The 144179-nt window shown below is 41.2% G+C and overlaps 2 protein-coding genes and 1 long non-coding RNA gene across 6 annotated transcripts; 2 read left to right on the top strand and 1 right to left on the bottom strand.

Annotated features, from left to right (window-relative positions):
- Positions 1–5856: 5856 nt before the first annotated feature.
- Positions 5857–8232, bottom strand: GSX2 (GS homeobox 2). The gene is made up of 2 exons (XM_007071040.3): positions 7342–8232; positions 5857–6872 (listed from the first exon to the last, which is right to left on the bottom strand). Exons 1-2 carry the CDS (start codon positions 7784–7786, stop codon positions 6532–6534), a joined length of 786 nt encoding a protein of 261 aa, XP_007071102.2. The 5' UTR covers positions 7787–8232; the 3' UTR covers positions 5857–6531.
- Positions 8233–31786: 23554 nt separating this feature from the next.
- Positions 31787–71080, top strand: CHIC2 (cysteine rich hydrophobic domain 2). Of its 4 annotated transcripts, none has more exons than XM_037897785.2 (7): positions 31826–32458; positions 43663–43717; positions 43909–44064; positions 53966–54094; positions 60532–60588; positions 60755–60814; positions 64103–71080. In XM_037897785.2, exons 1-7 carry the CDS (start codon positions 32340–32342, stop codon positions 64151–64153), a joined length of 627 nt encoding a protein of 208 aa, XP_037753713.1. In that variant the 5' UTR covers positions 31826–32339; the 3' UTR covers positions 64154–71080. The 4 variants fall into 4 exon arrangements, 3 of the variants coding, with proteins under 3 accessions (XP_007071101.1, XP_037753713.1, XP_043400317.1); XR_006290097.1 differs by lacking the exon at positions 64103–71080 and adding an exon at positions 55909–55986 and having other exon boundaries at positions 31937–32458; positions 60755–60820; XM_043544382.1 differs by having other exon boundaries at positions 32014–32458; positions 53972–54094.
- Positions 71081–71436: 356 nt separating this feature from the next.
- LOC122465342 lies at positions 71437–87863 on the top strand. The gene is made up of 3 exons (XR_006290098.1): positions 71437–73146; positions 81846–81935; positions 87465–87863. It is a non-coding gene; the product is annotated as an uncharacterized LOC122465342 (long non-coding RNA).
- Positions 87864–144179: the final 56316 nt, after the last annotated feature.

A 144179-nucleotide genomic window follows, 5' to 3' on the forward strand; every position in this document is an offset into this window, starting at 1 on the left:
ATTTTCTCAGTGCCCAATATGAGACACCTGTGGCCTGCTTTGCAGAAAGGCTGAGCTGCACAAATACAATTGCAGGAAATAGGAACTGTGCTTTGAATATATAAAGTGCTTAAAAATGCAAATCACTCTAAAAAATTCAAGCCCTTTGTGTCTCACGTTGGGCACCCAAAATTAGTGGACACCTTTGACAATTTGGGCCTTAATCTCTCTCTGTGTCTCGCCTCTCTGTCTATAAAAATACCCCTTATTCTCACAGGGGTGTTGTGAAGATACATTCATCCATGTTTTTGAAGCACTCCGTGTGATGATGAGCACCAAAGAAAAGCCCATGAGAAAAGTAATTCTTTATTCAGGGCAGAGTTTGGAGGGTGTGTAAATAAGGCCTGGGACCACACATTGACTAATGAAGACGAAAAGAAATATTGAATAGCTACCCATTCAGTGAGCACCACCCATCCTGTGCACTGAATAAGGCAGGGATTCTGTGGAAAAAATAGAATGTGATCATGTAATTAAAGAGTGTATCATGATACAGATGCTCCAGGGGCATGTATTAAGGCTGCACAGACAATCTTAATTCTGGCTTTTCCTAACATTTGAGTGCTTGACTTTGCAACCTTAAGGTACTTTTAATATGGCGGGGGGGGGGGGGGGGGAAGGGGTGTTAAATGTAATTGTATGTATAGTTTGTTTAAAATTGTAGCTAATCCACTGGATTGGGACTCAGGAGAGTTGGGTTGAATTCGCAGCTCTGTCCCTAATCTCCTTTGTGACCTGGGGCAAGCCCTGTTCCTGTGCCTCAATTCCTGGGCTATAAAATGAAGATAATACAATGTTCCAGTTTCTCAGAGGTATTCTAAGGAAACAAATAATTAGGGTTCTGCCAAGGCACCTCCTCCACCTTGCAGGGCTCAGCACTTCCCCCTCTGGTGGTGGGAGGCCTGGAATAAATCAGCCCCACTCCAGCCAGCGTTTATCTTCCCACTTGGGGTTTATTTCTCAACATTTTCCAGGTAGGCCTCTGGGCAGGCCCAAGGAGTGTGCCTCTGCTAAACAAAAGAAACAAATTCACAACACAAACTAAAGGGGAATTCCTTTTCCTACCCCTTCTTGGCAGAGGGATATCACCTTGTTATTGGCCCCGTTCCTTCCCCTAAACAGGCAGTCAATCAGGTAGCTTCCCCTGTAGGGAGGAGAGCAGCCATGCATCTTGGAGGAGCCTGTCTCCCCCCTGCCACTAGCCTGCAGCAGCTTGTCTCTCTCAACAGAGCCAACACTAGGCATAAGCAGACTAAGCAATTGTTTAGGATTCCAAGCAGCTCAAGAGGGGCACGTATTTGCTTTTTATTATAAGAACTTGCCTGTTTTAGTATTGGGGAGGGGGAATATTCCTGCTTAGGGCCCCCAATGGGCTAGCACTGGCAGCCCTTTATTAGACTCAGGTATCCCTAGCTGACCTGAGGTAAGGCCTTTTCAGCTTAGAGGGAAAATGGCCTTTATCATTCTAATATACCTGCCTTCCACCACTCTCTTAGAGGCGTCCAGCATGAGTTTGTCACAATGTTTATAAAGTATTTGGATACAATGGTGATGGAAACCATATAAATATCTATATATTGTATTATGTTATATAATATAACAAAATAATAATAAATAATCATATGTAGCCATTATAGCCTGCTACATCTTCAAAGCATTGTACAAATATTGACTAGTAACTCTAACTATAACAAATGCCACTTTCCCCACTTTTAAAGAAATGATGAACAACTCGAGAGAAGACATCTTTTCACATATTTCTCTGGTGATGATAAATGCCAAAGGAGGAGGGCATTGAGTTGCTTCTTTCCATTCATTTATGCTGAAAGAGTTCAATCCCGTCCAAGGAAATATGTTTACGTGTAAAAGAAAAAGCATTTGTGAAACTTCAGCTCTGCGTAGCAGAATACACATGGCATAATGACACAATTATCTTTGGTTTCACTGTCTGAAGATATTAAGGGTCCTCCTTGACTTGTTCTCTTATGTGAGTGGAAGGCACCTTGGTGGACTTAGGTGGAACACTCCTAGTGGGTGTGGAAAGAGGTCGGGGGGAGTCCCACAGCTGTGGCATCACTTACTCCCTCCCCTCCCCTCCCCCCTCAGTACTACATGAAAACGTCTGGGTAAGAAAAGTCTCTGTGGAATTTTGGGAGCAGACCAGTGGCAGGTGGGGTGAAACAAGGGACCAGCTGCTCTCTGGTATCCTCCCCTGTCAGTCCCAGAGGTGTTGTGGTGTAAATGAATGCTTCTTGAATTTGAATTCGTCCCATTTGGGTCCTCTCAGTTGCTACTCCATGTTGGCCAGGAAGGCAACACAGAAAGGTCAGGAGAGCTCATGGGGAGGAGGCCTGAGCTCCACAAGACTTGCATTTCCCTACCTCATGTTGGATCCTTAGGATTCCCTGGGTTGAAGAGCCATGCCTTTGGCCCCAAAATGCCTCCTGTCTGAGGGGACAGGTACCTGGATATTCCCTGAAAGTGTTTCTGGTGAATTTCTTGGCCTCTCTGCGCCTCCCTCCAAGCAGTTTCCTCTTTAAAGGGGAACAATCTAGCCCAAAGAATTTACATGAAAAAGGGCCATATCTTGCAGGCAAAATAAACTCCCAGTCACTTCAGCTGAATCAGAATGGGACCCACAAAGCTAAAACCTTTGCCTGTACCCGAGTTAAAGAAATTTGATCATTTTTAGGGAATAATAATGAGACTCATTTTGGTTTGGTTTTCTCCTTTCATGAATGTTCTCATGACAAGTACAGTTCTGTGCAAGCTGAAAGTAACATTTCCTCTGGTCATGTCATCATCTTTGAATATAGATGTGTTACACAAAGTGAGTACCCTGTGTTTCATTGCATCCCCATTTCTAATATATCATTGATATATACCAGTAGTTCTCAACCTCTTCCATAGAAGGCTCCCTCTTCCAAAGTCCTCTTCCCACGTAGCCAGGATCTAGCTGGAACCCCTCACCTCCTGTAGCAGTATAGGATAGGCATGGTATTTCTGATCCCCTGATACCTGTCCATGATCCTTATCTTCAGAGCTCCCTATAATTCTTGCTTTGGCTTAACACAAAGATCAGTTATTTACCAAAAAAAAAAAGGTCAGCTAATGTATCAGATTTTTTACAATCAGAGCATTATGGGAAAAATCCATATTTCTTCTCCCCAAGCCCACTGTGCCAGTGACACCACCCTACAATCTCTGCTCAGTTTGCTTCCCCGGCTCCCCTAGCCATTCATTTTACATGCAGCTCTGTGGAGTGATTTCCCAGTCCCAGTTTGCCAAATTGAAACTCCCTGATCATTCCAATCCCATCCGAAAAACCTATTTCTGATGGGATATGAAATGAGTTTGTTGTAACTATGGGATGGGTGAATAAACAAAACCAGCCAAACAAAATATTCTGAATAGTCTCCAACTACTACCCAGCATATTCCTCTCTGTGTGCCTTAGATTTGCAGATTCCCAGGCCAGAAGGAACCACTGTGATCATCTAGTCTGACCTCCTGTCTAACACAGGCCATAGAACTTCCCCCAAAGTAATTCTGAGAGCAGATCTTTTAGGAAAACATCCAATCTTGATTTGAAGCTGGTCAGTGATGGAGAATCCCATACCACCCTTAGTAAATCATTCCAGTGGCTCTCACTGGTAAAAACGCATGCCACATTCCCTGTCTGAATTTGTCTAGCTTCAACTTTCAGCCATTGGATCATGTTCTGTCACCTTTCTCTGGTAGACTGTAGCTCTTTATATAACCCTTTGGGGGCAGACTCTGTCCGAACCTTTGTGTACTGTACAGTGCATGCTGCCAGCATTGAGGGCCTGATTCAGTACTTCAGTGGAATTACACCAGCATGGAACTGGTGTGAGGCAGGGGTGAATCCGGCCCTACGCCCCTGTGAGTTATTGACCTTGCCGATCTGATTCTCCCCTCACACCACCTTCACCCCAGTGTAACCTCATTGACTGTAATGAGGTTACTCTTGATTCTTGCTGGAGGAAATGGGGGAGAGGGGAGGGCACCAAGTGCATTGACTCAGTGGAAGTTGGGAGTGCTAAACACCTTGCAGAATCAGACCCTACACAAATGATCAAGCACAATATTAATGACTAGGCATAGTCAGCCTATTACTTGTTTATTTCTAATTACCTTTTTATCAGAGAGCATCCTCTGAGGAACACTATTTGTACTTGTGCTTTGCTTGAAGGCTATCAGACCGTCATTGTTCAGGACTTCATTTGCTTTAATGCACCAGGACATTCACTGGCATGGTACAGTGTGTTTAGGTTATTCACTTTTGCTGTGCACACAGTCGGGAACCTTATTAGCCATCCTGTGATTAAGAGTGGCGCAGGCACTTGAAAGAAGAGACCAACATCTGAGCCCAGACTCCAGGGTTTTGTTAAAGAGAAAGGATGCGAAAAAAATTAAGTGAGCAGGAGACAACTATTTTTCTTGTGGTTTTTGCAATCAACTGGAGGCTGTGGTCAAAAATCTCCTTTGGGAAGAAAGGGAAATGATAGCAAGAGATTGCAACGAGGGGCAAAAAATGTTGCTAGAAAATAATTCAGCAGGTAAAATGGGCACTTCTAATCCCAGGCCACGTGCTAGTGCCGATAAGGGCCTTTGGGTGAGGCTTCACCCCAAAGCTGCCCCAGGAAAGAGCGGTAGGTTCATGGATGGCAATCCTGGTATGAGGAATAGTCGCCAAGAAGTGGCTTGGCACTTCATGCCATTGAAATCACTGGCAAAGCACCCAGGACCAGCCCTCGGGCCTTTACTCTCTTCAGTCAGGCTGTACAAATGGACTATAAAGAAACTGTAGGGCCCTATCCTCCAACCTGAAGTAAGTCTCACTCAGAGAGAGTTGTCCGTGGGTCAGGATTACTCACCTGAGTCAGGGCTGGCAGGATCGGCCCGCAGGCACCATACCTAGTTGCCCTTGCAAGCGGGTCGGAACTTTACGCTCTGCCCAGTCTGACAGTGGCTGCTGTCGCCCGCGCTTATTCTTCGCGGGCCAACTCCCACGCGCTTTGCCCAGCAGAGGCCTGAGTTCAATGGGACCGACCCGCCTGGCCTGGGCAAAGCCAGCAGGCGTCTCCCGCTGCGCAGAGAGGTCTGTGGGTCACACCCGTGCCTTGCAATTCTAGCCTAACCGTTCCTTCGTCCTTTTTGACAAACTTCAGGATTTTAAATTCCAACGATTCGAGTCACCCAGCCCAGCTCTGGCACAAAGCTTCCTTCAACCCAGGGGGAGCAAAGCCTGGCGTACCTTGCGCTCCCCACACTCCTATTGAAAGGCCCACGGGGATCTGGCATGCTCAAGAGATGCCAGATCGAGCTCTTGGGGTTCAGTTCTGCCACCGATTGCAGTGCCTGCAGGATCGGGCCCGCAATAGGGTCGCCACACTCCCCTAGGCAATCCCAGAGAGTGTGTCTTTAACTTTGGCGAGCTATTTTCTTGCTGAAGAGGCTGGGATTTTGTAGCTCCACTTTCAGTAACACCAACCAACAGTAACCAGCTTCAAAAACGCCGCTATGCTGGATGATGTGAATAAAACAGACAAATACAAGCTGTCAGAAGCTCTAAGAACACTCATTGTTCAGGGCTATAAAGTAACCAGAAGCTAGTTAGAGTGCCAGGCTTAGAAAGTGCATTTGCACTCTCTCATGCTGAAATAGCTTTACTTGTTTAAAACCAAGAGCACGGTGTAGTAGGAAACATAGTTATTCAGGTTAGTAGCGGATGGCATTTATTTGTATTGGTTTATATTTTTTTCTGAAACATACTAATTCAATTAGTGTACAAAGGATTTTAAAAAACCACCATTTTTGCCCCAATAATTACACCACCATTGTTTGAACTCAGCTGGCACTTTAAAAAAATTAAAATTCTTGTCTGACCTCATTTAAATAAATATAAATATAAATCTTATATAAAACTATTCACATACAAACGGACCTCCGAACGATTGTAATTGTTTAAACTCTGTACAGAAGATTCTCATGCAGTTAGACCCTATTTTGTCCTTTTAATTCTCTAAAGTCTTCTCGACGTCAGAACTTTCAGCAAAGTCCTGAAATGGGATTTTCTTTAACTGTATTGAGGGGAGGGAGGAGAGGAAAACTGCCATGCCCATAGGAAATCCAGGACCACGTTCATCTTTTTTTTTTTAAAAAAAGAGCAGCATTGCTCCTTGTGTTATATAAATAATGTTTTCGTCGAACGCTCACCACTAAAGCCTGTACATTCAAAATATCTAACCTGGGAAGCGACTAAAATAAACCTTATGGGCGGACAGAGCCACTAAGAACTATTGCCTTTGTGTGTTCCTTAGCATGGTCCTAGCTCGGGCAGGTGTATGCCCTTGCAGTCACACAGGCTTCCCCGTTTAGTTCAGGCTTGCAGCCGTAGGGTGGAAGCAGCTAGTTCAGAGGACCGAAGGCGTCCCAGCTTGGAAAGGCAGTCGGCGGGTTTGTTAGCGCTTTATAAAGGGGAGATCTCTTTGTCCTCGTTCGCCGAGGATGGGGATAAAGACTCTTCGTCTTCTGACCGAGGGTAATGCCCCGGGTTGCCAGCGCACTTGCAGCCCCCGTGAGTGTTTCGCTGGGTCCCCTTGCCTTCTTTCTTGTGTTTCACCCTTCGATTCTGGAACCAGATTTTCACCTGCTTCTCAGACAGGTTCAGGTAGGTAGCGATCTCGATTCTCCTCAGGCGGGACAGGTACATGTTGGAAGAAAACTCCCTCTCTAGCTCCAGAAGCTGCGTGCTGGTGAAAGCGGTCCGCATCCTCTTGCCGTTTGGGATGTGGCTAGTATCGGCTCCTCCTGGACGGGAGAGACGGAAGGGCTAAGTGGCGTGAAAAGAAGTCAGACGAATCTGGCCCCATCGCCCTTTTCAAAACACGTATTTCCCCCTCCCCGGCTCATTTCGTGTATTACAGCGGCCGCAAGACGCCACGCCCGGGTGAGCGCCTCTTTCGGTGTGTGCGGACAGAGAGCCGCACATTACCTGCTCGCTAACGCCAGCCCTGGAAACCCGCCTCCGCTTTGTCTGCGCCATCCCCGCTGCCCAACAAACACTAGTGGAAGCAAACACACACCTGCTCGTTCCCCCTTGAGTTCATCCCCATCCCCCCCCCCGGGAGTGAACGATCCCTCTCTAGTCTATCCCCACCTGCAGCGCGCTGCAGCTCCGCGCCCGGGCTTGGGCATCCGCCCTCCCCGCAAAATCCCCGCTCACCCCCTTGCCCGCCCGCTGCAGAGCGAAGTGCGCCCCCGGGCCGGCGACTCCTACCCATGCTGAGGCAGTGGAATCTCCTGGGGTCGCTCACGCTGTAGGGGGTGGCGGTGCAGACAGGTGCGTGATGGGCCGGGTGGCCCAGGGCGGCGGCGGCGGCGGCGGCTGGTACCGGGCTCTGCTGGTGCTGGTGCTGGGCATGGCTCATCCTGGGGCAGTACTGGGCGTCTCCGCCGGGAGGGAACTGGCTCTTGAGCAGGGGGATGGCCCCGCTGCCGCCCCCCCGGGACGAGTGCAAGTGCGAAGTGACACAGAGCGGGCACACGCAGAAGGTGCCGCTCTTGCGGGACGGGCAGCCGGGGCCCGACACTGACATGACCAGGGGGGAAGGCATGCTGAGGGGGATGAGGAAATCCTGTCCGTGGGGGTGCTCAGGCAGGGAAGGAGCTGGCCTCGAGGAGTCTTTGATGATTAAAGAGTCGACATAGAAGGATCGGGACATTTCGAAGGGCTGCCGCGGGTCGGGGCTGGCTCTGCCGGGTCTGTCTCCTTTGCCAAGGCCGGGAAGTTGCCAGTGAAGCACTTGGCTAGCGAGAAGGTGCTTATGTCTGAGAGCTGAACAAAAGGGTCCCTGGAGAGGGCTGGTCTTCAAGTCCCCCGCCTGGATCCCCTGCTCCAGGGTTTTATATCAACTATTTAACACGTGATTCCTGAAAGAGATGCAGATCTAAACCCCCTTGGCTTCTCCTCCAAACCCTCAGGATAGGCTGCCCGAGTTAGAACAAAACAAGGGGGGCGGAGGGGGAGACTTTCCAAAGTGTGTGTGTTTTGTTAATTTCACCATGACTCCAGTTCTCCTCCTCTCCAGATAAATTATAGGGAACGAGGGAGCAACGGAGGGGGCAGCTGCCCTGTTTGTGATTCAGCCACATCCCACGTTGCACTTTCTAACACATTACCCGGTAAATAAATGCACGTCTTTGAAGAGGTTAAAAATAAACCTCAAGAGATTCTCCAGTCCCATCGTTTATACTAATAATACATCATTTCCTGAGTAGGACCAAACCAATGGCACGTGATGAAATAAGCAGGATCCGGTTGATTTTATTTTAATTTACTACGTAGTTATAACTTCTGGGTGATCGTCCCTCTCACTATGTCGAGTTATACCTACAAACAATCCCATCTGCTTTTCCAGTAATTTAGTAGCCCTTATATTTTCTGTGAATTACGTGACAGAGCTACCTTAGGCGTAAGGGGCTGTTTTTTATGAGTGAATCTTGTCAAATTGGCAATTAGTTCAACGGACGAAGCCTTAAAATATCTGGACACTTCTCAGCCAAGACGTTGTCAAAACGGAAGACTTTCAAGTTAACTTCGATGATCATTTCAAAGCTTCAGTTCAAAATCCTAATGAAAAGAGAAAATGTCAGAGAGGGATTCTTTGATCTCCACCAAGTTTGCCGAAGCAATCATTCAAAGTAAAATTGGATCAACAGCGAAATATGGTCGGTGACTCCTGAGCATTTCAGATTTCGTTAAAGAGCCAAGGTATTTGCAGCATATTACACGATTTTCCAAATACCTGTTCTATGGGAGTTTAAAAGGGGACTGATCGTTAATAGAACTAATACTGCATTCGTGGTTAGCTGACCCGAAGCATCACTTAAATATGACCGTGTATCAAATTCTACTTGACTTTGGACTCAGCAGTTACAATTGCGTTTTACAGCAGAAAACTCTGGCCCCAAGAAGCCAGGCTAGCACAGAAATCTCTATCCTAATTGTGTTGAAAGGATATCATGGAGGCGGGGAGAAACACAATGATCCTAAAAAGAAAAGGAGTACTTGTGGCACCTTAGAGACTAACCAATTGCATCCGATGAAGTGAGCTGTAGCTCACGAAAGCTTATGCTCAAATAAATTGGTTAGTCTCTAAGGTGCCACAAGTCCTCCTTTTCTTTTTGCGAATACAGACTAACACGGCTGTTACTCTGAAAACCTGTCACAATGATCCTACAAGTTCCTGGGCAATGGGCATAGTCAAACAGCGATCACTGTTTAAATTTATCTTAAAATCAAGCAAAAGTGGTTTCCAAAGCTTGCTCATCTGTTTGCATTTCTATCAAGGGGATATTTCCTCGCCGCTGAGTTTAGAAATGTAACGTGCCAGCGCATCTCAGCCTCAGTTAAAAGGCCCCTTCCCAGATTACAAAACAGAGTGAAGCTCTGGCTTTATTTTTCATTGGAGTCGTGCAGAGGATGCTGCCACTAACACAGGAGGAGAAGTAGAAATAGATCTCAGTTCAAAATCGGTATCTTCCTAAGGAGAGTGAAAGGAGAGATTGTCAGTTCGTCTTCTTGAAGCCATCCAGTGAAATTCTGGCAAGCAAGGTATAATTGAGTTGTAGGGACACTCCACACTTGGGGAGCTCAGGATTTATGGATGGCAATTAAAGTTTTATGAATTGCAGCTGAGACTGGTTATTGAGCTATTTGAATGTGATTAGAATTCAATTAGAAAGTGTTTATTGGACTGGGGGTCTCTGGAGTGTAAACAGACAGCTATTCCAGAAATGTGCTAATCCAACATCTTGTGACAACAATTAGGGAGTTGCAGAGTTTAAGGCAGGTCAGCTTCAACTTTAACTATTGCCAGCAAAGCACCTTTACAAACTCATCATTTACTGCTTCAGAGCAACAGACAGGATCAAAGAATCAAAAACCCCGGAAGGCAAGAGATAGCAATCGAGAGTGAAAAATTATTAGAGAGCGATTAATTAAAGGAAAGTGCTCTGATGCAAAGCGCCATGTTAGTGTGGTGAAAAACTATCGTGCCAAGGTTTTGATACTGATTAAAGACAAACTAACAGATACGACCCACAGGCTACGTCGGCCTAATAATGTATTGGGTTGCTAAAAAGTAGTAAACCAGTTATGCATGATCTGAGCTAAGCACAGAGCATGGATGCTTAGCAAGTTCATTGGCCTTTGGAAATACTATTCTTATTAGGCTTTACACAATATGTAAGTAGTACACACACATGATTATTATAAGAATGACCGATGATGCGACTCTTTCCAGATCTCCCTATGTGATACAGCTTTTACTGCAATGGAGAGAGAGGTTTGGAGTCATCCGTGTTTACAAGAAGCTGCTCTGAAGGAAATAACCCGCTCTCTGAAGTGGGACAAGCTGCATCTGCTGAGATCTAGCTGATCTGGGGGGAAATGGCCTTATTTAAGGAAAGTCAGACGGAGTAAGAACCAGATCACGGTTTTAATCTGTAATTGTTATAATAAACCAAGTGCAGTGATAAGAAGAGGAAGAAAACCGCGATGTGAAGGCGAAGATATTCCAATCCAGGCGGAATGATGGAAGGCGTGCGCCCACATCACACCGACCTCGTTACAATTTTATTTTTCAATAATTCTGTCCGATAAAATTTCATTGTCCATTAAGTAATCCCCGAAATGAGAGCTCTTATGAGCCTATAATGAGCTCTAATTGCCACGACTAGTCGAGCCACGTGGAAGGATTTAGAAGGTATTAAGCAGTTGGGTACAGAGCACAGGCTGTTACCTAGCCATTACTTTCATAATTCAAGGAGAAAATTAGTCCTTTTAAGGGGAAATCCTTTGATTCCCTTCATTCTGCTCGGGGTGACAGAGTATAGCTTTGTCTGCCTTTAGTTCAAGACAGTGTAACAAATGAGAATGTAACGAAATTGCCCCGCTTTTAAACTAGAGCAGTTCAAAAAGAACAGCAGCTCTGCTCCCCCCAGACTGCAACTTGTAGGACTGGATGCCCTCATTTTCCCTTTCCTCCAGATGCCCCTGACACCTTTATTTACAAGAGATTGGCGGCTTAAATGACAAAAGTGAAGTCCCTCACCCCCCAAAATTCATGCTAGGGAAATATTCCGCTTTCCTGCCCCATGGCACTCACTTCACTGGCGGATTTGGCTGTGCAAGGAAGGCGGCATCCAGACATTACTGTATACGTAAAACTGCAGAATGGCCAGTTTACAAACAGCCAGTGACCAAATTGCTCTCCAGTGAATGGGGTGTTGTGGGAAGAACAAACACTAGTTTTGACCATTTTAATGGCAAAAGAAGCCCTTGCAGACCAAATGCAACATAATGACTCGTGCGCTATAATCACATAAATCGGCTAATCTAACATTGGTTTCATATTGGTTTGCAAATGATCTCAAAGCTGGGTTTTGTTGCGCGAACATAAGCAGAAGACAGGACTTGCCCCCAGCTCCCATTAATGAGGTCATTATAAAAGCGTGAACAAGTCTATTAATGTTTTATTGAAAGCGCATCGTTAACTTGTATCCATCCTTTTCTGAAAGTGGCATTGTGGTATTGCTGTCTGTGGCACATCTTACCCAATATAGCCCGAGATTTCTCCATTATCTGTAACCAAGCAACACTTTCTGAATACCAAAAATTGAAAAGAACCGCTTAGTCTTCAAGAAAGTCCTCAATAATAGTGGAAAAGAACAAAGATCCAGGAGACAACAAAATGCCACAGGGGTGACTTTTCATGAGCAATTATCTCTCATTAATCAGAAGAACAGCTGCAATATTAATTTTCTCTCTTTCTTCCTCTCTTTTCACAGTCCCCAACATTTGAATAATCATAAATTTTGATTTCATGGAGTAGCAACAGAGCCAGGGACTTGAAGATACAAGCTACCTATACAAGGCTTACTCTTCCCAAATAGCTCTTATTTTAAGGCTGACAAAAAGTAAAAGGGGAAATAAAAGAGAAAAATGTTCCTTCCCCGCCCCCCCAGCCTCCTTCATGTCTGTTTCACTTATGGAAACTAACAGGAAAATGTAGCAAGTGTCTGCAGTGGCTAAAGCGTGGGAGTTTCAACATCCTTGTTGTCCATTTAACTTCCAAACATTAAGCCAAGCGTTGTAGATCTGTCCAAAGAGACAATCTTTGGGCGTAACGCGCATTGTAGCACATCAAAAGGCCCTAGCATTATATGAACTAAGAAGTGCATTCAGCAGAAATTGTGCAATAGGTCTCTTTTCAGGGTCTTGGGCTCTGATTGTTAACAGGATATGTAGCAGTGGTGGAAAACTAGGTTTCCCCCAAAGATAAAGATGTAACATTAAAACGTGTCTTTTGAATTTCAAAGGATCTCATTATGGCAGAGACTGGCAATTACAAAAATTGAAAAGAGGTGTATTAGGATGAAAGGGGGAATTTCATTTCTGATTCCCCATCCTTCCACTGCCCATGGAGAACTTAGACGCTGCTCCTAGACTCTAGCGAGCCTTTAGCTGCTAGAATAAAACTTGTGTCAGGGGGAAGGCAAACTGTTTCATTTCGTGAAACCGTGATTGTGCGGGAACAAAATTTTCACATGATTTTCCACGTCGTTTGTTTGCTCAATACCTAACAAACCCGGGTTTCCCCCCCACCCGCCCAAAAGGCAACCAAACTTCTGTTGCGTTTTCAAAAGAGAGCGCTCAGAGAATCAAGAGCAAAGTAGACTGACAAGGTGACTTTTACTTTTAAATCCAATTTTATCCGCACTTTTGCCTTCAGGAAAAAGCGAAATACAAAACGATCCACCAGTGAGTACTTTGGAGGAATTCAGACTCTTGCTTTAAACATTCAGTATTATTCAGGTTCTTTTAATAGTAAATAAGCACCCATAATATCCCAGGCGCTGTCCAACCACAGGGAGAGACAATCCCTGACCCGAAGATCAAGTCTAGCTAAAGAATGCAGTGGTTGGCCTAGCCGCTTGACGAAGCCGCTACTGGTAAGGGCTTGTCTAAAAAAAATCATGCTTTGGCTAAAGTATCTTTCCACTATTAGTTATAAAGCAGCACGCAACAAGTACCACGAGGACCAACTGGATTTGGCTCATGCTTCGACTTAACACCTAAGAAGCGAGAGATCTCAGATCCTACGTAGATGTCCCTCCGGCCTATGTTATCACCACATTGCGTTTATTTGTGCCCTCATTACTGGTCTGAAACCTGTTTGTAAGTGGTGAACGCTGAGCTGCCCTCCCCAGTATTTCTCCACGTGAGCTCCCTTTAGAAAGTCGCAGCAGTTAAAACAGGTTTTTAAAACGGCTGTGTGCTCCTCTGCAGCAAACTCCTTCTGCGGAGCCTGCTGTCACCGGTTTAGTTTTGGGAATCACAGGACAGATTCCCTTCCCCTCTCCTAGCAAAATACAGTTGGATCTGAATGGCAACATGTAATCCTTATTCGCAGTGTAGCACCGAGAGTCTGATCTGCAAACCCTTAAGAGTTTGGGAGTGGCCACGCCAGCTCCACTAAACTACAGCCCACACAATCTCCCCACCCGCGAAACAAAACCACGCAGCAGTAATGTGACTTGGCTCGGAGTAGGACAGTAGATGTTAAAAGAGTCCCCCGGGGAGGTTAATAATACAGCACGAAGGCTTACAACACCTCTCACTGGGGAGGTTAGGTCCGACTAGTGAGAACTGAGGCTGCTGGTGAAGTCTGCAATATCTTTGGCCCAATCTGACTTTCGCTAACAGCGCCCACAAAATGTAGCCAATTTGTTTTGTTTAACACTTAGTAATATTTTAAAAACACAGACAGATGGGATACATATGGTTTGAGAAAGCTGCCTGCTAACTGATTAGCACTGAAGAGAACTAAATATAGAAATATTTTGTATTCGGCTAAAATGTGTTGTTTGAAAGGTAAACTTGTGTTACATGGGAAAAATTATAGCCTCCTCAATGAGGAAGATCATTTTTCACTAAATGGATTTCTTCTTTTATGCAAGCCTTTGCCTCTGGCTGGAATAAACATAAGCAAGTGTTTTAGGCTAATTAAATCATATATGGGTGAAAAGTTGAAAACAACTTCAGTACAAGCCATTCACAATATTAATTTCCCAATGGCCACATCCTGTATTCTCTGTACACCATAAATTTCCACTGAAGCTGATGTAAGTGTTAGGTGTAGGTGGATTAGATGATGAGTCTCTTTTATCATCAGTAATTTAGAGGAATTTTGCTGTAATGCTATCACAAAGAAACAGTACGTCAATACCCATCCATCACTTTTTAAGCAGCAATCCCCATTTTACTATTTGGGGTGCAGTTTCTCATGATTAATTTTACAAATTTCTTACTTAATTTAGTTAGATTTTAATTTAAATTCATGGGGTCATAGGCCCCATGGCCTGTGGACTAAAAAGAGTAAGAACTTAGGCCTAGATCTACAAAAGTATTTAGGTTTCTAACTTTCACTGAAATCCATGGAAGTTAGGAGCCTAAATACCTTTGTGGATTTGGACCTTATTCTAAAAACTGCCTCTAAATTCTATGTGCAAGGACAAACCTCCTTATTCAGTTCACTCTGGTATCAGTGCACAAATCTGAAACAGTTCCATAGAGGGGTCTATAAACTCCACCCACAGAAGAAATGTGGGAGGAGTCAGAGCAAAGCCAATGTACAGTGGAGGAAAATTGTGTAGGTCACCTCAGAATCTGCAGCATTCCCTAATGCTCCTCTGGATGTCAACTTTTCCGTGTCCCTCAAATGCTTCCATACGAGGCAACATCATGCCGTCCACTGCAGCTATGCTGCTGTAGCACTTGGAGAGTAGCAGCAGGAGAGTGGGGTGGGAGGAAGTTTTGTTTCATGGTCTCTGTGTGTATATAATGTCTTCTGCAGTTTCCACGATATGCTATGCATCCGATGAAGTGAGCTGTAGCTCACGAAAGCTCATGCTCAAATAAACTGGTTAGTCTCTAAGGTGCCACAAGTACTCCTTTCCTATCATTGAAATCAGCCTTGAAACCAATACAGTTAAACCACTGCAAAAGGATGCGTGGACATTTATTTCTGTATAATTAGCTGGGTTGTTGGTTTTTTTGAGTACCACCACTATCTCTGGGTCTGATCCAAGGCTCATTGAAATCAATGGCAAAACTACAATTGACTTCAGCAGGCTTTCATACATGCCCACTGCTAATAATGAAATGCTCTGGACTTATATTGCACTTTTCACATATACACAGAAAGTAATACACTTTGAAATAGATTTTAGTAATATTGGCTCTGATCCACCAAAAATTGTAAGCACATGCAGAACTTAAAGCATAGGAATAGTCTCATTAAAGTTAATGAAACTACTGATCCATTTAAAGTTATGCAGGTCCTTAAGAGCTTTGCTGGACTGGGGCCACAACCGAGCCTTTTGAATCTGATGCCAGCAGAAGTGTTGCTTTTCTAGCCAGTTGAGTATGCATGGTATTAGCAAGGAGAGCCACCTCTGTCATTGAAAGTATATGAACCAGATTATTGTAGGAACTTTGCAGGATGCTACATTTAACCTATTTAAATTAGCATAGTTAGTTTACTTAAATAAACCACCTATACTATTTTTTTTCTTTCATAAAGTGAGTGCCTGGATTTTCTCTGCATATTGTGGCTCACTTATTTGCTACTGTATTGCTAGGTAATTGAATAAGAGTTGATAGTGCCTCCCTGTAAGTAAAAAATAATCAATATTAAAATACAGTGATATCTTCAGACTGCTTTGAATTATCAACTGACTTAGAAGTAAATGATTATTTAAGTGAATATATTACTTCAGGAAACAAGTTGGTCTGATCTTCTTGGAGCTAAAGTCCACTACTGTATTTATCCATAGAACATGTAAAGCATGGGCAGAAACAGGGCTCTAGCCTTGTGCATCTACTCCGTAAAGGAAAACCATCTCAGAGACTGAGGAGGCAGTTCATTTTCCCATCTATTTAACCCTTAGCCTCTCTGCAGAGACTACCAACAAGGGTGGCAAATCTGGTGGTGTTCTGTGATAGTGACACTTATCTGCTAAGGATTGGACTGAGACTATTAACTTATTTTACATTGGCCATAAGGATACTGAAAGAAAGAGGCCCCCCGATCATTGGAGTTTCAGATCACACATTGAATTTCCTAGACTGAAAGTTTAAAAACAAAACACCATCTCATTTTGAGTTAATCTGGATGTTTCAGGGAAATATGGAAACACACAAGGTCCTTTCTACAGGCAACTTTTTCACAGGACAGTCACATTTAAAGCAGCTGTCTCCAAACCTGGAAGATCCTGAACAGGATCTCTTAATACATTTGAATGAAAACCCTTCTACAGTGTATATCCTTAAATGTATATATTTGTACCCTTGGTTCAAAATACTGACACTTTATATTTTCAAGGAAGATGGACCCAAGTGTATAATTTTCCTAAAGTGTTTTACATTGAAGTTTCTTGCCATATAAAAGCAGACAACCCAGTTTTGTTGCCTTCTTCTTAGAAGAGATTGAAAAGTTTATTTTCTTACATTTTCTTCATATAAAAACAATCATCTTATATTATTAATTTTAAGAATCAGCCCATTTGCAGTGCAGTGATAGGGGTTAAGTAGTTAATATTTATTCCAGTTTCTTGCTATTTATGGGAGATGGGAGTAATCATTTTAGAGATTCAGTCACATTTGCTAAGACAAAAACAAGTGTCTTCCAGAAGAATATGAACTATCCAGTGACATATCAAAGGATGTGAAAACAAGGAGGAAAAATAAAGGATGGAGGTGAAAACCTGGCCCTATTAAGTAAAGAGGAGTTTTGCCATAGAATTCAATTGCACCAGGATTTCACCCTGGGATTTTTGCTAATCATATTGAAGTTCCACTTAAATGTGTCTATACATTAAATATACACTCACTTTAAGGTCCCTTTACACTGCCAGAGTGATGTGAGAATCAGGCCCAAAGTGTCCACTGACAACTGTTTTAAGCAATTCCAAAATATGTTGTTCTTAAAGATGATCTTCAGGAGGTAATGATTTGGCATTGTACATTTGTCATTTTTAAAAGACTTCTTAAAATCTTGAACTTGCTTTAGGACTGTTGCATGTTTGCTTTTAAAAATATATTTTATACTTTGCAGACCTAAATGAACAAAAATATACAAAAACATGTCAAGGTGATGAACATTTTTGCAAGAACACCTAAAATTTTATAGGTGCCTTTGTGTATGTGTGCATAATATGGTGTGATCACAAACAAAGTAAGCAAGGACTCTGTCATATTATAGCTCTCTCTTATGAAACAAGTGACCACACACATTCCCTACTTCAGTGATTCTTACTACTAAGAACAGGGAAAAAAATTAGTGGAATGCTTAAAAGCATATGAGAGTTTATCTTGGCAGCATATAATGTGGAACACAAGTAGTTCTTTAAGTCGGGCATATTACACATTCTTTCTGGATTAGGGGATTCTACCCTCAATAATGTGTTGTGTCATGTGGTCCTTAAGAGAGGCAGCATCCAACTGCACCAGTCCACAGATCTGAAGTTACAAGGGATCTATTCTTCACTATACTTTACTATATTTTAAGGGCATTGAAAAGGAGGATATCTGTCTTTTTTCTTTATAAGGGATCTATTCTTTACTGTACTTTATATGGGGCTTATAAAGAGTCTCTTTTGAAGAAGATAGGACACCTCTACATAAATACCTTTTGAACCCTCTCCTCATTAGTGTGACATACAATGTCTAGCTTCTTATATTATAAAGGAAAAACAGAATAAATGACTTGACTGGAACAAAAAGGACATAGAAAAACATGAAGAAAATTGAATCTACTCTCATATCTCTTTGCTGTAAGGGCCCAGTTCTGCACCATTAAAGTGAGTGACAAAACACCTGAAAACTTCAATGGTTCAAAATCAAGCCTCAGTTGAGAGTATCTCTTCCCTTTTTGGTTTACAAAGAGCATTTTTATTCAGATAACTGTAGATTCATAAGGAGTTTGCAAACTAAAAGATGCATCAACATAAACAGATCAGCAAATCTAGACAGGGAAATTACATCAATTCTCTGATTACATGACATGGATTCTTTTTACTGGGCTAATAGTGAATTGTATCTACTTTTCCTTTCTTGACTGTGCCCCTCCATGTCTTTATTAATACATTAAAGTCAACCCTTTTTACTTTTCTGCTCATGGTTTGGATTTTTTGTTTGTTTAATGTTATATAATTAAACTACATTGACCTTTAGCTCCTTTTCCTGTTTTGGATTGTTTTTGTTGGTACCTTGAGAAGAAAACCATCAGACCCCTTTGATGATCAATTTCTTTCTCCATGCGACCTTACACATTAAGTTTTCCTATTTTTCATTAGTCTGCCTTTTTCAAGTCTATTCTTCTTTCCTGATGCTTTCATCCTTCCCCATGCTTGGTTTTATCACTCCGACATTTTGTGATAACTGATGCACAGCTGTTACCTACAATTTCCAAGATCCCAACCCGTTAATTCTTGTTCATTTCTATCTGATCTAAAGTAGTGTCTACTTTCTCCTTCTATCCTTTCAAACAAAATGATGTTGATACCATGTGAGATGTACTGCAGGCCTTGAATTTTGCTATCCTACTTTTCAATTCAGATAGCTAGGTAAGTAAAGTCTCTCTTCCAACATCACTGTCATTTCTTGGGGTGTGGGCACTGTTTATCTTTCTCCCTAGACATACTTTGTCCACCTCTTTTTTCTGATTTGTTGACTTTTATAGCTTACCCCCTTAACGAATTCCCTTCCATTCCTTATCTTTACCTTAACTCAGATACTTGCTGTATTTTGACTATGCAACATGAGCCGTCTTTTCTTTCTCTGCCTCTGTGACACAAACTTTTCCTCTTGTAGATTTTCTAGCTCCTATCCCTCACACTTCTGTCCTCTAGTGCCTTGTCATGGCAGGACAGCTTGCGTGCTCTAACGATTCTCAGAGTCTGTGTCGGCGGGGGCTTTTTGCTCCTGGGGTTCAACCATGCCAGATTGTTCTGTGGGGGAGAGGCCAGACAAAACAGACATCCTGGTCCTCCAGGTTGGGGGTTAGGCACAGGGCTAACAACCCTGTCCCATAAAAAAAAAAATGCTACGGAAACAGCAATGGAGAAATCGACCATTACTGTGTGTGATGGCCTTCAGGAGTCAATGACCTGTAAGACTGCCAGCTGTGAAAGCCGAAAAGAAGCCACTGGCATGAAGACTGAAGTGCTTAACACCAAGACAAAAAACAAACTTGTTTTTTGGAACATATGGACAATCTATGAAGCAGGGAAGCTAGCTCAGGTCACAGCAGAGATGAGATGCTACAGCTTACACATCCTGGGTGTCAGCAAGAGCAGATGGACGGGATCAGGAAGATTAAGAACAGCCTCGGGAGAAACTTTGCTGTTTTCTGGACGGGATGATGGACAACACCATGAGGGAGTTGCCATACTTTTGAAGAAGGGAGTGGAGCATTCCCTGCTTGAATGAAAATCCATCAACAGCAGACTTATGAGAGCCAGACTGAAAGGGAAACATAATAATATCACCCTGATTCAGTGTTATGCCCCAACAAATGACAGTGATGAAGTAGTAAAGGACAAATGCTACCTTACACTAGAGGTGGAGTTAGAGAGAATATCACACCACGACCTAACTATCGTCATGGGAGACTTGAATGCCAAGGTCGGTAAGGACAACACAAACAACGACAGAGCAATGGGAAGACATGGGTGTGGCACCATGAATGAAAACAGAGAAAGGCTTGTTGATTACAGTAATATAAATGACCTAGTCATTGGCGGAACCCTATTTGAACATCATGAAATTCACATCATGTTCTCCAAATGGCAAATAAGAACCAGATTGTCCATATCATGATCAATGGCAAATGGCGACGCTCACTGACAGATGTGAAAGTGAGAAAGGGTGCAGATATTGGCAGCGACCACCACCTTGTGACAGCCTCCAACAAGCTAAAACTGAGACGTGTGGGTCCACCAAACAAGGGACATAGACATTATGATATTGACAAGCTAAAGTCCCTGGAAATACAGAAAGCCTTCATTCTGCAGTTAAAGAACAGATTTCAAGCACTTGCAGACCTTGATGAAGAGGAGAGGAATGCAGATGAGGAGATCAACAAGAAGTAGGACAAAGTAACAGCAATTTATAAACATAGCAGTGAAGCCTGTCTAGGGTACAGGCAGAAGAGAAGGAAGGCGTGGATTACACCCAGCACATGGAACGCCACAGAAACCAGACAAGCCCTGAAGAAAAAAGTTTTAGACACAAAATCCCAGAAGCGAAAGGACAAATACCACAAGCAGTATAGCAAGACAAGGTCAAACGCTTTGTGAGAGTGGACAAACAGCATTATATTGATAATCTGGCAACACAAGCAGAGGATGCAGCTGCTTGTGGTGAACAAGGAACCGTCTAAAAAATCTTATCAGTGGTAAACGGCAGACACCAACAAACACTCTCATAAGGAACAAACAAGGACACCTACTAACAACCGAAAAAGAACAAGAAACACGCTGGACAGAGCATTTAAAGAATTGCTGAACAGGGAGACACCTAAGGAGGAAGCAAACATCCAGGAAGCAGAAGAAGATCTTGATATCAACACAGACACCCCAACTAAGAAAGAGATCATTCAAGCCATCAAATCCTTAAAAAATGGGAAAGCTCCTGGCAAGGATAACTTGAATACAGAATTGTTCAAGGTAAATCCTAAATTAGCAGCATCTATCCTGGCCCCTCTATTTATAGCAGTCTGGGAAAGGGAAAAAGTGCCAGATGAGTGGATCAATGAGGTTATAGTGAAGATACCAAAGAAAGGAACTCTCAGTGATTGTAATAACAGGCGTGGTATCACACTTTTATCTGTGCCAAGCAAAGTACTGTGTAAAATCATAGTCCAGCATATATCAGAGGCAGTTGATAGCATTCTCAGAAAAGAGCAAGCTGGTTTTCGGAAAGGGCATGGATGCACAGACCAGATCTTTCCTCTATGAAACATAATAGAATAGTGCTTAGAATGGCAATGGCAACTCTACATAAATTTCATAGACTTTGAGAAGGCTTTTGATAGCATTCACAGAACCAGCCTATGGCGGCATTTGGAATTCCTTTCCTTATAATCAATGTAACCAAAAGCTTCTATTTCAACTTTACATGCAGTGTTGATCACAGTGAGCTCAGTTTGGAAGTCAAAACAGGAGTACGTCAGGGGTGTGTCATGTCTGCAGTCCTCTTCAACATTGCCATTGACTGGGTAATGCAGCGTACAACAGAAGACAAGCCAAGGGGCATTAAATGGACACTCTTCTCAACCCTTGAAGACCCGGACTTCGCAGATGCTGCTGCTTTCCTATTACATACCCAACACCATATACAAGAAAAAAACTACTCAACTCAACATATTCAGCCAGAAAATTGGACAGAAAATCAACTGCAATAAGACAGATATCATGACCTTTAATATTGCCTCACCATCACCAGTATGGATAGAAGATTATGTTCTCACCAATGTAGAAACATTCACATACTTGGGCAGCACCATAAGCCAGGACGGTGGAACAAGCCAGGACATCCGGAACAAAATCAATAAAGCCAGGAACATGTTCAGGAGCTTAAATACAGTCTCGAAATCATCAAAATACAACACCAAAACCAAACTCAAGATTTATCAGAGCTGTGTACTTTCAACACTACTTTAAAGTGCAGAATGCTGGGGAATAAGAAAGTATGACATGTCCAAACTGTTTTCATTCCGTACAACCTGTCTCAGAAAAATCCTCCTTATCTTTTGGCCCAGAACAATCTCAAACCAAGATCTACCGACACGGTGCAGCCAAGAGGATCTGAGCACCATCATTGCCAGGAGGCGCTGGAGATGGATCGGTCATGTGCTTCAGATGGAAACTGATTCCATCACCAGAGTAGGAATGAGATGGACACCTGAAGGCAAGTGAAAACGAGGCTGCCTGAAAACAACATGGCAAAGAGCTGTGGAAGCTGAGCTGAAAAACCTGGGGCACAGCTGGGGAACTACTGAAAGACTTGCCAGAAACAGACAGGAGTGGAGGAGCTTCGTCACTGCCCTAAACGCCAGAGACGTAATAGGAACATCATGATGATCCCCCACACTTTTCATCCCACTTCTGTATAGAAGCTATTTGTTTTTTGGGGGGGGGTGTTATTTTTTGTTTTTACACATCTTCCATCATCTTATCCCTATCGTTCCTCTTGATATCTCTCAGTTCCATCCTGAAAATATCTTTGAGGATCTGGGCCATATATTTTATGTAGAAGGCTATCCAAAGCCAATGCAAGTAATCAAGGCAAGGAAGTTTAAATAAGTATCAGTGACACTTTGAATAGGCTTATGGGGAGCTGTGTAAGAATTAGGGAGTCCAGAGATGCCTAGGGCATAAGCCAGGGTTTCAGCAGAAGAAATGGCAAGGGAAAGGATGTATTCTGTAGCAGTTACAGGTGAAGAATCAGGAGCATTTGGTGACAGCTTGGATGTGGAAAGCCTGAGAGGTTTTAGACAATTCTGTATTTGTATCAGCTGAACTGCACTATGATGTGTGTGAATATAAGTTCCCTTTAGCCTTCTCTTGCTCCCCCCAGCTTTTTCCTCTCTCTTGCTTTCTCTACTTTCTCTGTTCCCTTTTCCTTGCCAGTTGCCACCCACTTTTTCTTTTAACCCTCCCCTCTCCACTTCTCATAACTAATCAGGGTCAGGCCTGAAAAAAGAGGTTGTTGCTGCCAGCTTTGCTCTGCTGCTTGGCAGCAGGAGGAGCTTAAAGAACAGGTTCACTCCTGGACCTGCTGTTTGTTCTTTGATGCCCTTCTTGAACGAAGCAATTTCACTTTAGAAGCCCAGATACTTGCTAATTAGCAAGAAAATGATAGGGGGAAACAAAGGAAAGGGAAAGATCTTCACAAGAATGGGAGAAGGAGTGAGGAAAAGAAGGGGGAGGTAAAAAGGAAGAAGTTAAAGATGAGCACGGGGGAAAGCATGAAGGAAGGGAAGGAATAAGGCCAGGAAGCAAGGAGAAAAATGGAAGAAGAAAGGGAAAGCAACAGGGCACAGAAACAGAAGAAAAAGAAAGAAATCAAGGAGCAAGAGAAGAGGGCAATAGGAGTAAGGAAAGGAGCACAGGAAAAGAAGCAAAACGGGGAAGGGAACAGGGTGAGGAAAAAAGCAGGAAGAAGAAAAGAGATAAGCACTTATTTGTAGTTAAGATCTTGGTAGGTGGGAACACAGCTTACTGCAGCAACTCACTCCCAGATACAAAGATAGATGTTGAAAACAAATACACTGGGTGTGCTAGTAATACCCGAAGTTATCACATGTATATTTTTGCCATAGCTACTGCACCTTTACACGGAATTTCCAGTCCAACTACTGGCACTTAATTACCAGTGTAGTAGGTGCCTTATAAATACAAGGTGCTAATACAAAACTGTGGTTGTTCATAGTGTTCCCAGGGGAGTGACAGGTCTGAGTTGCTTGCATTTAATCTACTGAAAATCATTGTAAGCAGGGCTGGTAGTGGAAAAATGGTCAGGTGGTTAAGGTACTAGAATAGAAGTCAGCAGATCCAGGTTCAATTTCCTGCTCCATTAGACATCTTGGGCAAGTCACTTAGCCTCTCTGTGCCCCAGTTCACCATTTGTAAAATGGGGATAATAGCAATTCTTTATGCAGAGGGGTGTTGTGAGGATAGCTACATAAAAGATTGTGAGGTGCTCAGATACCATGTTAATAGGGTCACATAAGTACTTTATATTCAGGTTGCCTGACACTCCCAATTAGAAGACTGTTTTCAGTTGTCTAAAACTTTGCCCAATTTTAAGTGTTTGTGCTAAAATTTTCCGTGTCAAGTGTCTGCCACTGACAATTATTTTGAAGTTTGTCAAAAAGGTTAATGCTTTTCCAAGAATGAGGCAAGGGAAAATAGATTGTTTTGACATTTAAATTATTTTGGGCAACCCTTCGTTTGAGAATTGCTAGAGCCCTGTGCTTTGGAGCAGAGAGCTTGAAATTTGATAGTGGGGAGGAGGCGCTTTATATCAGGAATGTGCCTTTTGCCATCCCCATGAAAACTCATCCAATTTTTGCCAAGTTGTAAGCCTTTGAAAAATCACAGTTCGCATGTTCAGTAGAGAATTCTTGGGGTTTAGTAGAGAAAATCTCCAAAGATTCTGTTCTCACTCAGCATGATTCAGAAATGGATACTAGGATTGGTTGGGAAAGGAGACTAGGATGAGAAGTGGAGACTAGGACTGAGTAGGCAAGAAGAATAAGACTGTGATAAGGAGTCAGGTGTGGGGAAAGAGACAAGACAGGGACAGGATGGAGAGGACAAGACAAAAGGGGACAAGCCTGAAGGGAATGGACAGAAGAACCTTTGCCCACTAGGACACATTGCCCTCGTGAGCCTGAAATGGAAAGCAAGAATCCAGAGTCTCACCATTCCTCTGCTATCAAATTATCTGTGAAACCCACTGGCACAGTGTGTGTCACAACCCCTTTTAGGACTAATCCACACAGTGGATGTCAACTTACTACTGCTATGTTTTGCTCTGTTAATTTATGTGGCAGAGGTCTGTGCAGTGCATCTCAAGGTTCCAAATCAGCTGATGAACTATATGGGTGTCAACATGATGCCACATGACAGAAGTTCTGTTTTTTCAGTTTTTTTTTTTAAACGGAAGAAATTACACGAAAACTATGTTAAAAGAACATTATTAAGTTTGTAAAGTCAAGCATTCAAAAGTTAGGAAATGCCAGAAATGAGGTTGCCTGCCTCATTTGCTCCAGAAGTTGGAAGGTGCCTCCATAACCAACTAGTGCAGATGCAGCCTATGGCAAGAAAAGCATTTTTTCTGTCAGTGGAAGACCACCACCTCCCCAAATTAAGTTAGCTACATAGAAAAACATTCTTCATTGACACAGCTGCATCTATACTCTGGGCTAGGTTGGCATAACTGTGTCAGTCAGGGGCGGGTTTTTTCACACCCTTGACCAACATACCTATGTCGACCTAACTTATAAGTGTAGACCAAGCCTTAGATTCCTTGCTGGTCTTGCATGTGGCCTGTGTTTTGAGCAGAACCTTCTACCATCAAAGCTATCTATACTGTAAAGAAGCTTGATCACTTTTTAAATTTACCCTGAATGAAAGGCAGCTGTGTTACACCTACCACTTTACCAAGGTTTCATGCAATCGCAAGAACAACAATATGATCAGGTTTTACTGTGGAACTTATGTCACACCCCAGTGTATCCTTTGGACAGCAGCCAACACATAAAGAACATTTTTATCAGTGATTATCATAAATGCTGTTGAAAACAGTAGGTGAAATCCACTTCTGTGAGATACAGGAAGCAATTTGGCAATCAATATTCTCAATCAATTCACCCTTTCATGGCAGCCTATTACGCAAAGGCTATAGACCCATCACCTAAGCACAGGATCTAAACGTTTCTGCACATTTAACAGTTTATTAGCTTACACGGTCCAAACCAAAGATAATTCTCCCTTTCTAAAATGCCATCCTGTTCCCACTAAATCCCACACCAGCACGGTCTATGCTTTGTTGTCACAATAGCCAACAGTCTGTTACTAAAAGCCTTATTATATTGCTAGAATTTTGTACTCTTTACATTAACTTCCAGTTTTGACAAGTGTTAATGGTGCAAAGGAAAAACCAAAAGCTTTTTTTAAAAACAAAAAAAAACAACAAATGTATAGAGTCCTAAATGTTGTGGGGAATGGGGAAGATATTCTCATCGTTTGGGTTTTTTTTTTAAGCACATTATAAATGCAAGTCTTATCAATAGTGTTCTTCCTGGAAGACACTATGTAGTATTGAAGAACTGGTAAGATGATGACATCACCAGTACCAAGAAAGTGAAATCTAAATAACAGAGTATGGAAGAGATTTTCTGTCAAATTGTATTTCGTTTGCTTTTTTTAAGGCAACCATTTAATTCAAAACCTGATTAAAAAGTTGGCAGAAAAGTTCTCATTGTTTAGAGTTGAAGCAGAAGGCTGCTAAATGATGGCTAACAAAGCTCCATATCCATTTCTCTGCTCCTCCAACAAGAACTCCAGCAAAACCAGTGAAGGCAAAAAACTTAATATTTTAATGTAAAAAAGAAACAGGAAACCCCCTGCCCTGCTTCATAACTCATAACAAAGAAAAAGAAGGGTGCAAACTGGGCCATTCACCTTTAAAAGAAAAAATGGTGCTTAAAAAAAGGCCTCTTATCAATATTGCCATGTGGGTGATGAAATGGTCCCAAGGTTGCTATAGATAGCTAAAGGGCATGGGCAGAGGCCGATTAAGATTTATTGGGGCCCTGGGCACAAAACACCTGGGATCCCTCCACCCCATTAGAAACACAAATGTATCAAAATACATTAATACAAAGACTCCATGCATGCTCTTAAAATTTCACATTTCTTTTAAAGAGATTATGTGTTGGTGTCATTTTGATTCTGTGACTTGTATCCCATCTATTGAACAGAGAGTAGCTTAGGAAACTAATTACAGCCAGACTTTCATTGCATATCATTCCCAGTAACATCAGTACATAGCAATGGAAAAAATGTGCTACAAGTAATATACTATAAATGTCTCTCTTTAATGTACTCATTACATTTACATTTTAATAATACTATCACATTGTGTACCCAAAAATAAACATACAAAACATATCATAAGAATGTACAGTTTCCTTTTAAATGATTGCTTGCTTCTGAGTTTTGAGGGAGGAAAAAATCATGTATAATGTCAAAGTCCATTTGTCGAACCAGTTCTGACTCAACTGCCATTAGAGACAAGGCATTCAGACGCTTTTGATTCATTGTTGATCTCAGTTCATTTTTTATCTTTGCCATCTTGGAAACAGTACGTTCTCCTTCACAATTTGTAACTGGTAGGGTATGAAACTTCTGAGAGAAAGATATGTATTAGGAAATGTTGACTGAAGGCCGCTTTGCTTTAAAATTTGCAGGAAATGGGCTGGAGATTTGTCAGGCTCATCCTATATAAAGAATTTGAATTGTATGAGTCCATCAGGAAAATTTTGTTCCAAGTCATCCGGGTAAACTGCAGCATGCCTGTGAATGTTAGAAATGTCCAGCAAGTTGTTTTCAACTAGTACTCCAAAGTTTTCATTCAACAACTTACAGGCAACTTGTCAGTGATGAAGATAAGCTACATAAAAAGTCTGTGTGTGAAACTTTTGACTTCCCTCAAGTAAAACCTCAGGTCCTCCCGATTCATCTGCTAACTATTTTTGTTTTCAGTAACAACTCAGATCAGTTTGATAATTCTATGAAAGAGTCTTGCATGTGTTTGTAGCAGCATTTTCAAAAATTTCGAATTAATCTCATAGAGAAGCCACAAATGATTGTAGTAATTGCAGTAAGTGAACTGCTGTATTCAGGTCGATGTCACTTTTCTGTAACTGCAAGCTGGTCATTTTAAACCGTTGAAGAATGATGTCCCAAAATTGTGCCATAAAGACTGTTTCCAAATGTTCCATTTTGCTCTGAAGGGAAGCCGCTTCCAGTTGGGTGTCAAGTTACTAGTTCACATCTTTTGACATGCTTTCTAGGGCACGTTGAATTGTATTATAATTCTGATACAGGGCCCTTGCAGAATCTGCCCAACTGCTCCATCATGTGTCAGACAGACTTTTGACTGTCAAGAATGAGTGGCTCCTAGCATCATGGAAAACCTGTTTCCACTGATATGTAGAGGCTGAACAGAAAACAAAGTAACTGCAGAAACCAGAAAAAATTAACTGCATTTGAACAACGGTTGTTAATACTGTTGACTCCCACTAAATTTAAAGAATGAGCAGCACACAAAATGTAGACAATAAGAGGGTTTAGTTGATTTAGATGTGCCTGCAGACCATTATATCATCCCAACATATTGCTGACATTGTCATGTTTGTCCACGGCAATTAGATTTGTCCAAACGCAAGCTGTTTGTCATTGCAAGTACACAGTCAGCAAGGCTTGCACCTGTATAAGTCTCTAGCAGCTCAAATCCAATGAATCATTCTACAATTTGTCCCTCTGACTTGACAAATCTGCATACAAAAGTGAGCTGATCAACATGCAACATCAACTGTGTTAAATCCACAATAACTGAAAAATATTTGGCTTGTTGAAGTGCTGCAACTATTTTGTTTTAACTTTCTGGCCCATCAAATCAATGAATTCTTCACAAATAGTCAATGACAGATAAGAGGTACTGCCTTTACCCTTCTGTCCCAATTTAGCGATATGACCTGCCAAAAATGGATCAAATTGAGCAATTAGCACCAAAATCCCCAAATAATTACCATTATGTGGTGAACCTAACAGCTCATCGTGGCCCCAGAACGCGGGTCCGCACTCACTTAAGAACTTAATAACTGCTACAACATGCTTAAAGACATCTGTCCAGTACTGACTCTCTGTCTGAAACTGCTGAGCTAGGCCTGGATCAACGCTACCTGTTGCCTTTGCATGCCGTATCCATGCCAGCATACAATTTCAGTGGTCCAAGCTTTTCTCATGTTCAGAAAGACATTCAGGGTGTTTCCAATCACTGAATCCTTCAATAAAGGCATGGGTTTGGGTTGAAAGAAGTTTGCAGGCAAAGCAGTAAACATTTCCAGAAGATGGTGAATAAATAAGCCCGTGTTCTGTAACAGATTCACCTTTGTGCAGCCGAGAAGAGATCTTCAGACAGCAAACGCGTATTCCCTCGAACCACCTGAGCAGAAGCAGATAATTTTTTAATGTTTTTACTTTAACAAGCAACTGAATCCATAGCAATCCAAAACCTCCTAAAACTTTCATCAATGTTATTCCACAATGCAGGATCAAGGCTAAATTTATTTGCTTGTATGGCATTTGTCTGATCATCATAACTCAGTCCCAGCTTGCCTGCTTCCCGTAGATCCCAATCTGTACTTTCCTCCTGAAGGCCAAGGCCTCCACTGCCAACAAAAGTGTCTTCTGAACCAACCTTGTCATCTTTGTCCGCTGTTTCTCCTTTCTCTCTCTCCTTGAAGTATCGATTTATTGTCAGTATCTTTTGTAGCAAAGCAACTTCTTTTACCACCTTTGCTTGTTTCTGCTTTCTGTTAGCTCTCCTGCTTAAGTAATGCTGATCCATATTATGGGTTCTGTAAGCATATACAGCGGCAGTAAGATTTTTTTTTTTTTTAACTGTCTGTCACTTCTGACACTGTTGTTGTCTGACCAGTCATGCAAGTCATTTGCATATTGCAACAGGCTTTGTCAGGGGTGGCAGGTTTGTAGAAATTTTGGTGGTGCCCAGAACTCCCAGAGCCCGCTCCTCCAAACTCCACCTCCCACCTGCCTAAAGCTCTGGGAGGGAGTTTGGGTGGGTGAGGAGGTCTGGGATGCAGGCCCTGGGCTGGGGCAGGGGATTGGGGTGCAGGAGGAGTGCAGGCTCTGGGAGGGAGTTTGGATGCAGAAGGGGTGAGAGGTTGGGCTCTGGGAGGGAGTTTGGGTCAGGGGGGAAGTTTGGGGTGCAGGCTCCAGACTGGGGCAGGGGGTGCAGGAGGGCGTGAGGGGTGCAGGCTGTGTGTGTGTGGGGGAGTTTGGATGTAGGCTCTAGGAGGGAGTGCGGAGGTGCAGGCTCTGGGAGGGAGTTTGGGGGCAGGAGGGGGTATGTGGGAAAGGGGTGGGGGTGCAGGCTCTGGGAAGTAATTTGGGTGCTTGGTGCAGGCTCCAGGCTGGGGCAGAGGGTGGGGGTGCAGGAGGGGGTGAGGGGTGCAGGCTCTGGGAGGCAGTTTCGGTGCAAGCTCTGGACTGGGGATGCAGGCTTTGGGAGGGAGTGTGGGGATGGGAGGTGGTGTGTGGGAAGGAGGTGGGGGTGCAGGCTCTGGGAGGGGGTGGAGGAGTTGCGGTGCTTACCTGGGCGGGCCGGGGGGCCTCTGCGTGCTGCTACCCCCAGGCACTGACCCGCAGCTTCCTATTAGCCATAGAGGTGCTTGGGGCGGGAGCAGCATGCGTAGACAGACACAGACACAGACACAGACACAGACCCACCCAGGGGCCACAGGGAAGGGCCAGCAGTCACGTGGAGTGAGCAGGCAGGAAGCTGCTCAGCTCCACTGCGCTGCTGATGATGAGTGGGGGCCCCGGGCTGTTTTAAATCTCCTGGGGGATGTGGGAGTGCCCAGGAGTGGAAGGTGGAGCCGAGGGAGAGACCTAGCCTCAAACATTGCTGGAGCTGGGCCCCGGGTCAGGAATATTCCTGGTGCCCAGGCACCACAGGCCCATAAAACTCGCCATTGTTTGAAAAGACACATTTCTGTTAAATGTTCCTGATGTAATTAATGAGAGAAAGGAATGGCAGGGGTTTCTCTTGGATTTTTTATTTTCTTAGGCTTATTGATGTAATGACATCCTTAGTTGCATCTTCAAAGCATGCTCCATTCTCCTGCATCATGTGGGGACCTGGCATGTCGGAGATGAGTGACAATTTTACCCTATTCATCTTGGTGCAGTGCCAAGAATCTGTATGTTTCTGAGAGCCTGGTGGAGGGAATATCTAAATGGCTATGAACCTTCATGGTTTGGGGCATGAGTCAACCTCCAACTGTTGCCCCCACTTGGGAACCCCATAACTGCACCTTCCTCAAACCAGGGCACAGCAGGGCAGCGGGGGAATGCTCTGTGGAGCGAGGGGCTTGGGATGGGAAATCAGGGCACAGCAGGGTGGACAGGATTCCCCCCACCTTCCCTCAGCACTGCACCCCACCTCCAGAGGTGGATTAAGAGGAGGCCCTAGATCATCCACCTGCCCCGGGTGGGACACCCCTGCAGGGCAGGGACATGGGCTGCTCTTGGGCTCCCCAGTCCCTCGCCCAGGGCAGGCGGAGGGCCTGGGCTCCCCAGTTGCCCAGGGTGGCTCTTACCATAGCCTAGGACAGTGGTCCCCAAAGTGTGGGGGGTGCCCCCTAGGGGGCACAGAGGAATGTTCGGGGGTTTGTGTGGCAGGGCCCCAGTCAGCCCCCACAAAGGGGGTGGGGAGGGAGCACGACCCAGCCCTGTTCTGCCCCCAGTCCCACTCTGGCCCAGTCCCAGTCCCAGCCCCACCCCCAGCCATGGTTTTGCTCCTGGCCACAACCCCACTCCCAGCTCCACAGCAGCTCCTGGCTTCTGGGGGGGAGGGGGAGAGGGGCACAGACCAGGTAAGGTGGGGACACAATCAAAAAAGTTTGGGGATCCCTGCCTGAGGGTAATCATACCTTCCATTTTGGCTCCAGGTGTCCCAACTTTTTTGGCAAAACTGGCATTTGTCTCATTTGCTCTTGCCAACTGATCACCAGTTGTCAAGGGCAAATGGTACAAATGCCCAGTTTTACCAAAAAGGGGTTGGGGAGGGGTGAGAGGTGGGGCTCAGTCCAGCCCTGTGTGGGGTACAAGGGGGCTTGGGCGAGTGGCTCAGGCCAGCTCCAGGGGGTGGCAGGGGACGGGAGAGGGGACTTGTTCCAGCTCCAAATGGGGGGAGGGGGGAGAGGAGAGGCAAATCTGCCCACTCTACCACAGGCTCCAACACCTTCCAACCTGGCTGGGGGCGGGTCCTCAGGGGGAAGAGGAGGAGGATGGAGCAGCCGCGGGCGTGGCCAGAGAGCCGACGCTCCTGAGCAGTCCCCAAACCGGCCGGGCATTAACCCACCACTGGGCAAAAGCAACATTGGCCCCGCTGCCCTAATTGCCGCCCCCGCCCTAGTGCCCCCTCCCCACACCTGTGGCCCCGGACCCCTCCCGAACTATCCCAGCCAGGAGAAACGCCCGCCCGCTTTCCCCCGTCTCCACCCTGCCGCTCCCCCGCCTTCGCCCTCCCGCCTCGTTCCCAACCGCCGCCCCCAGCCGCGCGCTCGCAGCCCCCAGGAGAGCCGGGGCCGCGCGCAGGAAGCTCTCGCGAGGTTGCGGCGGCGGCGGCGCTGTTGCTGTGGTTCCCTCGGCTGGGGCGGAGCTAGCGCTGGTGCCGCGGCCCGGCCCGGATGTTGTTGTTTCTCCCCCTCCCCGGATAATGACGGGCGCTTCCTGCCCCTGAGCTGCAGCGACGCCGGCTCAGCCTCGCCGGTGGACCCCGGCCGCCTGCCCGCCCCTTATCCGGACACACAGCGCGGCCCGGCTATGGCGGATTTCGACGAGATCTACGAGGAGGAGGAGGACGAGGAGCGGGCGCTGGAGGAGCAGCTGCTGAAATACTCGCCCGACCCGGTGGTGGTGCGCGGCTCTGGCCATGTCACCGTGTAAGGGCCGCGCCGGGGGGAAGGGAGGGGGGCAGGCCGCGGGCACGCGATGGGGCCGGGGCGCGGGGAGAAGGTGGCGAGCCTGGGCTCCAGCGGGGGAGCGGGCAGAGTTGTGCCCTGTCCAGCCCCTGCTCTGGGAGCTGGATCGGCCCTGGCGGTGCCCCGTGGGGTGTGATGCGATTGGCGGTGTCTGCAGTCTACCATCTGGTTGGAAAGGACCTGGCGGAAAGCTCCGCTGCTGCAAGGAGCCAGGCGGCGAGTCTGGCTTTGAACTTCCAGCCCAAGTCGGGGGAGTGTGGCTCCTCCCTCCCTCCCTGCTCCCTCTGCGCAGCCAACCGTGGGGGCACCTGTGGCGTTTCCCCTGCGCCGCATCTTGCATTTTGTCGCGTTGTAAAGCCCTACAGATCGTTTATTGAGACGGTAAGAAAACAAAGCTGACCTGGGTTGTGATTAACAGAGGTATGTAAAGTATGAAATCCAGCGATGAGCTGTCAGGAAGTATTATTATTATTATTATTTTTTTACAACTACACGACCTGTAGTCCTGTAGGTCTTTTATGCTGCTGTTAGTCACAGTCTCAGCCTCCTCTTTTATCAAGCCTCAACTTTCTGCTGTGGTGTGAAAAGTCTTAGTAAATGAGAGCAGCCAGCCAGTCTGACAAGCACACCCAAAACAATGTCATTAGCTGTTTGGCATGTGATGAGGGTGACCCACTGTGCTGTGGGGTTTTTTTTTTTTTTTTGGCCAGGTATCAGTGAGGATCTGGTGGTGACTCCAAAATAAAAGTGTATTTAAGTTTTCAGTAATTTCACAAGCTAGGTTGTTTTCTGTGATCTATTCTATTAGGAACTCTATTTTAAAAAAATCACTTAGTGCTCATGAATGGTACTGCACATTCTTGGAAACTTAAAAAAAATATTTGCAAAAGATAGAATAAGGGAAGCACAAGCGTCTTCGTGTTGTATTCACTACTGAACTGGGCTGGATTTGAGGCAGCAGCATAGAAGTTAAAGGCCCTGTATTTATCAGATGTGATGCAGAGCTATCCAAGATATTGGGGTTAATTTTGACAGTAGTGTGGTAACTTTTCATTAATATTGTTTTACTATGTTGTTAATGTCAGAGAAAGTATCAGTGCAGAAAGAGATTGATTTGCTCTCTGGTGAGAAATCAGAAAGCTTCCATATGGCCTAGGTGTTTTTGGGAGAGATGTTAGGGGTTGAGAAGATGTTGAAAGAGAGGGAGTGATTTGTTTGTAGGTCCATTTGAATACAGATCTGGTTTGTAGTTGTTACCATCCAATAGCATATGTGAAATAGTTAATTTCTAGTGGAAAGCTGATCATATATTATATTAAAATCATAACAGTCATTGCTCACTAGCTGGCAGCCTTTTCATTGTTCTCATTAAAAAGGCAAAGGACTAAAGGAAATTAAGACACTTCTCTTTTCTCTTCCTTGGTTGTGGGTCCAGTGGGCCAAGATCAAGGCCCAGTGGTGGGAAAGCATGGAAAAGCCTTCACACTTGTGGCTCATAGAAGGAATTTGGCTCTGTGCTGCCAATCCTGCCAGTTGTTCATGTGAATTGTTTTAATAACAAAAAAAAAAATCTCCTAAACTCTAGTACTTGATCTTTTGGATGGCCAAAAGAATGCCTCCAGCAGTTATTTTGAGTGGTCTTCATCTGGTTTGTATATCCCACCCTTTATTAAATATGCTCTGAATGCCCTCAGCCACCCATTTTCCCTCTCTTCACCCTAAATTACATCTATTTAATGTAATTCCATGACATCAGAGAAGACTGAAAATTCCTATTGAAGTCTTTCACCTCTTTCCTTCTAATGAAATAGCAACCCATTTGTAATTCCTACTTCTGTATCATCACATTTCCTTAAATGAGGACTTTGAGACTAGAGATAAATTTCAAACATATTGGGGATAAGATATAAAAGCTATTTTTCATTTACATTTTTGTTATAGAACTTGCATGCAAAGCATTCTTCTTCCTTGATTTACAGAAACATGCATTTTAGAAGTCAGGAAAATTTTATCACAGATCTAGCAAGCAAAAGGAATACTTATGGTCCTCTCACTGATTCTGCAGTTTAAAACAGTTGCTGACTATTTGTATTTAAATAAAGGCTTCCTCTGTCATAGTCTATTGTCTTATCCTTTCTGATCTTGCATTGAAGTCATAATGTTGAATTTGTATTATCAGTCATTTTCGTGACTACAGATTAATGCCACAAAGACAGAATTATTACTTGAACATCATCCACCAGGAGGAGAAAATGGCCTATGTGTGACAGAGTCCTTAGTTAAAACTATTTAAAAAAATAACAAAGGGAATGCAGGTAAATACTGTGTAAATAAAATGTTTAATGCAGGAGTAATCAATTACTTTTTGTCAAGGTCCAAATTTCTTGGTCAAAATATAGTCAAGGTCCAGACTCCAGAGAAAATGTTGTTGTTGTTTTTGTATTAGTCAATAAAAAGATTTTGTGGTCAAATCAAAAGTGTCTGGTGATCCAGATTTGGCCCGCGGTCCACCTATTGACTGTCCCTGGTTTAATGTATAAAGACCGTTTTCCAAGTTTGCTTTCTAAACAGAGTTCTCCTTTAAAACAAGCTAGAACTATATGCAGAATGATCCAAATAGAGTAAGAGGTTAAAGTCTCTCGTCATTTAAAAACTCCTTCTCCCCCACCCCCCATTTAATTCAGGTCTACAACTTTCAGACCACCAGATTCTACTTGGTATGGTACCAAAGTATGTACGCTGCTGGTGTTATCACTCCCGCTATTTCATCCTACTACTAAGAGTCCCTCTTTTTAAAATATTACATTTTTCTCTAAAGTTCTAATATCCTTAAACTTGACAAACCATAAAAAGTGATTTAAATCAGGGAGTTAACCATTAAAGTACTTATTTTTATATCTGTAGGTCAGTTCGAGTTTTTAGTGGGGGGGTGGGTGATAGGGATGACATTGCTAGCAAAATATGCATGCTGGAGTGTCTCACCAACTAGCAGCTGGTGTTCTCTGTTGGGTATGAAAACTATGTACTTGGAAGAAAGAGGAGAAAAAGTTACGTTTTCATTGACAAATTTGCTCAGTGTTCCTATTTTTTGATTATTTGAGGCATTTATAAAGCTCAAAGCTTATACATTATAAAATTGTTTGACTTTTTGTAAAATATGTGTTTTCAGGTTGTCTTTCAGTGAATGGATTTCATGTTATTTGCCTCTTATACGTTGTATTTGAAATTGGTGTATATATCAATAACGAAGTATAGAAGGTTAGGTGTATTAATTTAAAATGGCTCATTCCCTGCTGGAACCAGACAGTGCCCATGAGGAAGTTGCCTGATTTGAATGTCAAGAGGACAAGAACTGTACCTGGGTGGGGGAGTATATTGGGACAAGGAGCCTGGAGGTGGAACTGGAGGATGGAAAACAAGGGAAGGGAAACAGGGACATGGATTTGGGGGAATGGGACTGGCTGGGCAAGGAGACAGGAACTGGGAGTCAAGGAGGGAAATAGGGAGTGGGGGCTGGCAGCAAGTAAGGAGGGGGAGACTGAGATTGGGTGAAGATCAGAGTAGGAGACTGAAACTGGCCTGGCAAGGATACTGGAACTAGGACTCAGTGAGGTGGGGTGAGGGGATGCAGATCTGAGCTACAGTGCTGCACAAGGAAACAGGGACACCGAGCCTAGAGGTGGGGGAACACTGAGATTGGACGACGCGCCTGGAGAGGGAGATTGAGACTGGGAGCCAGTTGGGATGGGGAATGTGGAGGTTGAACATACAGTTTGGATGAGGACCAGGAAAATTGGGACTGGGTGGGAAAGGAGTCTGGGGATAAGGAGTAGGGGGCAGAGGGGATATGGAATGGCTGGGCAAGGAGACTGCGACTGAGATGAAGAGATGGGATTGGGACTGGCTCAGAGAATTAGACTGGGACAAGGAGCTAAATGTGGAAAAGAGACAGGACTGGGACAGGTTGGAGAGGATGGGGTAGAAGGGATCAAGCTTAGGAGAAATTGGCTGAAGAGTATATGACTACTAGAGCCTGGAATGGAATGCAAGATTCCTGAGTCTCACCATTCCTGTGCTGTCAACAACTGTTTGTAAATCCGACTAGCAGAGTGGGTGTCTTATCCACCTTTAGTGCTGGGCATTTAGAGGATAACTTATTACTGCTATCATTTACTCAGTCTGCTCAAGTAGCAGAGATCTGTACAGTGGAGCTAAAGGTTCCAAACCTGTTGAAGGCAATATGATGCCACATGATGGAATTTCTGGTTTTACAGTTTGCTTTTTAAAAACTTAGGAAATTACACAGGAAAAAAATCTACATTTAAAGAACATTAAGGTTGCAAAGTCAAGTGCTCAGAAGTTAGGAAATGCAGAATTAGAGTTGCCCGTATAATGTTAATTCACCCTCCCCCTTTGTGCATATGCACTATGGTACGGTCTCTATATGATCACATGTCATTTTTTCCACAGAACCGAGCCTCACTCCGTGCAGATGATGAAGGTTGCTCATCAAATGAGCTGCTATTCAGTATTTTGTTTTCCCATTGTTCAGTGTGTGGCCATTGTTGGATTGAGGTCGATGTAGGAACACAACCTAACAGTTTTACTACTAGTGGTTCTAAGGCTACAAATAAGGTCCCCCACTCCTAGGGGAACATATCATACAGGAGGCTTTGGAATTCATTATGCAGTTAGATTATGGTAGGGGAGAGAATCAAGATTACATCTGAGATTCAGAAAGTTCTTCCTTCTTGTAGCATGTCAAGTATTTCAATGCTTAGTAATTGATAGGTACCATCTTTTTGTTTTTTGTTTGTACAGCACCTTGCCCAATAAGGTCTTGATCCATGACTAGGGCTCCTACGTACTATAGTAATACAAATAATAAATAAGTTGAGAACAGATTGATTTAATTCCAAATATTGTTTCAGAGTTTTATTTTTAATCTTTGAGACTGAAAACGTAGTTTAGAGGATCTCTTCCTTTTATATGTTTCTTAACATAGGTGCTAAAAAGGAATCATCATGCAGCTACTTTCAGGATGGATTATTTTAAAAAAGTGAGTTTAAATGGGATATTTTAGTTTTTAAAAATACATTACATTTGTTGTAAAATTAACTTTAAGGTTAAACTCACTAATTTAGAGTTATTTAAATTGAGAATGAAAGCTTAGCGAGTTGAAGTGGATTGATATTTTGTAGTATCCAGGGTAGATGTAAAAAGACCATTTTCAAAATTTGAACGAGTTTATTTTAATTTTGAAAAGCTGATCACTATGGGGAAAGCAGGAAAACTAGTTTTTCTTTGCCAATCAGTGAACAAAAAACAGATCTCTCAATCCCAGTTTCTCTGTTTATATAATCAGTTTACCGAAACTTGGTTTTTCTTTTGTTTTATTTGGTTTTTATTATGTACCACATCAGCAAGTTTGAGTACAATGAGGTGTTTTGTTTTTAACTGCAGCTAATGAAAACAATATTCTGAGGAAGGCAAAGTCAACTAGTAAGTTGTACTGAAGTGAATGCAGTTTAGTTATAGTTCTTTTGTTATAGATGAAAAGTATTAACCATTTAAAAACAAAACAAATAACCACAGGCATGTGACAATGCAAGACTGGAGTATCATGTTGAATAATGTAACTCTAATAAAAGCAAGAAACTTTTCATGATAGTTGTACCTTTCTGATTTAATTATGATAATAAAGCTTACGTTACAGAGCACCAGTCTTGGCTCCATAGTTAAGGTTGAATTTAGTTTTGCACTTTAAGGAGGTATTCATACCTCTAGGAAGAATACAGGATATCCTCCCTAAAACACAGCACTTACTCTTCAACCTTTCCTTTTTTCATTCTCAATCAAGTTCATTTGGTATTTGTTTTCCTCTACCAATCTATGAATAAAAATCAAGTGTGAGAGGATGAGGTCTACTAGATCTATAATCTTGTAGGTCATAGTGACCAGAAACAATCAGTTCAATACACCAACTACAGCTAACACTGCCTTTGTTTGATAAATCAGTTAGTTTTAAATGCAAAACCTGTTCTGATAAATTTACTTTTTTCTTGTGTCCAGCACATTTAAAAGAGCTTTATTTCATTAACAAAAAGCAGTTTTAAAATGCTATTTTGTGAAGTTAACTGAATTCAAATTTCCATCCAAATGCAGCTTGACACAAATCACAAGTAAAAAAAAAAATTTAGTAAATAAGAAATGTGTAATTCACCATTTTCTAACACAAAAAAGTTGCAAAGTCAAGTGCTCAAAAGTTATGAAAAGCCAAAATTAAGGTTGCTTGTGCAAGCTTGATTCAGCCCCCTTGTGTGTATGCATTATGAGAATCTTTAATTACATGATCACAAACTACTTTTTCCACAGGACTCCTATCTCATTCTGTGTACCTAATGGACCTGCTTTTGGGATGAATCAGGGTTGTGTAGATTAAGAGACTTATTTGTAGGATCCCAGCCTCCTTTGTTGCAGAAGTTGGAAGGTGTTTAGTGAATGAGATGGGACTGCAGGAAGAGAGAGGATGAACTCGTGATTTAAAATAGTTGAATGCTTCCCTGGATAACTGGATTCTATCCTTGCCTTGGTCACAGAGTCCCTGTGGGTATGTCTACACTGCAGTCTCCATGCCCAGGTAGATAGCGTTGCAATAGTGGGGCTTGAGCACACTAAAAATAGCAGTGTGGATGATGCTACAGCAGCAGAGGCTCAGTCTAGTCATCCAGCTGCAGTGTAGACATACCTTATGTGATGCTAGGAAAGTCACTGAAACCAAACTTTTAACAGGTAGTCACTAATTGTGGATGTGAGAGAGATGGCAATTTCTGCAAGATCTTTGAAAAACCTTATTGAATTAAGTTTAAGTATCTTTGGAGACCATTCTATTAAATGTGCAAAGCAGGGTAGATTTGATTTAAATCGTGATTTAAATCGCTAGTCAGGAAGACTCTATTTAATCATGGATTTCTACATAAAAGTGCATTCTTGTTGGTTGTTATAACCTTAATACATATTCTTCACAACTCAGAGATAGATGTATGTTTAGTTTTTAGAAGGTACACACTATGCTTTTTTAAAGTGATTTATTTTGAAAACTTTTCAGATTAGTTTTACAGCTATATCAGAAAATGAATGAATGATGGTTATTTCATTTACCAAAGGTAATTGAAGCAGATATTTATGAAAGCATTGGGAAGTGAACTATCTCCAGTTCAACAGGTTAATCATTAATATTTGGAGGATTTTCTTGCCATGCTGTATTAGGAGGAGAACATCACCAGAGAGACATTTAAATTGTTGTATTTAACTAAAACAACAACGTTATGTATTCTGGATTTTTTTCTTCAACAGCAAGCATATAATATCTTAACAAAACAAACATATGAATTTTTGAATGTTGTTAAACATTCAAGTTTTTTAAAATCAGGTTTGTTTTTGTTCAAATTGTTTTTAACTAAAATAGTTAAATGAAATATTTAAAAACAACAACAACAAAAATTAAATTGACTATGTCAACCAGGTCAACATGAGAAACTTAAAATTTTGGCTTCTGCAGCTAACTCAGTCGTCTTCACTTTCATTTTCCTGTTTCTTCATAATCTGGAAAAGAAAAACAAGGTTTCCTGCTTTTTCAGGTCCCAAACTATTTCTCAATTTGAAATGAATTAGTCCAAAGGAAGAAAATATTCTTTCTATACTGGCAGAAGAAGCTACTGCTGTTAAAAGTGAGATTATCACTTGAACAGTCTCTGAATCCAAGTGCTTAAGTGACTTCCACCAGTTCACTAGTGTGACTTTCTTTAAAACATCATCAGCAAACACATAGTTCTTGAATGGTTTACCCTTAGGTCTGAAGTTTATTATAGTTGGCATTATGGAGGGATGATTTCTGGATGTCCATGTCCTAGCAAACTCCTCTTCTTCAGTAGTTAAGGTTTGACCCTGGTACTGAGTATTGAGAATATTTGGAAGAAAATGAGCTGGAGATAGTGCTTGTCCCATTTGTTTTTTTTAATGCTTGTAATTTAACTCTGTCATTCTCTTTTTAAGATCTCACTCAGTTCCTTCCAAATTTCAACAGCATCAGCAATAAAACAGCTATTTCCCTGCATTTTGTTCAAGGCTACAGAAATAGGCTTCAGGGTACTCGGCATGTGTTCGACATTTCTCTTAAACCCAATGCTGAGAACTTTGGCTGTGACAGTGCCATCTATTTGTTCATGATTTTGTTCACAAACTGTCATCAGATTAGGCCAGTTCTTAAACTAGTGCTCAAAACAGTCCACTACTGAGTTCCATCGTACATCTTGTGAGAGAGTTAGCTTGGTTCCTCCCACTTTTTTCAGAGCAGCTGCTGCAAAGTGGTTGTTACGGAAGTAGTTTGCCATTTCAACAACATTAGTCTTTATTTCTGGAACACTGAAGTCTTTGGCTAGGAGGTGCATCAAATGAGCACTGCAACCGTATGTTATTAGCTTGGGACTCTCTGCTAAATAATTTCTTCTCATCTTGGAGACATTTGCAGCATTGTCTGTGACCAGGCTGCGTACGAAACATTTGAATTTTTTTTCAGTTTCTTATAGCTTTTACTGCTACTTCTTGTAAGTATTCTGCTATGTGTGCATTTCCTGATGTATCAATTTTTTCTGTAAGGAAGACATTCCCTTCTTCTGTTGTCACACAGGCACATACAACAGGATCATTGCTCCACCCATCAAGACTAAGGTACAATTTTACCCTCTAGACCTTTTGCACACCGCTCAATTTCTCTTTCATACACTTTGTCCAGCAATTTGCCTGCGACATCTGCTCTGTTGCGTGGACTGTATCCTGGTCTTAATGACTGAACCATATTAATGAAGTGTGGGTTCTCAATCATACAGAAAGGAAAGTTTTTGTTGAATAAACAAACTGGGCAATTTTTTCATGAATTACCTCTTTCTGTAATCTGCTGGTTCTTATCACAAACTTAGCTATGGTTGTTTCTGGATGATGGAGATTTTTTTTTCCTTTTGCTACAGGTGATATGCTGTGGCTATGTGACATACATGATGTGACTGAAACACTACCGTTGGCAGATAACTCTGAAACTATAGAAAATGATGGTGATCTTGAAGGTGGATAGTCTTGAGAATCCCGTATATTGAGGATGGATTCTCTTAAACAAAATAAGTCAATGCAGTTATTTAATTATTATTACCATATTGCTCATTTAGTATTGCTCATTGCGTTCGCTGACACTCAGTACTATTTCAGAGGTGAAATTGTACAAGGACGATCTGCCTATTTCCTCTATTTATTTTTTATCACAACTGCATCTAAAATGATAGTACCATAGAGTAACAACTATATTTTTTGCTCAAACATGAGAATTTAAGAATAGTCCAGAAGGGAGACAGGCAGTTCTTAAGACAGAAGTATGAAATAAAAAAGTTTACCAACCTGAAGATCCTGCATGTTCAGATATGTTCCTTTCATCATCTTCTGCACAGCTTCCTTGTGAGAGGGAACACTTCTTATGATGTTGTTTCATTTGAGCAACCAGGCCTTGCATTTCTTCGTTGCACTGTTTGCATTTTGCACGCATGCCTGATCTTACCCACAGGTAGAGGAACTTCATTAAAATATTCCCAAACTGGGTCTCTTTTATGGCCTGCTGCCATTATAGGTTTTCCCTTCCAGTGAGAGAATGGTATGGTAGATCTCAAATCAGTGAAGGCTACACTAAGAAAGACCTCAAGACTTCTAGAATATGCTGCTCAAACAGTTTCACTTTTGTTTGTACTGCCTGTCCCTCCCTTCTCACACTTATCTCCAGCCTACTTCTCCTTGTCCAGATCTATTCTGCCCCCAACAATCTTCTATTCATTGAACTTTTTGAAACTTTGCACTTTTAGAGAGAGGTAAGGGATTGACTCTGTGTACACGAATTTGCAGAGGGACAATAGGGTTGACACCTGTTATTTCTCACTTCTATATATTTATTTATTTATTTGAAACCATTTTTGCTGTTAACAAGCATGTTATCTCTGGAGACACAAATCCACAGTTTGAGAACTGCAAAACTAAGCATCTCTGATGGTATCTTCTTGACTGAGCACTGAGTCCCATTGAGTAGATAGAAAGATTAACCTAATTAATCTATACAGAAGCCCCTGGAACCCCATAAGATTGGGTCCCTAATCCATGAACTATTGGAACTCATTTACAAAACTTCTCTTAAACATTATATGACTATATTGTCTCATACTATAGAATCAGAATTTATAATCCCTATTCTGTGATGAGATATCTTTGAGCTATAATGTATCTTAATTGAAACTACCTTTTAGATAGGTTTTTTTCCTCAAAAAGCATTTTATCAAAAAAATCCGATTTAAAGAAATCATTGATTTTTATCCACCCTGATCCCAACCAATACCACTGTAGAACAAGAGCCTAGGTTAGAGAAAAGCAGACCAAAGGAAATTTTTGAGTATGGATTTCCAGCTGGGTTATGTATAGTAAGACTTCTCGATCAAGGTACAGACCTTTTCTTAAGCACCTTGTTCTATTCCAGGGCTCTCAAACTCAAATTACCACGAGGGCCACATGAGGACTAGTACATTGGCCTTTGTTCTCCCCCCCGCCCCCCTTTTCACCCCACTGTCCCATTCCATCCTACCCCCTATTCCCCCCAAGGCCACCACCTCACCTTACATGTGTTTCTTCTCCAGGGTCCAGGCACCTAATTAGTGGAGCCACGCCTGCACAGCTCCAATAATTAGGTGGGTGGCCCTTCATTCTCTTGTGTGCGGCTGCCCAGGTGCGCACCTTAGAGGGAGCTATCCGTGGACCACCTGAATGGAGCTCGTGGATCACCAGTGGTCCGTGGAACACAGTTTGAGAACCTCTGACATAAAAAGTGTATGTCAGAGTAAACAAGCTGAAAAAGACAGGTTTTTTCCTCTAAACGTTTTCAGTTATGGTAATCTTAGAAGTTGCTTTTAACAATAATAGGTACAACATTTTCAGATGGAAATGTGATTTTTTTTTTTTTTTTTTTAAAGTTTGAATGCTTGTGCAAAGGAACCTTCATGATGTGGTATTCATTAATCTCTTCATTGAATGATTGTGTTTCTGGTATGATCTGCTTTTTTTTCTTTTCTTTTTTTCCCCAGATTTGGACTGAGCAACAAATTTGAAGCAGAATTCCCTTCTTCATTAACTGGAAAGGTGAGTATCTATGGATAAGACTCAATTAGAAATGTACTATAACAGCCTCTAAAACTTAGAATTTGGGTAACAAGATTTTGCTATTAGAAACGGTTGGTATTTGGGTTTCTACATACAGTTGAGCTTTGCAGGAATACTCATTAATTTACATTATATTGCAGTAGTACTGGATTATTTTTCTTTCTTCACAGGTTGCACCTGAGGAATTTAAAGCCAGCATCAGCAGAGTTAACAGTTGTCTTAAGAAGAACCTTCCAGTTAATGTTCGATGGCTACTTTGTGGATGCCTTTGTTGCTGCTGTACATTAGGTTGTAGTATGTGGCCAGTTATTTGCCTCAGTAAAAGAGTAAGTTGGACTATATTATCATTTGGCATTCTCTGTTGTAAATCTGGAAATTGTGATTGGGTTCATTTGTGTATTGTTTTTTTGTTAATTTTCAAAACTCTGTATGTTAGGTCTGGTCCACGCAGAAGCAAAATGAAAAAAGGTGTGAATTAAACTTATTTAGTTATTTCAGTGCAAGTTGTGTGCAGATCAGTCTTTAATATTACAGTGGAAACTAAACAGAACCAGTTTAGTATACTTAAGCAAGTACATGCTGTTTTGAATGTTTCAGGTAGCATGGCTATACGTATACATTTTTATTAGGGCTGTCAATTAATTGCAGTTAACTCACATGATTAACTCAAAAAAATTAATCGCAATTAATTGCACTTATAACAATAGAATACCAATTGAAATTTATTAAATATTTTTGGATATTTTTCTACATTTTCAATATTGATTTCAATTACAGCGCAGAATACAAAGTGCACAGTGCTCACTTTATATTATTATTTTTTATTATAAATATATGCACTGTAAAATGATAAACAAAAGTAGTAGTATTTTTCAGTTCACTTCATGCAGGTACTGAAGTGCAATCTCTTTATTGTGAAAGTGTAACTTACAAATGCAGATTTTTTTTTTTTTGGTTACATAACTGCACTCAAAAACAAAACAATAACACTTTAGAGCCTACAAGTCCACTCAGTCCTACTTCTTATTCTGCCAATCGCTAAGACAAACAAGTTAGTGTTTACATTGACGGGAGATAATGCTGCCTGCTTCTTATTTACAATGTCACCTGAAAGTGAGAACAGACATTTGCATGGCACTTTTGTAGCCAGTGTTGCAAGGTATTCACATACCAGATACGCTAAACATTTGTATGACCCTTACATGCTTTGGCCACCATTCCAGAGTACATGGTTCCAGGCTGATGATGCTAGTGCAAAAAAATAATTTGTCAATTAAATTTGTGACTGCACTCCTTGGGGGGAGAATTGTATATCTCCGGCTCTGTTTTACCCGCATTCTGCATATATTTCATGTTATAGCAGTCTCGGATGATGACCCAGCACATGTTTGTTTTAAGAACACTTTCACAGCAGATTTGACAAAACTCAAAGCAGGTACCGATGTGAGATTTCTAAAAATAGCTACAGCACTCGACCCAAGGTTTAAGAATCTGAAGTGCCTTCCAGAATCTGAGAGGGACGAGGTGTGGAGTGTGCTTTTAGAAGTCTTAAAAGAGTAACACCCTGATGTGGAAACTACAGAACCCAAACCACCGAAAAAGAAAATCAGCCTTCTGTTGGTGGCATCCGACTCAGATGATGAAAATAAACATGTGTCAATCCGCACTGCTTTGGATTGTTATCAAGCAGAATCCATCATCAGCATGGAAGTATGTCCTCTGGAATGGTGGGTGAAGCATGAAGGGACATATGAATCTTTAGCACATCTGACACGTAAATATCCAGCTACAACAGTGCCATGAGAATGCCTGTTATCGCTTTCAGGTGATATTGTAAACAAGAAGCAGTCTGCATTATCTCCTGCAAATTGTACCCAACCTTGTTTGTCTGAGTGATTGGCTGACCAAGAAGTAGGACTGTTTGGACTTGTAGGCTCTAAAGTTTTACATTGTTTTATTTTTGAATGCAGTTTTTTTTGTATATAATTCTACATTTGTAAGTTCAACTTTCATGATAAAGAGATTGCACTACAGTACTTGTATGAGGTGAATTGAAAAATAATTTTTTTTGTTTTTTACAGTGGAAGTATTTGTAATAAAAATATAAAGTGAGCACTGTACACTTTGTATTGTGTTATAATTGAAATTAATATATTTGAAAACGTAGTAAACATCAAAAAATATTTAAAAATAAATGGTATTCTGTTTAACAGCGTGATTAATTGCGATTAATTTTTTTAATCGCACGATTAATCGCGATTAATTTTTTAAATCTTTTGACAGCCCTAATTTTTATACATACAAGAATAATAATTTTACTTCAGAAAATAATTTCAACAATACAAATAAATACAAGAACTTCTGTTACTTCAGCTTTTCCATAATATCTTGTTTGTTCTTGTCAAAATATTAGACAGTTGTTATTTGGATATATTGGTTGAAATGAGTTTTAAGTTTTGAAGAGCTATTGATTATACTGACAAACTGATTACAGTCCTAATGATTACAGATGTTTTAGTGTCTCTCATTTCAAAAGGCCTTTTTTAAAGATATAAGTCATATGAAGTGATCTGTGATCAGAGTATTGGATCTTCTTTCCAGATTCTAAATGAGGAAAATACTTTAGTGTGTTAATATCTAGACCTTGTGCTGGGGTCCACATTTCATTGGTTCTGTAGGCTGAGTACATTGCATACACCAGGGGCTCCTTGTATTCCTTCCCATCTAGCTGTCTGTGTGCCACTCTCCCATTCCCTTCTATTTCAGGGACTCCATACAAACCCCCATTCCCATGCCAGGGACTCTGCATAGCCCCCATGTCCCTTTTCCGCCATTCTACTAACCCATACCAGTTGCTCTGTGTACCCTCTTATTTCCCCTCTCCTCCCCCAGGTCCTTTGGGTCTCCATACCCGGGTCCCCTATTACCCACCGCATGCAAAGATTTTAATATTACAGACAGACAAATGGAGAAATGCCTTCGAGCTGAGCGTAAGACCTCACTTCTCTCAGCTGGTAAATCAAGACTGAGCTCTTAAATTGCAGTAAGGCTGTTTTTTGTTTCTGATTTTAAGATTAAAACCAAAATAATTTGAAATGAGTTCTTCCACTTATCTTTTAAAATAGTTCAGGGTCCTGAGGTTCTGTTTTTTCTGTGCTATGGTTGATGACATCACTAAAACCTAAAATAGTTAAAGGAGCTTGCTTGGGATTAGATGTTAGTGATATCCTCAAATATTGCAGAAGCTATGCAGGCACTTGAGACCCACATGTATTGGTAGGTAAAAAGCATTTTTAAAACAGCTTCTCTTACCAGCATTTTTAGAATATATATTGGTGGACATAATGAAGACTGAAGAAGAGACTCTCTTTATTAGGCAACTTTCTGTCTTAAGAAGCCTCCCCAAAGTGTCTCCATTTCTGCTCTTTTATTAGTTAAGCAGTGACTTTTTGTCAGTCCCCTGAGTGATTGCATGAGACCAGTTTTACTATATGCGAAATAAAATTAAGGTACATTAAACCTTCATTAGAGCTGATCCTGCTTCTGTTGGAGTCAATTGAAAACTCCAGTTGACTTCAGTGGGAAAAGGGTCAAACCTTTGGCTTTTTTCTGGGCTTGAAACTGTCACCAGCTACCATGGTTCCTTTCCGTTAGACTAGTTCAAGATGGTCATATGTCCAAGCCCCCAAATCACTATTACAGTTGATAGTGATTAAACAAATCTTAAAGTGATTAACCACTTGGATGGCAGTCTCAGTAGAGATGCCATGGACTGAATGTGCTTGAACTATCTACTCAGCCCAAAATGTCCTTTTGCAGTTAGGCTTGTGGTGCAACGGAAGGGAAATTTGCACTGCTACTACTGAGGCTGAACTTGTTCTGTGGATAAACAGATGCATGGCATGCTGATCCTGCAGTCTTGATCTGACCCATTTCTTCTCTACATTGGATCAACTTCAGTGTGTTGTTGCAGCAGGAAGTCATTAACAACATGTAACAGGGTGGTAGGCTATAAAATTCTGAATAAGGATGCAGGTTTCCTTGTAATTATCCTAATGTGAAGTGCTTCCGCCCTGCATAAAGAGGCACAAAATTATAGCTCAGTTATTCTGACAGATGCATCTTATCTCCAGTCAGGATAGAAGAGGTTGGAGTTTAGGAGACTGAGGGAAGTAGGGTTTGGCAGGAAAAGGAGTCCTGCTGGGAAATCCTAAAAACTGACAAGTTTGTGGAAAGTTGCAGCTCTGGTTTGTTCTGTTTGTTGTTGTTTGAGTTACCAATAAAGGCAAGGTGTACCAAGGGGATAAGTTTGGGGGTGTGTGTGTGTGTGTGTATGTGTCTCTCTCTCTCTCGGAGGGAGGGGGCGGGAGAGAGAGAGACACACACACACACTGAATATATTCTCTCTCTCGGAGGGAGGGGGCGGGAGAGAGAGAGAGACACACACACACACACACACACTGAATATATTCTCTCTCTCGGAGGGGAGGGAGAGGGGGGAGAGAGAGAGAGACACACACACACTGAATATATTCTCTCTCTCTCTCTCAGGGCGGGGGGGGGGCGGAGAGTGAGGAGAGAGAGAATATATTCTGTTCGGAGCAGGATAGTTGGTGTCAATGGTAGGATAGACCACTTTGCACAAGGAGGGAAAATGAGCAGCTCTGTGAAATGGATACTTAACAGAAACAATGACAGCAAGCCTGGGTTGCAGCACCCACAGGCATGGCTGCCGCAGTTCCGGGGTTTGCCCACATGCACCACTCATGCTGCCAGTAAATCCAATCTCTTTCTTAGCAAAACTGGAACCAGAAGATAACCCAGAAACACATCTAGTTACATGAAGAGGGTTCAGCCAGGTATCTCTGTCTTATACCTGATAAGCAAAGTGACTCATTAGCTCAGGTTTGAGACCCAGAAAATAGTGACATAGATGGACCTAATAATGGATCTTTACTTACAAAGTCTGCCTGCAAGAGTGCAGATGTGGCAGAACAATGTGTTCACACTGGCTGCACAGTGCAGCAAACAGAGAGCATCTTGGAGGCTGATCCATCAGAGACACCACAGCCGCAATGTAGAACTGAGAGAGCTTGATTGTTTGTCCAAATGATTGTCATAGAGAAGAATAAAAAGACTTAGGGCCTCAGAGAGAAACTGGAAAGGACAAGGATGCTCCTCCAAACTGAGATCCTTAATCCCAGATCTGGCTGGGGGAGAATTCAGGAATTGAGGAAGAGAACCACAGGCTGTCTTCCAAGAACTGCCTTGCAAACCCTGGTGTAAGTTGCGTGAAAGAAAGGTGATGGGTGGGGCATGCGGGGGGGTGAGGGGCTGGAGCCACAGGGTGTAGAGATTCTGGGCAGTGCTGCTTCCCATAGACGTTTGGTAACAGACTGTGATAGCTTAGGCAGGCCTCCAAGATGAAGATGTGCTGGGGTCCACACTGACCCCCTGAGCAGCCCTGAATCTGGAAGGTACACTTTAGGTTCCCCCTTTTCCCCTAGGTTGTGAGTGTTGCACCTTTTAGAGGTTCAACACAGTATCTTGACCCCAGACTCTAGAAGAAAACCACCAAGTTCCTCCTTTTCTGTTTCACTTGTGATCAACAGAGACAGGTACAAATATATATTCTGACCACTGATGGAGCATGAGCACGAGGAAATGTAATCTTGCTGTAGTAATAGGGTCTGAAAGCTTTTAGCTTGTGTGTAATGTACCTATGCAACTAGGGGTGAGGGATGTTATCGTTATAGATGTGGACTGTGTCCAAACATTAGTGAGGGAGGGTTTGGTCAGAACTGAGCTCCTGCAGGCAGATCCTCTTTGTCCATCGGAACTTGTATACCCATTTCTCATTGTGTAATCCCCCTACAAGGAGTAAAATAAATGGGCTTCAGAGTGAGGTATCCTGCTCATTACCCTAACTGGTTGTTTTGGGTGATCCCACTGGTCCATTAGATGCTAAAATAGTTACCAATTAATGCTATTCAAATCTGGAGGAAGCTTGGCAGGGGAATTTTGAGGAAAAGGGATAGAAGACAGGAGCATTGCAAGAAGGAGGTGGTCGTAAGAAGGAAGGCACTAAGATGCACAGTAAAAGATAGCAGAGGAAAAACAGAAGACAAATGTATCCTTTGCCAGAGATAGCACCTCTCTTGTCCGTCGACAAAAAAATCTAGCTTCAAGAAAAGCTGGTTCAACCACCAAGAAATAGCAGGAACAATAGGGGTTTGCTAATTCACCTGTTGGAAGGCAAGCTTGTTAGCTTTTTTTTTTTATGACCCTTCTTTCTAAAATGTGTTCACTACTTTTCACATTTTGTTTTTGGTGGGATATGTTCCCACTTACACAAACTTAGGAATTAAACCCTGCAGAAGACTTCAATCTTCAGGGCTCTCAATCCCTCAGAATTCTGGAGTACTAAATTTACCTTAAAACATGTTAAAAATGGGAGTGTGGACTAGCCCTTCTGTGCTGGGGACTGGTTGTAGACTAGCCTTGCTGGTTCAACTGCTCATCATAGTAGTAATAATCAAGATGTGTTAGATTGTAAATTCTTTGGAGCACAGACTTTCTTTTTATGTATTTGTATAGCACCTAGCACAAAGGGATCTCACAAAACTGACTGGGCAACAAAATAGTGATGAAATTCAATGTTGTTAAATGCAAAGTAGTGCACATTGAACATAATCTCAACTATGCATGCAAAATGATGGAGTCCAAGTGCCTGCACATGTCCATTCCTCTGTAGGGGTGTGTGTGTAGTGGCGTGAGGCACCAGAGGGTGCTTGCACTGCCCTGACTGGTACTGCTGAGGGAAAAATCTCCAACCACTGTGCATAAGGGGCGCACACACATCTACAGTGGAATGGTATGTGCTACATATCTTGAAGAAAAACAGTTATGGAAAAGTAAGTAACCATTTTTTACCACTCAAGAAAGAGATCATGGAGTCCTCATGGATAGTTCTCTGAAAATATCTATTCACTGGGCAGTGGCAGTCAAAAAAGCTAACAGAATGTTAGGAACCATTACAAAAAGGATAGATAAGAAAATATCATAATGCCACTATATAAATACATGGTACATCCTACCTTGTATACTGTATGCAGTTCTGGTCACCCCATCTCAAAAAAGATATGAGAGTTGGAAAAAGTACAGAGGAGGGCAACAAAAATAATTAGGGGTATGGAACAGCTTCCATATGAGGAGAAATTAAAAAGAATAGGCGTGTTCAGCTTAGAAAAGAGATGACTAAAGGGGGGATATGATAGAGGTCTGTAAAGTCAGGAATGGTGTGGAGAAGTGACTAAGGAAGTATTATTTATCCCTTCGCATAACTAGGGCCCTATCAAATTCATGGCAGTGAAAAATGCATCACAGACCGTGAAATCTGGTCTTCTGTATACTTTTTCTTCTACTATACAGATTTAATGGGGAGACGAGCATTTCTCAAACTGGGAGTCTGGCCCCAAAAGGGGGCTGTGGGAGCTGGTGTTATTGTAGGGGGTCATGGTATTGCCACCCTTAGTTCTGCACTGCCTTCAGAGCTGGGCAGCCGGAGAGCAGTGGCTGCTGGCCAGGCACCCAGCTCTGAAGGCCATGCCCCACAAGCAGCAGCAAAGAAATAAGGGTGGCAGTACCATACTATGCCACCCTTACTTTTGCACTGCCTTCAGAGCTGGGCAGCCAGAGAATGGTGGCTGCTGGCCAACGGCCCAGCTCTGAAGGCAGCACAGAAGTAAGGGTGGCAATACTGCAACCCCCCCGACACACAAACACACACACTCACTCACTCTTTTGGGTTAGGACCCCTACAGTTACAACACCATGAAATTTCTGATTTTTAAAAGTCCTATGACTGTGAAATTGACCAAAATGGACCATGAATTTGCATGACATAAGAACCAGGGGTTGCCAAATGCAATTAATAGGCAGCAGGCTTAAAACAAAAGGAAGTACTTCTTAACACAACACACAGTCAACCTGTGGAATTTATTGCCAGGAGATGTTGTGAGGCCAAAAGTATAACTAGGTTCAAAAAAGAATTAGATAGGTTCATGGAGAATAGGTCCATCAATGGCCATTAGCCAAGATGGTCAGGGACTCAAGCCCATGCTCTGGGTGTCCCTAAACCTCTGACTGCCAGAAGATGGGACTGGATGACAGGAGATGGATCACTCGATAATTGTTCTGTTTTGTTGATTCTCTCTGAAGCGTCTAGCACTGGCCACTGTTGGAAAGCAGGGTACTGGGCTAGATGGACAATTGGTCTGATCCAGTATGGCCGTTCTTATTGTGTGTCTCTCTCCATGAATGTTAAAATATTATTTTGGAACTTTCTGGAGATTACTGACACATTTCACTTGTCAAAAGTTAATGAGGAAGGTTTATTTTCAATTGTCCATATGTACCTAAAACTTACAATTGGAGATGCACTGATATTTGCATGAATCATTTGGAAAAATGACATAATATGCCAGTATGTATGATCTATAAACTAATGAGATTCGTGTCAACTTCTAGTGACTTGGTTTTGGTATTTTATCTTGATTAGTTTTTCATGATTCCCCAGAGGTAAACAGTAAGAGTAGTGGAAGAAGCTTGGAAAACATTGTTCTGGATTTCTCCGGCTTTATCTCAGCCAGATAAACACACTTGTGTGGTTTTACTGGTTTTCATTGTCTTACAATACAGCTGATATTTATCAGAATATAGATTCATCACTATCTGCTTGTTCTGTCTACAACTATCTTAAAGCATCTGTAGGTTTTTCAATATTCTCAGTTGTATATTGTATTTTTCTTTAATGTCCTATAAAGCCCTAAATGTTTTTGAGTCTTACTGAGTCTCTATTCTTTTGATTTCATGGTAGCTGCCATCAACAGTCACGTGAACTAACAGTCCTCTGACTTTTAAAAAGAATGTAAAGCTGGCAGGGCATTTTAGTAGCGGGTCCTTGGCTCAGGAAATCACTACTCCACCTTTGTAGTATCAAAGCCCAGTTTTAATAAACTGCAGGGCACTCTGCAAAGACCCTGTCTGTTTTTTCCAGGCTTTTTTGGGAAGTAGAAAAATGAGTGAGGTTTTGGAGTAAGTGGCTGAGTCAGTGTCTTTTTATTTTACAACCTTTTTTTGTTAAATATTATTTTTTGGCATGAAAGAGCATCTATAGGAATATGAAGTAAATTGCAAGATATTCAGTGATATATAAACTTTAATACACAAAAGTTCATTTTTCTCATATTTCAAAAATGTTTTAAAGTGGATTCAAAATTCAACGTACTAGAAAGTCTGTAAGGAATGCTACTTATGTGAACATTAGATCATAATTTTATGTATTCTGAATAAAGTTCTGTTTACATTTCAGTTTAGGTGTAGGATACGCCTTTTAAATATAAGTGCAGTCATTTTTTGAAAACGTTATAGTGCATACTTTGAATGCCGACTTACTGATCTTTCTGAAGTAATTGCATTTGTATGTTGGAATTATGCCTTTGAACACTTAACAGTAATCCATAAAGGATATACATGTCTACATATCATGGCAATATTTGAAATGTTTTAGATATAAACAAACTACAATATGTAATACATGGAAAAAATAAACCAAACAAGTTTTGTTGACCCTAACATTAGCTTAAAAAAATAAAATCAATAAACATTTAAATAGTGATGTGGACCTAGTAGCGTGTAGTCAAAATGTTCACTACTTATGGTGATGGCTATAATCCCAGCAAAGTGCAATTAACCAGTCTGAAACTGAAAGTACAGAAAAGGAGAGCAAATATACAGTAATACAGAGAAGCAGAGATTGTAAAAACATGAGACTAATAAATTACACTGGAATGATTTATGTTTGAATGAAATAAGTCTGGTATATTTCCCATTGGCATAAAAGGAAATGTCCTCTTTTGGCCCTAATGACAAGGAAGCAAAAAAGAATATATTGGTGAAAGCAGAAAAGAAACAAACTGGACCTGTCCTAGAGGCATTGTAGCTAGAGCTGTGAAAATAACCTGATTTGTTTTTTTGGTTCATTATCAGTTTTGAAAAATTGGCAGGAGGGGTAAAATTAGTTTGACCCAAACTGAAAATGACCGTTCTTAGCATTTCTGGCAAATTGAAAAAGTTGGGAACAATTTGTTTCTGGTTGAATTAAATGTTTTGTTTTGGGGGCACTTTTAACTTTATTTTTTTTCCTGTGTTTAAAAAAAAAAAAAGAAAAAGACTAGAGTGACAAAACCTGTGGTGCTGGTACAGCCCCTGTTCCCCTTCTTTATGATGGCACTCACCTGGTATGTGTGGCACCCTTCGGAGCAGAGACTTGAACCCAAATTTGCCCCCTCCCAGGTGAGTGCCTGACTACAGGGTATTCGTTGGTAGGTCTTGCTCAATCTCTGCTGTGGAAATTGTTCCACTTCGTATGAAATTGTTAAGTAGTCATTGGTGCAGGGACTGGAACCCTGCCAGCTCAGTGTCCTAGCCACCAGGCTATAGAGTCATTCAGTCTTACCCTGGCCCAGTGACTGTGGTTCACCAGAGGGGAGTTGTGGTCTAACGGGCCAGAGTTGCGGAGGATTAAAACCTTTCGTGTTGCTCAGGGAGAGGAAGATCATAAATGGCTTTTTTGTCCTCATCTTTGCATGTACATCCCAAATGCCTCTCCATGGGACAGCACAACCGCCTTGCCATGCCATGCCTTCCATGCCAGCCACCTCCCACGGTCCCATATGCATCCCTACTTCTTCTCCCTAACTCCACACAACCCATCTCACTTCTACCAGAGCACCAGGCTGTAGCCCCTGGGACATTTGGATTGGTGGAGCAGGGATGTGAAGTGGTAGGGAGAGCACAGTTTTGTAAGGAGTGCATGGAGAAGTGGTGCTCAGGCTGAACAGGGAACCTGTGGTGGAATAAACAGAGCAGAGGGGGCTGCACTCTGACGAATGGGGGAATCCTCTGTGTTCTACTTTTTTCATCCCAAGCAAACCCAATGTACCCTATGCCCTTACCAATCAAGCTTTTAGGTATTCACATATATTTTGAAGATAGATGAGGGTTGTGGTTGACGGTGACACTCATTGGCAGAAGTGTGTTAAGGAACAGGGCTGTGGGAGATGATGGGAGGAGTCAGCTGTTTGCAAGATCAGTAGGAGAAGTGGAACAGGAGGGTGGGGATGGGGGGTCCAGCATTGGAAAGATATTAGAAAATCTGTAAGATTTCCCCAGACACACACTTGCTTAGCTTACAGTTAAGGTTGCTCAAGTGCACAGCCTTTCAACACAAACAATAAAACCAAAGGAAATCACAAGTACATAATCCAACTGCATACTTCAGTTGCGCATTCAATTTACCTATCACGCCACCTGTATCAACCCACAAGTACACAGACCTCCTTAGATTCAAATGCACGACACCGTGTTGATATACAACAATGCTAAACACTAACAATTAACTCTCTACAATGACATTTTCACATGATTACAAAATCGAATCTCTTTTCATAACTCTTAACTGCATTACATTCTCACAAATTTCCTGCACAAATATAATCCCTCCGTTGTTTTACTTCTCTCACTGTATTACCACCATACCATAGTTCAGATATAAGAACTACGTGTTAACTGTTCCCACAATCTCAACGTAAACACATTTCTCTAACTAATTTGGTTAGAATTGAGGTAAGCATTTGGTTGTAAAAGGGAGAAGGTCTGTGTGGCTTTTTTTGTAATCTGGGATGGTGAGGTATGTTGAAAAGTGTGGGAGAAATTTATTTAACTTGTGACTTCCTTGGCTTTCATTGTGTTGGTAGGATGTGTACCTGAGCAACTTTAACTGGAAGCTAACACATATTTGTATGGAGATAAACAAGAAGTTATGTATGTAAAATTTCCTTTTTAGGATGAAAGAAGCCTAGGTCAGGGTACAGATAAGATAAGGAGCCTTTCTGTCTCGATATTTAGTACAACTCCTGTTCAGATGCATAACCACAAAGGCCCCAGTGTTGCAAAGTCCCAACTAAGTGGTCAAGCATACGCATAAGTCTTTGCAGGATCAGGGCAAAAATCATTATCATTTGATTGTGTAAAGGCTTATGTAAAATAAATGGTGATCTTGGTGCAATTCTTATTGGGCATGTTAGCATCCTTGTCTGCAATTTCAGGAAAGAAGCCAAAGATCGAATGGACATGAAAAATGAACCTCCCTATCAACCCCAGAGGAAAGTGAACAAAATTAATGGGTTGGGTGAGAAAGCCATATTACTACTGGCCTTGTCCCTGTTCTGTTTGTTGAATAGAGGGGCTTCATTCTCCAGGACTGTCACTGTTACCATTTATGAACAATACAGTCCTTTAAATATTTACAAAAATGTAGGATGACTAATCCTTAGGAATCCACACCTTAAAGTATAGGGAGGTACTCAAATAGCATTATGGTAGGTGCCAGGTTATTATAATTTAATATTTGTATTGCAGTAGCATCTAGAGGCTTCTATCAGGATTTCCCCATTCAGCTAGATGCTGTAAATTTGTACGTGGAGAAGGGAGTAGGTTAACTTGAAATTGAATGATACGAGATGTTATAGGATAAGTGTTAAGCAAAACTGTAGGATGGGGTATGTTGTGTTCTTTTTGGTCTTCGTCCCACAGAGACACAGAGGCTTGGACTCGTGGACGGAAGCTCCACCCAGACTGCTCATTTGGAACTTTGAGGGGGTTGAATTTGAAGGATCATTGTTTGGCTCCTGCGGAGAGGGGGGGTCTAGACTGTGATCAGCAAGGGAAGCACTGCTGAGGTTTTACAAGATTATGCTTTCCCTAGTGGAGTAAGAAGTAGAAGGGTTACTGAATGCAACTGTTATGTATGTTATGGTTTACTCTGGTTAAACAAGTTTAGTGGTTTTTCAAACCCAGTAGTTGGAGGCATAGTCAATTGGTGGGTTTTGAAGAGATCTTCAATAAAACAGAGTTACAAAAAGCAGCCAGAATCACCTGGTATTTACTGACAAGAGGAAGATAAGAGGGGTAAAAGGGCTATTCTAATGGTCCAGAGACACCAGTGTTGAATAAGGTACGTGCCCAGGAAGAAACAGGTTGTTGCCTCACATAACAGAAAGCTCTTACAGTCTAAGTAATTTTGATAGATAACACTTCATTGGTGGCTGATAATGACTTGTCACACTCATATTGCACCTGAAAAAACCACACAAATTAAATAACTAAAGAAACGCAATATAGCTTTTTAGCTAAAGGGCTCACCTTTGCTCCCTTTGCAGACAATGGCAAAACTCCCATTGACTTAAATGGGAGCAATATCAGGCTGAAAGTGTTTATTTTGGCTTTATATTTCCTGGTGGTTGGCAGAATAATTTTTCAAAGGAGGCCATCAAACATGCACATTTTAGAAGCTGAGTCAAATCTAACTGCATGTAGGAATTTAAGCTGCTATAGTTTCATTTTACTGAAATGTCTCATTAAATTCTACATCCAGCCAGTTAATTGAAGATGAATTTATGTTATGCCACTTTTTTTTAATGGAGAGTAAAGGTCATCTGATTTGTCACATCATCTGTCCTTCAACAATTTTTAAAAAAAAATCATAATCAATTTGAATTGGTAGTTTAGTTTTGTTACAATACTGATTTTAATTTTTTTTAAAAATGTGGACAGTATGAAATCTTCCTAATAACTAAAGCTTTCTTCCACTTAATTTGTGCTTTTGTTGCTACTAACAAATAATTTGCAGTATGGGTTTTTCTGTACACCATTGATAGACTCTATGTGCTTGTCATCCCAGTATACTGGAAATGTTACTCTCAAATCAAGGGTTCCTTTCTGGTTTTGTATGTCCTCACCTGCTCCTCACTGTAAATCATTGAGATGTCAAGTGTAGTGATTAATTAAGCTGCACGTGCAAGTACTTTTTTTCACCTGTCAAGTAGGAAAGAAGACTTGCTATAGAGAATTGTGTGATGCTGTTTAATTCACTTCTTTTCCCCCAAGCTGTGGAGTTTGCAGTAACGTTTTACATTTAAATTTTCATTCACATTTTTATAGCTGTAATTCAGTGTTGGTTTATGAATTTTAAATCTTACAAGGCATATTTATAGGGGGATATAAAGTTATAGTAGCAGTTTTACATAAGTGAGCAAGACCAACTGTATAATACAGTGTTATCAAATGTTATATAGTCAAAATCTTACTAGTTAGAGTAGTTCTAATTGGATACAATAGATTAGTTTTTAAACAAATTGATTAAACCTACATCACTAGCCTAACAGGTTTAATAGTTGTGGTGATATTTTTAGTGTAACGAAGGATCTTTTAATATTTTATGGAAAGTACGTTTGGTCCATTCTGTGTGCAAGATTTTAATATTGTATGTTCAGTTTCTTGTGTGTATGTATTATATGCCTTATATAGTACACTATCTATACATATGTGTGTGTATGCGTACACGTGTGTGTACACACACAATTTTATTGGAATTTGGAAAGCTTGAATGTTTGTTCCACTCTTTTTCAGGCAAGTAGTAAAATTAAATTGTATTGTGATCTTAATCTATTATTAAAAGGTCCAGGAAAGGAAGATTACAAGGTAGATTCAGGTTTTGAATCAGTTTTGCCATTGGTTTAGCAGCGGGTGGGCAGGCAGATGCCTGCTCAGAGTAGAACCTATTGCCATTTTTCACCATTGATAGAGTAGCCTTTCAGAGTCAATGAGCTCTGTCAATGTGAGCTTGTCAAGGCTACAACTTCATAGACCTGAGAGGCGGTTTGAGAGGTCAGCCCTTTTCAGGTTTGCTGTGATGCAAATGAACTTTAATGCTTAAACAACTATTGGAATTTTTATGTCTGCTCCTTGTTCTTTTTTCTTCACAAAGTCATTGACGAGACATTCAGTGCTTTTTAAATTGGAAGTTGCATTGTGCTAAAGACCTAGTACAGATTTACGGAGGGCTGAAAGCAGTTAGATCATGTTCTTTTCATGGTGCGATTAGAATCAAATCGATTTCCCTACAGCCTTCAGCATTCAGATGGCAATTTTAACAAAGCTTGGGGGCTAGACAAGGGACAAAACGACTGAACTGAATGTTAATTACACTCTGCAGCCTTATTTTCTTTTGATTTGGAGCTGACTGGCAACTAAATTAACAAAAGTGTGACCATAACTGCTGCCCTATTTTCATTTAAAAGGAGAGCAGACTCTAAAAGGCTATCTTTACAAAGAAACAAGTTAGGTCTGCTGATCATTGTTAAAGGACACTGTCTTAAAAAATAGTAGTAGTTATAATAATAATAATTAATAATAATAAACAAAAAGAAACCCTGAATTCCAAAAACTGATTAAATAAATTTAGTCACTGACAAAGCCACCTTTTAAAGTTCTTGTAATGTCTGCTTTTAAAATATAATGTAGTAGAAACACAACCCAATAATGATTATTCATAGATTATAATTAATTTATTTTTAATCATATGACCATAGCTCAGGCTTAAACATGTTTGGTGTTGAAAGGTTGTATGGTAACTAGAGAGCAAGTAGCTGATTTTAAATAAATATTAACATTTTGCATTTGAAATGCCAAGCCAATCATTTGAAAACAGTTGAATTTTTATTTTATTCAGCTCATACTTGCTTGACTCACAGATTTCTAGTTTGTGATTGTGAGTGTTTGTTTATACTACCTCTGTTATTTTACAATAATAACAGCAAGATGCTTCCCCCCTTCATCCCCATTGCTTTGTAAGGAAGCTGCAGCTGCACTAAGTTGCAGTTGATCCTTGTCAGAACTGCGTCCTTTTGCACCTGCAGCTCTGTTGGTCTCATCTTAACACCTGGCATCATGAATTATCCTCTTTTATTCGTACTTGCTAGCAAATCCCATTAAGGGCTGAGCAGTAGACATTGCGGCAGTCAAATGACCATAAATGTCAGAGTACATTTCTAAAATGTAAGTATAACTAAATTATTATACTTAGATACTCAAAATATCTCTAGGCATGAAGCTGTACTTCAGAAAGATTTCTGTTTTTCATTACATTTTGCATACATGAAGATTGATAAGTTATTAGGATTGCATACATGCAAAATTTTATTTGTAAAGATTTATCAATGTTTAGATTTCAGAATGTCAGAATTCTTTTCATGAAATGTCAAATGTAAAAGCACAAATGTCCAAATCTTGAGAATCTGAAATATTGGTATTGCACTACATTTTTGTGTAAATCCTAGATTTTTTTTAACCATTTAGCGTTTGTGCAAGTTACCATCCTAACTTTCCATATTTGGATTTTCCTGGCTAGTTTTCAGAGCTAAAGATATCAACGATTTTCTTTAAGGTATTGGTTAGACAGAATATTTATACTTGACCTCTTGCATTACAAAATAAAGTTTACAGCATCTTTCAGCTGTTCAAATAGTGATGTTTTGGAAGCAGTATATTCACATTAATATTTTTGTATAACATTCTTGCTGAGACTTAAAAATTGTCTGAAAATTGCTGTTGAGTACTCTTAGGAGTCCAAGCAATTAAAACGTATGTATAAACCATTGTGCTCAAAGGTTGTAATTCTTTTTTCACATTGTCACTTAGTTTTTACTTTTTAAAAAGGATCATTTCTGCTCTAGTTACTGTTTAATACTACAGAAGGTTTGATAGTATTGCAGACCACCCTGTACTCAGTCACTGTCCTATACCTCTCCCCTTTTCACACAAAAGCAGCTGCAAAACAAAGTTTTTCTAAAACCAGTCAAGAGTAAAATTCTTTCTCATTTGTCTTCCAGACACGAAGATCGATTGAGAAGTTATTAGAATGGGAAAACAATAGGTTATACCACAAGGTGAGTGCCGCAGGGAGCAGCTTCGTACTGTTGGAGTCTGAATTGCACAGTATGGAAACAGATGCTTTTGTTGAACGAAAAATATGAAAGGTGGACAAATGGGCTAGTCTGTGTGCTGCAATAAAATACAGCTCATTTTTCTTCTTTTTCTTTCCTCCTTGTCTAGCTGTGCTTGCATTGGAGACTGAGCAAAAGGAAATGTGAAACGAATAACATGATGGAATATGTAAGTTAAAGGGCTGTTTTGTGAGTTTCTCTATTAAATGATCATTTATTTTGCTTCTGATCTTATTCTTTTCATGATTATTAATCAGTAAAGGTGTCAGGAGCTTAATCGCCTGAGTGCAAGGATTTTCTACGGTTCACAGATGCATGGTTTCATGTGCAGGACTGATTTATAAAGTTATGAATGACTTGAAAACAAGGCTTCACTGTGTTCTGAAAAATAATAAATTAATTGCCAAGATAAAATAGCTTGAACGTGTGTTGATGGAGTGTGAAATTTTAGATGCTGTATAAAGAATAACCACAACTTTGGTTACGCAGCAAGTCAGATATGGCTGTTTTATATAATGCTAATCAAGTCTAAAAGTATGGAAGAAGACCTTTCAGCTAAACTGTTGGAGCTTAAGAAACCTTTAGCCTTTATAGATATTAACTGCCCCATATCTCAACTGTCTTGAAAGTATCTTTATCTTTAATAGGGTCACCTAAAATATTTGTAAAGTCAGTCTTACAAGTAAGCTACAAAAGACACTTCGGTTTGGTTATTATTCCCTAAAAAGTTCTCAAGTTATAGAAATATATACGCTGAAAAGTTGCATGCCTTCTTCAGTCAGTCAGTATGGGATTTCAGTTTGCTCACCTAGCTGCCTTCTTGCTCTTTTATTTGTTTTCTGTTTTATTACTGTTTTCAAAAACTTTTGAGTGTAGTCAAGGGAGAGTGAATGTGGTGAGATGAGTCTGTTAAATTGATTACATCACTGAAATATGTAGGATTTCCTTAATTGGAGAAGTGAGTGGGCCAGGAAGGGGTTAACTATTGAAAATAAAGACTAACCTTGGAGAAATACTTAGGATAGCACTTCTTAAATATGTATGGTCTTTTGTTATGTGATATTTTGTCTCTTCTTTGAAACAATAAAGCCATCATAGATGCATATAAAAAGATTGGTTAAAATAGTGTTTAAATAATTAGAAATTATCTTAAAATCGTCTTTTCACTGCTAGCATTCCCTTTTCTTCCATTTTCACACTAAATCCTATTTCTAGCCTGAAACATAAAAGGATTTTTAATGTCTGTTTTTTCACAAACTAGCTCTATTTACTAAACTGAATAAGTAGATTTTTGTATCATTATCTATTATATAAAACATGTTAATTTATGACGAGATACATGATATTTCACTATAAGCAGGAAAAATAGCAAATTTCAGTAAGCTGTTTTGAGCTTTACCCATATGAAGATGTCCTGCTTTTTTCATCACAGAATGCTTCTGTTTTTCTACAGAAGTAGTTAGTATTGTCACCTCAAATCCTTTGCAGACTAAACTGAAATTAAGCAAAAGAGGCTACAGTTTTTTTAATTAATTTTGGAGGGTGGCTTATTAGAGTTTAAACAAATGTTCATCTTTTTTTAGGTGAACCTGTATGAAATCATAGTCACTTTTTATATAGTGGACATTCTGTTAACTAAAGATTTTAAATCAATTGGTCTACTTACAGGACTAAAGTTAAGCTTGTGCATAAGTGTTTGCAGTATCAGGATCGAAGAGTGAGAAATATTTTTAAAAGCTTCTAACAAGTTAGCTGTCGAAATATTTAATATAGTTATTTTAATCCAACATTGATTTTCCACAGAACTTGTGTTCCATTCTTTTGTCTGGTTTCAGAGTAACAGCCGTGTTAGTCTGTATTCGCAAAAAGAAAAGGAGTACTTGTGGCACCTTAGAGACTAACCTTTTGTCTGTAGCTAGTTAAGATGCTGGTCGTATTAAAGCTGTCTTAAATTTTCCATTTATAAGTTAACTTTAAAAAGAAGTGGGGCGGAAAAATGAAGCTAAGACTTTCAAAAATGAATGCGGAAAGTGAGGCTTCCATATCCATATTTTGGCACCTAAATAGGGCTTGTCTACAGGAAGGTTTTATCTGTTGGTCTTGATGCTAAACAATGTACAAGTTGTTTCACTTCACCAGTAGAAAAAATGACTTGCACCTCTTCAGCTTATTCTAGTTTGAAACACGGCCTGAATTTCAAAAGCACTCAGCACCCCACTGAGGTCAGTGGTGCTCAGCATTTTTGAAAATCAAACTACTTACTGAATTGCCTAAATTTATATTTAGAATCCTAACTTTAAGGCTTTGAAAATCTTGGCCTCAGTGATCAAATCCATGGATTAAACACCCCCCACCCCCACCCCACTCATACACACCTTTTTATAAAAGACAGATGAGGCATTTATCCTTTAAACAGCCAGCTAGTTTTTTTCCTATGCACCCAAATGTACCTACTGAGTGTCAGCTTTTTGTCTGTTTCAGGTAATATGCTTTTTATATGATAGGCTTTTGATGATGAAACGTATTATTTAAAAAACTTTTAGGAATGCAATTTTAATTGATTAGAAGAAAGGCTACCTCCTTTTACCAGTGTGCTTTGAATTGCACAGTTAGAAACCAATAAAATTCAATAACATTCCTTTGTTGAACAGAGTAGAGTGTTAGGAGTCCCAATCTTACTGATGTGTCAGTAATTTTATGGACAATTTTATGGAGGAGGAAAGTTTTGAAAGAGCAGTTTTTCTTAAGATGCCCTTCAACACACACTAAGGGGTAGATTATATTCAGATATGTTATATTGATGGCCTCCTATAGCAAAATGGCTCACACATTAGAATCTAGCTCAGAATATTCATGTTGAAACACAAGTCAAGTTTCTTGTTACCTACCTGAGAATTTGTTTGATATGGAGATGGGCCTTGAATTATGTAAAACAGATTATTAGTGGAGTAGTAATTAGTACTGTTTATGGAAAATCATTGAAACTAAGCATGTTTTTTTTATTTTCAATTGATTGCAAAACTGATCTGAACTGAGAACAAATATTGATAGTTTAGTTATAAAGTTATTCTTACATGTATTCATCTTCTCTTTTTAACATCCATATCTTTACATTTTGTTAGAAAAAAATTATGAGCCAGTTAGCTGAGTTTGTCAATGAATAATTAGCTGGTGGCTTATTTTAACATGACCCGTGAGCCATATGTTTCTCTATCCCATATGATACTCTGGCTGTTAAGGTTTACTGCCCTTAGATTGGCACATGATGTGTATCATCATTTCCTAGTGGTTCCTTACCTAAAAAGGGTAGCATGGCCCTTGATTGTTCATTCCTTCCTCTCTCCCCACATTTTTAGATAAATGTAAACAAATTTTGTGAGTGGTTGCTGTGATGAACTTCAGTTAATGGATAAGACTGATGCCAAGTTTCATTAAATTTGTTTTTCTTTTTATACAGGTCATTCTGATAGAATTTTTACCAAAGACACCGATTTTTCGACCAGACTAGCATTTGCTTTATTTATAGAGACTTATCCAAGTATGTTGTCTTTCCAATGGTGCCTTGCTTGGTGCTCTCCTGGTGGTGATATAGCATTGGTTCTACAGATTATTGTGGTGGTTTTTGTTCTTTTTGTTTTTTAATAACAGCATGTTCTAAGTGCATTTTGTCAAAATTTGCAAAAGTCATTTCATGCAAATGTTAAGTACTACTTAAGTTATTACTTGTACTTCCTATGTTTGTTAATGTATCTTGATTTTCAGAGTCTTTTATATGTGTGTGTATATATACATAACATAAATATACAGGTGAAAATAGCCTACAAGCGAGCAGATATTTTTTTAACCCATAATACGCATAATGAGTTGACTGTAAATTGTGGAAGTTTTTAATATTTAACCTGTATACCTAAGTAACTTCTATGACCCTCTCCAGATTTTGCCTGTGACATTCTAGTTGTATATTTTTATTCCTTCCCCCCCCCCCTTTTTTTTTTGGCCGGGGGGGGGAACAAAGGGAATATCAGCCAGCCACCTCTACTGAGATAAAAAGATATGCTTGTTTGAAACTGTCCATTTTGGAACCCAAATGTCAATGCACCATTAGAAGTGTCTGTGCTCTTTTGTGAAGAAATCTATCAGCTGGTTCTGAAGAAGTCCTATCTTAAAGGTTAATAAACCAGAATTTGAAGTATTTTACTCAGACTAGAAAAATCATGGAAAGGTTTGCATGCATCTAACGATTACTAGAGCTCAGGATCACAAAAATACATTAGTATTGCAACTTATAATGTATATATCTTAATTCAGGTTAATGCCATGTAACAGCTTAACTCTTTACTTCTTATTGTTTACCAGAGCTTGTACACAAGGGTGCAAAAATATTTGTTTCAGTAAATTTATTGTCCCAAGAAAACCTTTTCCAGGTTTTTTAGGGCTTTTAAAAATGCATTTATAACCTTACGTAGGCAGTTGTTTGAGAGAAATCTTGAAAAATACAGTTCCAGACACAAATGGAGATGGATGCCTTGTATCACAAAATTAGTCAAAGCAGGGTACGCTGGACAATAGTCAGAACTTAAGAAATGTGCTGGATAAATATTTATTGCACCCTGATTTCTTCCCATTTAGGTTTACAAGGTTTATTTTCTGCACAAATATGATTTTAAAAAACCTGGATATGTGATGTATGCTTGGGTCAGGCCAGTCCTATTTCATTCTGTTACTTATCTCACTTTGTTGTACATATCTTCATATATGTTTGTTTTTAATAGCTACTCAGTAATCTTATTTTTAAGTTTGTTCTTTGTATGACTGGAATAACTGTACATGAACATTAATGTATGCTAAGAAACTGTTACTCATACATCTGTGGTAGCAAGCAATAATGTGAATAACTATGACAAACAAATATACTCTGCTTAATATTCGTATGAATGAAAAGTTGATATCACGACACAAATACCTTTCTCTTTTTACTCTTTTTACTCTTTTAAATACAGGTTCATTTCTCATTAATATATACAAGTACCTGGATGTTATGAACTATTTTTGTATACTTCTTCAAAATAGTTATTCTCTATAAATCTTCACTAGTGAATGTCATATTCATTGTTTGATATTGGGAGCTGTCTAGAAAGGTCAAGGCTTTTCTCTGAATTATCTTAAGTCTGTGTTCTCTATATATGCTCCAGAATAGAGATCTTCCATTACTCAGCTTTTATCTATTGATTCCTACTCTCTGCTTTGAAGAAAGGAGCTCTTGTGCTTTTTGTGTAAGCTGCAGGTACGTTTTACTGTTATCAAAGTTCCCAATGGACTGTATAAAATAGCTCTTTCATGGACATATTGTTGGGTATCTGTTATCCCTTCCAGTTCCCCATTGGTATTTCATTAATGAAGAAGTGTCTGAGTGGCTTAAAGATTTTCACTTGGGGCATATCTCTTGTAAAGTTCTTATATGTAGTACTGCCCTGTGTTAACACAAGAGCCATGACTGCTCAAGGTGTCAAATATTTATTAACCAAATGGATGTCAGTCTCATTTTATCAGACTTTACAGCTCATTTTTTAAACTTCTGTATCACTCTTTGAATATCTGTTGTAGAAGTCCAAATTAGAGTTTTTGTACATCAAAAACTTTGGAAATTCCTTGACATGAAGGACAAGTCAAAATATCTGAAATGCTCGAAGAAGCAATACGCAATGTCTCTGACTTGGGATGGCTCCAGAGAGACTCAGGAGTTTGGGATCATTGAGGCAGTTATGGCTGACCAAGATTCTTAAATCCGTGGTTTCTCCTGTCAAAATAGACCATTCATCCAGTAGTAATTATAAAACTTCTTTACACAAATCCCTTAACTTCTGAACAAAAATCATAGAAATTGGAGATGGAAAAGACCTTAAAAAGTCATCAAGTTAATCTCCGTTGCGGCCAGTAAGGATTTTTTTTAACATAATTTCTAGTGTTTTGTCCAATCGGCAGTAGGTTTACATGTCTCTAGCAATGGTTTCATTTCCTACAAGTCCAACTACCAAAATAAAACAATTTATCGTGTGGGCAGGCCGCAAGACAGTGGTAAATAGAAAAGGGAATCAAAATGCTGCTCTCTGTTGCAGGATATTTTCAGGCTGCCCTTTTATAAATGAAAAGCAGTTAACATACTAGACTAGTCTGTGTGTTAACTGCTTTACAATTATAAAGGATAGCCTGAAAATATCGTACAAAAGAAAGTAATCTTTCTGATTCCCTTTAACTAGTTAACTTATCAGTCTTTGCTTGAACTGTGAAGGCTGGATATGCACTTAATTAAAAAGAATACTAATGAGAAATCTTAACACAGTATCTAGTTATGCCTATTTAACCTTTAGCGTGAAAAACTGGTGCTAAGGGCATCAGTGACTGTATTTGAAAGTTATTTTAGATAGTTGATTTGTAAATGCAGTTGCCTTTAATTGTTTGGCCAGGATTTCTCTTTCTTTCCATAGTATAAGCAAAGAAAATCAGTTGTCTCCATCATCAAAAGATGCACTGTAGTTTTTGGGGAAAGGCTCCCATTCCGGAGGGCTTTGGATCAGGCCCTACATGAGAAGTCCTGATGGTATAATATATTTGCAAGAACCCTTAACAGTTGGCCATTGGTTAAGGTCTGAAGCTTCCAGTGGGATTTGCAGAGTTTACAGTGAGCTGTTAATTAGAGGAGGGAATCTTTATAGATAAAAGTTACATAAAGCTAGTAAGCATTTCACAGTCCCTTTGGTAAGGGTACTTTTTAATAAATTTTACAAGTAAATCCAAGAATCCCAGTTACACTCATCAAAATAACTGAATTTTTCATTACCATATGCTGTGGATTCTGAGGACTTGTAGTAGTAGAGTTCTAAATATCATAGGAAAGGGTTTAAAAACTGTTTTTCCCCAAATAGTTACCAATTTCCATGTTGCCAACTCATGATTTTTATCACAAGCTCCTGGAGGCACGTGATTAGGTTAGAGTTTCAGCTTTTTTTTTAATTAAGTAAATTTGTAGCCCTCGTGTTTGCAGGTAAAAGCTTGAATACGTGAACCCTAAAGGCTCAGAAACTAGAAGGAAAAGAACCCTCAAATGTATTTATTTATTTATGTATTTATTTATTTAAAATCAAGAGACATTTAAACAAATCTAACTTTGAGGGGGAGTGACTCATGATTTTGCAATAGTTGAGGTTGGTAATCCTGCAGATTGCTGATCCAGAAAGCTTAATACTGAACAAAAAGAGATATATAAATGGGACATGTACCTCTTAAATCCAGTAACCTGTGCTATATATATATATATATATAGGCAGCTCTAGTCTACACTTGAAAGCACTGCATTTTTGTAGATAAGGGCCTTCTCCCTCCCTGAGGTCAAATTTTTTAATGTGAAGGATACTTAAAATCAATCAAGGATGCATCGTAGTCTCAAAAGATGTCTTGGATTCATTGTAGGAACCCAGTAGTATGGATGGTGCCTTCAGCCTGGCTGGCTTTGGATCCATGACTAAAACCAAGTTCTTGCATACATAATTTGCTATTGAAAGGACGGTGTTTCAGAAGAGAAATCTGTATTCATCATCATCATCACTAATTCCCTCCAATTTCTGTGATTCTTTCCCTAAAACCATCCTTCCCATCCTGTTAAGTATACACTTTATACTGATTTTGTTGGCCACACTTAGGTGAAAATATAATTCCTGAGGCATTAATAGGAAAGATGATAACAGAGCTAATAGGCTGAATGGGCCTGACTACATGGAAGCTTATTTTACAAATTGCTTCCCAGAAGGTTACTTGGACTTTAGTCTGCATGACCATTTAAAATGTAATCAGCCTGTGGCCAAGGCAGCCCACTTCACTGTGTGGTGTGAGGATGTTAAACACAATGAGCATTTTAGATCACCAGATAAGGATAGATGAATTCCCTTGCTGTAAATGCAGAACCTGAATGTTTCCAAGGAAGACTAGTTCCACATTGAAATGCTTTCCATATGCTTCCCCTTTCTATGACAGGTGTGTCTGCAAACTGGGTGAGCCAGGATTTTCTGGTAATGATAAATGCAAATGTTCTTTTTGCTGGGAGACTTAATCAGCGGGTGCCAGTGGAAAAAAGTGCAGTGGAAGCAAATGCTCTTGCTACTGTGTGATGTGGCTCATGTGTGCCATATCCTCAGTTAATGCAGTGCTCTAGTTCACTGCCATATTAATATATTCAGTTTTGTTAGTAACAGCGTGTCAAACTTTGGACTTTGTTATTGTCTACTGATATAGATAGCATCGTTCTTTACCGCTGGAATCTCCTGGAAAAGTGGTAGTCAGTGTGATTTGGTATGTTTTGAGACTAGTTGTTAAAAAAAGAATCCTCTGAGTTATGCGTATTAAATTTAATTTTGTCAGTGTATATCCCCACCACATCACAGCTGTATGAAATAGATTTTTTGTAACCTAGATTGTTTTGTTTAATTGAAAGACACTCTTTTAAAAGTTCATCCAGGCTTATTTCCTTTGATACTGCTTCATTAAAATCAGCTTGTCTTGGAGAAAATGAAGTTACACTCTCCCATTTACCCTCAGGAGTCAAGCATTTGTGAAAGTTACAATAAGGCAATGGTGCAATCAAGGTAATTGTAATAAATTTTAGTTAGGAAGGCAAGGTGCAAAAGGCTGAACATAGAGCTTGGTAACAGAACTCTCTGAGCGTACTTCAAAATGGGTTTCTTTCTGTATCAAACGGTATTGAAGGATGAAGGTTATGTCAAGGCTAATTGAATCCCTTTCCTGAGCTTTTGTAGACAATGTTCTAATTCCCACTACATTTTGGGTCTCCAGTAAGTGCCTCATTAACCTTTTTGGCTGTGCCCTAATTGATAGAGATTTCTCCAGCTCTGTTATTTATGAGAAACACTTCCACCATAGAGATAAAGCATCTTCTACCTTTCTGTTAAACTATTTTAAAACTTAAGATATCTAGCTCAAATAGGAATCATGGATAAAAGTGGGACAGCCTTAATTACACACCAATCTCTTCCAAAGCTAGAGCCTGTAATGCATGGTTAATTGTATTCAAAGAAAAATCTTAACTTGTCCATACAGCTCCTGTCATGTGACAACATATATAAGACCCAAGAGTTAGGATCCAGTGAGGATAGCTTAAATTCAGGTAAATTAAGTAGATTTTGTAGCTGGGTGTCTTTTATTGAAATGGAACTGTTAAATGTTCACCTTTAAGGGGCAGATATAACATTTTTTAATGGTTCTTGCAGTTTAATTTTCTCTTTGTAACAAACATTGAAAATTACTTTGCTTCAAATGTCAAAAACTAGGATCAATCATTGTAATCTAAAAATTTTGTTTCAATCATTTTTATTTTGTAAAAATGGGGTTGTTAATCCATTTTATAGACCAGGCTTTAGCAACCTTTTATAAATCAAAATATGCTGGTGCAGTGTCATCCTAAAATACTTTAAGGTGGGTCTGCATATGGAGGAACTTTCTTAACGAGCTTTAAAAGTTAAGTTTGTGATCTCTTATGTTATGGTTACAACACACTTCCTAATCCATCAGGATATGCTTTGTATATATTTTAAAATAGAAGGTTTTTTTCAGAGTAAATTGTTTCAAGGAAATTAGAGTAGTTCAGCATTAAAGTGTGTAACTTATTAGATTTCCCTAAAAGACCTGAATTTTGCAGTGAAAATGCTGACCTAGGTTCAACTAAAATAAGGACAATTTATTGCAGATTGTATGGGCTAAATTAATCTCTCTGTAACTCAGCTGATTAAGTGAAGTTACAGAGAGATACCGTTGGCTGTATATGGTTAGTAAAATCCTGTGAAACACATTATAAATCAGTAATCCTAAAAATGACCTAAGAGATCTGTCAAATTGGCCAAATAAACAAACTTGTTAAAATAACCACACTGCATCAATCTATGTTAAATAAAAACCAAATAAATAAATTTACTTTACATTAAGATTTAGTAGCAGCCTCCCAAATACCTAAATTCAAAAGTAATCATGTGATTTAAGGGTATCGTGGTAATAAACAGTTGAGAATATTAGAAGGATTGGATTGCTGTGACTTGAGGATATTAACATTACTCTTCAGATATTTTAAATCCAGGGTGAGTGACTGAAAGCTTAAAGGCCAGTACTATGTTAATGGGGAGGTGAGGGAAATGAGTGAGGAGAGGATAATTTTAAAACTGCGCAATTGTAAATATGCACATTTAACAGTATTTAACCACGTCTGCTACTATTACTGAAGTTAATCTCTTGTTGAATTTCACAACTTTTTTTAATGCATCAACCTTCTGTAAGTTTTTTCTGACCTGACCCAGGATTGGAATGGATTCCAATACAAAACCTTTTTAAAGCATTTAAGTTGTATGTATTACAAACTAATAAAATAATTGTGAAGGTCTTTACTCAGGCTTATTTTGTTTTATAAAACATTGAAAGCTGTTTTATGGCATAATAGCTTATTTTAAGTGTTGAGAGACAAGGTGGGGGAGGTAAGAGCTTTTATTGGACCAACTTCTGACAGTGAAAGACAAATTTTCCTTACACAGAGCTCCTCTTCAGGTCTGTTTTAAATCATATCAAGTTAATACTTTAAATCTGATTTAGATAGAATGAAAAATCAATTGTGAGTGATTTACTGTTCCTAAACTCTCTAGAACTGCAGTATTCAAACTGGATAGTTTTGCCTACACTGAATTTTTCAAACTAGCTTTTATTTAACTCTGTGGCTAAAGTTCTTAAGTATTTCATACCAGAGTGATATTGGTATATATTACCATTATGGTGGAGTAAATAACACCATTGTTAAGGCTGTGTTTCAGTTTTGTTTTATATATTACTTACTTACACAGTTAATATATTATTTCCATCCAATTGACAAAGTCAGGAGCTTATTCCCATCAGAATCATTACTGTTTCATTACTTCATATTAGGCAAGTCTACCAGGCTGTCTTACAAAACCTAGTAATGTTCCTTAAACTGAACCTTAATGAGCAATATTAACTCCACTTCTATCCAGTGCTGTGAGGAGAGTGTTGAATTTAATCAGCCAACTTATTTCTTTATGTATGAAACATTTTACCCTCTTCGGTTACTCTGCTTAGGAAATCCCTAACAGCCTCTTTTTAGATATATTTAAAAAAAGGCCCTGGAACTATTCTGAAGCATGCAGGGTGTTGTAATTTCAGCTTGCAAAGCGGTATGATACAATGTTGCTGAGCAGAAAAGCGCACGATAGATTTAATGTAGCCAATTGTGTACTTTTGAAAAAAAGAGTAACTGTTCAGTGTGAGTTAATTTTGGATTTTTTCAGCATCTCTCTTTTAGGCTTTGTGCTGCATTCTTCTAGACAAATGCGTATTCCATGTGGGCCACTGTTCTGCTAAATGCTCTCAGTTCTCCCTTTGCAATCAAGATTATGTTGCTAAGGAGATTTTGCTTTTATTGGTGCCATTGATTTGTGTTAATACGTTTTGAATACCTCTCGGTATTCTTCCGTAGACAAGGCCAAAAGAAAAACTTCCCCGAGTTTCCCGATTTACATTACAAATGGAGCGGTGGTGTAATGAAGCCGATATAAAGTGGGCAGTTGAAAGGGAACTAAAGAAGGGCACTCAAGTGAGAAATGAAGAAATGTGCCGAGTGCAGTCTGCGGGCCGCCTTCGGCCCAGCTGCAGGAACTGGCTCATCAGGCCCGAGGGAGCAGAGCGAGCGCCTCCCTCCGCACAGACCACCCACTCGCTGCTCTCCGGGGATTACCTCACTGCGCACAGCGCTGCTCTGCCGGCCGGGGCAGGCTCGCTCAGCGCCGCAGCTTCCCCTAGGGGTCCCCCAGCCAGGCCGCGCGGCTCCCCGGGCTTTTCCCGGGCTCACCCTGGAAACAACCTTCGCGCTGCCTGAGGGCGTTTGTCTTGGCGGGTGTCGCCTCCCCATCGGACCCCTCCGTGCCCCCTCATGCTGCTGGCAGCTTCAGTGCGCTCTCGGGTGGGGCGCAAAGGATCGGCTGTGGCCGGCGTGGCACCTGTTGTGGATGCCAGGGCAGGAGGCAAACGGGGAGAGCGGCTCCCGCGGTGTGCCGGTGCTTGCCATTAGAAAACAAGGGTTCGTGTCCGACCCGGCCAGCCAAACCCCGCTGCCTCGGGCCTAATAAACAGTGAGCTGACTCACTACTGCAGCAGCCGTGCCACAGAGCGGCTCCAGTTGACACAGCTCCTCTGACGCCTGCAAAATCAGGAGCTGAGGAAGGGCCCCACCGGCTCCCGCTCCTCCCAAGAGGAGTGTTGCCAGAGGCTTGAGCAATTTGAAGGCAAGTGCTCATCGGCACGTGATAAACTGGGGCCTCTTTAACGTTTGCACCGAACCATCAAACCCCCCAAGCGAGTCGGTTTTGGAAAAGAAACGGTGGTCGCAACTCGTTCCTGTGCGAGCAGGATCAGTGCACGGTGTAGGGCAGCGCTGCAAAGGTAGGACCCGGTCAGATCAGGGACAGAGGGTGTTTCCCCCCCCCCCCCCCCAACTTTCAGCCTTATAGTTATCTGTCAAAGACCTGCTGGGCGAAGCGGGAGTTGGTTGGGGTGGTGGCGCTGCCAGGCAGCGCTGCTAAAGGCGGACCAGGCACGTGTGAAAACTACCACGGTAAACACTGCACTGGCGGACAGGCACTAGATATGTCGTCAGGATCTAAGCCGTCAGCGCAGTTTCTAACCCGATGCAACCAGAGGACTGAAAATAGATGTTTAGTATTGGTGCTGTTTGTTCCATCAGGTCTCCAGGCATTTGCGCTCCCTTCCTTCCTTGTCCCTCGTCACATCAACTTGTTTCTTTTTCTCCTTCCAAAATGTGCACAGCTGAGGAGCGACTTGACCCTTTTTAAATATTTGACCATCATGTACCCTGTTGGCTTGCTCATCTTTTTTAGGACTATGGGCTATGCTGTAGCTCACCAAAGCTTATGCTCAAATAAATTTGTTAGTTGCTAAGGTGCCACAAGTCCTCCTTTTCTTTTTGCGAATACAGACTAACACGGCTGCTACTCTGAAACCTGTTGTTAGCAGTGAGTATCTCACTGCCTTTGCTTCTTTCAAGAAATTAGTACAAAAATGCAATTAATTAGCAATTCACTTTGTAAACATTCACCAGGCAAACTGTTTGTGCTGCTACGGAAACGGCAAGGCTCAAGCTCTGGGTTAAGTTTTGGTTTATTTTATTGTTTTAAAGGGGGGTTTCAAAGGAAGGAAACAAAATGTAACCCCGCTTTCCAAGAAAATGAGCCATGCTTGCTTTTACTAACCCTCCTGACCAAAGGAGTTTGATACAGCCAGATCAGAGAACCAGAGTCAATAATACCCTGTGAGCAGCCACAGCCCAAGAGCTCATGCTAGGCTAGAAAAATGTCCTCATTTTTTCAAATGTACAATTGTTTACATTGTGTTAGATGTCTTACAAACTGAAAAAATGAGCATTTTCACCCTGAATATCAATCCCTCTCTTTAGGGATATCATAAGTGCAATAAAGCAGTGAATATGTGCTGGCTGAGTGACTTCATTACCTTTCACTTCCTTATGAAGGTGATGATAGCCATAGCACTGATGGTGTCTAAGTGTCTGTAGTTAAAGAGAGAGAGCAATTTAGCTCTAGTCCATACCATTTCCATGCATTCTACTTTTCCAGAAGGCTGTAGAAAGGATGAAAAATAAAACTTCCCCTCCTTTTGAAGATTTGGTACTAACATATCAGATCTTCAACTATTGAAGTGAAAACATTTTTGTAACAAGCATATTTCATTCCTGAATTAATGGGAGCAGGTAGGAAATCCAGTAGCCAAGCCTAGTAGTAGATGTTACAGCATTCTATATAATAGAACACTTTTTCTTCTTCCCTACCTCTTATAGCAGAGGAAGCGTTTAAAATTATTTATGCCTTTCTGCACAATTCGAAGAAAAAAGCCCAGTTTCAAAAAGGGACATCACAGTGGCTGTATAGCGGTAGCACTGTGAGAACTCCTTTAACAGACCCCCCCCCCCATTAGTAACAATTGAACAATATTTTGCGCTTTCATTTAAGAAAGTCAAAACACTTAATAACATAACAACTGCCATACTGGGTCAGACCAAAGGTCCATCTAGCCCAGTATCTTGTCTTCAGACAGTGGCAAATGCCAGGTGCTTCAGAGGGAATGAACAGAACAGGTAATCATCAAGTGATCCATTCTTAGTTTCTGGCAAACAGAGGCTAGGGACACCATACCTGCCCATCCTGGCTAATAGCCATTGGTGGACCTATCTTCCATGAATTTATCTAGTTCTTTTTAGAACCCTGTTATAGTCTTGGTCTTCACAACGGGGGGCTATTTAGGGATTTGGGGCAAAAATGAAGGATTGGTCCTGCTTTGAGCAGGGGATTGGACTAGATGACCTCCTGAGGTCCCTTCCGACTGTGATATTCTATGAACCTCAACAAACGTGAATGAAGCCTCACTTCAACTCCGTTATGCCCAATATACTGTTGGGTTAGCTGAAGTCAAGTGATGTTAAGTGAGTTGTGGGCACAAAGGACATCAGTAGCAGAGCCAGGAAGGAGAACCCAGCTCTCCTGAGTCTTAGTCCCACATTCTAGTCACTAGATCAATTCCTTCCCAAAATAATTCAGACGAGCTGTTTTTCTGTTTTTAAGCTTACTAATTATTTTCTAAGAAGTCCAATAATTGTTGCTTAATTTGAACTAAATTAGCTTAGAGGCTTAAAAACAGTGTAGTCTTAACAAATATGAATTTTTCCAATATAAGTTGTATGTATTTCATATACAGTTTTACAGATCACAGGTGACTCACTTCACGGCACTGTTCTCTCTAAGCTGTGCGCGTGCGCACGCAGATCCTAAACCCCGCGCACATGGCGAAACACCATGCACACAAAACTTTGCACAGAAGCACAAAAGAAATTTTTTGCACACACAGCCTGTCAAAAATTGGCACAGAAGGAATTTTTTGTGCAAACGGCCTGTCAAAAATTAGAGGGAACATTGCTTCACAGTATGTTGTGCCAAAAAGGAAATAGAGAACAATTGGATTCTCTTTCCTTTAAAGCTTGCACTTGTAGTGCACCAGAGTGCTTATGTACTGCTTATTCCATGTACATAGTTTGTTTTGGGTTTGCCAAAGGGCTCATGGATTTTTGAGACCTTTTAAAGAGCAGTGAACAAAACTCACTTTTTTTCAAAAAGGGAACACTGGGAACTTCCTTTTTAAATTCCAGAAGACAGTTAAAAGAACTTAGTACTGGCTATATATTTAACTTGTGCTTATACTGTCTACGGCTATACAATATACTTTATAATCTAAACCAAGAATTATTCTTTTCATGGGGTAGTGCAAATAGCTATAATAAAAGGCTTTAAACAACAGCAGGAGAAATGTAGGTTATTTTTTTCTCTCTAAAACCTTTAATCTGATGCTCTCAAAGCTTTTTACAAATAGTAGTTAAGCTTTTATCTTACCCTTTGAGGTGAATACTAGATCTATTTTACAGATAAATAGAGGAATGGTCTTTATGCTGTTTAGCAGCTCAAGCAAGGAGCTGTCACAGAGCCCCCTACTAGTCCTGCAGCCAGGAGAGAGAGTTGGGTACATATAATGGAAGACACACCAGAACCCCATAATATGTAGGACCTTCTTCTCTACTAGTCACTCTTCCCGCATGTGCTTGAGATCTGCATAGCAACTAGAATATACATAGAATAGGCACTCAATCCCTTAGGGAAAGGGCATGGCAACTGTGAAGAAGCAGAGAAACTGCCCACCAGCAAAGCAGGGGTTAAAGAGAACCTTTTGGGCCCAGCTAGCCCATTATACCTGCAGCCAATGCCAGGTCTGGAGTGGGGAAGAAAAGGAGAATACCTGGCTCAGTTTGGTGCTGAACGCCAGAGGCAAGAGCTAGCTGTCTCCATACCTGAGAGGAAGGGTCACTAGCCTGCCAGCCAATGCAGCCACCTGGTAGTGAGTATTGTCTCTTCAGCCAAGGAGGAGACCTAGGAGCCTCCTGCACCTGAGGAACTGATGTATGAAGCCCAGAGACATTGTGGGGTTCAGCCTCACCATCTCATGGCTGCCCCACTTGAAGGAGCCTAGGACCGTGGCAAGGTGCTGGCAAGATCCATGAGAGGGCACTATGAGAGGCAAGTCACCCAGCGAATTGGACTAGAGGGCTAACACCCCGAACTGAAGAGATAGTGGAAGGAAGAAGCCCAGGGCAGTAGATTTAGACTCTTTTTTGGGAGGCTGCTCCCCCCGCACCCGGTTCAAGGGTCGATGCACACAGGGCCAAGGGCTGGAAGCCTGTGGAGAGAGATGGTCTGGGTCCCCCTCCTTCCCTGCCTTAAAGACTGAGGCTCCTCAACCAAGCAGTGGGCTAAAAGTCTAACGTTCCAACCACTAGGCTGCCCAGCACCCCAAGCCCCCTGATACAGCAACCTTCAAGAAGAAACTGATGAAGATAATTTGCCTGTAACCCCTGTAGATTAGATCTAGTGGAAAATCAGATCTCAGCCAAAATATTTAAATATGTGGTGTGCAGACAGATAAAGAACACCAGGATCTGAGAGAATATATGGAAACAGATAATCTTGGGTTCACACATGTTGAAAATCCCAAAGAATGTTCACATAATCCAGGAATGCCATCACTTGGCCTTGAGTGCTTTCTGTTGCAGTGATCAAATCTCTCACACACAGTTTGACTTCTGAAAGTTACAAAATAGAGACCTAAGCCCAATTACACAATATAGGAAAATTTATTGGTGTTTGTACTGCAGCATGTGCACCTGCCAGTTAATGTAGAGATACACAATATATATATATTTGGAGACCCACAAACTTGTACCTAATTAATTAATCAAATTAAAACAGCATTCCAGTTTTCAAAAGTGTTGCTTCCCTAAATAAGAAAAGCCCTGTCATGACATTTAATAGTGTTTATCAATATCTTAGTACTCTCAGAGGATATCAGTACTTTACACACATCTTAATTATTGCACACCATCTCTGTGAGTCAGGTAAGCATTATTATAGCTATGTTCCCCACTAGTGCGTAAATGAGGCTTGCCCCAAGATTACAGAACTGGTAAAAGAACCAAAAAGCATCTTGACTCCCTGCACGAGAGAACCCTATATTCTCATATAAAAGAGGGCTGTTTATTACTTACATTATGAATGCCTGAGTAGTCTTTTTGTGGCTGGAGCTCAGACTGTTCTCACTGATATAAAGTGTTAGTGCAGTTATCTCATATTAAACTTGTTTTGATTTTCAGTTTGTTGTTCCATATTGTGCAAATAATTTCATTCTAAGGTTTAATGACAGCTGGACACATTGCAACCTCTCCGCCCACTGCTTTCTCTAGTGCAATGCAATGGGAATGCTAATAGTAGAAAGACCGATGCCTCTTAGGGTTGGATCTTGAGTTTGTAATATAAAAACACTTAGCAATTTTTTAAAGTTGTAAGAAGTACTTTTTGTGATTGGGTACTTAAAGACAAGAAGGTAAATCTTTCATTAAAAATTTTGCCAACATTATTTTACCATTCGACCTTATTCACAGCATATTATACTATTTGAGTGTAACTTTATTAGTCTCTCAAATTAAATCCTTCCATAAACATTCACAAGTCTGTGCCTGGGTATCAAATGCTTGGTATGTAAAGTTCTTCACAGACTTCAAAGGCGTAACTTTTCCAACATGCTCCAGGTAAATCCTGCTCCTGGAGAAGACAATGAGAGTTTTGCCCATTACATCAGTGGGAGCAGGATGAGGCCCAAAGCTCCTACTGGATTGCGTATAGTGTACATCTTTTAAAATCCTCTTTTTTGTTTATATATTTAGCATTCAGAATGCAACTCAGTTGCATGTTCAGCTGATTTTAATGAGTATCCTGTAATCAGTTAAATGGGAATGTGTGGAAAACCTGAAGAGTTACTTAATATCTGCAGAGAACGTCTGTTTACATTGTTGTGCCTCAGCTCAGAGGATACTTGGCATGTACAATGCATCTAAAAGAAAAATGTGGAAAGCCAAAGAAACCTTGAAGAGGATTGGATCCAATTCTGCGTCTCCCCCACTCCACAATACAAGCTCTGATGACTTAGTATTTTAATTAATGTCAATCCTTACCATCAAGGCTCATGGGAGCAATCATTAAACCAACACAAAAACATTTTAAATGGTTGGCAGCCTACCAGACACTGAGCTAAGCATTCCCATGGTAGACTGGATTGCTTCATCTCCAACTCTGCATCAGATTAAATACATTCTCTGTTAGCACAGACTCTAAAGCGTATTATTTTCATACTAAATAGTGCAATATGGTTTCAAAGTTTTCTATTTTAGAATGTTTTTATATTGATTTTCCAACACGAATCCATGATAGTTTTTGGATGTGGTTTACTTTGTTTTTTGTTGTTCCTAAAAGTTATTTTCTCTTTCATATTCTTTTTTCCACTTCCTCTCCACTAAACCAAAAACATTTTCTCTTAAGAAACTCTCATGATCATCAGACAAAGTATAAACCAATGATGGTGTGTATGTAGTTCTAAAAATTGCTGGCTGAATAGATTTTAAAATTAGACAAATTTATGCCTCTGGCACCTGGTTTCACATTATTTCACAATAAGATCATGTTGGTGTTCTCTGCTATCTATCCTGGTCTGTATGTGACCCTCATCACTGTAATATCTGAGCACATGTTCTTTCTCATCCCTGCCAGTCTTTTTTCCTCCCACCTTCTGTGTTTGCTGTTAGCTCAAATTGTTTTAACATTATGCTTAGTGACAGGCTATTAGTGCTTGTCAGAGCCACACGTAATGTAGCCATATTTTGTGTAAGCTTGACCTGAAATACCTCTGCTATTCCAATCCGTGGACCGCTTCCTGAGCAGATACTGTCACCCATTCTAAGTTATGATGAACTGGTGAAATCGGATATTGGGCCAAATCCTGCTTGGCTTTCTCACATGGGTAGCCCCAATGCATTCAGTGAGTGTGCTTTGGTAAGGAGAGCAGGATCTAACACTTTGTCAAAAATGTTGTAGGAAAGAGAGAGAGAGACCTGTTCTCTTTCACATGGGATATCTCTCTCCCCAGGTGACATAACAGTCTAATCTATTGTGGTGTCTCCTACTCTCAGCCTTCCATTCTTTCTTATGTGGACGCCTCTTGCTTAAAGGCCTGAGGACATACCGTATACATTTAGTTTTTGATGTGGCAGTCCTGTAAACAAACAGATGACAAAGGTGTTGACTGGATGTTAGGCAGTTCATTAAAAAGAAAATGACTTCGAAGACCTGGGTGACAGCAGAAGACTGCAGAGGGAATCTTCTTGATGATTCTGCCCGTGTTGAGATCAAATGAAGCAAAAGAGGAGCAGGATAACAGAGGCAAACTGATCTTGGAGTGAATGTAAAGGGGGGTTTGGTTCACAAAGCACTGCTCTTTCTTTCGTGGGGGTGTGATGGGTGACCACCCCACCCAGGACTGAAAGGGGTTAAGGTGGCCAGGGAGGCTAATTTAACTCTACAGGCTGCACCTGGAGCAAGAGGCAAGGAGCTAATCAATGTGTAGGAACAGGCAGGACCTGTATAAAGCCAGGTAGCTAACATCAGACAGCAGTGGCTGCTGGGAAAGGCTGCAGGAAAGCAGGTAGTAGTCACTTCCTTGGAAGAGGGTTTGGAGTTAGTACACCCAGAGAGAGAAGGGGAACCAGGTGTGGCAAGAAGTGGTCCAGGGAAGGAGCAATGAGGGAAAGCCCAGAACTGCTGAGCTGAGGGGCCCTGGACTGGAACCCAGAGTAGAGGGTGGGCCTGGGTTCCCCTAGCAGCTACTAAGGGAGTGGCACTAAAGAAGTGGAAGGGAAGACTGCCTAGAACTGGTAGGGAGAGGGGACTTTGTTACCCTGGAAGGGAGGAACACTGAGTCACCTGGATGGAGGGCTGAGTCATGAAGAGGACACTGCAGTTCCTGGGATGAAAGAGTAGCTGCAGGCCTGAGTGAGAGACAGTGACTGCATGGAAAGGGAAGTCGACCTCAAGAGCTAATCCCCAGAGTGACCAGGAAGAGGTGCTAGACCAGCAGTGAGTGGTGCACCCAATGTCGGGGGATCAGAGAATGAACGGGCCCAACTGGAGCTAAGGGATGGGAATTGTGGACAATCAAATGGCTACATTAGTACATAAGGAGCTGTGGCTCACAGGATTCATTTGCTGGGAAGAGGGCACTGGGTACTAAGGGACAGGGATGAATTGGATTAGTAGGGTTTTTGGAGGGAGGGCTGAGGCCAGAGGATGTTTAAATGAGAAGGAGGTTGGGGTCAGAAATGCAATTGGCTGGAGGGAAGGCCTGCAGGACAGAGGATGGCTTGATTAGAAACTGGTGGGGACACAAACTCGATGGAGCTGTAGGAGCAACGGGCTGGATGAATCGATGTGGATGAAGTGTGCATGGAAATAAGGAGGAACAGGACAAGAAGGCTATGGGGGCTCCAGCAACAGTGGATGGTAAGAGAGAAACAGTTTATGGAAACTTGAGAAAAAAGAAAAGATAGGGAAGTGATGGGAGCAGCTCAGCAGAGCATAGGGAAGCCATTGGTGGAGTGGGGCATAGACTGGCAAGAACATGAGAGAGTAAACCGAAGCAGAAGTTAGAAGATTACTAGCAAAGGAAAGCAGATAATGTGGGAAGGGTGAATAAAAAGAAAGAGCTGCTGGAAGGGTAATGGCAGAGACAGATAACTAGAAAAGGAAAGATTTGGAGGAGGAAGGGGGGATATGGAAAATAGACATAAGGAAAGGAGACAGCCATGGAAAGAAAGTCAAATGAAGATAGAGGAGACATACCTCTCTACCCCATCTCCTCTCAGAAGAAAGGCAAACACATACTTCATTTATTATTATTTGTATTGCCATAGCACCTAGGAGCCCATTGTACTAGGCACTGTACAAAAACAGAACAGAAAGACAATCCCTGCCCCAAAGAGTTTACAACCTCCATAGAAGGCAAGAAACATCAGATGGATACAGGCAAATGGGGGCATACAAGGAAACAGTGAGACAGTATTAGTCAGTGTAACAGGCAGTGGTCTCAGCACACCAGCAGGCTAACCATTGTCATGGGTTTTGTAGGTATGAGGACAAAAGAGAGTTGTGAGAAGAGATTTGAAGGGGAACAATGAAGTGGACATGAGAAGCCCCAATCAAGCAAAATGACAGAAGGTGCATCTCTCTTACATTTTTTTAAATAAATAAGCTGCCCCAGTGTTCTCCCTACATCCATTGTCTAGGACTGACCCAGCCAGCTCCTTCCACCATTGCTGCCCAAATGTGTCACCCTTATTTCAGCCTGCTCACTTGTTGGGGGAGGAAGTCTGATTTTTTTTTTATAAATTCTCAGAAGCCTTCATATTTCCTGACTCCCTTTCCTTCAGAGAGGCAGTTGTCTTTCTCAGTTTCAGTGTGACTAAAAAGAGGGAGTAAAACATCTTTAGATGTCATAGAAGAGCTGTATCTTCTCAACCCTTTGTGTTGCTCCAAATGTTGCAGCCAGGACAATGGGGTCATCATCATTCCTGCCACATTTTGCCTCCCGCCAATGGCAAGCACATGGTTGTTTTTTTCCCCTCAGATTAGTTTAATGTGCAGGGTAAACTTGATTTGAAAAAGACTTCTCTTCTGTTGCGCTAGTCAGCACAGAACTGATTCAGTAGCTCCAATAACAAAGCATTTAGAGCAGTCACTACTTTTGAAAATGTTGATTCAACTCTTTGAGTGACCATGGCAACAAAGATAGGATGGAGACCTTTGAAGAAAACTTTGAAGACTATTTAAAAGAGGAAGAATGGATGGGGGTGACAGAGGGAAAGAGAATAGGATTCATTTGCTTCTTAGTGATGCTATCATTTTAAGAGGCTGTACTAATTCCTATAATAGATTTCACTCCTGGGCAAAGAATGCTACCGAAAAGCCTAGCATGAGTGCCACTTCCCATTGAGATAATGTCTAGGACTGTAGTCAGGTTTTTTGCTATATTTGTTTTGACAAGTAGATTCCTTTGCTTTATCTCTCTTAAACAAGAGAAGTTTTAAGGCTTAAAGAGTTGAGCCCTCTGAGAAATCAAAACTTCAGTCTTTGAGGTTGTGCTAAGTATATTTACTCAAGATTTATGACAAATCCCACAGAAGTAAGGAGAATGCTTAATACAATTCAAATAGGCTGGAATTTACCATCTAAATAAGTACTAATCTACTGCCTGCCTGTGCTTCCCTGGTAAGAGACACCACTACTCTCAATGTAAAACAAAAGAGGACTTTAAGGAACTAGAAAGTCTGAAAATCCTCATCTTCAATTCATGGGATATTCCCTTTTAACTGAAATTTCAAAGGTTATGCCTTCTCATGACAAAGGCATTTTTCAGGTTTTGCAGCAGTTTTATTCTTTACCATTTTTAGTCTGTGTTAAGAAAATCCCATCTCTTAGTTCTGTATTATGTTCCTGTTATAAACGAGTAAGTTTCTTGATCAGCAAGCCTTCTGCACTTCTAACAGCTATCTTTCACTGCACTGTGTTTTCTTGTCAGTTTCATCTATGTGTTTTGAAGACAAACAGAAGTCTTCTCAGATTTGGGGTGAGATACAGTGGAATACTTTATCTTCTTGAGGCTTTATCTCAAAGCCCTGACGAGGCAATAAAAGGGGTGTCCTGCAGCAGGAGCCTTTAACTTAGTTTAAAGGAGGGATAACAATGGATTCTGCTTTTCTATTTTCTTTAGCATTCCCCAACTGCCATGTCCAGCCATCCTGAAATGGAACTTTGCTTCCTATGAACAAATATGGACAGGCATTAGTTACAAGTGAAGGGGGTTCAGGAATACACTGCCCTCCTCTTTCTCTAAAAGCAGAAGGAGAAGTCCCCACCTCCTGCCTTTTCACTGGCTGGTAAAGAGACAACTTATTAGGCAAGACAAGCAGCAGGAGGAGCTGGTACCTGAGTGGGGAGCCTTCTCATCAATAGGTGGAGTAGCAGCAGTACTCACACTGTCCCAACTCAGAGTCACTTCTGTGTCTACTCTCTGTAGGAAGATTTGTTGCCCCACTGCCTTTTTCACTTCCTTTAGAATAGTCTATTTCAGTGAAAAATCCTTGTGCTGCTGTTGAATAGATTCAAAGTGCATATTACATCAGCAGCATTCTAGTCTTAGGCCTTTGTATTTTATCTGTTGAAGTTCACTGATCAGCTATGGAGATGTTGGGGAAAGAGGTAATTTGGGGCCATGGCATCATGGTTGATGCTACCACGTGGTTATATTGCTCCACCAGATCATCCATACATTGGTAATGCTGTTAAATAGGTTCCCTGTTAGTTCTTGGTTCACTGGATTCTGAAAATCTCAAAATTCATTGACTCAATAGACTTTAAGAAGGAACCATTCTAGTCAGTTTGCCACCTAAGAAAGATAGTGGGAAAGCTATGATTTTCACTTGGATGAGGTGATCATCTGACAGAGAGAAGTATGTTTTTTATGTTCCCAGTATCCACCCCTTGGCTAAAGATAGTCTAGTATGTGTCTGGCTGACAGTAAAGATCTGGAGATAACTTGGGAGAAACCAAATATTTACCATGCAGGTCAGGATACAAGGTTGTTGATAGAATTGTCTAGGTGGGTATTTAAGTCTCCAAGGACCTAAATAAATAAATACAATCTAGAGGACTCCCACACCATACCTGGCTCCCTCTGGTAATTCCTCTAAGGCTTGAAACAGTAGGAGTCCCATGTTTCTTGTCCTTTTCTACAAAATAGAGTACTCCAGACATCCTTTATTATTTATAAAGCTGGCCACTGAAGAGATTTCTGTTTTGCAAGACATGTACAGGTTGTTGGTGTTTCATTTTGTTCCACATCAGCGTGAAACATTGACAGCACAGTATTTCTGGCAAAACAGAACAATCAATTTCAGGGCCCACCAACCGAGGAGCTAGCGAGCTGGCTGGCTTGTTGACTGTCTAGCAAACAAGCAAGCTCGCTGAGGCAGCCCAGGGAGCTCGCTGAGGCAGCAGGTGACACTGGGTTCCTACCAGCCCAGTGGCTGGCTGGTGGGCGGACTGTTGGAAAATCAGGTTGAGAGGGTGGCCATGAGGCAAGCAGCCTGGCCAGTCCACCAGTTAGCTTGTCTGTCTGACTGGTTTCCCTCTAAGCTTTTGGTGGAATTGACATGTTCCCATAAAATGTTTAAATTCCACTGAAAATTCCAAAGGAAAACTGTTCCATCAGAAGCTCTTCTACCAACTGTTGTCACGCATACACGGTACTGTGTTGTTTTTTGCATACAGGTCTGAGTTACATTTCAGCTAATTATGTAAAGTAACATTGATTTACGCATATAAAACCTTACTTTTTATTTAGTGTAAATTACATTATATTAGAATTTAGAAGTATTTGAGGAGGGAGTGTTTGGTGGATTATTTTATTTACATCAGAACCACAGGGTAGCTAAGTGAAGTCCACAGGATAAATGCAGCTGGCAGAGTTCTAAATGTTGGCCTCTTGGAATCAACATGGGGCATTGCGTTCTATGAACTGTAGTTTCCATGGCCATGGCATTAGATTAAAATGGCTGCTTCAATTTATGGAAATTAGGTATGGTCATTGGTCTTTGGCATATTGCCAATGTAGCCCTGAATTGGCAATCCTGGTATAAATGACCTGCCCATGACTTGCTGAAGGTCATTAAATGCATAAACTTCTAACCCTATCAGGTCTCCTCCAACAGAAAATCTTTTTTCAAATGTTGCTTGCTCCAATCAGTTCACTAACACTGTTTGCTTTCTTCTGTGTTGACATGATGGCTTAGCCTTAGCTTCATCATGACTGTTTTATTGTCTGCTAGATCTTTATTTTCCTTTCTAAACTTCATGTGAACAAACCAATTGTACTTCATCAGATTCAAATTTTGACTGTCTGCCAATTGCTTTCAAATCTAAAAACAATTAACCAAATTTAAGATCATTCAGAAAACAGTGAGAGATGAGCACTTCCACTTCACAAAGGTTAACCAAATGTTTGGGCTGGGTTTTTTTTAAACCTTGTAAGGATGGCTTTTCAGCATCTCGGCTTTATTTTATATGTCAATTCTCAACACTATGCCTGACTTTCCCTACTATACATGCACACAAACACTCTGCTGTTCAGCTCATCATTCAAATTCTGTTCAGTGCAGACTACAGATTCCAGTCTTATCAGCAATTGCCAAGAGAGATGCTTTTTGAATACATGTGGAGGATATCTGCTTTCACTGTTGCTGATTATTATAAATCACATGACTAGAAAAATAGAAGGACTGTTGCATCCTTTCACAGACAACTAATTTTGCTTGTTTTAAAGAACTAAAGAAAAGATGTCTATAATTTTTTTTCAGAGTCAGATTCCAATCAGTTGCGTATCTTGGAAGCAAAGAACACAGCTAGCTCATACAAGTATCAGGGCTGAATGCAATTTAGTTTATCAGGGCAAAACTCATTCCAGTTCTAACACTACTAAAGTTAATGGAGTTTCACTATGGATATACTTGGCCCCAAAGTTTTATTTAAACCTTAAGAACTCCAACCAAAGAAATACGACACAGTGTAATAACCTACCATTTTCCCTCGGTGTGTAGCTTTTTCATGAGTTACTGCATGTAGAGCCCAAAGTATGGCCCCTTATCCTCCATGTGGATCCATGTTAATAGCCATTGCATCTGCACAGTCCCATTGACTACAAAGGGGCTCCATGTGTGTGCAAAGGGCCACTCATTTGCATCTAACTGCAGGATTGAGTGTAGTTTTGTACACAATATGTACTGATCTCCTGATTTGTGTACTTCCCCAAACTGTGTTCTTCTGTGGATTTGAAAAATAAGTACTTCACTATAAGTTTTTGAATATTTTATTTTTGTCTTAAAAACAAAACAATAGAAAACAGTGGGAAAAAAAACCTTGGGTTATCTATTCAATTTCCAAATGCTTTTTTGCATCTGAGATGGTCATATTGAAAGCTAAAGGGAGGGGGCTAAATTCTGCTGTTACATCAAAGTCACTCCATTGACTTAAATGAAAATATGCTATATTTACATCACTGTACTTGGGAGGGGAGCAAAATCTGGCTTAAGAACCTGTATTTTCTACAATACTACATAGTTTGCCATTCAATCCTTGTCGTGCCACAGAATTAGGATACAGAATATAACCTTCCTTTAAAAAGTGTGTAGGCCTCATATTTGTGAAGAAAATCTTCTAAATATAAAATGTTTCAGTGTTACATATCAGTTTGCAAACATGCAGCAAAACAATATATTTGAGAGGCATCAACTGCCACATTCTTCTCAAGGGGGTATTAACTCTAAAACACAATTATGACAATTTAAATGTTATTTCAAGCTACTGATCATTTTAGCAGAAATATATAGATAATGTTCTAATCCATCACTGCTGAATGCAGTAACAAATACTGTTGGAGGAGTGAAACAGGGCAAATAGTTGCTCTCAAAGGTTACAGGGGGCAGAGAAAGAATGGTTACTTACCTTACAATTACTGTGAGTCTTCCTAAGATGTTGTCCACATGGTTTCCTCTTGGTGCATATGCATCCAAGATTGGATTCTTTTGGACAGCAGCGTACAGTGGTCTACACTGCCTCTTTGTTAGACTGTTCACTGCCTTTTGACTATTGAACCCAAAACAACTCAGACACTTGCTGATTCTTGTGTCTCAGGTAGGCACCAGAGGGAGTTCCTTCCTGCTGCTCTCTTGCTCTCCAGGATGCAGGCAGACAACTGCGGACTCTTCTTTGACATATCAAAGGACCTTAGGCTAGAATCTCTTGGCTCACTGGGACTCTTACAGCGAGGGACTGACCAAGGTCTGAGGTTTATATATTGTTCTTCCTGTTGATGTCTACCAAGGCTTGCATAAGTGTCTGCCATAAGAAGAATTTTAAGAAGGCTGCTCTACCTTTTTGAGTCTACTTAGAGAAGGAGAATAGCTCAGGAAAATCATCTTCTACTAAACAAACAAGGCACCTTTAGTGCCTGTCATTAAGCAGCACTGAAGCTTCAAACAAGGGTCAGGTTTAAACCCCAGAGGTTTCACTTATGCCATACTGCTAGAGCCCCTGTACAGAGGGTAGGGTCTAATCTATAAATTAAATATCTAACTAAAAATGTTTGGGGTTTTTTGTGCCAACAGGCAAAAAGACTAACACTACTAATTAATTAACAATACTACTAACTAACACTAATGCTAGCACAGTGCTCAAAGAAGCAGGCAGACACTACAGGGATTCTGTCTCACTGCTGTGATTGGTAGGGAACTGAGGGATAGTTGAGCCTATTCTGCCTTTTACACCTTTGGGTGGTCCAAGCACGAGTTGCAGATACTGGCCAAAAACATAATCCATGTGGACAGTCACTTGAGGAACTGAGTTTAAGCCCTGCTAAAAATGTCAAATTATCTCCACCCATGTCCAATTGGGGGAGGAAAAGAAGAGATGCATCCCTTCTCCAGTGCCAACAACATACTTCTCAAGTATCAAAAACAAGTGGTCTTCTACCAACAATCCAAGATTCCTCCCCAGTGTTCAGATCCAGCTATAGTCTGTATTTTGTTTTATTTTTTAATACTTCCCCAGAAATGATCACAGTAGGGTACTTTAAGAAGTCTTAGTACCAGCTTCAAATAGGTGTGACAATTCCTCAGAAAAGATTTTTGGCGTTTAATGTCCCCACCTTAAGCACACCCACATTATATGTCATTTGAAAGCTTATTTTATGTATGTTTAGATAAGGTATGATGTGGAACTGTCAAGTGGTGCCGTAAGCCTGTAGGCAAGGTGAAACAATGATACCCCAAATGAGTCTTTTTGTTGTTGGTGCTGCACACTTCCAGAAACACTGCAACATGACTATGACTACAGTTTTCACCATTTGAGTTAATTTCAACACCTTAGTGTGGTATTTATTGATCAAAGCTATCACACAACAATGTATTAAATTTTTTTAATTGGTTTTGCATGGGCAAGTATTTTTGCCACACGCCATTGGCATATGGCAAATATTGCAAAATGTTGATATACAAACAAGAAAACACGTTTTCACATCGTATATTCTTAATTGTCAAAGTATCTCAAATGATAATAGTTTTCAATTGAAATTTGCTGACCAAATATGTCTCTCACTGAAGGCTGTGCATCAGTAGCAGTAGATTGCATGTACTGCATAGTGGATAGATATAAATGTATGCGAATTCCTAATGTAATGCTTTTCTCTTTGTAAGCTTTTGTACGTTCTGTCTAGCATGTAGTCTGCCTGGTAGAAGGTTTTAATTTGTAACTGCCTACCCATGCAGTACTAGCCTTTGAAACATTCTAGAAACTAGCTTTTTAATTCAGTGACACTTATGCGCAGGTCAGTATTCGTGTTAGAGATGGCAAATCATAGCTTCGTATTATGAATATGCAAAAGCAATGAGAGAAAGAAGTGTTATAAACAAAAAGTGTGAAGACAAAGTCCACAAACAGGTCCTTGCCTCTGCTTGTTGACCCCCCTCAAAGAATTCTAGGAGATTGGTGAGGCATGATTTCCCTTTACAAAAAACATGTTGACTATTCCCCAACAAATTATGTTCATCTGTGTGTCTGACAATTTTGTTCTTTACTATAGTTTCAACCAGTTTACTTTACTATAGTTTCAACCAGTTCAACCGGTACTGAAGTCAGGCTTACTGACCTGTAATTGCCGGGGTCTCCTCTGGAGCTTTTTTTAAAAATTGGCATCACATTAGCTATCCTCCAGTCATTTGGTACAGAAGCTGATTTAAATGATAGGTTACAGACAACAGTTAGTAGTCCTGCAGTTTCACATTTGAGTTCCTTCAGAACTCTTAGGTGAATACCATCTGGTCCTGGTGACTTATTATTGTTTAGTTTATCAATTTGTTCCAAAACCTCCTCTAGTGACACCTCAGTCTGGGACAGTTCCTCAGATTTGTCACCTAAAAAGAATGGCTCAGGTTTGGGAATCTCCCTCACATCTGCAGCCGTGAAGACCGATGCAAAGAATTCATTTAGTTTCTCCGCAATGGCCTTATTGTCCTTGAGTGCTCTTTTATCATCTTGATCATCCAGTGGCCCCACTGGTTGTTTAGCAGGCTTTCTGCTTCTGATGTACTTAAACATTTTTTGCTATTACTTTTTGAGTCTTTGGCTAGCTGTTCTTCACATTCTTTTTTGGCCTTCCTAATTATATTTTTACACTTTATTTGCCAGAGTTTATTCTCCTTTCTATTTTCCTCATTAGGATTTAACTTCCACTTTTTAAAGGATGCCTTTTTGCCTCTCACTGCTTCTTGACAACTGTTCTTAGTCACGCAATAGGACCTGTGCCTACGTCCCTCATCCATGTCTATGGAACAGTGAGAAAAACAGAGAAAGCTGAATTAGAGCATCAGCTGGAACCTCAAGCAGAAAGACTTTGAGCTAAGAACATGCAACAAAGAAACCACAGTGTACATCAGAGATGCCATGCCAGTCATGCAAATGATGGCTGGAGGCAAATTCTACACATTCAATGTATTGGCTGCTGAGTACTTGAGGCAGGTACTAAAATGACTTGACAAAGCTAATTCTGTAATCCAAGTCTTTGCCAGTCTATGACAACAGGAACTCTGTGAAAACTGCAGAAAGACAGGACCAGACAGGATCTAAGATTAGACACAAGAAGTACCTGATGATTGGTAGATGCTCTGTTCCTCCATGGAAGAAGTTTCTAAATGTGGCATCCAACAAGAAGCCACTTGTAAAATTCTTCTATGAATATATGGTTTAACATGCACCCTAGACTGTAAGAGCATACCCAATTCAAACACTTTTTGACAGAGGCTTTTCAAATGGTGAAGTAGTAAAGATCATCACCAGTAGAGGTGTTGAGTACTGTATAAATTAGGGCTGTCGATTAATCGAGTTAACTCACGCGATTAACTCAAAAAGATTAATTGTGATTAAAAAAATGAATCGCGATTAATTGCAGTTTTAATTGCACTGTTAAACAATAGAATACAAATTTAAATTTATTAAATATTTTGGATGTTTTTCTACATTTTCATATATATTGTGTTTGTAATTGAAATCAAAGTGTATATTTTTTATTACAAATATTTGCACTGTAAAATGATAAAAGAAATAGTATTTTTCAATTCATCTCATACAAGTACTGTAGTGCAATCTCTTCGTCAAGAAAGTGCAACTTACAAATGTAGATTTTTCTTGTTACATAATTGCACTCAAGACAAACAAGCGTGTTTACCTTTACAGGAGATAATGCTGCCCTCTTCTTATTTACAAAGGCACGAGAACTTGAGAACAGGCATTTGCATGGCACTTTTGTAGCCAGCATTGCAAGGTATTTATGTGCCAGATATGCTAAACATTCGTATGCCCCTTCATGCTTTGGCCACCATTCTAGAGGAGATGCTTCCTTGCTGATGATGCTCATTAAAAAAATGTGTTAATTAAATTTGTGACTGAATTTCTTGGGAGAGAATTGTATGTCCCCTGCTCTGTTTTACCCACATTCTGCCATGTATTTCATGTTATAGCAGTATCAGATGACCCAGCACATGTTGTTCGTTTTAAGAACACTTTCACTGCAGATTTCACAAAACACAAAGAAGGTACCAATGTGATATTTCTAAAGATTGCTACAGCACTCGACCCATGGTTTAAGAATCTGAAGTGCCTTCCAAAATCTGAAAGGGAAAGGTGTGGAGCATGCTTTCAGAAGTCTTAAAAGAACAAAACTCTGATGCGGAAACTACAGAACCCGAACCATCAAAAAAGAAAATCAATCTTCTGCTGGTGGCATCTGATTCAGATAATGAAAATGAACATGCGTCAGTCCACACTGCTTTGGATTGTTATCAAGCAGAATCCATCATCAGCATGGACGCATGTCCCCTGGAATGGTGGTTGAAGCATGAAGGGACATATGAATCTTTAGCGCATCTGGAACATAAATATCTTGCGACGCTGGCTACAATAGTGCCATAAGAACACCTGTTCTCGCTTCCAGGTGACATTGTAAACAAGAAGTGGGCAGCATTATCTCCTACAAATGTAAACAAACTTGTTTGTCTGAGCGATTGGCTGAACAAGAAGTAGGACTGAGTGGACTTGCAGGCGCTAAAATTTTACATTGTTCTGTTTTTGAGTGCAGTTATGTAACAAAAAAAATCTAAATTTCTAAGTTGCACTTTCACAACAAAGATTGCACTACAGTACTTAAGTGAATTGAAAAATACTATTTTTTTTTACAGTGCAAATACTTGTAATAAAAAATAAGTATAAAGTGAGCACTGTACCTTTGTATTCTGTGTTGTAATTGAAATCAATATTTGAAAATGTAGAAAACATCCACAAATATTTAAATAAATAGTATTCTATTATTGTGTAACAGTGGGATTATGAAAATATTTAAACAGAAAATGAGCTGCAGTTTAGATAACATCTGGACTGTTATGCTGGAGAAAGACAGACATAAATGAAGTAAGCGGAGTCAAAAGAACAATATGTCATGTGTCAATAGGATGCATTGAAAAACGTAAAGACTACAATTTGTGAATATGTTCTTCATGTCAGCATGAAGTGGAAGCTTTTTATTGCATGTAAGGAAATGATGAATGCTCAGTCTAAAGAACTGTTGCAAATTTCTCTGGAAAGCATTGGACAGCTCCATCTACTACTTCAGGCAACTTTCTATACCACATTAATATCTCTTATTTTTTTAATAGACAATCTCAGTTTTCACTTTATATAACCTGAATGATGTGCAGTGTCATCTGTGTGGGGGGATTTTATTTTTATGAGCATACATAAATTAAGATGAAAATATGATGCTGAATTGTATGCTCTAGTGAATCCTACACGTACAACTTCAAGTTAAAACTTCCAGATTTACAGGCACTTTGCTCTCACTTCTCAGAATGTGCTATAACCACAGAATATCCACAGCCATGAATTTATAGAGCACATAGCAATGAAATACCAGTAAGCAGATATTATTACCTTAAGTTGTGGAGAAAAAGGATGGGAAAGCTACCTGTAACTATTCATTTGACCTTCAGCTTTCTCTTCCTTGTTAGTATTGCATTGTTAACATGAGATATTTGAAACTGCCTCTTGAGACACTCTCCCTCAAAAGTCATTGGTGTACATCCAAAACTTTGTGGAGTCAGTTTTCCACAGAGATGCAGAATTTTCTCAATCAGACCGAGACATCCCACACAGCAGTGAGCAGTCCTGCACTGCTTCTCAGGCTACTCAGCATCTTCACTCCCGGATTACCTATTGTGAAATTAATGCATTCCAGAAAAAGGTGGAATTACTTCAGCTTCCGGCTGGGAGGATGGAGGTAAAGCATTCCTTGATTTTCTTGACACTACAAATGATGCAAAACCAAACATGCTTATGGATGAGGGACATATAGGTCAGAATGTGACTATTGTTCCATTTACCTCCTTAAAGAATGAATCATCAGGGCAAGCAAAGGTTTTCTTCCATCCATCTGTTGCCCATAAGACAACTTTTCATCATCCAGCTAATATTGAGAAAATTGTTTATCCTTTACCCCTCACTCATTGTCACTTGCAATGTTAGATGGCTCTCTAAAGACTGATTCTACTTATGACAACATATCTGGACTACTACAGATGTTGAATGCACACTTACCAGTAGTAAAAAAAATCAGGGTAATTCAAAGTTGTTCAGGAACAATTCAGAAAATATAAGGGAGAATTCTTGTCACATTTGTAACAGGGAAAAGCCACCACAACCAGCTAATTATGATATAAAAGTCTCTTGGGTGGGCTGTAATGATATGTGCTCTCGGTGGTTTCGCTGTTGTCTGCCAGCTGCTGTAGACAGGAGTCTACATATATATGCAAACGGTGTTTAGTGGCTAACTTAGAATTAGTTGTGCTGTACCAAGCCAAGGTGACTTCCAGAGGGGGCTTAATGGAATGGGAAGGACGGCATGAAAATAAGAATTCATAACATGCTGGTTGGCTATTCTTTTCATCTTAACTTATTTTCTTTCTTATAAGCTCTGTTGCTCATATTTATATGTGTTAACTGTGGACACATGACATTCTGGTGTGAGAATGAGGGGAAGGTAGAAACAGTTCCTTTGGTCTTCTTCCTCCCACAGCTTCTCTGCTGAGCGCCCAGGTATGGTGTATAGAATGAGCTAACTATGAGTAGGCTAGCAGGTTCACTTATAGAATTGTTCTGAAGCATGAGTGTCTTAGCTTCTCAGCATGGGTCAGCAAGGAGGACCTAACCACCATAGAAATGGTAGAGCATAAAGGAAACCAGAGACGTGGCAGCAGCTTTTTAAAAAGACAATATTTATTTCACCAGATTTTACAGTCACTTTCAGTCCCGTTTCTCCATGATCATTGTGCGTCAAGTGTGATCAAAGTAATTGCTTTCTGGGAAGTCCAAAGTTTCTATAGGGAGACAGGTCCCACCCAGTGTGTCAAAATTCAGTACCTTCTTCTGTAACTTTTTCAAGCAAGAGAATCTCTTCAGGCCTCTACCGAAGTGTCCCCATAGGTTTAATCTTCTCAGGATCCTTGGAACTGCATTTCTTACCCTGAATGTTATTCTTAATACACCTCTACCCCAGTATAATGCGATCCGATATAACACGAATTCAGATATAACGCGGAAAAGCAAAAATGGTTTTCTGTCTTGTCTACAACATTGGTTCTCAAACTGGGGGTCACAACCCCTCAGGAGATCGCAACTCGGTTATGTGGGGGGTTGTGAGCCTCGACCCCAGCATGCGGCTGCTAGTTGTGAGCCCCGACCCCTGTGTGGATCTGCGGGGCTACAAGCCCTGACCCCGGCATGTGGCTCTGAGTCCTGACCCCAACCCCTGTGCCAGGCTATGAGCCCTGACCTTGGCCCCAGCGCGCGCCTGCGAGCCCCGGCCCCGGCGCCAGGCTGCGAGCCCCGGCCCCGACAGGGACGCATGGCTGCGAGCCCCAGCCCCGACAGGGACGCGTGGCTGCGAGCCCCGGACATCAGATGCGCCCTTTCTAAAACAACACCAAGAATAAAACTTTTTGTGTCAAATACTGTATTAATAACGGAAATGCTCAAAGCCAAAGCAAGTTCGATGTAACGCGGTTTCACCTATACTGTGGTAAGATTTTTTGGCTCCTGAGGACCGTGTTATATCAGGGGAGAGGTGTATTCTCTTAAGAGCCTGCCTTTACCTGGCATTGTCTCTCCTCCTGCCAAGCCTGTATTGCAAAGGCCCCAGAACCCTCCCACTCCCAGCAGGCTTTGCTGAGGATTAATGGCCTATTGAAGCCAGATGGACCACATCCTAGTTCTAATTCCTGTGGTAGTCACAAACTATCTACAGTCTGCTTCTTGGTAAGTCTCACTTCTTAAAGGGCTTGGGTTTTTTTTCCTTCCTTTTCCTCGTGTGACAGTTTACTCTCTTACAATGAGATTCTGGCCTCCCACATAGATGCCTATTGGCAAAATAAACTCCAGCTGGGAGGAATGAGTCATGTAAAACTGCCTTGATCCCAAACAGCACTGATTGTGGTGCTTCAGAAAGTGGCAAGAGACTTCACAGTTGTGGCAAAGGTTTTAAGGTGCCAGTGGTTTCTTGATATATGTATGCCAATAGAGTTCAATTTCCTTTCCTTTATTGGAAGTTTCCATCTCACTCCTGTATTATGACCAAGACTAGGCAGATGTTAGTTGTGGTGATATAAATGTTTGGCGTGATGAACTATAGAATAAACATGTAGGATATGGTTGAGCAGGACCATAAGGATAATATGGACTGTTCATCACTAGGCAGTAAATTCTGTACAGACACACACACACACACACACACACACACACAGAAACTATGTTAAAAGAATATCAACATTGCAAAATCAAGCACTGAAAAGCTAGGAAATGCCAAAATTAAGGTTGCCTGTGCAACCTTAATTCAGCCCCCTTGTGCATCTGCATTAAGACAGAGTCTTTAATTACATGATCACATATTATTTTTTTCCATAGTATTCCTGCTTCATTGAGTGGTCAGGATGGGGCTTTCTCTGGTGAGGCATAAGATTGTGTAGTCAAGGAGACTTGTCTATAATACCCCTACTTCATTTGTTGCAGAAGATGGAACATGTTATTGAATGAAACACAGAACTGCAGGAAGAGTGAGGATGGTTGATTGCAACCCTGGAGAACTAGATTCTATTTCTACCTCTTCCAGAGTTTGTATGTGATGTGAGGCATGACACTTGGACCAAACTTTGCACAGGTGGTCACTAAATATATTCCTCATTTTCAGGGTGCCTGACTTGAGACCTGTGGGTTTAACTTGCAGAAGTGCTGAGCACTCACAGCTGTAACTGTGTCAACAGGAGCTGTGCTTTGAATGTATTGCTATGTACTTTGAAGAAAATCAGGTCCCAGGTGTTTCAACAGGGGCACCCAAAATTTATGGATTTTTTTAACCTTAAACTCTGTGCCTCAGTACCTCATCTGTAAAATAGGGATAATACTCACTCACCTCACAGGGGTGTTGTGAAGATAAATTCATTAAAGTTTGTGAAGCATTCAGATAATATAGAGATTAGTACCATGGAAAAGCCCATGAGGAAATTAATATGCCTGTCTTCAGAGCAGGGTCTGAATACAGTGCACTAAATTAGACATGGAGTCACATATTGAACAATGAGGAGAAAACAAAACATTGAATAGCTCCCCATAAGTGAGCACTGTCCATCCTGTGCACTGAATGAGGCAGGGGGCTGTGGAAAAAATGGTATATGATCATGTAATTAAAGACTATATCCCACTGAATACACTGGAGATGGGGGAGAGGACAAATTAAGGATGCCCGCCCCCGTAAATTATATGCACAAACGCTAACTGTAAAAACAGAAATTCCATTAAGTGGCATCACAATGACAGATGGGCACAGATTATTTTGCCCATTTCCCCCCAAGCTCGACCACTTCTGCCCCATCCCCTCAAACCTGTTCCTGTAGCAGCCCTGTCTCGTCCACAGCCCCGGCTTCTTGTCCCAGTCCTGTTCTCCTTACCTGGCCAGTACCAGTCTTCACTCTTCAGACTCCTCATTCCACTCACCCAAGCAAATCTCCTTGCCCAACAAGTCTTAGTTTCTCCCCAACACCCAGTTTCCCTCTTTCCCCACAAGGCTCCTTGTTCAAATCCACTCCCACTATTCCACCCCTCCCAGTACAGCTCTTGTCCCCTTTTCTTTCAAACTGGGCAGCTTTCTCCATGGTGCCTGGGCCCAGAATGGTGGACATTCAGAACGTAGGAGACACAGGCATCCTGCTGTTAGTTCTGGTAGTAGGCCCACAGCAGCCCGGAATTGCAGTTGTAGGGGGAAAGTCCTGCAGATGGAATCTTCAGGGAATTTAGGTGCAAAACTGAAGCAAAATTCTAGAGTGCGAGCTGCAATTTTTCAAAGCCTTCTAACTCAGCCAGATTTTGGCGGATTTTCACGGGGATGGCAATCTGACACAAAAGCCACTTCCTGCCAAATTTCATATCCCTGCTCCAAAATAAGGGGGCACTAGAGCTCAGAGAACAGTTTGCCAGAATTTTTTTTAAAATGGGCAAAATCAGTGTATTTTCCCCTATCCTCATTCTGGGAACAGCATAACCATTTTAATTTAAATTTTCCCCTTTCTCCCAATGGCTTCATTGGGAGTTGAGGGTGCTGAGCTCACAGGTTCAAACCAAAAGGGATTCAGTTGACTCCAGTTATCTCCATGGAAGATGGGTTCCTGCTAAATACTACAACGAGATTATTTAGAAATTTTTGAGGATAGGAGGGGACCACAGGTTTGTTTGCTTTTTTAATGATATAATATAGGGCTGTACATCTTAGAAGGGAGAAGAGGAAGGTGAAGTTGGCTGCCTTCGCCTACTTAAATGTTCCCATATCTCAAAGAAGAGGGTCCTCAATGGAATAATTTTCTTTGCAATATACAGTACTGCCACAGTATGTTGCTAAAACAAGTAGTTTACTTAATATTCAATACAGAATTAAAGGCTTGTAAAAAGAGCACCTGCAATTATACTAACTAGTATTAAAAATGCAACAGCGCTTGCCATAATTCTTCGGTGTATACATTTGACTGGGATTAGAAATGAGGTTTTTCTCTCTATCCATAAATAAGCAAGTGTACTATATGTTCATGGGTTTTTTTGTCTGTCCATGGAGTAGCAGGTGTAGGATATAAGATGCTAAATCATTGGCAACGATGACAGGATGCTTATGCTATCTCTGCAAGCAAGCACTTGGGTAACTTACTCACTAGCTCTGTCTTTCCAAAGGCACTCCAGCTGGTTATTTACATTGGGATCTTCCTGAACTAATGGTTAGGTACAGAAGGGAATAAGTGATCTGGACAGGTACCCTCCCCTGTCTTGAAAAAAAAAATAAAAAAATTGGAATTGTGAGGGGCCAGTAACATGACTTGGATAAGGTTTCTTTTCCTCTTTCTTCCCTTGTAACTCATGCTGCTGTTCCCAATAATTTAAAAAATAATATGGTCTTTATTTAATGATTTTTTTAATTTGCTGTGTAAATAAACTATTTTTTTCTTGACAAACATTTTTGTGTAATGTTTAGCGAGATGAGAAAAGTAAAATTCTTCAATGGTTAAGTGACTTTTACACCAAATATTTGGACAACTTTCGTCTGTACATGTGTTCAATTAAATACAAAAATCCATTCACTTCATGTCTTTAAAGTAATGTAAGGATATGGCAATTTCTCTATGATATGCTATGTATCTGAATCAGATCCTTCCAACATAGTTCAGCACTCAAGATGCTCTTCTGATTGGTGTTGTACAAATACCATAGACAATCCAAAGACTCATGGATTACTACTTTCAAGTGTGTGTTTAATGGTCCTTTGTTTCACTTCTAGGCAAGGCAAAACATGAACACTGGGTAGTAATACTATAGAAAATAATGTTCATTAAATAGGATTCCTCCTACCTGTTAGCATATGCAAAAAAGACAATTCTTAGGAAGGAATGCTCTAGCTCAGTTTACCACCCGAATGAGCCAATCTGCCAGAAATAAAAGGGTGTTTTTTTCTTTCAGAAAAATTCACCACCAATTGCTAAATGAGAATTATACACCAATGCTAGGAGCCTGCATAATAAACAAGAGGAACTGGAATTGTTCATTTATGAGCATAAATTCAATCTAGTTGGTATTACTGAAACCTGATGGGATGATTCACACAAATGGAATGTTAACGTTAATTATTATAACCTATTTAGAAAGGAACAAGTGGGCAAAAGGGCAGGGGGGAAAGGAACTCTGCATCAAAAATGACATTACCTGTTTCAAGTCACTGATAACTTGAAAGAAACTGAATGCTTAGAGTGTTGTTCCATAACCGATAAAGCACAAGATGGGGTACTAGTTGGTATCTGTTATAGACCACTAGATCACACTATGGAACAGAATGACCACTTCCTTACGCATGTATCTACAATGTGTAGGGAAAAAAGCTGTGTGGTCGGGGGGGGGACATTAATTTGGGTGACACATGCTGGAGGTTTCATGCTGTCAGTACTAAAAGGTCCTTAGAATTTCTAAACATAATAGATGACAATTTCCTAAATCAACAAATGTTGCAGCCAACATGGAGGAATTCTATATTAGACCTTGTCTTAACAGATAAAGAGGAACTGATCTCAGAACTAAAAGTTAATGATAGCATAGGTACTTGGTGCTTTAATAGGGGCAATTTCACAGAGCGGAAAACAATTCTGAGCCAGATCAGGTGGGAGAAAGAATTTAATTAGAAAAATGTGAATGATGATTTGGAATCATTTAAGAACACCTTATTAGATGGCCCAAAAGCCACAAGTGAGGAATAAGGCTGTGTTGGTTTAAAAAACAGCCTAGTTAAGACAGGAAGTGAAAGCAGCTGTAATATATATATATAAGCAAAGGGAAGAAAGGGGGAGTTGATTGTAATGAATATAAATCAGAAGTTAGGAACTGAGATGTGTTAGTATCTGATGCAAAGCTTACTGACATCAATGAAGACATCCATTGACAGTAGTGGGCTTTGGCTCAGGCTCTGAGTTGGGTACAGAAAAATCTCGATTGTAAAAAACATCAAAAGAGAACTGGGCTTTTTTCATGCGCCATTCACAAAAGGAGAATGAAGCAGGAAATGACAGTCTTCCCGGATCACAAAATGGCAACACACCTCTAAAAGACCATAGTCCTTGAAAGCCCAGATTGGGGCTCTTTATGGACATAGTAGCAATATAGAAAATTGAATCTGTAAGAAAAATAAGGAATGGGAGGAATACAGCTGCCATACTGCACACCAACTTTGGTCTCTTCTCTAGCTCCATAGTTCTTTCCGCATAAAGCTGAAGCTCCAGGTTTTTATTTTTAAGGCTTTGCCTTCCCTATATCTTTCCTCCTCTTACTCCTAATCCTGTGCTCCATAGTCTGCCCCATTCTTCCTGCCTTGTTCACATTGTCTCTTTCCACTCTTGCCTTTTTGCAGTTCCCTGAAATTACATCCGTCTCTCTGACAGGTTTCAGAGTAGCAGCCATGTTAGTCTCTAAGGTGCCACAAGTACTCCTTTTCTTTTTGCGAATACAGACTAACAAATTTATTTGAGCATAAGCTTTCGTGAGCTACAGCTCACTTCATCGGATGCAGCTGTAGCTCACGAAAGCTTATGCTCAAATAAATTTGTTAGTCTCAAAGGTGCCACAAGTACTCCTATCCTTCTCTCTGTGCACAAACTTCCTTCCAAACTCATTCCTTTCTCCTTCTTCTCTACTCCTGTGTTATCTGTGGCTCACTCTTTTTAAACTAAAGAAATATTTAACTCTTATATTATAAATGAACTCCTGTCTTTTTGTTTTAACCCTAGTCACTCCTTTCCCTATTACTTTCTTGGGATATTATCTTCATTTTCAGTGTTTGTCTTATGTTGATTGTAAGCTCTTTGGGGCAGGGACCATGGGTTTTGTGTTTTGCTTTTTTAAAACCTTGGCAGCACTATCTAAAGTTAATATTTACTTAGTGTCATAATGGAATTCACCAGTACATCATTGAGCCACTTCTGAAAAATTCTGAACCTCTTGCTGAGGAAAATAACTTGGCTCCTGTCTTGAAGCACCCTATCAAAGGCCTGAAATGTAATAAAATACTCTGAAATTACTGATGAATCACATTAACCACTGGATTAATTTTTTTCCAACCAGGATCTATAAGGGACTGAGTGTGATGAAGTGGGGGATTTTCTTAGTGCTTTGCATGAACACTGTGTGCATCTGTTTCCCTTGTGTGTTGTGTGTTTAACGAGATGGTGGGAGAGGGTGTTTGTTGTTGCAGAGGACCAGGTGTGACCTTGCCTAGCAGCCAGACCCGGACAAGGGCCTGGAGATTGGGTACCCTAGCAACTTGTGACTGGGAGGCCCAGCCCAGCTCTGAAGTCAGCCGGTCCTGGCCAGTGGTAGGACCCTGTTGGCCTGACCATCCGGTTCCAGCCAGTGGGGGACAAAGGATGGAAGAGAGGAGGCCCAGGCAGCCTGTTTACCTGGGACCGAGGACAGAGGATTGGCTTTCGGGAAGGTGATATAGGATGATCAGCAAAAAGGAGGGAGCTGCTGAACTGGGGTGAGACAGAGCAGCCAGAGCTCACCTGGGTGCCAAGAGGAGAGCTAGATGGACTGTGCTGAGGGATGCTAGGCCTGAGGTCCCTGAGAAGTGACTGTGCTGTGTTCAGACATTCAATAAACCCTACTGTTTTACACTGGCTGAGAGTCACTCCAGTCTAGAGAACAGTGTTGCATTGTTCCCTCTGGGTGTGGAGGGCCTGGGGGTCCAGAGTGAGTGGACTCCCTGAGGGGCCCTATTGTGAGAGATGGGTATGCAGAAAGTTCAGAGGTATGGTCCCAGGAGATGGTGGGGCCAGAGGGCCGAGCCCCAGCGAGAGAGTGCAACCTTCACTAAAGCTGTCACACTGAAGGGGATTACTCCCAGGGGCCACATGGAGCCAAGGAGCACGAGCCATGTGAGTCCATGACACCGAGCAATAAAAGTGTGGCACATAGGAAGGTATTTATTTCCTAGCCCATCACATGATATGGGTTAGAGCTCCTCCCCCCACCACTGAAAAAATAATATTCATGTCATAAAGTAGTAGTATCCAGTGATGAGCTGCCAAAATGTTAACAACTAGTTCCCTCCTCACCCCACAAAGGGTCGTGGCCCACTCCAGCCTCCCGGGACTCCTGCCCCATCCAACCCCCCGCATTCCTTGACAACCCCTCCTGGGACCCCTGCCCCATCCACCTCCCTCCCCTGTCCCCTGCCTGCCCCCAGAACCGGGCAGGAGGGTCTCATGGGCCACCGTAGTGGGTGCCCACCCTGCCCCTAAGAGCCAGAGGGACCTGCTGGGGGGCGAGGTGGGGAGTCCCGGCAGTGCTTACCTGGGGCAGCTCCTGGGAAGCATCTGGCAGGTCCCTCTGGCTCCTAGGGGCGGGGGAGCGTAGCTAGGCAGGGAGCAGGGGGAGCGGCTGCTCCCCCCACTGATCACATCAAAAGTGGTGCCTTAGGCACCAACTCCATGGGTGCTCCGGAGCTGGAGCATCCACGGGGAAAATTTGGTGGGTGCAGAGCACCCACCGGCAGCTCCCCACCCCGCGCCTGGCCCCAGCTCACCTCCGCTCCGCCTCCGCCCCTGAACACACCGCCCTGCTCCGCTTCTCCACCCCACCCCCCCGGTTTCCCGCAAATCAGCTGTTCGCGCGGGAAGCCGGGGAGGGCTGAGAAACAGGTGGCGGCTTCGCGCTCAGGCCCAGGGAGGTGGAGGTGAGCTGGGGCAGGGAGCAGTTCCCTTGCACGCCCCCCGAGTTACCTGCTGCGGCGCGGGCAGCCCTCCTTGCGCCCCCCCGCCCCAGCTCACCTCCGTTCTGCCTCCCTGGACCTGAGCGAGAAGCCGCCGCCTGCTTCTCAGCCCTCCCTGGCTTCCCGCCCAAACAGCTGATTCGCGGGAAGCTGGGGGGGGTGGGGGCGGTGAAGTAGAGCGGGGCAGCGCTTTCAGGGGAGAAGGCAGAGGCGGAGCGAAGATGAGGTGAGCTGGGGCCGGGCGGGGAGCTGCCGGTGGGTGCTCTGCACCCACCAAATTTTCCCCGTGGGTGTTCCAGCCCCAGAACACCACGGAGTCGGCACCTAAGGCGCCACTTTTGGCTGGTTGTTAAATTTAGAAGCCAGTTCTAAAAGGGCTTCTAAATTTAACAACGGCTTCCAGCGAACCGGTGTGAACCGGCTCCAGCTCACCATTGGTAGTATCCACCTACTCCAATGGCTTGTTACATTTTTTCCTTTTTAAAAAAGGATGCAAATATAACAGACACAAATTCATATACTAATTAATAAAAATACAAAGAGAAACAGCCAGGATGCAAGGAAATGTATTAGACAGCTGTTAGTGTTAGGTGACCAGGTCATAGGAGGTCAGGCCTTCTGGTCAGAGCAGGAGTCATGCCTAGTGGTCAGAGTCAAAATGCCAGGCCCATGTGTTGAGACAGAGGCAGTAATCAGAGTCAAGGTCAGAATCAGATTACCCAGAGTCAGGAAAGGCAGGAGCAGGGCTGGGTGCAGGGCAGAGTCTAGATTAGAGTAAGGCTGGGTGCAAGGTAGGGTCCAGGCAGGAGCAGGGCTTGGAATGAGGCAAACACAGGCAGATAGAATTCACAGGCATGTACACTGAACAGCCACTGATCCTCTGCAGCTGCTGGGCTAAAGAGCAAGCCGCCAGACAGCTTTAGCCAATCAGGTGGTTCTGTTGTGGCCCAGCTGTGCTCTTTGGCTGCCCAATGACTGGGTAGGTGCAGCTGCAGGCCCTTATTCCTGATAGTCAGTAACTATCATTTTTGAACCTCGTTTTGTTCTCAGAACTGTTGCTTCTGCAGTAGCTGATCTGATACTGAGCCTGTGTTTTCTGCTTCTGGTGTCTCGTATCATCAATGAGTGGATGAACATATATTACTTCAGTGAAAGAAATGCTGTTAGTGTTCTGGATGCTCTCAAGAAATAGAGGGTATGTCCTTTGTGATTTTGTTTATATTTCTTGGGTTGTTCCTGAAGGACAGACCCTCTGGGGTGATTTTAATATGTGACCTTTTGTGGAGGGTATAGCTAGTCACTTAGCAGGTTGCTGTCCACTTTGTTTTGAAATCTAACCCTTTCGTACTTGCGGGGGGGAATCTTTGGTTTTCTTGTCATAGTATTTCTTCTGTTCTAGTTCCTAGCTGATAACTCTCTTGTAAGCAATTCAGCGTAAATTTGAAGTTTGTTAGAGTACTAATACTTTTGTTCTTCTGCCTATGATTTGCTGATATTTTTATCCTAAAAGTTTAAAATAAAATTGAGATTTTTCTAACAGTGGTGATTATTAATCTTTGAAATCTGCAAGGTTTCTCTTTCAAATTCTTTGTTGTTTCCTTTGACTCTTATCTAATTTCTGGGCATAGTTAAGTGCTTGATGTTAGAACATGTATCTCAAAGAAAATCACCAAAATGAGCCTCTCCTGAATTGTGGGTCATTATTTATTAACTCATCTGGAATCCCATGAAGTAACTTATGATATTGCTATTTGATGTGTTGTACAATAGCTTAGCTTTTAAGAAAGTATGTCATCATAGACAGTGGAATAAATAACCTCGTTTCCTCTTATTGGCTCCACTCTGCAACAGTACAACAGAAACACTTTATGTAATCAGTACTGATATCTATACTGTGAATTATTTAAGTCTGATTCCTGTGTAGCTAAGGGCCTAGCTTTCTATGAGGAAAAAGCAAGGCCTGTGAAGTAAGGATCTTGCAATGGTAGAGGGGGGAAAAAAGGACAACCCAATGGAAATTCCAGGCATGGGACTTATTAGAGATAATGTCCCCTATACATAGGGAAAACAGGTAGAGGACAATCTGGTGCTCACTAACTTTTCCTGGATAACTTACTGACTTTCAATTAATGCTGCTTAATGTTTCAAATGAGTTTTTATAATATGATCATATATTAAACATTACAACTTTTTCATTACAAAATAGATTTTATCTGTGTGTACATTTATTGCACTTCCCACACAGCAACCTGCTTGAATTTAGACACTTTCTCTTTATGATAAGATGAATAAAGTACACTAACGGTGAGCTACACCTGGAATAGGAGATTATTTACAGTCTTTTAAAATAAGTAGAGGTTATCAACATCCTTCCAAAAGTGAGCTCTATTGTTACATAATATCTCTAATGATGATAACAAATTTCTATTGACCAGAAGGCTGTTGATCTGACACTTTTAGGAACAGTTTAAACATGCAACTGAGATACTAAATTTATTATTTATGTAAACCCAATAAAAGATTATTGCAATTAAATGAAAACCACTAGCAATTAATGTAATCTAGCCTCAAAACTGTACTAATACTTATCATAATTCCAATGACAAGAAGGCATTTTGTTGTTGTTGTTGTTTCTTTGTAAATAGGATGTAAGTAACCTATCCGACAAAGGTGTTAAATCTAACTGCATGACTACCAGGTGCAAGAATTCTATTTGTGTGCTAATCCCTCACTAGCTCTTTACAGTGTGGCAGTTAAGTATTTCCTGGTGTGCACTGTAATAACAGGCAGCTGTCCTGTCAGCTCCACTGAAAAATGAGATAATAAGGCAGGCAAATGATGTCCTTTAAGTCCCAAATCCTCTGTTTCCTGCAGCTTTCCTTTAAGAGGGTTCAAACAACTTTTAACAGTTTTTCTTCTTTAAAATTCATTCCAATTGCATGTGAATAACAGTACTGAATATCATCTCCCAAAGAAGAGACAGCATGCTAAATAGCTTAAAAACTTCTAAAGAGACAAACCAGTTGACTAGAAACATGACACTAAAAGTCACTAAGGTAATAAGACCTGTAGACTCCAACACTGATTCTGTTGAAGTTTTGCCATTAACATCATCAGCCTGACCCTGCTCCCAGCTGAAGAGCATCCCATCCTTCAGCTTGGTGTCTTGTGGTTCACACACATTACTGGTAGTCAGGTGATCAGTATTCTAAGTTCCCACCTGTGTCACAACTTCTCTTGTGACATTGGGTGAGGCAATGGGGATGAAAAATGCTGACTGCCCAGGAATTGAGGTTGCTTCTGGGCATCTCCTGTGAAGTGCTGAGCCACTGCAACAGTTATTGATAGAATCGGCCCCTCTAGCCTTTGCCGTGGAACTAAACCTTGAGGCCTATGGCCTCGTGGAGCCCTCAGCACTGGATGCTTTTCACCTTTAATTTCTCCATGCCTCAGTTTCCCCATCTATAGCATTAGGCTATTGGAGTGTCTCAGATTAAATTAATATTTTGAGCTCCTCAGCTAGAAGGTGCTATGAAAGTACTAGGTGGTATTATCATTTATTATTATATGTTTTGAAGATTTCAGTTATCCTGGATTTGATGTCCCATGATCTGTCCTCTGTTCTTACAGATATGAACCACGCTAATTCCAGACACAAAACAACTTCTAGAATTAGCAGAGCTGTCAGGAAGGGAAACATGTTTAATTCACTTACTTGAGAACCCTCGGACCGATAACTATGGAATAATCTGTCCATAGAGGAAGTTTCCTTTTAATCCTCATCAGTTAGTAGATTGCTTACACCCTAAAACAAAAGAGTTTACCCCTGTCCTGAGGGATATAATCGATTATTTTTTGTTAAGGTCCAAATTTCTTGTTCTAGGTATAGGCAAGGTTCAGACTCCAAAGAAAATAATACAAAAATATTAATGAATAATATATAAATGGATTTCACAGTCAATTCAAAAGCGTCTGGTGGCAGGGGTTCTGGAAAAATTTGTATAGTGGGGATGCTGAGAGACATTGAACCAAACTATAAACCCTGTATTTAATGGAAACCATTACAAGCCAGAGGTGCAGCAGCACCCCTATTCCAGCATATATGTCGGGCAGCCCAGATTTGGCCTGCAGTCCGCCTATTGACTACCCTGCCTTAGGATAAGTTTTTTATTTATCTTCTCTCCCTATACATGTGTACTTCTAAAATCCTGTTAGAGCCTTGGGTTCTATCTCATGATGGGTTTCAGAGTAACAGCCGTGTTAGTCTGTATTCGCAAAAAGAAAAGGAGTACTTGTGGCACCTTAGAGACTAACCAATTTATTTGAGCATGAGCTTTCGTGAGCTACAGCTCACTTCATTGGATGCATACTGTGGAAACTGCAGAAGACATTATATACACAGAGACCATGAAACAATACCTCCTCCCACCGCACTCTCCTGCTGGTAATAGCTTATCTAAAGTGATCATCAAGTTGGGCCATTTCCAGCACAAATCCAGGTTTTCTCACCCTCCGCCCCCCCCACCCCCCACAAACTCACTCTCCTGCTGGTAATAGCCCATCCAAAGTGACCACTCTCTTCACAATGTGTATGATAATCAAGGTGGGCCATTTCCTGCACAAATCCAGGTTCTCTCACCCCCCTCCAAAAACCACACACACAAACTCACTCTCCTGCTGGTAATAGCCTATCCAAAGTGATCACACTCCTTACAACGTGCATGAAAATCAAGGTGGGCCATTTCCAGCACAAATACAGGTTATTACCAGCAGGAGAGTGAGTTTGTGTGTGTGTGGGGCGGAGGGTGAGAAAACCTGGATTTGTGCTGGAAATGGCCCAACTTGATGATCACTTTAGATAAGCTATTACCAGCAGGAGAGTGGGGTGGGAGGAGGTATTGTTTCATGGTCTCTGTGTATATAATGTCTTCTGCAGTTTCCACAGTATGCATCCAATGAAGTGAGCTGTAGCTCACGAAAGCTCATGCTCAAATAAATTGGTTAGTCTCTAAGGTGCCACAAGTACTCCTTTTCTTTTTATCTCATGATGATGTGTTCTATAGGCGGATCATATGGTGGGGGTTTTTAATATTTCAAATTTATTGCCTTTTCAGGATTATTGGCTGTCCCCTTGTTCTTGTATTAGGAAATAGGGTAAATTGGAGCATCAAAATTACCACCTTTGTACCACTCAGTATTATGTGTATCTCATGTCCTCTTTTATTCATCTCCTCTTCAAAAAGATTGGGACTGTTTGGTTTAATCTTTCCTCAAATGGAAGCCTCTTATTTACACTCACTCAGTTTTGTTGCTTGTCTCTGGGCTTTACCTATTTCTGCTCTGACTACAAAAAGAGAAATTTTAGATTGTATTAAAGGTGATGGTGAACCACTGATTTTTCTAATGGTATTGCAATATTTTCAGTATTGGTTTTTTTTACCCCATTCCTTATGTCCTAACATTTTGTTTGTGTGTGGTTTTTTGAACCACTGCACCTTGAGCAGAAGTCTGCATTTTGTGACCCCACAGTGATAAACAGAATTTTTTCATTGGAGATTACAGCTAATGGAGGAACAACTAGTGTGTATGAGTAGTTTGAATTATTCCTTCCAATGAGCATTAACTTCCATTTATGAACAGTGATTTTCATCAGTCATCATGCTGCCCATTCATTAGTTTTCACAGGTGCCTCAGCAGTTCCTCAGAGTCTTCTTTAGTCTTGATTCTCTTCTATATATGTTCTTATACCACACTTCTCACCATAGCATCTGAGCACCTTCCAGTAACGCATTAAGCAAAGTAACTAACCTCCATCACACATCATTTGTTCTCACCATCTCCCCAGGGGTAGAATTGTGCTTCCAGTTGTTGCTTTTTGGGGTGCGGGGTTGTGACCTTAACAACATCCCAATGCAAGAGGGCAAGAGGTTCATGGTATCTGGAAGTGAATTTCAGCTGGCCTGACCAGTTCAGTTTGTACCAGTTCATTAATGCCCATCTGTATCTGATACAAGGCATGTAAGGTATCATTGGAAAAGTAATAACACTGATTACCATATATACACCAGGCAAGAAAATTAATAAATGCCCAAGAGACCATACAAATATTAAAAATGTGGAATTAGAAGGTGTTTATCAGACAAGTCTGGGAAGTGGGTAAATAGGTTTCTTCTAGACAAAGGTCAGGCCAAAATCTCCAGCCAGGTGTCATCACAGTTAGTTAGCCATCACATGGCAAGTGGCCATTTATCTGCATTTTAGGAAACACCAGTGGGGGAAGAAACCAGCATGGAATTTCCTTCATCAGCAGACTCCATGTCTCCTTCCTCACAACTTGAATGAACTTTTCTTCGGGGGGGGGAGGAGGTAACCTTCGGAAGAATCCATTTCAGAGGTTCACTAGACTATAACAAAGAGGGGCAAGGGATCTTTCACGTAAGAAACCAAAGGAACTGAGCACTTTGGACTCTGTAGAAGATCCTAACCAGAGATGTGGTCAGCCATCTTGCTGGAAGGTAGATTGGTAAGGAAACTACCTTGAACAAAGACTGTAGCTTGTCGTTGTCTTAAGTTTTAGCCACTGAAAGTATTTTTTTGCTGTTAGCGAATACTAACATTTCCTTTATACTTGAACTCACTTAAAATCCTATCTCCTTTTGTTAATAAATTTTTACTTTCAATATAAACCAGCACAGTGCCATGTTTAATTTGAAGTGATTGCTAACACCAGTTAAACTGATAAGCTGTGCATGCTGTCTCTTTAGGGGACCAAACAAACGTTATTATTCCTTTGAATTCTCCAGGAAAGGGCTGGCCATTGCAGAGCGCATGCTTTTGGGAAAATCTGGGACTGGGTAGTGTTGGGGTCCTCTTGCCAGGTGCAACCAGAGCTGATGTATACCAGAGTGTGGCTGGGGCATACCAAGCAGCCTGCTGGAATCAGAATTGCTGGTTCAGGGCTGCTTATCATACAGACTCTCAGTGTGTGCTTATCTACTGATTGTCAGTGTCCAGGCGGTGAGCCACACCACTAGAACTTTGACTGACCTGTAATCCTGGGTGCCTTAATCACAACCCCTCACTGGTCTGGATTGCACCACTAGATGGGACAGGGGTGTTTGGGGTTTCGTTGGAGTTTCTATGCACTAGGGCTGTCTATTTAATCACAGTTAACTTGTAAAATTACTCGCAATTAATTGCAGTTAAAACTGCATCGTTAAACAATAAAACACCAATTGAAATTTATTAAATATTTTGGATGTTTTTCTACATTTTCATATATGTTGTAATTGAAATCAGTGTATATTTTTATTACAAATATTTGCACTGTAAAAATGGCAAAAGAAATAGTATTTTTCAGTTCACCTCATACAAGTACTGTAGTGAAATCTTTGTGAAAGTGCAATTTACAAATGTAGAGGTTTTTTTTCCTTTTGGTTACATAACTGCACTCAAAAACAAAACAATGTAAAACTTCAGCGCCTACAAATCCACTCAATCCTACTTCTTGTTCAGCCAATCACTAAGACAAACAAGTTTGTTTACATTTACAGGAGATAATGCTGACCTCTTCTTATTTACAATGGCACCAGAAAGTGAGAACAGGCATTTGGTTGGCACTTTTGTAGCTGGCGTTGCAAGGTATTTATGTGCCAATATGCTAAACATTCGTATGCCCCTTCATGCTTCGGCCACCATTCCAGAGGACATGCTTCCATGCTGATGGCACTCGTTAAAAACGTAATGTTAATTAAATTTGTGACTGAATTCCTTGGGAGAATTGTATGTCTCTTGCTCTGTTTTACCTGCATTCTGCCATATATTTCATGTTATAACAGTCTCGGCTGATGACCCAGCACATGTTGTTTATTTTTAAGAACATTTTCACTGCAGACCCCAGGGGTGCCGCAGCATGCCTGTAGTGAGGCGATCTGGTTCCCTGCTGCACCGGAGAGTGATGAGCCTCTCTGGACTCCAAAGTGGGCGGAGCCAGCGAACCCTGCGCCCGCCCCTTAGAGGTCAAGGCACAGGACAGGAAGTATAAAAGCCCGATCCCAGAGTTCAGTTAAAAAACAGCCACCGAAGAGGCCAGATGCCTGTGGCGGAGCTTCCAGCTGGGAGACCACAGCAAGTGGCGGCCGACCTGAGGACTGGCCAGACCAGCCAATGCCTGGTGCTAGCCTGAGCCCAGAGAAGCAGCCAAGTTTGCCGCTCGCCAGTTACCCTGAGGAGCTGCCAAGCCACCCATATGCCAGTTACCCCGAGGAGCCCATGGTGTGTCACCCCCTTGGAGGATGTCCTCCAGGTACCTCTAGAGGGGGACGTTGGGAGCAGCTGACCCTAGTAAGGCGGCAACACTGCCAGAGCCAATATCAGTGTGTTGGGGCCAGGAACCCCACTGACACAGCAGCGGGTCGTCTGCTGCTGCTAGGGCCCCGGGCTGGGACGCAGTGGAGTGGGTGGGCCTGCGTTCCCCCCCTGCCACCCATCTCGTGGGTGGCAGTCTCCCCGTCTCCCAGGCCGCTTGGAGCCAAGAGCCTGGTTTTGCTATTGAACTCGTTGCTCAGCCCCTCCCTGAGGGCCTGAGCCACTGACTGTTTGTTGCCCTGCCCTGACCCAGGTCCTGGGCCGTGCTAATAGTGAACTGTTTTGCTCAGCCCCCGCCTGAGGGCCTTAGCTACTAACTGTTGGCCCCGCAGCCAGGCTAATTCCCCAACACACCTAACAGAATTAGCGCAGCAGTCTGGTTCCCCGCCGCCTTGGAGAGTGACGAGCCCCGGCCGAACTCTCTCTCAATGCCCCTGCACCCTTAGTTCCTGTACCTACGCTGATCTGTCCCAGGCCCTGTACCCCCTTAAAGACAGACCTGGCCCTCAGTTATCAAAACTCTCTTCCCCATGTGTGTATTTAGGCCTGGATCCACAAAGGGACTTAGATGAGCCCCCTCTGGGAACCCCTCTCATGGAGTCGAATGCCTTAAGCTCCTAAGCCATTTCTTGTGAGAACGGCTTAGCTGCCTGTCTACCCCACATACAACGGTGGGGCAGAAGAGGTTAAGGATTGTGGCATTTGGGGCATCTAGTGTCTTGCAACTGATTTAGCTCATAATTTGGTTTCAGTTTTTTGAAATCGGCCTTTTTAAAGCATCAAGTGCAAATATATTACAGTTTGGACTTCACTCTGTTTGCATATAACAAATGTGATCAAGTCGTGATCGATTGTACCTATGCTACCACTAGTTTTTTAGTTCTGTGACAACTTCCTTTTCATCTGTGAAGATGAGGTCTAAGTCCCCTGTATTGGATACAAGATTTTTGAGTTAGGAATTTGTCATATATAATTTTCAGAAATTCTAGGGACTTTTTAGTACTGGCAGCATGAAACGTCCAGCATATCTCACTTGGATTGAAGTCTCCCATGGTCATGCTTTTTCCACCCTACACATTATAGATAGGTGCTTGAGGAGCTGGGTCATGTTCTTTAGTATAATTTGGTGGCCTGTAGCAGACACCAGCTAATACAGCACAAAATAGGGTAAGACTGTAATCCATAATCATTCAAGACAATTTGCTTCTGAGTTGTCAGTGACTCAAAAACAGGAAGTACCAGTTGAACGTTATTCCTGAACCTAGATTGCAACCACTATGTTGAAGTCTCTTTAAGATTTAAAAAGAACAACTTTTTTTTTTTTTTTGGTGTAACATCAACAGGCCCAAATAGACTTCTCAGCATTAATTATATTAGCTTGTCTTTTGCTCAACGAGGGAAGAGTCCAGAAGACACATTAAACAAACAAGTAGCATACAGTGCATAAAGTCATATGTGTTTGTGATCTGATATGAATTGGTGGACTGGGAAAGCACTGAAGATTTGCCAGCTACTGAAGTCCCTGGAGCTGATTTAATCCTAATGTCAGAGTCAGTTTTTTAAGTGTGGGCAAAAAGCCCACAATGTAAGCTCTAGAGATGAAGCTGAAATTGTGGGTCACTTGCATGTTTTGCAGCACAGAAGCAAACTTGTGGTTAAAGCTTCTGTCAAGGATTATGAAGGTCTAAAGTTGAGAGCAGTGATCTCCAAGGGGGGGAAAAAAATAAACACAAAGTGCTCTTAGTTAGAAAACTTAGCTGCTCGACTAAAAACTGGTGAATGTGATTAGGACCAATACATATAATCACATTATTAGTAATGAGGCAGGTCTTCTGCTTGTATAAATTGGCATAGCTCCATTGAAGCCAATGGAGCAAAGTCAGTTTGCATCACTTGAGAATATGGCCTATTGTGTATTGCTAAATGTAGGCCAGGGAAGAAGCTTAATCTTTCTACTAAAGTACAGTGGGCTGTACTTAATATTATAAACCTTTCTGACTGAAAGAAAACCTACTCAGCCCCTAGTTGTAGGAGATGAAAGAATCTTACAGTTTGACATTGGTCTCCACAATTATCACTATTTGCAGCACGGCCTAGAGGATAGGGCACTGGGTAGTAGACCTGGGATGAAATACTGATTCTACTGAAGTCAATGACACATTTCCCCCATTGACTTCAAGGAGGCCAGTATTCACCAGAAATTCTATTTCTGACTCAAGTATGAACTTGAAAAAGTCACTTGGATCCAGTTTCTCAAAAGTTTACTTCAGTTTGTGTGCTCAACTTGAAATTCTGATGGCCAAATTTTCAGAGAGGCTGAAACCCATAACGCATGAGGAAATCAATGGGAACTGCATGGGGCTCAGCCACTCTGAAAAAGTCAAGTCTCAGGTGAGTGGAGATGGGCACACAACAATTTGGGGCACCCAGAATTAGTGGACATGCTTTTGATAATGTGGGTCTTAACCTCTATATGCCCCAGTTTCCTTCTCTGTAAAATGGAGATTTTGCTGCTTGCTTACTGTTTCTAAAGTTCTTGGAGATGTATGGTTGAAAAGTGCAATGTACCAGTAAGCACTAAGTAGTATTACTGACCCCACCTACCTCTGGACAAACAAGAAACAACCCTGATAGGGCTCCCAATCATTCCTTACCAGCTGGGCAGATGGCGACTGTGATGACAGTAGGTTTTGAGGGGTTGCAAACTCTAGATGGAAGAAAGGAAAGCAATTCCTTTTTCATTAAAGGACATAATTCAGTATACAGTATTTATGATTGGGAATTCACTCTGGTTATTTCATTTAAAATCTAGGGTGTTATGACACAAGTCACGCATGATGCTGAATGTTTCAGCTTGCTGGATGGTTTTAACACTGTCTTAAACCAGCCCCTGCAAGTTTGCTTGGAAGTGTGAATTCCCACCCAGCAACTGTTTCCCAGTCAAGTTCTCCCTTCCCCTCTAACCAGCCATAAGGCCCTTTCTTGTCTACGTTTTGGGAGTTGTTTGTTGTGAGAAGGGGCAGGTATTGAGGTTGAAGCATGGAAGGCCAGTTGGTGGAAGCAGAGCTGCCCTCAGGGAGACTTCAGTAACCCATGTAGTACAAACATTTAAAGCCATATTTATTGCCACAGACTCCATTGTACTAAGCTTTTAGTGACTTATCTTCTCCTAGCACTGCTTGGCACTTCTCATTATTCCAGAATCAGTTAATTTGTCCAGTACCCACTTGTAGATTCACAGATTTTTGGACAACAGAGCTCAGCTCAACCTGAATTGAACAGTCCTCTCTGATTGGGATCAAGGCCTGCACATTAGCCTCATCCCAAGTGGCTAATAAATCCACTAGTCTGTCATGAGTATGGCTTAGCAAATCTGATAGAAAAGAAGGACAGAAGGTGTGTGGTGAAGCAGTCTGTTGGGATGTAAATTCCAGTATGGCACTGTTTTTGTTTTTGTTTTGTTTTAATGCAGCCTGCATTGCCCTAACCAATGCTTCGGGCAGGGTACACTGAGGGAGAGCTCTCCAGGTAATACCCTGGGTCTTGGGATTGCCAGCTGCAGAACAAAGTTGGAGTTAGGGCACATCTACACAGGGATACTTAGGGTGTGTCTACATAGGAATGTTCAGGAAAGTTAAGATGAAGTAACTAAAGGTGTAAAGTTAAAGCATGTTAAACCCCTAGGTAGATGCACGCATTCAGAAATTAAGTGACCTTAGTTCACTGTAACTTTAATTCCCCTCACACTTTGAAGACTGGTCTACATATGTAGACAAAGCTACAGTGCTCACGGGTGCAAAAAAAAAGAAAAAAATCCTGAGTGTCATAGCTATGCTGACCTAACCCCTGGTGTAGATGCAGCTAGGTTGATGGAAGACTGCTTCCATTGACCTAGCTGACCTCACCCAAAGAGGTGGTGTTCCTACAGCGATGGGAAAATGCCTTTTGTCGCTGTAGACTTCCTCCATGCTACGGAGTTTTGCTGGCATGGCTACAACTGTGCCTACTGTAGCTATGCCATTATAGTCCCCATAGTGTAGAGATGATAACTTTCCTGAGTGTCTCCATGTAGACAAGCCCTTAGGAAGACTAGCTAAACAATTCCCCAAACACAGAGCAAGCTAACCCGAGCATGACTTAGCAAGTTTTTCTTGCTGCAGCTTCTGAAAGCACGTTATGTGTAGATGCAAAAAAAAAAGTCTCAGCCTATAGCACATTCAGAACTCTAGCTTGACTTTGAGACTCTGGTTTTTGTGTGGAGAGATTGGCAACTAGGCAGGGTTTCAAGGTGCTTTTCATCCGGGAGCTAGGTAGCAGCAGCTGCTAGGGGGTGTGCATTGAGTTGCTTATCTATGAGGGGTAATAGATGGTTAAGCCTCCAAGTCCATGTGGGAGGGATCACAGCAAGAATAGGAGGGAGTAGTTGTGAGCCGAAAGGAGTTGCTGACATAATAGAGGTCCCAAGAGTTTAGGGTTCTCTTGTAGGGCTGCTTACATAGCTCAAAGCTAGAGCCATCTGTGGAGCTGGGGAGGTTTGGTGATTCCCCAGCTGTGTGAACAACCCCATTCTACAGTCACCAAACTCTTGCAAGCCAGGGTTGAGATTTGATATTAGAGCTGTGTGAAATAGCCATATTTGCTCCAATCTAAACAAGTATTTACCAGAGAAGACCAATAAGTCATTCTAGGAATTTCAGAGGTTGTGTCTTGTTATATAACCCTGGATCACCACACCAACTTTGGAGAAGTTCAGATCGGCATCTGAGTGTTTTAGTTTGTGCCTATCTCTACTTTAAGACCATGAAATCAGTCCAGTTGCCATCCTTGTGCAATATGTCTGTACACTAGAAATCCTTGAGGAAACTGATATGGGAGAAAAGGGATCAAGAGTGAAATTTTATTTCCAACCAAATCAGTTTTTATGATTCTATTATAAACCCCTGAAATTCAGGATTTATCAAATAAATTCTGACACAACAATATCCAGAGCAGCATGTATACGTTGCTGCGCACATGTAATCTGACTACTGACAAAAAATTAAGTCACAAAACATTACTGAACTGTTTGTTAATAATATCCAGTCCCTAATGGGGACTAGAAATTCATTTTCATTTAATAATAAGCTATTGTGAAGTATAAAGGAAAATACAGTGCCATGCATAGTAAACTGGCCTGTGTTTTCTTTGACAGAGTGCCAGTTCCTCAGCTGCAGCATTACAATACTATTCATCTTCATAAAGGGCTCTTTTGAAAACGTTATTAAACAGCAGGAAGGGATGGAGTATGAGAGTTTCATTAGTCATTGGAGGTAAACCTGGCTAATCTCTTCTGTGAATTATTAGCACATTCCTAAACATCCCTGGCTTGATGGCATCCAAAAAGAAGAAAAAATCCGTTTCAAGCTTCTGGAGTGTATAGAAATCTCCATTTTGAAACCTCCTGGGTCACAGTTTAGCAATCTGTTCATCTCAGTGTTCAAGTAGGATCTGTCTGCTTAGGGACCATGGACTCCCCCAGATTGTAGACAAACCCTGGACTGGAATTTTTACACTAGTGAAACTATGCCAATTGATTTGGAACTGGGATGAACTGGACTAGTGCTGGTCATTTTGTACACTGCTGCAGCACTTCTACACTAAAAATGTACACTGGCAGTGTAGCTACAGTAGTGCTAGCCCAAAGTATCCGATCAAATGAATCAAAAATTCTTCCACACCGGTTTACAAAAATGTGCAAAATACAGGAAATGCATCTGTACAGAGCCTAGGACAATAGAGTCCTGGAGCATGGCTGGGGCCCCTAGCCCCGTGATAATACATATATGGTTGATAACAGGCAAAGCGCCCAGCACTAATAACACACTCAATCCCCATAGCCCATATTTCCTGGAGCAAACTACCATATTTCATAACTCAGGTGCTGCATGTTTCTAGATTGTAAGGCCATGGTTCAGAGACCATTCGTGTGCTTAAAGTTAGGCACTTGCTTATGTACGTTGCTCAGTGAGGGCCTAAGTTGTAAGATACACACTTTATGATATAATTTTATAGGCAGCAGGTCATATGATTTAAAACGCCTCCCAAAACGTCACAGGTAACTTGTAAAATGTAGTAATTTTAGTCTAGGATGAGCCTGTGAAAATTCTGCTGTTTTGTGAGCATTATACTTAGCTTTGATTCAAGTACAAACATAATCTAAAAGCTTTTCTTAAGGGCTAGGACAGTATTATCCATATAAATTAACCCTTCTACAGAAAACAGGAGTGAACTAAATCTCATGTGTTGGCTGAGATCTCCTTAGATATATAAATAATAAAATATTTGCAAAGCAATGACCTACGCTAGAAAATGATGAGCAGTCTGTGTTGTTTTCTTCAGAAGCTTTTTGCCCCATACAAGAATATAGTGTCATATATATGTGCCCTGTCTGGTATAATGACAGGTTTCAGAGTAGCAGCCCTGTTAGTCTGTATACGCAAAAGAAAAGGAGGACTTATGGCACCTTAGAGACTAACAAATTTATTAGAGCGTAAGCTTTCGTGAGCTACAGCTCACTTCATCGGATGCACTAATGGTGCCACAAGTACTCCTTTTCTTTTTCTCTGGTATAGTTACCCAAGGGATAGTAGAAATCTATGAGGTGGTTTTTTGTCTACAAATTTTTATAATATCTCTGTAGGATTACTGCAGGATTTACATTTTGGTTTCTATTTTATTTGGCCTCTGTCTTATTTTTAAGGATTAATACCAGAAATCATTCTCTGGTAAGAAGGATGGACATTCAGAAATATTTATCACCCTACTAAATTTCGCTATTACTGGGGCTTGGAAAAATTGTATATTCAAGATGCAAAGGGTGAAATTCACTTACTCCATTTAGAGCCTGAGTAATCTGGTAGTACGTGGGTGAAGTACTCCAGATGTGGGAGGGTGAAATCCAACATAGGCCTGCAGCAGCTATGTAGCCCCAATGCACTGGATCTGCATAATATCTGATCCTAAGGTTTCTTGTGGAGCCCTCTTCAAAGACCTCTTCAATGGCAGTCTATGCAGGGCTAGCACAGAGGGGAGACAGATGCCCCCTGGAAGGCTGTTCCCCAGCAGCATCCATGTACTATAACACGCTGGGATTTAAGTAGCATGGAACACCTGGTACGTGGTAAATTCTACCCATAATACTTCAATACTCAGTAGATCCCACAAGCCACACTCAAGTCCAAGGAGGAATGTGCACAGAGAGCTCTGTTGCTGCTCACCTCTAAGAAGTGACAATGTCAACATATACCTGCTAGGTTTCTGTCAGACCACGGTATTGAAGCCAGGCCCAGTAGTTCTTAGGAAGTATCCTTGGCTGCTGTGCCACAGGATCACACTGAACAACCATCTCTGACCAACCGCCTTAGTACAAAGGGCCCACAGCAGCCATTCCACAGGCTGCTGATTGGATGGACAGGCAGCCCTCTCGTGTACCTGAGCCTCAACAGGAAGAGGAAGTTGTCTGAGCAACAAACCACTGATTGCTGCCTAGACTGCCTTGCTGCCTCACCTCCCCAGCCCACTGACCTGGGCCCTTGGATTGGATCTTCTGGCTACTGACCCCTGTGAGAACTCTGATCATTGCCCCAGACTGCCTCTGATACCAATTGACTTGCTGGCTACCCAACCACCCATGCACGCTTGACTATGGCTCTGGACTGTCCCCTAGCCTGCGTTGGCTGCTGGGCATTACAGTTTGATCAGACCGCTTCAATCTCCTCTTAGGCTCATCCTACCCAAAAAGGGCATAGAACCCACAGGTACAGCCCATGGGACACTGAGCCTCCAGGAGCAGATTGCTTGCCTTCAGGCAGAAACCCAAACCTTGCGGATTGGCTTTGGGCAAAAAACTGCACCCTATGAGAACAGACCACAGAACTGCAAGCAGGAATGTCTCCTGCATCCCCATGGCCCATGTTGCCTTCAGGACCTGAACCTGCGGTACCTGTACCAGGGCATTACAACAGGACCCATAGCAGATTTTGTGAACCATTGCTGTGTCTATTCCTACTACAGCCCGACTCCTACCAGATGGATCTGCTGAAGACTGGCCATCCGCCTTCTAACAGGTGAGGCTCTGGACTGGGGGTCCCCTCTGCTAGAGCAGGATCACCCCATACTGGCCAGCTGGGACACCTTTCTTTGTGACAATCTTTGATGGGCCACACCCAGCTTGCACTGCAGAGGTGACCCTACAGATACTCTACCAGCCCTCAGGGTCAGCTGCAATGTATGCAGCCTGCTTCTGATAGCCCAGCTACACCAATTCCATCTTGGTCTCAGCAAGGAAATAAAAGATGAGCATGCCCACATGGAGCCCCCAAGGAATCTGGATGCATTTATTGAGCCGTGACTCCAAATCAATACCTGACTCAGTGAGTGGCAACTCAAAAGGAAAATGATTCCATCCTGCATCCAGGCACCACCCACAACCCTGGCAAAGGCCCTCTCACCTGAGCCCACATAGGTGGATGTGGCGTGGACCAGATGGGAATGCCGATGGTGAGAGTATTGTGTTAGTACTGGCCACAGTGTGTCCCCCTGTCCTGCTAAATCTCTGAATCATGTGGTTCCAGGAAATGACTATGCCCAGCCTCGGTAAGAGAGTTGAGCCTGCGCATCATCTGGAAAATCCATCAAGCCCCCTCCAGCAGCTGAAACCATAAAAGTAGATCTGATCACCTTGGGATAAAATATAGAAGGGAAAGAAGAGGGGACCAAGACTGAACTCTGAGGGATGCCATCAGGGTAAGGAGTGGGAGGAGCAGTCTCTCAAGTATATGCTGAAGGAGCAGTTGGAGAGAGATACGGAGAGCACAGAATCAGTAAGCCCAAGGAAGAAGTGGAAGAAGAGGGAGGGATTGATAGTATCAAAAGTGGCAGAGAGGGAGGAGGAGGAGGAGGAGGAGGAGAATGAGATTAATTGGTAACTTTTGGTAAGTGTGATTGCAGGAAGGGTGGAGAGGAAGGAAGATGCATTGCAAAAGATCCAAGAAAGAATCAGAGAAGAGGAAATTAAGACATTGGGAAGAGACTGCTCACTCATGCAGCAGGGAACAAAGGCAGTAGCTGGTGAGGGGGACAAGTGTGGGAGAAGTCAATGAGTTACCTGTGAGGATTTAACAGGTGCAGGACTCATCTCTCCTCAGAAGTTTCTTGCCTCCTATTATACCTCAATATAGATCAGCAGAACCTTTTTTCCCCTCTATATTCCCATGTACCATTCTGAAAATGTCTCTGGACTTCTATAAAAATTTCAGGGATCTTTATACCCTAGACAAAATGTATTCTAGATTGCTTCATCCGCTGAAATTATGGTGCACAAAGCAATTCCGACTGCCCCCTTTAAAGAACACTTACTCCCCTTTCATTGTGAGGCTTTTCCTATCTGCCCCTGCATACGACATAGCAGCTGCTACTTTCTCCTATAGCTTGGCTTCCTCAAAGGCTGTCCCCAGTTCTAAACACTAGTAATTGAATGTTTCCCCAAAGGTTTGCTGTTCCCCATAAACAATGCAGAGAAACATCTGCTTCTCTCATAGATCTCATAATTTTTGCTTTGGGTTTCATCCATTACTGCATGGAAGAGTGATGCCTCCTAGCGTCAGAGACCTGACTATGAGGGACATCGCTGACAATAGTCAATGCCTCTGTTTGTAGCTGATTTTGGAGAGAGGGAAAGGATGGGTAGGAAGAAGAGTTCTTAAGATTTGTTTCACTCTGAGCCTTGCCACACATGGTTCACTCTCTAAACTTCAGGCAGATCAACCCTTTCAAATACATGGTGATTGGTTGTTTGTTTGTTTGTTTTTAAATTTTCAATAGCACTCAGAGGCCCCAGTCAGCATTAGGGTCACATTTTGTTGGGCCCTGTAGAAACATATAGGTTCAGATTACCCATGGTCATGTGCAGCTGTGAAGAGGCAAGAAAAAAGCTTTCCTCCACCACCACCACTCCTGCTTTGCCTTGATAGCCGTTCCTGCACTCTGGGGAGTAAGATGCGGAGGAGTCAAGATCATGATCCTGTCCTACTCTACACCAGCTTGTGGAGCTGGGATGATGCGCAAGGGGGAGCAATCAGCACTTTCCTCATGGATGGGACAGATTGGCTCCTCTCACATGCAAAGAACAGCCCTGGAAGAGAGTGAGACTGAACCTCACAAGCACGGTCTCTTTCTGATACTCTTCCTGAGGCAGCACCTCGCCTTCAGGGTATGGCTTAAAAATCACATCTTCTCTTGTAGTAAGAGACAGTCCCTGCCAGGAAGAGTAAATCTAGATTGAAATGAGATACAAGAGGCAGGTGTAGCAGATAATAGTGTGGCAGACAATAGTGTGGGTGGGACTGGGGGAGGAAAGATAAGGTAACAGTAATGGGAACATAAAGTTGGAAATAACATGTCTAAAAACCCTTAAATAAGTGCCTTCCAGATGCTGGTTTTGGTGGTGGGGTTTTTTTGTTTTTGTTTTTTAAATCTACGATACCTCCAAGCATTGTAATTCACTAACTAGAAAAACAGATTCTCACAGCCACATTCTTCCCTCACTTAAATCTTCAAACCCCACTCAGTTCAGTGGGGCTAAACAGATAGAGCAGACTGTCATTCAGTTTTTCTGAATTGGTAGCATTTTCTGGTAGTTAAAGCGTGGAGCTTAGAGCCTTGTGTCTCATTTTGGATGCTAGCATGTTGTAGTACCTTGGAAAAATTAATGTATTGGTGCCTTTGCCTTTGTTCGTTTTATAGAAGGGAATACTGTTTAGTGACCTTACAAAAAAGTAGTGAGACTTAGGGCAGGTCTACATTACAAACTTGCATCAGCGCCAGCAATGCTTCTGGTTGAAGAAGCTTTAAACCAAAGGGAGAGAGCTCTCCTGTCAGTTTAGCTACTACCCCTCTCAGAGGTGGAATTATGTTGGTGGGAGAATCTCTCCTGCCAACGTAATGCTGTCTACGTGGGGGGTGAGTAGGTTAGGTCGATATAACTACATCGCTCGGGGTGTGAATTTCTCAGATTCCTGAGTGACGTAGTCATACCGGAGGAAGTGTTTAGTGTAGACCTGGCCTTTGGTTTCGTAACACTGTTTTTTGGCTTGTTGTCTCTGAGGAGGAAGGAACTAGATTTATTTATGTTTTGCACAACTCCGAGTGCAGTGTCAGCCCTTAACAAATTATCAAAATTATAGTAATTTCCTCATGTGAGAGGTTCAACGTGTGTGCTAAGTATTCTTGTTCTATGTTAGCTTGAGGCATCATATATCTTTTTGGCTTTTGATTGCTATGATCCACACCCTTCCCTTGTGTTTGTAGTAATCTGTTACATATGTAGGTTTGTTTTTGTATGTGTCCTGACCTCAAATAGGAACAGCAAAGATTCTCTTTGGGAATACTAGTGATGAGGTACATATCCTTTCTATCCGTGTTGGTTTCTCTCTTCCTCTCCCCAACCCCCCCCCCCCCCCTTTGCTGATATGGTCTTCCCCAGACTTTGTATTATTATTTTTTTTACTTTTATTTTTCTGCTTTTCAACCTGCTCTTCTGTTGGCTTTTTCTTTGTCCATGTGTTTGGGTGTTTCCACATCCTGATGTGTCAAAATAACACCAGTTCTTTCACTAAAGGAATGCATATAGAGAAAATGACCTAAAGAAGAGCCCTGTGTAGCTTGAAAGCTTGTCTCTTCCACCAACAGAAGTTGGTCCAATAAAAGATATTACCTCACCTACCTTGTCTCACCTCCTCTTTCAATAGTCCAACAAGGGAAACATGAAGCCCCGTCAGGGAGAAAACCTGGAATGTTATAAAGACTGGGATGAGTGATATATTAGTTGAGTGAAAACTAATTATATTTTCCCAGAAACCTTCAATATTTTAAAATGTATATCTTTCTCTTCCCCTTTTGCCCTGGTGCCCCCATTTTTAATCCCTCTCCTTTATGCCCACATATCTCTCTTCTATCTTCCCCCCCCCCCCAAAAAAAAAAAAAAAAAAAGGGAAAATAATGACCTTAATTGCAATGGGTCATTAGCCTGATTGGCCTGATGACACAAAAATAAATATCCCCTTCACCCTTTCCCAGCCCCTTGATAAGAGTTCTGTCTGAGCAATGACTGAAGATCAGACTCTAGTAGGAGAAGGGAATAATATAAGCATCCATATGTTGTTCTGGGATATCCTTACTCTGGTTTTGCACAGCTTAAAAACTGAGGTGCCAAGTTGCAGTCAGAGGCTGCAGGGAAGTTTAATATTTATAGGGTCAGAGGGATATCTGATAGCACAGGAGGAGAAATTAGATTAGATTATTGTTACCAATCCACTTTTTTAGCATGAAAAGAGCAAGATTTCCCATTAATATTTTGATTCAAATAAAGATCTATTTTGTCTACCATAAAATAGAGAGGAAGGATAGTCCTGTGATTAGGCACTAGCCTAGGACTTGGATTCAAGTCCCTGCAGTGGCCCACGCTTTCTTGTGAACTTGGGCAAGTCATTTAACCCCTTCTGTGCCTCAGTTTCCCCATCTGTAAAATGGGACTATACTACTTCTCTACCTCACAGTGTTGTTGTGAGGATAAATACATTAGCCTATGAGGCACTTAGATTACAATGATGATGCAGGGGAAGTTGTATACGTCCCTAAAGTAGGTAGATTATAACATCAAAACTTTTTTGTTATGGTTTATTTTTGTAGCATGTAGGGTGGTTTTTTTTTTTTTGCTTTTTTTTTTTTTTTTTTTTTTTAAAAACTGAACTGTGCATGGAGAGCTCATTGGCAAATTTAAAAAAACACAAATAAAAACAAATGGATACAAATAAAAATTATCTACAGATAGATCCCTAGAGATATATAGTCCAGGGAAAAGTGCCGCTTCAGTGTCTTGCTTTCTCCATGTGTGGTAGTTTTTGAGGAGAGTAGAAGGCTGTTGGGGGAAGGGGCAGCTGCTATATTCTGCATGAAGTGTTTTTCCTGCTGCTTTCAAAATTCATGTTCTCCATCAGGCCCCGAATTAGCAGTCTATCCCTGTAAGTCAAACATCTAAACATGTGCTTAAGCATGTGCTTAACATTAAGTTTTTACGGTTATGTGCTTTGTGGAATAAAAGTGGATTTAAGAAGGCACTTAACTGCGTTATTGAATTGGGGCCTCAAATCTGATTCTTTAAAACTCCAGTCTTGTACACACTGCAGTCAAAGGCAAAAATTCCTTTGTCCTCAAGGGTGCAGGACTGGGCCCTACGTTTTCAAACCCACAGTATGAATACTGGTGATAATGCATTTTGTGTGCACAGATGTCAACATGTGGAAAATCTAGTGTCATCAACTGCGCATCCACTGGCTTTCTCCACATCTGTCCTTTTAGATGTCTGCTCATTCATTTTCTAACTTGCACCATTTAGTTGTCACAAAAAGAATTTATTCATTGACTGTTCATTTGTTTGATTCCAGGTTTTTCAAATCTGGCGAAAAAATAAGTCACTGTTCCTGGGCTTCCCTCTGTCGGGCAAATCCTACTGCCAGCTGTGTGGTTGTGTCCCCTTTAACTCTCTATCCTTTGCCAGGATAGTCTGTCAGGAAAAAACATGGCTTTACAAGGGTGTAGTATGCCATGTACTGTGTGTTCTCTGTGTGCCCCCAATTTCTGCTGTAATCCCACCTCACAACAGCACTCTTGTGGAAATGTTGTATGTGTCTTTGCTGTGGCTGTACTGCAGCATATCCATGAATTGGAAAATACTACTTAGGCTGGTTACACCCATGCAATGCATATGTGGTCTGTTTTAGGTATAAGTAAATACAAGTAGCTCCCCATATGGCATATAAAGCATGTGCCTCCTATGTAATTGGGTTATTAAAAATGTAGATATAGGGGGCCAAATGGTACAGTTTTACCAAGACCTTATTCAGGCAATATATCCTCTGGCCTGAGTAAAGATGGGATAATGAGTAAATAGTTTCTTATGGCCAGATGTTGCACTCAGCTGTACATGAATTACTTCCAGTTAATGGGTTCTAATCACCCTGTTATCCTCTGGGAAAGAATGTTGTCCTAAGTATTTCTTTCATTCTGATAATGAACAGAGAACTATAAAAAGGTGAATTTTTAATGTGTATAATTAGTGAAAGAGAGGAAAATCTGCAACTGTATTAGTACAAAAAGGGAAGGATTTTTTGAAAGGTTTTTCTTTTTTCTTTTGGATTTCTTGTTCTTTTTGTGACAGAGGTCAATATCTAATCTTCTACAGTCTACATAATCGCTATTTCCTGTATTATGAAATGCTGGAAGCTGCTCTGAACTGCAACAGCACTGTAGTGGAAACAAAGCTGCCTTCTGTGAGATAAGATGTAGCAAAACAGCGCCCTCTTTTGACCATTATTTATTGTTCTGCTGCCTGTCCCAACCATAAGAGTATTTGGGTTAAAAAATAGAACAAAATTGAGTTTAAGTTGCATCAGATAGAAGTTTATAGTGTTCTGCTTTGTCTCAGTTTGAGTCAAATGTCTGAAACACTGATAAATAGTTTTATGAGCATTAATATTATGCATAAATTTGAAGACAAGGCAACTATTTTTTGTTAAAGCACTAAAATATTGATTCTGAAACCTATTCATTAATGATAGCAATAAGGAAATTAAGGAAAAAATGTTTTAATTATATTTTATCATCACTTTGGGTTATCAGAAAGACTATTTTGTGTGTGTGTATAATTTCATAAAAATGAAAATCTTACTAATCTTCACTTTCCAAAGGCAAAATGGGCTAAATGATTTTCCGGGTGTAACTCCATAGGTGTCAAGAAGTTTTACTAAGGATGAATTGAGACCTATACATTTTCATAGAAAGGTAGGGATGGATGGGACCTGAAGAAGTCATCAAGTCCGGCCCCCTGCATTGTGGCACGACCAGGTAAACGTAGACCATCCCTGACAGCTGTTTGTCCAACCTGTTTTTAAAAACTTCCAATGATCGGGATTCGACAACTTCCCTTGGAAGTCTATTCCAGAACTTAACTACCCTTATAGTTAGGGTTTTTTTCCCCCCTAATATCTAATCTAAATCTCCCTTGCTGCAGATTAAGCCCATTACTTCTTGTCCTAACTTCAGTGGACATGAAGAAGAATTGATCAGTCCTCTTTAATAACAGCCCTTAACATATTTGAAGACTATCAGATTCTTGCCCCCCCTCCCCCATTGTTCTCAAGAGTAAACATGCCCAGGTTTTTTTTTTTTTTTTTTTTTTTTTTTTTTTTTTTTTTAAGCCTTTCCTCATAGGTCAGATTTTCTAAACCTTTGATTTTTTTTTTCATTGCACTTCTCTAGACTCTGTCCTGTTTGTCCACATCTTTCCAAAAGTGTGGTGCCAAGAGTTGGACACACAACTCCAACTGAAGCTTCACAAGCATTGAGCAGAATGGGACAATTACCTCTCATGTCTTCCATATGATGCCCCTATTAGTACACCCCAGGATTATATTAGCCTTTTGCACTATTGCATCACATTGCTGACTCTGATTCAATTTGTGATCCACCATAACCCCCAGATTGTTTTCGGCAGTACTACCACCTAGCCAGTTAATCTCTATTTTATAACTGTATGCCTTTGCTTTTTTTCTTTGTAAATGAATACTTTGCACTTGTCTTTATTAAATTTCATCTAGTTGAATTCAATAAATTCTTTGATTTGTCAATGTCTTTTTGAATTCTAATCCTGTACTCCACAGTGCTTGCCGAGGATACCAGTAGAGGGTTTGCAAATTTTCTAAGCATACTCTCTACTCCATTATCTAAGTCATTAATGAAAATATTGAATAACACCAGAATCAAGACTGAACCCTGTGGGACCCCACTGTATACACCCTCCCAGTTTGACAGTGAACCATTGAGTACGGCCTTTCAACCAGTTGTGCACCCACCTTATAGTAATTAATCTAGACCACATTTTCTTAGTTTGCTTATGAGAATGTCGTGGGGGATTTGTCAAAAGCCTTACTAAAATCAAGATCGATCATATCTACTGTTCCCTCCGCCCCGTCCACTAGGGCAGTGACCCTGTGAAAGAAGGAAATTAGGTTGGATTGGCATGAGTAGTTGTTGAGAAATCCAATCTGGCTGTTTCTAATCACCCTGTTACCCTCTGGGTGCTTGCAAATTGATTATTTCATAATTTATTGCAATGTCTTTCAAGGTATAATTCCCTGGGTCGTCTTTGTTCCACTTTTTAAAGATGGGTACCATGTTTGCCTTTCTCCAGTCTCCTGGGACCTCACCTGTCCTCCCAGAGTTCCCAAAGATAACTGCTAATGGTTTTGAGATTGCTTCAGCTAGTTCTTGAAGTATCCTAGGATGACTTCATCAGGCCCTGCTGACTTGAAAACATCTAACTTAAATATCCTTCAATCTGTTCTTTCCCTGTTTTGGTTTGCATATCTTCCCTCTTGTTGTTGTTTAATATTGTACTGAGCATCTGTTCACCATGAACCTTTTAGTGAAGACTGAAGCAAAATAGGCATTAAATACCTCAGTCGTCTTGATGTCGTTTCTTGGCTCTCCTTCCCCACTAAGTAGAGGACCTACACTCTCCTTTGACTTGCTCCTAATGAATTTAAAGAACCTCTTCTTCTGGCCTTTTATGTCCCTTTCCTGGTGTAACTCATTTTGTGTCTTAGCCTTTCTGATTTTGTTCCTACATGCTTGTGTTGTTCTTCTGTACTCCTCCTTAGCAATTTGTCCATGTTTCCACTTTTGTAGGATTCCTTTTTTATTTTCAAGTAATTAAAGAGCTACTGATGAAGACATATTGGTTTCTTAGGAAGAATGCTATCTTTCCTTTGCATTGGGATAGCTTGCAATTATGCTTTCAATATTTCTTTGAGAAACTGCATGAACGCCTTTTTTCTTTTAGATCTTTTTTCCCCATGCGACTTTACGTTGCCAGTTCTGAGTTTAAAGTCTGCATTTTTGAGTCCATTGCCCTTGTTCTGCTGCTCTCACTCCTTCCTTTCCTTAGAAATTTATCACTTGGTGATCACTTTTACCCAAATTGCCTTCCACCTACCAATTTATTACCAATTCCTCTGTGTTGATCAGAATCAAGTCTAAAATGGCTATCTCCCTGGTTACTCCTCCACTTTCTGAAACAAAAAGTTGTCCCCGGTATATTCCAAGAACTTACTGGAAAGTTTGTGTTTTGCTGTATTACTTTTCCAAAGGATGTCTGGGTATTTAAAGTCCCCCATACTACCAGGTCTTGTGTTTTGGATATTTGATATTTCAGTGGCTAATTATTGTCTAGATCTAGTAACTAATAATTTGTAATACGTTACTGTTTTCTGAGTACTTTAACAATCTGCACACATCATGATATGATTCTCTGGACAAAAATGTAATGAGATACAGCATAAAAGGCTCCACTTGGTTTGACATATCTTGTAAAATCAAGTTACTATAGTTCCTTGCTTAGTTTTCCAGTTGTCCAGTTGGAAGTAGGCATTTAATAGCTAAATGCCTACACTAAAAGGTTTCAGAGTAACAGCCGTGTTAGTCTGTATTCGCAAAAAGAAAAGGAGTACTTGTGGCACCTTAGAGACTAACCAATTTATTTGAGCATAAGCTTTCGTAAGCTACAGCTCACTTCATCGGATGCACTAAAAGGGTATTTAATGATACATCCAAAACTGTAAATGTATGTGTATTTTTACCTTGTGAAATATTTTCACTGTAGGTTTATTATCTGAATAATTGTATCACCAGTTTCATTATTTTACTTTTTTTTAAATTGTTTTGAGAACATTATTTGGCATTACAGCTTTCAAATATAAACAAATAATCCCCATTAATTTTTGAATATGGAATGCTGTACTGCCACTTCATAGCATAATGCCTAGTAAAGCTTTGCAGAAAAAGGTATTTCTGTTTTTGTTCACAAGGTCACACATGACAAGTGATTTTGTTGACTGCCTGTCTGACACAACAAGATAAAGCAATCATAATAGTGCAGCCTGGTAACTCAGTCCTGCTATATACAGAAGTTGATAAACAGTGTTATGTTGGCATGTATTACTGTACATATGTCAAAGTATGAGGATCAATTTACCACTAAAATGTCTTTAAAAATCCATATGGTGCTGTCCTAGCATTCCCTGTAGGGTTTTCTTTGATTTCCCTCTCTTGAGTATGCAGTTACACTTGTGATGGCATTGGCAGATTTCAGCCAGATCCCAGATTGTTAAATCTTATCAATGGTGGGGGTACAGACCTTGCGAAAGAGTTAGATATTGTGAAGACCATTAACTGGGTATCCAGTACTCAAGATAAATGATGTTGCCTTAAAACAGTTGTCAGAAAGGTCTTCAAAGTCTGAGATTGGGATTAATTAAAGAAGGAAAACAGATCTGCCTCGCAGTTTGTTTGGTTGTTTTCATTAAGTGTTTCTAAGGCAACAATATTTAGCTTAAATCTTAAGGTAAAATCTCAAACCTCACTAATTTAAATGGATAATATTTCCAGCAATTTCAAATCCCCCGTCACCTAGACGATGAGACCAGATGGTGCAGGTAGGGGTGTGTGAGTGCACACACTTCATTTATCATCTTCAATGTATAATCATAGTTTAAAAGTTTAAACTGTTTAAAGGCTGTTTAAAAGTTATATGGTAAATTCTATTGCTTTTCTAAAATTCCTGTTATGGAAGCTGGGGCAGAACTAAAAGCTCTTCCATTAATTAAATGTATTCGTGTGCCCAGTGGCCAACCGTACACCTTATAAGGAACTCGCCTTCTTATACATACACCCCTCGACTTATGCAATCGTTCCGTTCCGGAAAGCTTTGCGTAACTTGAATTTTGCATAAGTCGGAAATGTATACCTGTACCTTACGCAAAATTTTCAGCAACTCAAAAATCCTATTTCTGGCTTATGGAACTTTTTCCGTAAGTGTGAATTTGGGTAAGTCGGCTCTTGCATAAGCTGGGGAGCGTCTATATGTCAGTAACATAGAGTTAGCAAAACACAGACACTCCTAGATCTCTCTAGTCACATAAAAAGGAAAGCTACTCTAATCTTTAAAATGAAAATGAGTGGAGTTTTAAAACTTCTTAGTAGTCATCCCACTGCTATAGGTCCCCAGATGCTTAATTTGATCTTTTCTTATCAAACCTTAAAACTGTCTAATCTTATATATGGGCCATAGATGTGCTGCAAACTAAGCAATAAACGAGAGAAAACAATCAAGTAGTTAACTGCGTTAGCCCCTATAAGGATGACCAGAGACTTCAGTTGAAATGGGATGTTTTCCCTTCCCGTGGTGGTAGTCTGCCCTGCTGCAAATTGTCACAGACGCTGGGGTAGTTAGGTAAGACACAAGCTTTTTGATTGAAGATTTCTGTCTCTCCTCCTTTCATCCCCTACCATCCTCCCTTGACCATTGTTCGAACACATTTCAATCACCACCAGTCCCAGCAGGGCATGGCTGCCACATGGCTGTTAATAGTCTCCCACATGCAGTGGGGGAGGGGGGGTTCATCCAGGAAGCTCAATTTTACTTCAACAAATTACCGTATTTATCTTGAAACTGACATCTAGCACATTTGGGTCTGCCCTGCTGGATGGTAGGCTACTGTTTTGTACCAGCTTTAACACTCTTGTGTCCTGCTGATATACCAAAACAAAATTAATAAAACTAAAACAGATGCCTTTTTTTTTTTTTTTAAAAGGACACTTGTTTAGCTGACTTTCTCAAAGAAATACAGAATCTGTCAGACTTAACTACTGATTCTTAGCTGGGATCTGAATACCTATATTCCTGAGTTCTGAATATTTTTCTTTATTCATTGCAATATCCATGAACTGCTTTAGATGCAAATGAAAAGTACAAAGTTGTAGCGTCCCTGGAAAACAACTTTACACACAGCAAAATTTAACATGCTAACTCACTGAACACCTCTCGGAACAACTAACAGCAAGTCACTCCATCTGACCAACCAGATTTTCTAGTCAGGCTTCGAACATGTCAGCAGACAGAAAAGTGAGAAAACGTTTACATAAGGTGTGACTCGCAAATCCAGTCAGGACCTGGCTCATGTATTTTCCTCAATGCCTCACCAATCTCTGTTTTCAGCATTTAAAGTTTCCAAGGGGTTGCACATGTAACAATTATGGTGTTGGGTTCAGATTGTTTCTTTCATCTTTAAATAATTTAAACTAAAGAAACAGAGGGGACTGTGGTCAGAGCTGTTGGGTTTTGCACTAGTGGAGAGCCAGACTGAAAAGAATTCATGATATGATGGTTGTGAAATCTGAGGAAATCCAGTTCAAGACTTCGAAGGCTATAATCCATATCATAAAACACATTACATATTAGGCAGACTCAGTGGTCTCTGATGAAAAGCCAGTCAGAATGCTGGTACAATAATGGGCAATGGCACACAGCAAGATCAGTCAGTGAACAGTTACTGGGCCATATGCTTTACAAGGAATGTTGATAGGTCTGTCTTAACTCTGTGTGTCATCACCTCCATCCTTCATTTCACTTACAAAAAACAACCTCTGAAATGTTTACTGTCATCTTCTGAGCCACTATAGTTTCTTATTTCATCCTGTGCTTGTCTGTCTGAAACACCCTGGTCACAATTCTCCAATGCTTTCCTGGTGTTTTGATATTACGTTGAGGAAAGGGCCATTTTTAACTTTCTACAGCATTGCACTGTGGTACACTGTCCTTAATAATCACTCAGCAAGCAAGTCACCTGCTGCTGACATCTGAAGCTAGAAGCTTTGAAATGATGGCACAATAAAGCATGCAAGCCAATAAACCAACACTTGATTTGTCTTGCCCCTCTGCTTCCTGCTACATCCAGCCCCATTTTCATCCCCAGACTGAAAGCAACCTTAATTTCCTCAAGCATTTCCACAACAATGTCACATTTAGTTCCAGGTATAAACCTAGGTTCTGCGGCAGTTGCCATTCCACAGCTGTCCAATGGAATTGAGGAGCAGAGAGCACTGTATATTTCAGGGAAGTCTTGGATACATGGTTGAAAATGTATTGTTAAGATGACTTGTCTCCTGGGCTGTGTCTGCACTGGCAAAAATGGTACATATAATTTGCCACCCATGCAGCTCCAGCCATGAAAACAACTGTTGAAGCTGTGTGAAGACAGGACTCTGACAAGCTCAGGTGGTTGGTGGTTTTTTTGTTTTGTTTACAATCCCATCTACTGTTTGGCAACAATTACCTTATTGCTGATCAAATCACTTTTCCAAAGAAAAAGTCATTACGTCTACCACAGGGTGGTGGTTTTATGTGGCTGAGAGGGAAAATGAGAAATTCACAAAATTCTTTAAGCTCTGTAAAATAATGTTCCTACTCTCCACTAACAGTGAGCTATATTGCCTTCCTTCCCATTGCCAGCCTGGCAGGTTTAAGAAGTTGGTTCTGCCCAGTGTTAGCTATCATACTCACAGAGGTTGATATAGACTGCAATGGCTCAGATTCTCTGCTGCACTGCACCTATTTTGTGCCTGTTTACCACCACTTTGTGCAGATCAACCTGGCACATCTGCAGTTTGAAGGATTCCCTCGTGCAGCTTCCCCCAGCTTCCAGAGTATAGGTGTGGCCATGGGAAGGGGAGTGTAATTGCGGTGTTGCTGCTTCTGGAATAACCCTTTAAAGGCTATTGACTGCAAGTGAAGAGTAGAGCAGCCCTGAGGCTGTTCCACTTAACACTGGAGTTTGGATTGGTGCCTAAACAGCCCCGGGGCTTAAAGCCATCTTTTCTCCTTTTTGTGCTGTGAAGTGCACGGTCCAGGATCTGGTCCAGTATGCTCATCCACTGCTCGGGATTTATTTTCCCACCTGTTCCTTCTAAGATCAGATTTATGCATTCCAAGGTAGTATCTTATTTTGTAGAGTTTTGTGTAAAGGGATGCAGATCTGTGTATGAGCTCTTTAAAATATTTAATAAGAGCTGTCATTGCACAACACAGCTCTTAATGTACTATTGTATTTTAATGTACTAATGGAAAATACAGTCCTGCCAGAAGCTGGGAATGGGTAACAGGGGATGGATCACTTGATGATTTACCTGTTCTGTTGATTCCCTCTGGGGCACCTGGCATTGGCACTGTAGGAAGACAGGATATTGGGCTAGAGGGACCTTCAGTCTGACCCAGTATGCCTGTTCTTATGATGATTGCATCTTTAAAGCTGTTCACGTCTCCGAATCTGTTTCCACGTTTTCCCGTTTTCTTCCTAACCCAAACACATGTACTTGGTTTGACATACAATATAGTCATTTGTGACCTTGGAAACACTGCATGAAAGGCAAAGAACTGTTGGTCTGGTGGGTTACATGGAAAGTTGGTAAAACTATGCTAATGGTTATGTGAGAGAGAGCCTGCTTATAGAGTTAGAATAGTACTAGAGCATTAGGGCAGCATTGTGCCCAATCCTGAGTGACTGCCCTGAATGTCTGTGCCTTAAAGAAAAGGAGTACTTGTGGCACCTTAGAGACTAACCAATTTATTTGAGCATAAGCTTTCGTGAGCTACAGCTCTCTTCATCGGATGCATAAAGTGGGAAGTACAGTGAGGAGATTTTATATACATACAGACCATGAAAAAATACACATTGTAAGGAGAGTGATCACTTAAGATGAGCTATTACCAGCAGGAGAGTGGGGTGGGGGGAGAGAGAACCTTTTGAAGTGATAATCAAGGTGGGCCATTTCCAGCACATTTCCAGGAGTTATCTGTTCCTCAGACGTTCTTGTTTGGGGGGAGGGGGGGAGTCATTATGCTAAGTAAAACTCAACCACTCCCAGTCTCTATTCAAGCCTAAGTTAATTGTATCCAATTTGCAAATTAATTCCAATTCAGCAGTCTCTCGTTGCAGTCTGTTTTCGAAGTTTTTTTTGTTGAAGGATAGTCACTTTGAGATCAGAAATCAAGTGACCGGAGAGAGATTGAAGTGTTCTCCGACTGGTTTATGAATGTTATAATTCTTGACATCTGATTTGTGTCCATTTATTCTTTTACATAGAGACTGTCCGGTTTGCCCAATGTACATGGCAGAGGGGCATTGCTGACACATGATGGCATATATCACATTGGTAGATGTGCAGGTGAACGAGCCTCTGATAGTGTGGCTGATGTTATTAGGCCCTGTGATGGTGTCCCCGGAATAGATATGTGGGCACAGTTGGCAACGGGCTTTGTTGCAAGGATAGGTTCCTGGGTTAGTGGTTCTGTTGTGTGGTGTGTGGTTGCTGGTGAGTATTTGCTTCAGGTTGGGGGGCTGTCTGTAGGCAAGGACTGACCTGTCTCCCAAGATTTGTGAGAGTGATGGGTCGTCCTTCAGGACAGGCTGTAGATCCTTGATAATGCGTTGGAGAGGTTTTAGTTGGGCGCTGAAGGTGACAGCTAGTGGCTTTGTTATTTTCTTTGTTGGGCCTGTCCTGTAGTAGGTGACTTCTGGGTACTCTTCAGGCTCTGTCAACCGGTTTCTTCACTTCAGCAGGTGAGTATTGTAGTTGTAAGAACGCTTGATAGAGATCTTGTAGGTGTTTGTCTCTGTCTGAGGGGTTGGAGCAAATGCAATTGTATCGCAGAGCTTCGCTGTAGACAATGGATCGTGTGGTGTGGTCTGGGTGAAAGCTGGAGGCATGTAGGTAGGAATAGCAGTCAGTAGGTTTCCGGTATAGGGTGGTGTTTATGTGACCATCGCTTATTAGCACTGTAGTGTCCAGGAAGTGGATCTCTTGTGTGGACTGGTCCAGGCTGAGGTTGATGGTGGGATGGAAATTGTTGAAATCATGGTGGAATTGCTCAAGGGCTTCTTTTCCATGGGTCCAGATGATGAAGATGTCATCAATATAGCGCAAGTAGAGTAGGGGCGTTAGGGGACGAGAGCTGAGGAAGCGTTGTTCTAAGTCAGCCATAAAAATGTTGGCATACTGTGGGGCCATGCGGGTACCCATAGCAGTGCCGCTGATTTGAAGGTATACATTGTCCCCAAATGTGAAATAGTTATGGGTGAGGACAAAGTCACAAAGTTCAGCCACCAGGTTTGCCGTGACATTATTGGGGATAGTGTTCCTGATGGCTTGTAGTCCATCTTTGTGTGGAATGTTGGTGTAGAGGGCTTCTACATCTATAGTGGCCAGGATGGTGTTTTCAGGAAGATCACCAATGGATTGTAGTTTCCTCAGGAAGTCAGTGGTGTCTCGAAGATAGCTGGGAGTGCTGGTAGCATAGGGTCAAAGGAAGGAGTCTACATAGCCAGACAATCCTGCTGTCAGGATGCCAATGCCTGAGATGATGGTGTGCCCAGGATTTCCAGGTTTATGGATCTTAGGTAGCAGATAGAATACCCCAGGTCGGGGTTCCAGGGATGTGTCTGTGCGGATTTGATCTTGTGCTTTTTCAGGGAGTTTCTTGAGCAAATGCTGTAGTTTCTTTTGGTAACCCTCAGTGGGATCAGAGGGTAATGGCTTGTAGAAAGTGGTGTTGGAGAGCTGCCAAGCAGCCTCTTGTTCATATTCCGACCTATTCATGATGACAACAGCACCTCCTTTGTCAGCCTTTTAGATTATGATGTCAGAGTTGTTTCTGAGGCTGTGGATGGCATTGTGTTCTGCACGGCTGAGGTTATGGGGCAAGTGATGCTGCTTTTCCACAATTTCACCTGTGTCTTAAAGGTATCCATTTGCATGATTCACAAGGTGTATTTAAATAATGGATCTTTGAATATTGATGATACATTATTTACTTGTGCAACTTAAAATGTATATTCATAGCAGTGCAATGATTACTTACAAACAGAGCATTAAATTTGTATTTGAAATTGTAATATTATCTTACTGCTCTTGGGGAAAATGCTCTGCTATTGAGCCAGAATAGCACAGGGATTAAAAATACTCCCTTCTTATACTGTTGCAAAACTTCCACATTCATAAAATGCACTAATTTTGTGGAATAAGATTTGATTTTTTTCTTCTGTGACATTTCATGACTGTAATATTATAGTTTAGATAGTTTTACAATGTCAAGAGTCACATGTCAGCGCTATATTCTGCCTGATATGTAAGAGCAGAGTCACAGCTAGATCAATGGCTTTGACATAACTGTTAGCCCTCTCTGACGTGCTTCTGGGAGCACTGAAAATAAAATCTGCTTTATCACATCAAAGTTCAGAGGCTCTGCACTTCAATGCATCCATTTTCTGGAGTGACTTTGTGAAGTGCGGCTTTGCTAGGCTACTGAAAGCAAGCAGATGAACATGCATGAGCCTGATCTTAGTTTCAGAACATACAAAGAGGGGCAGGTGTACTCTGAGAGTGGCAATTGAGGGGGGAGAGAGCGAAACCTGTCCAGGTGGAAGAAACTGCCTGTGAGAAAATGGACAGTAAAATAGCCGAAGAAACAAACTCCTTTCCTGGAAAAAGTGGAACTGAGTTTATTCCACAGATAATACACTGCGGGGGCCTGTAGCCTCAGAAGAAAGGAGAAAAGAGACATGGGCCACATCTTATGGTCAGCATAGAGTTTGATTATTGAAATAAAGAACTGTATATCCTGAGGTAAATCTTTAGATTCTGTATGTGCATAAAACTGTGTGCTTTTGCAGGAGCAGCCATTGAGTGTATGCTTTTAATAGTCCAGCACATGACTGATTATAAGCATTAGTGTTTGCACCAGCAAGGAAGTGCAGGCACATGCAAGCATATGCTCAACTTTGTGCACACAAAAGTAGAGTTCTCAAAGAGGCTCTCGAAAATTTTCCCCTCTGATTGTTAATAGGTAATTTTAATGATATATTTTGGCATTAGGGGTGTGTGGGGGAGGTGGGGGCATTACATCTATAAGCACCACTACCATTCTGTTGCAATAGGGATATATTCTTTATGAACACTCATAATAGGTATGATATACACTTTGTTTTTATTGCAGCTATTTGTTTGCTGGCATTTTAGTAATTCTGTCGAACAAGCCACATTAAACCTGCAAACTTTAGCAGATAAGCTCCCTGCTGATTGCTGGCTGAGCTCACACTATAGCACTTAATTGGTATCCGCAATGTACATTTTATACCTGAATTTGTCACAGCGGGAGACAGCAGGCATCACTAGGGAATGAGCAGGACTGGCTGGGAAATAGGTGGCAGGACTGCTGCAGCTACTCAACTGTGGATCCTGATGGCTCTGTTTCCATTAGCTGAACCTTTTGCCCCCACAAACATTGTTGCAGTTGTCCCTTTGTGGTGCTGAAACAAGGGATAAGGGGAACAAGCTGGCTCTTCATGTGCCAAGATTCAGATACTTTAGCCTGGACCAGTAAGGAATTGTACTACTGTTCCGAATGGGCGACAGTGCAACTAGTAAAAAGAACAGGAGTACTTGTGGCACCTTGGAGACTAACAAATTTATCAGCGCATAAGCTTTCGTGGGCTACAGCCCACTTCATTAGATGCATAGAATGGAACATATAGTGTTTCTCGGCAACGATGCCATCCAGAAATGTTTAAAAATAAGACACATGTGAAGTGGAGACTACATTCCAGCATACCGCGAGATTCTTTGGGTCAGTGTTTTCCAAACTTTTTTTTTTTTTTTTTTGAAAGCGGAGTCCCCCTTTCAGGAAAATGAATCCAATCATGCCATCCTTCTGCCTTACCATGCGTTGTTAAAGATCTTCCTATCTTAATTTATACATCTTCTTTCCCTCTCCATGCTCCCTGACTGCTCCTGCGTTCCCCCTCCCCCACTTTGGGAAATGTTGCTGTAGGTGTACTGTCAGTGGAGCTGAGGACTAAAGGAGACTGCCTGGGTACAGAGAAATAAAGGAGTGTCACATTGCCAGAACTGCACTGAAAGGAGATTCCCAGCAGTGAGTGAACTGGCCTGTAACGGCCCCAACCCCTAAGGTTATATGGATTCTTTTTCTCTGCCGTGTTGACTTAACTTTGAAAGAATCCCATTTTGACCACAGTTGAGCATCCCTGTGGAGTTTTCTCATCATTAGCATTGTCTTACCAATTAAAGAACTTTGACAAACTTAATTTCTTTTGCTGCATTTGTTAAGGGTCTCTTGATACTTTTTACTGATTGGGAATGGTTCCTATCCATGCCAGTCCATTGTTTGGCCTACTGATCATGATGATTTTGGGGTTTTAGGTGTGTATAGAAATTTGCCTCTTCCTAATCCAGAGCCTCCATGTGGCAGTGTATAGATTCCTAGAGAGGGGTGAGAGGCAAATTAGCTCTAATTGCACCACCTTCACCATTGAAGAACTACAGAGTATTACTTTAAAAAGAAAAGGAGTACTTGTGGCACCTTAGAGACTAACAAATTTATTTGAGCATTACTTTGTAATCATCTTGACTTGCATCAGAAATGACGGCAGTGGCTTGCTTTCTTCACATTGTCATTAACGCTCTGTCAAGCTGTGCTACGTGGAAGTAAGGCTTCCTAAGCAGTAGGCAAACTATGACAAGGAGCAACTAACACCTCTTGATTTCTGTGGGGGAAAGCACTTGGCTTGGAATGCTGATTGGAGGTCACTTTCAACATATATCTAATTTAGTTTGTTTGTATGTGGCAAATGTAGCTTTGCTTTAATTTTAGCCTGTTTGTTTACTTGACAAAGAAGTGGGCTCTAGCTTTTACAGAAGAGAGAAAACTCTCCTTCTCTTGAGAACTGATGTTTGTTCATCTCTGCCCCTTACGTACATTTTTCTGATTCCACCCTCAACTTGTAACATACCACATCTCCTCCGCAATCCGGGCCTCAGCAAACTGTCTCCCACCATCAGCCATGTAGTCTGGCCTTGCACCCGAGTTATTCTCCCTGTCTGACCTCTGCCCTGGATCCTGGTAAATTTCCAAGTCATGAGTGGAGAGAGGAAGGGATGATGCAGAAGTCATTATTCCTTGATTGCAGATATTGGGCAAAATCAGGCCTCTATGCAGGCCCTCTGCAGCAGGAGCAACATACACACAAAGATTTGTGCTCTCTGAAAGAATAACCTAGTTAAGATTTAGGTGAGAATAGTAATATAAATTAATGCTGCTTTGGCACTGTTCCATGTACCAGTTTGTATAGTGGGTGACGTAATATCCAATTTTTGGCATATAAACTAGAAAACGGGAGAAGATCAAGGTTTTGGGAAATGAGACTGCAAGTTTGTGTACCTGAGATCTTCAGTTATGTTGTAATTTACACCATAGCTTTTGTCAATCATCTTACTACTTTCAGTGTGTATTGAGCACTTTCTTGCAGTTAGTTCTTGCATATGGACAAGCATGAATAAAGTTTTTACCCAAAAGGAAACTGACCAGTATGAAGTGGACTGCAAAAAGCAATCAGAGAAGGATTGATACTAAAACATTAGTAATGGAATTTGACATGTTTGAGGTATCTGGACACATTGACCTGTTTGTGATGCATCTCTTAGTAATTCTAATTGACAGGCTGCTGCATTATTAATAGTTTGTTCATCTAGGGAAAAGTCTCCAAATATATATTAATTTTTGTAATATGGTCCTGTGCTGCCATAATAGCTTTGATATACGCCCCTTTCTCCCCAAGAAGTCAATTTTATCTTTATAGACATTATGCTCAGAATGAAACAGTATACTGAAAATGTTTTTAATAGGGCTATCGATCGCAAAAAAAAAAACGAGGAGTACTTGTGGCACCTTTAGAGACTAACAAATTTATTAGAGCATAAGCTTTCGTGGGCTACAGCCCACTTCATCGGATGCGTTGAATGGAACACGCACACACACAAGGTGGAATTTGCCACACAAACTGTAAGAGGCTAATTAATTACGATGAGCTATTATTAGCAGGAGAAAAAAAAACTTTTGTAGTGATAATCAAGATGGCCCATTTAGAGAGTTGACAAGAAGGTGTGAGGATACTTAACTTAGGGAAATAGATTCAATATGTGTAATGATCCAGCCACTCCCAGTCTCTATTCAAACCCAAGTTAATGATATCTAGTTTGCATATTAATTGAAGCTCAGCAGTTTCTCGCTGGAGTCTGTTTTTGAAGCTTTTCTGTTGCAGAATTGCCACCCTTAAGTCTTTTACTGAGTGGCCAGAGAGGTTGAAGTGTTCTCCTACCAGTTTTTGAATGTTATGATTCCTGATGTCAGATTTGTGTCCATTTATTCTTTTGCATAGAGATTGGTCCAGTTTGGCCAATGTACATGACAGAGGTGCATTGCTGGCACATGATGGCATATATCACAGTTAATTGCAGTTAACTCACATGCTTTACTCAAAAAAATTAATTACAATTTAAAAATATTAATCGCGATTAATCGCACTGTTAAACAATAGAATACCAATTGAAATGTATTACATATTTTGGATGTTTTTCTGTATTTTCATATTTACTGATTTAAATTACAACACAATACAAAGTGTATATTTTTATTACAAATATTTGCACTGTAAAAACGATAAACAAAACAAATATTATTTTTCAATTTGCCTCATACTAGTTACTGTAGTGCGGTCTTTGTCGTGTAAGTGCAATTTACAAATGTAGGTGTGTGTGTTGTTATATAAATGCACTCCAAAAACAAAACAATGTCACCAGAAAGTGAGAACAGGCATTTGCATGGCACTTTTGTAGCCGGCATTGCACAGTATTTACTTGCTAGATATGCTAAACATTCGTATGCCCCTTCATGCTTTGGGCACCATTCCAGAGGACGTGCTTCCATGCTGATGACGCTGGTTTAAAAAAAAAATGCAGTAGTTAAATTTGTGATTGAACTCCTTGGGAGAGAATTGTATGTTCCCTGCTCTGTTTTATGCACATTCTGCCATATATTTCATGTTATAGCAGTATCAGATGATGACCCAGCACATGTTGTTCATTTTAAGAACACTTTCTCTGCAGATTTGACAAAATGCAAAGAAGGTACCAATGTGAGATTTCTAAAGATACAGCACTCAACCCAAGGTTTAAGAACCTGAAGTGCCTTCCAAAATCTAAGAGGGATGAGGTGTGGAGCATCTTTCAGAAGTCTTAAAAGAGCAACACTCTGATGTGGAAACTACAGAACCCGAACTACCAAAAAAAAATCAACCTTCTGTTGGTAGCATCTGACTCGGATGATAAAAATGAACATTCATCGGGCTGCACTGCTTTGGATCGTTATCGAGCTGAACCTGCCATTTGCATGGATGCATTTCCTCTGGAATGGTGGTTGAAGCATGAAGGGTCATATGAACCTTTAGTGCATCTGGCACGTAAATATCTTGTGACGTTGACTACAGTAGTGCCATATGAATGTCTGTTCTCATTTTTCAGGTGATGTAAACAAGAAGTGGGCAGCATTATCTCCTACAAATGTAAACAAACTTGTTTGAGCGATTAGCTGAACAAGAAGTAGGACTGAGTGGACTTGTAGGCTCAAGTTTTACACTGTTTTTGTTTTGAGTGCAGTTATGTAACAAAAAAACCTACACTTGTAAGTTGTAATTTCACAATAGAGAGATTGCACTATTGTACTTGTATTCAGTGAATTGAAATATACTATTTCTTTTGTTTTTTTTACAGTGGAAATACTTGTAATCAAAAATAAATATGAGCATTGTACACTTTGTATTCTGTGTTGTAATTGAAATCAATATATTTGAAAATGTAGAAAACATTCAAAAATATTTAAATAAATGGTATTCTATTATTGTGTAACAGTCTGATTTAATCAGGCGATTAATCCAGATTAATTTTTTTAATCGCTTGACAGCCCTAGTTTTTAAGGATCTAAAAGATTTACAACAAAAGTGTAGTGACCTACAATAGAGCTAGTAATTCTTATTGCTGGAGTATCTTATCCGCTTATCTGGTCTTAGACAATGGTTGATCTGAGATGGGACTGGCCACTTTTATGCCTCACTTTTCTTGTGGACCCTGCAGTTTCTGAAAAACTTCAGCTTTCATTTTCAAACTGACAGATGTTTCTCACTCTGATTTGTGAAACAAGCTTCAGAGTATGAATGGATACAGTGTTATTTCCAACTGACTGTAGACAGGTAGCCTGAAAGAATAATTCTGAGATATAGGAACCATCACATCACCTAAATTGGGTGGTAACATTGCAGCCTAACTAGGACCACTTAAACATCAACATTATAAGCTGTTTCTCTGTTGATAATTTTAAACGCTCATGTTCAGCTACACTGGGATTGTGAACATCTTGATTCTGTGGGTGGAGCCTGAGCAGTTCACTGCTCTTTCTGCCCCCTCCCCCACCTGACCCTTGGTTTTAGGGAAAAGTAAACTTCCACTGTAGATAGATCACTTCCAGAATGCTGATATTAACAGTAACATCATGGGTCAGATTCTGAAAGTTAGGTGCAGTTGTGGTCATACGTTTGTGCGCTTCCAACTTCTTAGTTGATCAGTATATGTAAATCAGGCATTTGCACATGCACTTAGCCAGTTAGGTGTCTAATTGGCCACGTTTGTTCACAAATACCAAATATGCACATATAGGTAGGTAAATAAATAACAAATAAGTTAGTAATGTGCAAATGTGTATCTATAGTTATGCACAACTCACTTAAATTCTGCCCTATGTTTCTTCTTCTTCCTAATTACAGTTAAAAGAGCATTAAAGCATAATATTCCTTATCTGAAATTGTGCTTGATCAGGATACGTTTGACTGTTGTTTGAGACAGTTGTTCACAAGTGCATTTCAAACTGAGTTCATTTGGAAAGGTCATATCACATGGCAGTACAGTAGCTAGTGTATTTATTGTCCTAAGAGGAAGTAATATTATCCCCATTTTACAGATGAGTAACTGAGGCACAAAAAGACCAACTGATTTGCCCAAGGTCTCACAGGAAGTCTGCTGTGGAGCAGGGACTTGAACCCTCGTTTCCCAAGTCCTAGATTAGTGCCCTGATCACTGGACCAGTCTTTCTATCGATCATGAAACCTCTCTGAACTCTATGTGATGATGTGTGAAACTGAATCTTACCTGTGAGATTGCAAAGAGATTTGACCATGGAAATACCAGTACCATTCTGTCTATGAATACTTCCAAGGTTTGGGATCTGCAGCTCATTGTGAACAGTTGCATTCAAATATATATGAAGACGTTTTTAAAAAGTCAAATTTTTTTCAAGCCAAACTCAGAAGGGATTGTACAACTATAAGAAAAAGAACCTATGCAGTAATACAACTATCAGTGATCAGAGAGTGATCTCTGGGCTTACTCTAGCCAATTAAGCAATAAGATTTAAACACTGAGTTTGGGCGTCAGCAATAATAGTACTCCAAATATTTCATCTCAGTGGAAGGTCTATTTGTCGTCTCAGTTAAGCATTATTTTGTCCACAGAGATTGAGCCTTGCACAAATCTGCCAGTAGTCCCAGAAGGTGTTCTGTGCTTGGTATGAATGCTGAATTAAGCTCTGAGTTTGTCTAGTAATTTTGTGAAAGATTCTTTGTCCTACAAGATATATTTTGCTTCTATAACCCACCTGCAGTATAGTGGGGTATTGTATTTTGGCATCAGTTTCTTCGCTCATGAATGCTCTCTTAAATTCTGCCAAGTTTTGCGGGCCATTTTGCATAGTTAGTCTCAAATTTGGAGAAATAACAGTTCTGCATTCTTGTAGAGCATGTTTCCTGTCTTCCTGGCTGCAATAAGCACTACTGTTGTCCCGGATGTCTGCAAAAGAGACAACCACATTATTACCTTGCTAGGGTGATTATGAAGTCTTCTCATTGAGTCAGGGAACTCTGGCCTGTCAACAGAGAATGTTTTTAGTATTTAGTTACAAGGTCTCTGTAATAAATTCTCCATCAATTCAATTGGGTCTGTATATCCTTTTCCTGAAGGGGTTCCTAGCACTAATATTTCTGGTGCACATTTGGTTTTCCAACATTTCTAACTGGCAATCAACCATCTGGGAGTTTCTCATTACCAAGTTCACTGCTTTCATTCCTTTTGCTATTAGTTTTCTTAGTGTTAGTGTATTCTGTTATTTGTCTAGCCTCGTCACCAGCCCTCCCCCAGAAGTCTCCTTTTTCTTCAGT

The sequence above is a fragment of the Chelonia mydas genome, chromosome 4 (genome assembly GCF_015237465.2).
Source record: "Chelonia mydas isolate rCheMyd1 chromosome 4, rCheMyd1.pri.v2, whole genome shotgun sequence".
In the NCBI taxonomy this organism is placed as follows: Eukaryota; Metazoa; Chordata; order Testudines; family Cheloniidae; genus Chelonia; species Chelonia mydas.

Bases quoted from the DNA above. Each gene is read 5' to 3' on its own strand.
- CHIC2 (XM_037897785.2), top strand. From the start codon at position 32,340: ATGGCGGATTTCGACGAGATCTACGAGGAGGAGGAGGACGAGGAGCGG. The intron at 32,459-43,662 runs GTAAGGGCCGCG...TTTTTTCCCCAG, and splicing joins GGCTCTGGCCATGTCACCGT to ATTTGGACTGAGCAACAAAT. The intron at 60,589-60,754 runs GTGAGTGCCGCA...CTCCTTGTCTAG, and splicing joins ACAATAGGTTATACCACAAG to CTGTGCTTGCATTGGAGACT.
- GSX2 (XM_007071040.3), bottom strand. From the start codon at position 7,786: ATGTCCCGATCCTTCTATGTCGACTCTTTAATCATCAAAGACTCCTCG. The intron at 6,873-7,341 runs GTAGGAGTCGCC...TCTCCCGTCCAG, and splicing joins ATTCCACTGCCTCAGCATGG to GAGGAGCCGATACTAGCCAC.